This window comes from Notechis scutatus, chromosome 2 (assembly GCF_049901735.1).
Source record: "Notechis scutatus isolate UNSWTSFEM ecotype Mainland chromosome 2, rNotScu1.2, whole genome shotgun sequence".
Classification (NCBI taxonomy): Eukaryota; Metazoa; Chordata; class Lepidosauria; order Squamata; family Elapidae; genus Notechis; species Notechis scutatus.
Window position 1 is genome coordinate 104,389,362 of NC_142010.1, and position 144,179 is coordinate 104,533,540.

A 144,179-nucleotide genomic window follows, 5' to 3' on the forward strand; every position below is an offset into this window, starting at 1 on the left:
GGCAGCAGCATGCTTGCATCAATTTCAAACACCCAATAAGCATCTATGGGATCCTACCAGCCATAGGTCACCTGACTTTGCTACCAAGATAACAAGTAGTGAAACTTGATTTTATACCCTTTTGAGACACTTCTTGGAGAATGTTTCAATACAGAGGAAAATGTGACTGTAAGAATATTACAACTAAGGACAGCTTACTATGATTTTACTCAGGGGGTGAAGACAAGATGAATGCAGTGTCAGAAGGTCAGCTTGGAAAATAGATGTTACATCACACTTTTGTTTACATGCAAATGGAGATTTAGACAAGTTACACCAGTGATTTCATCCATCTAATATGGATGGATATATTTAAGAAATGCAGGCAAAATTTAGGCTGAGACCTGGAAAGTTATCCTAGGGAAAATTAAGCAAATTATAGCTGCCACTATAGGGATCAAGACTAGAATGAAAGAAGGGAGGAAGACTATATTAAAATTTTCATGGAAGAACTTAATTATAATAGTGCTGAAGTAACTCAACCCAGCCATGCTATATACAAATGTAACTTGGTTTTTTTAAAATGATTTATTAAATTTTAAATATTTGAAGCTGTCAATTTTTCCATTTCAACCAATTCGATCTGTTTAGCCATCCATTCTTTCAATGTAGGTATTTGTAAGTCATTCCACAATTGTTATTGTTATCATACATAAAAACAAAGTTCCATGAGATCTTTCAATCTGCTTGTCCAAATAAAAAACCTCTGGTTCAGTTCTGGTTCTAAATTTTCTGAATCAAGATACATATTTGTTCCCAATATTTTCTGGCTTTCTTCCATGTCCACCAAAGATGAAAAATGTACTCTCGGATTAATTACATTTCCAACAAATATTTGAAATTCCATTCTATATTTTTGAAAATTTATACAGTGTCAAATACCAGTGATATATCTTTTATTAAAGTTCTCTTTAATTCAAAGTCAATTTCAACCCCCTTTTTTACATATTTTTCCATTGGTGCCAAGGTATATTTCCAAGACTTTTGGCCCATCTTATATACAGTCTTTAATTTATTCATCCTCTGTTTTCATTTTCAATAAAACTTTACACATCTTAGCAGTAATGAGTTCATCATTTGTACACAATTCCACATCAAATTCATTCTTACCCATTTTCAAAGCCATACTTCTTATCAAATTTAAATCTTTCCATAAACTGAAGGCAGGAAATGATGCATAATCTTCCAATTTCAAATCAGTCATGGAGCTAAGTATTATCTGAAATAGAAATAACATTCTCGGTAAAACATTCATCTTGATCACAAAAATTCTTCTAGCAATGACAAATGCAGTTTTCCCTATCTCAACATATTTTTTTTCAACTTCATTCCATACTGTATCATGTTTTGAAATAACATAGAATTCAGATCAGTCAAAGTAACACCCAGATATTTAATCTTTTCTCAATATTAAAGCCAGATTTTTTTCCCCATCAAGTCTTCTTGATCCTGTATATTTAGAACTTCACTAGGTTCTCTATTTTTTGTTTATTAATCTTAACACCTTCTAATAAGCCAAAGCCATTCAGTTTTTCAGTCAAAAACTCAATCCCTTTTAAGGGATCCAATAAAATACAAAATCAGGCCATGTACAAAAACTTTCAATGTATAGATCTCTTTTTTTATTTTTAGTCCCATTATACTTTTATCTAACGTCTTTGTTCACCACTTGTAGAATCAAAATGAACAATTAAAGGGACTTTATCTTGTTTCTTTCTGAATATCACACCTGATCCTGAAAAATAAAATATGCTTACAAAGTTCACTGTTTTTAAATCAAAATTTAAAGGACTCCTCCCTACATTTATTCCTCTGAAGATTTTTGCACATTATTCTTAATAAGGGGCTACAGATAATGTCATCAACATTGTAAGAGAGAGGGGTGGAATTCCAATCATTTCTACTATTAATAGATGGGGAAATTCAGATTTCTTAGTTGAGGCTGAACTTTATGCTATGTATAAAAAAGAAGAGGCTCCAAATCAGTCCAAGGGGATTTAAGTGGAATCTTGTATACTCTGCTTGCCCCTACAGGAGTATATAAACAAGCAGCTCACAATGAAATTAAAAACTTCAGGAAATAAATAAAGTTCATAAAACAAAAACTGGCCATTTCAAGCTTCTAAGCAGAAAAGAGTTGATTGAGTTTTGCTCCTTTTCAGACCCTGCTGGTGCTTGGAGATGATTAAAGAAGGTATTTTTATACAAACATTTATCAAGATAAATTCTTGAAATTCATTTCCACCCAAGAAATGAATCATATTTCCTGGAGATGAATTTATTACATTCTGTCCAGAAAGTAAATCACAGGCCTTCTAAGCAAAATGCCACTTGTTTCTTTTCTGTTTCCCAATCCTCAGAGTCAGCACTCACATATGCACTTTGAAAATGCTATATGCATGATGACCTGCTTCCTTTTTCCTTGCCTGTGATGGAAATCAAGGAAATTGCATTCAGTTTCCAGCTTTAAATAGGTCATAAAGATGGTGTCAGTGTATCTTTAAAAAAAGGAAATATGGAAAGTTTTAGAAAGGAAATCATATTATGTTGGTATCACAGTTATAGGAACCAGATCCCCAGATGACCTAATGATCACAAGTCCAAAGTGTAAAAACTATACCGTCCTTTCTCCTAAGATCTGGTGTTTGACTTTTTATAGTGACTCTTAAACTACAACATTGACATTCAGTCACTTCACAAAGTTGTTGTGAGGAAAACAGGAGGAGGAAGAAATATTATATATGTTTGCTGCCTTGAAGTCAGGATTCCAGGTAATATACCCATAGCAAACAGAACTCCAAGGCAGGTAGGTTCCTTAAAGAACAGTTTTATTGGATATGTCATATTGGCACAGACTGGTGAAAACTGACTCTAATGGTTCCCATGGTTTTCACCTAATTAAAAGTAAATGTTTTTCCCCTTTTCCCAAACAGTCATATGGTCCAATCAAGATGCTGTCTGGTTGCTTGGTAACTTCACTCCTCCTCTCGCCATCCACCTGTGGGAATGTCCTTGGTTCCCAGAGGAAACTATTTTGTTTTGGCTACAAACCCCCTTCTCCAGTTAGCTCTATTCCCCCCTCCCTAGCCCTCATCTCCATTGTGGCAACACTGAAGCCTCAAAGATGGCCTCAGTCAGACCAGCTTCAGAGTTGACACTTTAATTAGAATGTAATTTTTAATTGGCCAAGTGTGATTGGACACACAAGGAATTTGTCTCTGGTGCATAAGCTCTCAATGTACATGCAAGTAAGAAGTGATAAATCATGGTCATAATCATCATAAAATACATTCATCATAAATCATAAGATACACTTAGTTATAGGATATTAAATAAGCAATCAACATAAATCATACTAAGATGCTAAATAAAAAAATATAAATCATAAGATACAAGCAACTAAGTTATAGTCATAAGAAGATAAGGAAATAGCTAATAGGAAAGATGAGAAGGATAATAGTAATACAGCCCTACTAGGTAGTTTAACAGTTTTGTGGGAATTAGTTGTTTAGCAGAGTGGTGGCATGGGGGAAAAATTGTCCTTGTGTCTAGTTGCTCTGGCATGCAATGTCCTATAGCAGGGATCTTCAAACTTAACCACTTTAAGACTTGTGGACCAACTCCCAGAATTCCTCCCCCAGTCAAGTTAGTTCAGGAATTCTGGGAGTTGAAGTCTACAAGTCTTAAACTTGCCAAGTTTGAAGAACCCTGTCCTATAGCGCTGTCTTGAGGGAAGAAGTTGAAACAGTTTATGTCCAGGATGTGAGGGGTCCTGGATATTTTCACAGCCCTCTTTCTCACTCGTGTAAGTATATAGGTCCTCAATGGAAGGCAGGCTGGTAGCAATTATTTTTTCTACAGTTCTAAAGTAATAAAAAACAGGATAAAAATGTAATAAATAAATCACATCCAATAAGTAGTGCTCTGAAGCACTAGTTTACCAATTTCTCACATGTAACCAGTGTACTAATGATCAGGCCAAGTGAGAGCTGGTCAGAGAAGATCAGTGAACTATTGGATGCCTTTTATTTACTACTTTCAGCAGTTGACTAGTTAAAATTTTATTTTTTTATTTTTTATTTATGAGTGGTCTTTGTTTCAAGGTGAAATTACAAACATCCTATGATGTTTCATTATGGTGGACTGACATTTGAAATGAGACACAGGGAAATGTCTTGAGAAAATGCCAGCCCTGAGTGAACTCAGGTAGCAGTATTTATTGAGAAAAAACACAAGCAAAAATACAGTCTGCATATTCAGAAAACAATGACCTCAACAGGAGATTACTTCACCAGCATGAGAACACACAATCTTGGAAAGTCCCAGATGTTACCTTGCTAGGATGAGATCATACAGCCACGGAAAGTCTCATGGGAAAGTTTGGAAAGTCCCATGAGAAAGCACAACTGTGTACCTTGAACTTTCACCCATTTTCCTATTCCTTCTAAACTTGCAGATCAAAACAGGATGAGACACTCATGAGCAAAGGTACTCCTACCCCCACCAAGAATGTCTATATCCCTAGACCTATTGCTAGTATTTCAAAGGCTTTACAGAAAATGATAAAATGATCAATAAAATATATTACCACATTCCCTCCTTTTTTATTTATTCAAAGATAGGGGGTGTTTTAGTGGCATAGTACACAGTTCCCTCACGACCTGATCCCACACGCCGGAAGACTGAGGTACACATTTGTAATAGATTAGGAATACATTGAATAAAACAACATAATAAGATACATATAGCAATAATAATAACAACCCCTTGCAATAAGGAGCGAAACCATGATCCATCAGGAAGCCAGGACCACAGACTGTCCCAGAATGATGCATTAAACCCATCGGCTCCAGATTGATGCTGAGCAATACGATCTTCCATGTCCTGAACAGTTTTTGTAATGTTTGGCTCATAATTATGTATAAAAACACAACAATGTGAATGAATTAAAGCACAAACTCCTCCTTGGGCAGCTAACATAATATCTAAAGCATATCGATTTTGCAAAGTAACTTTACGAATTTCAGACATTTCTACATTAATCATCTTAATATTCTTTATAGTATCATTAAACATAGCAACAGTAAAATTATTTAAAATATGAATATCCCTATAGTTCATAGCAATTCCCAAAGGCGGATAAGACCTCGGGAAATTTGTGTCCATAGATTACCTCCCGTAGTTAGACCTGATTCCAGCTCACGCTTGTTATGGATTCTGCCTTCCGGCAACTGATCCAGTTTATAAATTACAGGTATTACATACCCCAATGTGCATATCCCAGACCAATTCCCAGGAACCTCTCGATACCCATACTCCCACATAGGAACCACACATCATTCCCCATAGCCCAAGGCTCCCCCGGCTACCTCAGAACCATTCTTCATCTTCTCAAGATATTGACACATATAGCACTGAGGAGAATTGAACTGAGGGAGACAGGTATAATTCTGCACACTGCTATTATAACAGATGGTTGGCATTTGAAAAGTGACATTACACCTGGACCAATTCCCTAGGAAAGTTCCTCCAGAGTCATTTCGGTGAAGCATACATACGCCCTTCCCTTTAAAGACACCTTGACCTTAGCCGTCACATTCCGATTATAATGTGTGCATTTTTTCTTTTTGAACATCTGGAATTGCTCTGTTGTAGCACAAGACAACTGTTTTCTCCAGGTTGCATTCTTTATTAAATCTTTTTCCTCAAAAGGCACTCCATGCAATGTTAGTCCTTCTCCCACTCTCCCAGGAAGGTGCATACACAACCAACAATTGGTGATGTTCAAGTTTTTGGCAGTTGTGCGCAAATCTTTAATGTAATTATTATCTGTCCACAAATCATCGCCCAAATCTCCGGCACGCTGAACATGCTGTCGCTGCTCTCTCCGCACCCGAGCAGCCCAGGACAGATTAGGCAGAATCAGCAGGATCAGGAACCACAGATGCGCCATCCTGCTCCTCCGAAACTTCCTTCACAGGTGCTCGAATGATCAGGTCGAACGCACCGACCAGGAACCCAACGAATTTGACCAAGATGTTCAACTGCTGCATAACCACGCCCCCACGTTATCAGCTCAGCAGGAACCCATGCTGGATCCGGAAGGAACCGCACCAACACCCGAGGTCTCACCGCATCTGTAGAAGGAGAAGAAAATGCCTGCTGGCCGAGCTCGCAGGGGGTTACCAGACAAATTTAAAAATTTAAAGTATATAAAGCTAGATTTAATTGATCTTGAATCGCCGGAAGCCCCAGGAGCTTCCCTCCTTTTTTATTTATTTTAGTTAACATGGTCTTGAGCGTGGCATGTGAGCAACAAAACACACATTCACACGCTGCTCCAAACATCCTTGTAACAGCAAAAGCAATCTTAAAATATCAGGTGATATTCCAGGAGACAAATAAGAACCTGCTACAAAGGGTAACAAATTATACACATACAATGAATCCACTATTAAATTAAAATCCTGATTGTGAAAATTTTGAAAAGCCAAAACTACAGCAGCAAGTTCTGCCTGCTGGGCAGACTTCTGCTCTGAAGTCACTTTTGTATGCCAAATTCCAGATTTATCTTTCCAAACACAAGCACCAAAAACTTTCCTCCATCAGTAAAAATTGTAGGAGCATCTGATATGCCCAATGGTATCCTTTCTTACATTTTGGGCACACTGATTTAGGACGAACACCCTGTCCCATTGATCTCTTATTCTGCTGACTTTGACCCCTCCAGGAGCCCGACATTGCGCTTTAAAATGTCCAGGCTTCCCACAATTGAAACAATTCCCCTTTTGAGCATGTCCTGTTTGTAAAGCCAGAGCTAAAGTCTCCATGTTAAAAGACTGACTCCCTACCTTCCTACATGCATTAATCAAATCCGCGATTTCTCGCTCTCCACTTGCTACAAGTGGATTTAAGATCTTTCTGCAATCTGTGTTAGCTTGTTCTACTGCTAACTTAAAAGCAACTCTTTCTGGGCGAATTGATTATCAATTTGTCTTTCAATAGCCAATTTCAGTCTGCTAATGAAATTTTCATAGGGTTCATTGTTCCCTTGTTTGATGTTAGTAAAGGTCTTCTCACCACCTTCGCCGCCAGGGAGAGCCCTATGGCTTGAAAAATTAATTGTGGGAGAAGAACGAACCCCTCATCAGGCATACCATCTCTCTGTTGTTCCACTGTTGTAAAATTACCAGCTCCGTAAAGCTGATCTGGGGTAACATTTGCTGTTCCCCTCTGACTGCCAGCTGTCTCCATTTCTGATCTAACACCAAATATTGAGCTGGAGTTAAAATCATATTCAACAGAGCTTTCCAGTCAGCCGGAATCATTTTATTTCCATAACCAACTGCTTCTAACAATGCCTGAGTAGATGGCGATCTAACACCATATTCTTTTGCTGCTTGCTTAACTTCCCTCAAAATCCTGAGAGGTAAAGGCTTCCACTCCCGCTGCGGATTCAACGCAGCGTCCATGACAATTTCTACTGGATTAAGTTGAACTTCTACTCCAAACTCCACCAAATCATCTCCTGATAATTCCCTCTATTCTTTGCTTCTTGAATAGCTGCAGTAACTGCATCCACCTGAACCCTTAAAGGTAAACTCTTATCCTCTGACAAAGTATTTCTAGCGCCGTACAGTCCCCCAGATTTATCTGGAGGTGCCGTCGGCGGCAACAAACGCACCGCATGGTAAAGCGGCAAACCTTCTTCGGGGGTGCTAGGAGCGGTTGTTCATAAGTAGCTAACGCATCCATAATCACCCTCCAGGTTAACAAAATTGAAGAAGGGCACGAGGTTCCTCGCAAAAATTTCCCTATCTTTTCCAGGACTCTACTTTAATACTACCTCCTCCGGATATGACTTAATATTTTTCCAAACATACTGTAGTAAGTCCTCAATTTCTTTCTTTCCTACAGCACAACCCCTACTGCCAATTCCAAACCCAAAACTATTCCCAATGATCCCTCTCAATTCCCTGATGTGCTCTTTCTGAGCCTTCGAGAGATCTCCCCCATACTCACGAAAAGAATCTATCTTCGTCCAGCGAAGAAGATGAGGGCCAGTCGACGTCCGACGATGAGTATAGGATGCGGGAAACGTATAGCCTTCCAGCTATCACGTCGGGTCACCATTTATGGTGGACTGACATTTGAAATGAGACACAGGGAAATGTTTTGAGAAAATGCCAGCCCTGAGTGAACTCAGGTAGCAGTATTTATTGAGAAAAACACAAGCAAAAATACAGTCTGCATATTCAGAAAACAATGACCTCAACAGGAGATTACTTCACCAGCATGAGAACACACAATCTTGGAAAGTCCCAGATGTTACCTTGCTAGGATGAGATCATACAGGAAAGTCTCATGGGAAAGTTTGGAAAGTCCCATGAGAAAGCACAACTGTGTACCTTGAACTTTCACCCATTTTCCTATTCCTTCTAAACTTGCAGATCAAAACAGGATGAGACACTCATGAGCAAAGGTACTCCTACCCCCACCAAGAATGTCTATATCCCTAGACCTATTGCTAGTATTTCAAAGGCTTTACAGAAAATGATAAAATGATCAATAAAATATATTACCACATTTCATCTTCTAGCTCAAGGAGCAAAGAGAAAGTTAAACCTTTTTGTCCTCTCACTATGATATTTGCCTGGCGTCAGATATGGAGTCAAAGGAGAAAGAGTAAACTTCTGCATAAGAAGTCTATCAGTTGAAACTGCACGCTGGTCAAAAATCTGCCCACAACAAGGAAAACAATTGGCCCTTTCTTTCCTAACACAAGTAAGAGGGGTAAATAAGCAGGGGAATCTACCAATTGGGAGCCATGGTAATGATCTTCTGAGTATAACATCTGGTCAGTATTGTTATGAAATCTGTAAAACTAAAGTCTGACAAGAAATTCTTAAAATGGCTTAATTTCCAATTCATTGCAGCAGATGAAACAAACAGCTTTTGGCTGCTCTAAATAAAACATGGATGAGGTTTCGCCCATCCCCCACCCCCATTTTCTGAGCTGCAGTGGCGCAGTGGTTAGAATGCAGTACTGCAGACAACTTCTGCTGACTGCTGGTTGCCTGCAGTTCAGCAGTTCAAATCTCAGCAGGCTCAAGGTTGTCTCAAGGTTGACTCCCATCCTTCTGAGGTTGGTAAAATGAGGACCCAGATTGTTGGGGGCAATATGCTGACTCTGTAAACAGCTTAGAGAGGGCTGTAAAAGCACTGTGGAGCGATATATAAGTCTTATTGCTATTTCTCCAATTGTGCTTTCGATTGAGTTGGGTTATCAGCTAATATGAAAAGGGAGTATCTATTTTGGGGCTTTTTTAAAAAAAAAGTGGAATCAGATGATTGTAATTTTTTTTAAACAAAATATTTCTGATTGTTAGAAATTCCTAGAAAATCAAAGATGATATTGGTAGTGTGGTAACATCACAAACACAACTGATCATGTGATAACAAATTTTGCAAATAGCAAATTTTGGGATGTTTGACATTTTGGAGTTAGATAATCAGAGAAATTATCCAGTAAGGAGGAGGAGGAAAGGGCAGGCAAGGACCGATTTGAACCAAGGCTGAATGATTTATTAGATTAAATATTATAACAATATTAAAACAAGAATTATCATTAAAGATCAGTCTGCCTGGTTCTTATGAAAAATTGGGTTCTTCAAAATGTTTGCCTTTATGGGATTCTCTACCTTTTTAAAAAGTATTTACTCTTTTTTGGTAAATTAGAATATCCTTAAATTAATAAAGATTCTTTCCCTGGTTATTTTTCCTTTTTCAAATTAGTACTTCCCATATTCTCATTTTCTAAATAGCAAACATTGTGTAGCCCTGATCCTCTGAACTCAAATGCACATTATGTTTTTCTTCTAAGAAGAATGAAGAATAGACAGTCTCTTGAGACAAAAACTCTTGTGTGAAAAAAGCTTTTTCCTCTTTTTTTTTAAAAAAATGTTCCAATAGAATGGCCTTCAAACAAAATTGAATTGAGTAAACAAAGCATGGGGACTGTTTCTTTTGTAATTTACAGTATACCTCAACCATAAGCTTTTAGAAATGCAGATATTTTAAACCTGAAATATACTTTATGCTTTTATTCTGGTAAACATTTTATTGTTGTAAAAGTCTCTCTGGATTTTGGCAGTAGAGAAATAAGAAAAATAAATGAATAAAATAATTTTAAAACTTTGCTGAACTGAATGCGATGTACATGTGAATGTTTTTCTCACTAGAGAGGTCTCCTGGAAATGGGTGGTGTGCAACTTCTGTTCTAATTCCAGAACTGACATGCTGAATTCCATGTCACAGTGCCACCAGAGGGAATTTCTGCTGCAATCCCACCAGATCAGGTGTTTACCAGATTAGGGAATGTTGCTTTGATCTGTTAATCTACATTTTTACTCTAGTGCAATTAGAGGCATTGATGTACCAAAAGTGCTATTTAGCTTGAATTTGGATATGGTATCCACATAATACACTACAATAAACACAAGGATGGAGAGCACTTGACTCAATTTCAGCACTGAAATTCCCACAATGGACCAATGGGCTATAAAAAAATCTCAGAATTGGCAAAAAAGACAAAACTGACCAGTTTTAGTCAGGGAGAAAGCAATAAATACTTATTTTTAGCATCTGAAAATTTTTATGGATTTTTTGATAAAATAAAAAAAATGTAAGTGATTTATGGATTTAGTGATTGAAAAAGATTAGGGTTAAATAAGAGCTGAAGGGATATCCAGAATATTTTAAGAGGGAGTGGGGATGATGAGTTTCTTAATATCTATTAAAAGAAGGTTGAAAGTCATTTAATTTTTTTAGTTGTCTTCCTTTTCTTCATACTTAATTCCTTTTTTCTTTCCTTTTATTTTTTAAAATCTTTTACTTTAAAAAAAAACTTTAATAAAAAATACAAGCATACACACACAGAGAGAAACACTTATTTATTGTTCTTTCTTATATGTATATACAAGTCTCTTGCTCCTGTTTTTAAATGAATAGCTGTTGGGAGTTTGAGTATCAAAGAATACGTCCAAAATTAAGGACACCACTCTAGCCCAAATGTTCCATGTTGGAAACTGAGCTTTGAATTCTTTTCAACTTGTTACTTTGCTCTTGTCAGACATGATGAAGGATGCTGTATCATCATTATCATTGCACTAAGTGCACCTGTCATTGGGGGTCATTTTTAATATATGGTTATTGCATCAACCCTACATTTTGATATGAAAGGCTGGATTAAATAACAAGAAAGCTGCTTGCATTATAGTTGCTATGAAGCTAAGGTGATCCATGTTGAAAGCACGTCAGGAGGAGCGGGGAGAGGGGACCAGTTCTTTCAAGAAAATGCAGTATTTGTTTCCTTGCACTTATAGGAATGGCTCTGACTGGGATTAGATTATTTTGTGAAACAAGAATTAGATAAGCAAAATGCCTCCATTTACTAGAGTTATGGACCAGTTACATGATGGCGGCAGGCATTAGTCTGTTTTCACCGAGATAGAGAATCTTCCAGGCAAAGCTGAAGAAAACTTCCTTTCATTCACATTCAGACAGGCAGTTAGGGAAAATGCTATGTGTTTGGGCTCTGTGGTTGATCGACAAGTTAGGTGGAGAGAAAATATCCCCCCTTCTAAGCTTTCCTTTTCTACTCCTCAGCAGCAGCAGCAGTCAATGAAAAAACAGCCCCCTTCTGCCTGGATCTGATGAACCCTGCATCAAGGGAAGGGTGCGTGGAAATGTTTCTAGCATGAGTTCATGGAAAGAGAAATGCTGGCAAGGAGTTGCATTGCAGAATGAATGCCAGAAGACTCTATGAGTCCCACTGGACACAGACTAGCGTACAAATACTTTGTTGCTGGAAGTGAGTCCTGAACTGCTAGTATTGCTACTCTGGTGCAAGGGGAGGAATACAATGAAATTGGTAACAGGAGGGGGTAGGATCCGACCAGTGTAACTACCGGTTCGGTGATTTTACAGGTTCTATGTCTGCTGCTCTGAAGAGCAACCAGTTCTACAGAAGTGGACAGAACCGGTAGAATCCTACCCCTGGGTAACAGTTGGAACAGCACACCTGCCGAGATTAAGATAGCACTGAGGCTATTGTTCTTTTCCCAAGGTCTTAAAAACCTGATTCCTCAAGAGTTTTGGGGCCAGACTCCTGAAATGGATCAGGTAATGTTGATATGACTGCAGTTTGGCCTTCCTTGTGTTATACTGTGTAATTTAAAAAATGTTTAATTGGCTATTTTGTTTTCTCTCTTGAATCCTACATTAGCTACCCAGAACTGCAGTTCATAAGTTGTGGGACGATATAAATGGTTTAAATAAATAAATGCTTTGCAACTCAGACAAGGCTACGTCTATGGAAAGCTCTACTGTCTGCTTTGCCCATCTTTGTAAAAATAGCTCCATACTGAATGGAGAATTTCATTCTCCGCCAGGGAGGTGTTTTCTGAAATGCAGGCAAGTATCAATAATTCAGTCATTTCTGACCTTCTTGGAAATGAATTCACACAATGGGATGTACTTGTGTTAACAAAACACAGCAACTATAACATACCGTAAACAAACCAACATTATTATGGCTTAAAGTGATGCTCTTGTTTACAAAATGTCCTTAGTGAATGCTTCAGTTTCTACAACACTCTGTATTAACAAATTATTTCAGTGAGTTGTGTGAACCCAGCAAAGGAAGATCTGGTGATCTAGTTTGGCTGATCTTTTAAAATAAAAAATGTGGGGTGAGTAACATACATGTAGAGAATATTACCTACCACCTCTTGAAAAAGTACAAAATCAGAGGTTTTATTCTGCAGACCTACTTAATTTCACCCATTATTTCAACTGTAATGTTCTAGAACAGGGGTGTCAAACTCAATTTCATTGAGGGCCGCATCAGGACTGTGTTTGACCTCAGAGGGCCAGGGTGGTGTGTGGCTGGGGTGGGTGTGGTCATGATGGGTGTGGCCAGGGTGTTCATGGCCACGCTGGGCATTGGACATAGGCTCAAGATGTATATTTTCCCCTTCTCTCCTTTCTTTCCAGTTCTTTACTGTAACCATTTTCCTATCTCTTCTACCAGATATTACTGGCAAACATTTATTACTTATTATTCATACTCCACTAAACTTTTTATTTCTAAATTTATATCCCATTGTTTAATAGTAAATTGCTTTTCCAGGCAGAATTTTATTATTCAACTAATATTAAAAATACAATAGCATAAATAACATAATAATACAAGATCTAATAGCAAAGGTAAATTTCCAGGATAGTAAATAGAAATGGCTGTCAATTATAGATTGTTCATTATAGATTAAATGGACCCTCAGTATGTAAAATCTGGCATTAAACTGTAGAATTAACATAGGATGTTGCTTTTTTTCTATCCAGATCAGGCATTTATTGAAGGTCACATAATTGTAATCCAGTCCAATCCATGCAGCACTCTTCTGACTGAAAACAGGCCACAAAGAGGCCCCATGTAGCCCATTTTTAGCTGGTAGGGTGATGCTGGAGGCCGGGGAGGCCAAAATTGGACTGCGTGGGAGCCATGTGGGGCTTCCTCATGGCCTGTTTTTGGCTGGCGGAGTGCTGCAGGAGGCCGGAGAGCTGAAAATGGGCCATGTGGGGGCACACGTGCCCCTATGGCCCATTTTGGCCAGCAGAGTCACCACGGGCTGGTCCTTTGATATTTCCAGGCTGGCCCACAGGTCAGATTTAAGCACCTCTGAGTTTGATGCCCCTCTTCTAGAGCTTTGCACTATTTCACTGCTGTAGGAAGGAAAGAAATATGCATGTAATGGGAGACCAAAATTGGTAGAGCATTTGTTCCCAATTGGAATGTCACATATCTCTAATTTCAACTCTTAACCTCTGATATTGTTCATACATCTGATGAAAACCTCTGGTCCTGCAAGAATGGTCCTAGAAATTGCATTTTTTTCTGAACGTAACATTATGAGTCTCATGTGGTACCTACTATATTGTGGGAATTACTCTAATCCACTCAGCCATGACATATTTTGTGCTGTGAAAGTATTTAGAGAGCAAATAGTAGACACACTAGATTGGACACAAAAAGCTATTAACAGGAGGATCCAATTCATAAAGCATCCTTCTGGCTTTGTTACCATTTATACTGTGGCATAAAGATTAAAATTCCATAGCTGAATGATCTATTCAATAGTATGGAATCTATATCATGAATATACTTGTGGTTTTCTTTTGCTCAAATATTGCGTTTTTCCTTCTATCAATCTACTGAAGGGACCTATAAGATACTCATTTACAATGAAATCTTATGCCTTGTATGCTAAATCCAACTGGACTTTTTCCATACAGGATTTCATTAAAGTATGGTGGGTGAAATGGTTGCCTTAAGCCTGACAGAGAGTAATAACATCTGTTATGTATATTATTTCAAATGCAAACCTTTGCACCACAAAATATTTTGATAGTGTTCTGGGGATTACACATTGGATCTGGGAGGGGTTACATGATGCTTAGCCTTCATCCAATCCTTCCAACAAGATAGAATGAAAAAGTATCTTTGATCAAAAAGAATGCTCAGGGTATGGGAGGTGGCTTTCCTGTGGCTATGTAGTATTTTACACTAAAACATGGTTTGATTTAATTATAGTTTATCACAGAAAACGTCCTAATGTAATTCACACATAGTTCTAGGTCACAAGTCTGTACTTACCAACCAGAATAAATGGGTTCCACATCACTTCAAGCCCAGATCAAAGAATAAAGTAATTTGTTACAAAATGTTAATATTCATGGTTGCTAAATTAGGCTTAGTTATATTTCTTCCCAGGAAGGAATTTTCTAATTATAAATGGCATCTGAAAAATATCTTCCCTTTCTCTGAATCCAGAAGATTTTATTGATGGGCTATCAAATGTCCAACCATACCATCTCTATTAAACTAATGGCTGATGTATAAAATTGGTTTCATTATATAGTCACTTTGTATCCTCTGTCCTAGAACAACAGCAACAATTTTAAAAAGTCCCTTGAAACCCAATTCAATCCCTCATCACTGGAACAGATTTCTTTCAGTATCTCCTACTTTACCAAGTAATTGAAGAACAGTAGAAGAAGGCAGAAGAGAATTTCAAAACTCATTTTATAACCCTTTGATGCTCTCATCCACAGTCTTCTATAGGACTGTGCAAAGCATTTTAAATTTTAAATACAATTTAAAAAGTGTCTAAGTGGGAAAAAAGCACCCGATACTGAAATATGAAAAGCACCATTTCTTTTACAAGGCTTACAGTACTGTTTTAAGAAAATCCTTTTTCATCTCTGTACACACTCTCCACAAACATCCCAACAATCCGAAAGAGCTTTCAAAACAGCTGTGTGAGAGGCTGCTTTAACACAACAAAGAGAAGTGCTTTTCACTTTGCAAAGCATCTCTTTTGAATCCCTTGTTCAGTTCTTGCCTCTGTTTTTGAAAGTCCTTCTCTATTCACCAGCTCTCCTTACTGCTGTAATTTATCCTTTCGATAGAGAAACCATTTTGTTCTGTTTTCTGGTGTCAACTCAAGATAAGATAGTGTTTCTCAGCAGCTTTCAGACATATGGATTCCAACTCCCAGAATTCCCCAGGCTGACTGGAGAATTCTGGGAGTCGGTGTGCACACATCTGAAAGCTGCCAAGTTTGAGAAACACTAAAATAAGAAATATAGAGACCCTTCCAAAGACAGGACTGCAAAGTAGAATAAAGACAATTCTGGAATGTAAGTTATTGAAAAGAGGGGAATACTATATTTCTTATTCCTTTTAATCGTGTTTTTAAAACAGGAGGTTTTTTTTTCTTGCTTTGCTTGGACTTTCCAGGGAAATGGGAATAATCTCTCCCTCTCCCAGAAGCAGATCTTCAGTGAGATCATATTTCAATCAATCAATCAATCAATCAATCAATCAATCAATCAATCAATCAATCAATCAGAAAAGAGCTGAAAGGGACCTTGAAGGTCTTCTAGTCCAAACCCCTGCTGAAGCAGGAGACCCTATATCATTTACAGGGAATAATTTCATGTATGCTATTACTAGCCATTTTCCATAATTTTGTGAGATGTACAAGCTGCCACATGCTGTGTGACACTAAATACAAAAATCTGTAAATATTAAGAGGCACATTTAGTACGAATTCATTTTTTGATTACTATGACTGAACATAATTTATGGATCACTGATGTTCTCAACGGGATTTCAGCTGCTCCACATTTTTCTTCATCAGCTTGAATTAAGGCTGAAATGAACTCTGCAACATTTTGAAATCTAATGGATTTTCAAAACTTGAAAATTTGGAAATTGAGGATAAAATTTGACCTTGAAATGTTGGGGGTCAAACAATGGCAACCAAAATAAAGTGTGCTTCCCAAATTACACTTACATGTCCTTCATTTGGATGGATGTCAAAACCAAAAGCAGAAATTGTTGATAGCTGAAGGCAGATGAGGAATCAATTTATTTGGTTATAGTTTTGGAACCTTTAGAACTGAGGCTATATTAAGATTGGACTTTCTGAACACAAGAAGTTCTGTTCTCAACAGAAATGCTGCTGAAAGCACATGTCTGTTTCTAAGATGGCTGAATCTCAGAGCTATTATTTTAGTTTTTTGGGGTAGCTAAGGAGACACAAAGGCATCACAAGTTCATAAAAATACACAACTCTGAATGGCTAACCATATTATAAATACCAACCGCAAATACAAAATATCTCCTAAATGGTATAGCAGCCAAGAAAAAATGTAAAAGAATACAATCAATGCAATCAGGAAACAGACTCCATCATACATCTGGGGCCCCAAGCTCAAGCACTGGTAAAGGAAAAGGTGCATTTAGAGAGGGGAGTCATTTTGGCATGAGTTCTAGTCCTACCCTGGGAACAGAGCCAATGGGGTGACCCTGGGCCAGTCCCATCCCTCTCTCATCCCTAGGAAGCAAGCAGTGGTGAATTGCTTCTGAAATCTTGCCTAGAAAATTGCAGTGCTTCATTCAGGCAGTTGCCCAGAGTCAAGACTGAATCAATGGGAGACACATCTTTGGAGAGAAAAGAATGAATGTGGTAACTTTGTGGGACCCTTTGATAAAAGAACAACATGTACCTTGCAGAAGAAAACATGTACAAAGTGGCTTTCAAAATTTCCTCCCCACCCCACCCCGGATTTCTAATTTACTGAGAACAAGGCAGGTGCATCTGGAATCCTTCCCAGAATCCAAAGCATCCCGCTCCATGGGATAACTGCTCCGAGTGAAGACATGAGTCAAAACTCCCTGCTGTGCTTCACATTCAGGAATTTCCTCTGGAAGCACCAAGACTGTCTGGAGGCGTCTGATTTATGCAGTCACTGAGGTTTTCCAATGACCTACACTCTGCAGGCATTTGGGGAGAAGGAACACTGCCCAAGAGGAGGAAAGAAGGGCTGGAGCTGAGCTGTCAGTTCCTGGCTTGGAGCTGAGGATCTCAGAACCACTTGGTCACATAGGCTTTGCCAAGATCTATGAACACCCTTGCCTTCCTGTAATAGTAGTCTCTCCTGCCCCTACCCCCACCTTCGCCCGCCTTTGTATCTCCACCCTGTCCCAAAGTAGCCATTTATAGATGCAGGTTCTATTGCATTTCTTCCTCTTTGTCTTTTCCTCCACCCAGAACAAAGGAAGGAACAAATGTCCGGAGCTCATGGCAATAAAAACAAGGAAAAACTGATTCACTTCCAGGAATGTTGAAAGTCAAGGGAGCATTTGGCTGCGCTTCAGTTTCATGACACTGTGCATCTCATCAATCTGAGCAATGGATGGGCGGTTTATTCACAGCATGCGGATGCCTCATTTGTCATGAAATGATTTTGATCCTGGAATTAATTGGCACCCTTTGACTAAATGAATACCTGGCATGAAACCCTCCAAATCTTCTCATTGTAAATCCATGCAGCTGCAGCTCTGCTAAACTACACGTTTATCTGGCAGAAGAGATCTGCCAAAGCCTGAAATCTGGGAATTGATGTTACAGAAACATGAAGTCATACGATGTGTTAGAAAATGTAGAGAATGGTCTCTAAGAGGCTTAAAATTAAAGTGACAGGGCTTCATAATATAGTTGACTACGCTGTTTTGTTCATGTGAACATCATTGATGTAATTGAGTCTATAGCTCTATAGATGTCAAATCTATGTTATGCATGAAATTAAGACTGAGATAATGTGATGGCTTCTTCTATAGGCATTTATCATGACTATGGCTCCATATGTCATCCAAATATGAACCAGTACCACCTCCTGGTCTCCATTTAGAGAGATGGGAGGCCTGAGTAACCACAAAAAGGTATATTCCAGTGTCCCTACTTTTGCAGCTCTCAGTTTTCTTCTTCTACTGCACAAGTGTGGAAGGCTAAAAGGAGGAGATGGAGGAAATTAGGGTGGCTGGTTTTCCAAGCTTACTTTTTCTTCCATCTTACCTAAGAAAATATTCTGTAGAACTTAAATGCTATAGTGGTATGTGGGAAAGATCTTGGGAGACTGGACTCAGAGATGCTGCCTTGGGATTGGTCTGCAGCTGGATAATGGGTGGGCAGAAGTATCAGAAGAGACCCACACTAATTTTTCAGGGGTAAAGAAGATGGTGAGAGGATTATACTTCTAGAATTGTAGGATTCTGTTAATGTATTCTGTTAATATAGCCTTACAATAAAGTAGAAATAGTTCATATGGTCGGGTTTCCTGACTCTTCTACTTGATAAAGCTGACAACTGTTTTATGTGTTATTTTGGTTGCTTTTAGCACTAAGCTATGAATTTTGATTGCTCTGTAGCAACTTTTGGGCATTTCCAATCCTGAACGAAGAAGACCTGCTTTTTCCCTTTTCTCACCTTCTGACTCCTCCTCAAGGTTGATTTATCAAAACAAGAGAGAACCTAATGAATCAAAGGAGACAAAAGGTAAGTTTACTTTTACAATAATTTGGTACTGATACCTCTGTCTGTTTTGGAGGCATACTGAAGTTGGTGATAAGTGCATTATTTTAATATTTTAGTATCTGAGGAACTGTCTCTCCCTAATGAGAGACTACCCTATCCAACAGGCACCAGTGGAATAGATCCGCTACGGATCCTATCTACTAAGGAATTCCAACAGGTGGGTTCAAGGAGAGGAACCTTTTCTGCTGTGGGCCCAATACTGGTGGAACCCTCTACCACTGAAAATGAGAATTGTTCCCACCCTTTTGGCCTTAAAACATATGAAAACATGGGAGGGTATTACAAGTTGGCTTTGATTGGTCTGGAGCCCTAAGGTGGCTGAGAGGAAAAGAAGACTTCCTCCCTATTCCATTCATCTCTTAGCTCTGGTTCTAGTATAGTTTTTGTAATCTTAATCTGTGCAGTTTTAAGATTTTAATAATTTAACTATTTTGCTACCTCTTTTACTGTAAGCTCCCCAAAGTTACCTTATAGGGGAAATGGGCATCATAACAATGTAAAAATAAATAAGTATTTAACATGCACTATGCCCAAGGAAACTACAAGTTCAACAATAACCCTATTGATCAACCCAGTTGATCTGAGAAAGACAGACTGGTTCCAAGCTATCCAGTCAGTTTCCATGTCTGAGAATGGACTTATCCAATACTTAAACCACTGTAATTGCTAGTTAAGCTGTTTCAGCACGCTCTTCCTATGTTTAAATGTTGTCTCTCTCTCCCCTCCCCATCCTTCTCTGTCTTATATTTCTTTGAGAAACCCTTTTCTTGATATGAACCATGTAATAGAGTTGGAATGCACCAGTGCTAAGGTGTGTCAAATTTTCCAACTTTCAATTTCCAAACATTAGGGTTGCTCAAAAGTTGTAACATGCCTTGGGGATTATAAAGATATCTTGCTGATTTTAATGTAATGTGGATGTGCTTGGTTCAACATAAATATCATAACTTTTTAACATTTCATTTGTTTCACCTCGCAAGGATAATCTAATCTAACCCTCCTCAATGTGTGGGGGAACCAGTTAAAAATATGGAAATTGTGTATTAGTGGATTAAATAAGTAAATAAATAATAGCAGTAGCACAATAGTAGTAGGTTCCCAGAAATTAATAAAGGAAGATTATCAGCAACATCATCTTTCTGGGATGAGATGCACTTTGTCATGGAAATCTGTGCAGAAAGGAAAGGTAAGTAAGTTCTGTTATGGTGAATGGTAGCCTTGCTGCGAGCTCTTCACATGGACAGTTGTTGACTAAGAACCTTAGATTACACTTAAATAGTCTCCCAGATTACACCTGGGAGAGATTCTGTAGCCTTAACTTTTGGGGTTTCTTGTTCTCCTGATTAATGTACGCCAACTATTTTTTTACTCTGATAGAATATTCTGCAGCATCACTTACACAGTTTTTAAGTAAGCAGTAACTCTGTCAGGAGGATAGCTTGATTTGAATCTACCAGATGCCAGAAGCTTTCAGTCTTTTTCTGATGGTGCCAAAACTGAAGAGTTGTTTGCTTTGACAGCTTGATTTAATTTCAGGGAAAACTTCCCCACAAATCTTTCTACTAGAGCAATGTGTATTCGCTCAGGTTTCTTCCAAACTGGCAGTATCATTTGCCAAACTGTATCCGGTAAAAGTACATTATCAGATAGTATTGGTTAGTCTGAAAACCAGTTTGGTGTAACAATTGAAGTGCTGGACTGGAAACCGAAGCTGATAGACCATGAGTTCTGATCCTCCCTATTGCATGGAAGCCAGCTGGATGACTTGGGCCGGTCACAGGGTTATTGTTGTAGGTAAAATAGGAGCGGCCTATTTGATTGGGAGCAGCCTAGAGTTTGTTATAAGATGGGCAGTTATCTAAATGTTTTAAATAAATGAATTAATCATGTGCCCATTTTGTGTTGTACCAAATAAAAGCAGGATATACTGGAAATCTACTTTAAATTAGTCACTCTCTTTTGGTAGTTCAGACAAGGAATTGTAATAGGAATCTTAGTGAAAATGTGAAGTTAGAATTCTGTCTTGATTTTTGCTGGGAACAACATGTCTAGCCAAGATGCCCACTTTGATAACAGTAAGTCAAATCTAACAGCAACAAAATGTGTTTATTGGAGTACTGAACTATTCTTTAACCCTTGGATAAAACTTTACAGTAAACTCTCTTTAGAGTAAACGCATTTGAAAAGACCACAGCTTTCAGTCTGACTTTGGCCCTCAAATCCTTCACTGTCACTTCTTTTCTTAACCAGTTCAAAAAGTGACTAATGATAGCTAGAAGACTTCCTGCCTTCTGTACTTTCCATAAATCCTCTTCCCTGTGATAGCTCAATAGTAGTGCATGTACATGTATGCAAATCATCTTCAGTTTTTGGCATCTCCAGGACATAATCCTAGGCAGGAATCCTGGTCTCCAGCCTCTTTCTTAGCTGTGCTTTGCCAAATGGTCAATCATCTAGTTAAAAGTAAATCTTGTGGTTTAAAGAATGCTTCAGTTAGATTGGTGGAAATCGGTTAATGAAAAAGAAGTAGGTAGTGTTTAACTCAGATTTCTCCCAAGCCTTGGGCTAGGATGAAGGTGGAGCCTCTTTGATTGGTTATTGTCTGCTTGGCTTTTTGAGTTTTGATTCCAATTAGCTGTCTTATTTTGTTTTCTTTTAATTTTTATTTGTAAGCCAGCCAAAGTTGCTCTGTAGCTGGAGGGCCTTGAATTTGAAACACTAAATAAAATAAATAAACTCACAAATTCCAGTTTTATATCTCACTGCCCACATGCAGTTCTTGGTACAATCTTCAAGACTTATTTTATGCCCCTTGTCAAGGGAAGTCCTGATTGCATTAGATGGGGTTCTAGTATATCCACTATAAGATATGCTGTTTTTTTTCTTGGACTTTAATTCTTTCTTGCCTCCACTTTGTGTCTTTAGAAATCTACCAGGCTTTACATTTATTTAAGTAAGCCAACCTTCACCCCACTCTTACCTATGCCACTTACACGTTCTTAATTTTTAATTTTTTATTTCCCAACAAACATTAAAGACAACCAAACTAGTAACATTGCAAGATGCAAATTTCCTGAAAGGAAATAGTAACTGGTTTGCTGACATCATTGATGTCACAATACTAGCTCCAACAAGCAATCACAATGCCATGTTAGCTGTAGGAGAATACCACATTGATTTACATCAGGGGAGCTTCCAGAAGCATGAGCATGGAACAACAGTTGGGTTATTATTTTGTCTGTTTCTCTTTAGATGATCAAACTGCGTATGCTGCTTGGGAATCTTATATTCAATTAGAGAAATACAGTAACACAAAGAAGGAGGTGACTTCCCCATTGCAGTTGACCACCATCCAGGAAGAAGAGGCTATTCATACTGGGTTACACATATACCATGATCTCAAATGACTGGACGGAAAATCCATCAAGGCCAGGATCAGAGGTGTGCAAAACCTTTCAAGGCTGAAATCTGGGAGGGGGATATGATCTGGAAATAACTGTGGTCAGAATGTCATGTCTCAAAACCAACTTCCCATGCACCTGTTGTTAAGACTACTTGTTGTTATGTCACATATAATATATACATATATACCACAGGAGTCATGGTGAAGCAGTGGTTAGAATGAAGTGTGTCAGGCTAACTCTGCCTGCAGTCTGGAGTTCAATTCTGATTGGCTCAAGGTTGATTCAGCCTTCTATCCTTCTGAGGTCAGTAAAATGAGGACCCAGATTGTTGGGGGCAATATGCTGACATTTGTAAACCGCTCAGAAAGTGCTGTAAAGCATTATGGAGCAGTATATAAGTCTAAGTGCTATTGCTATTGCTATTACTGCCTTTAGCTGGTCAAAAGGTTGATTAGGAACAACCTTTGGGGCCTTATAGACCCAGAGATATAAAATTTTGGAAGCATGATATAGGTCCTCTTACAAGAAAATTGCCTTCATTAATATGACCAATCTCAAAACATCCATTGAATAGAAGACCAACTATGAGGTTACTTTTTAAAATACTCCAACTCACCCACTCAACCCCGATCTCTTTGTCTTTTTTATTTCCAGTTTGGCTGTAGCTTTTAGTTTCAAAAAAGTGTTGTGGACTTCAGAACAATAATTGGGGCTGAAAATTCTGTTGCGTCAGTTTCTCCTTTTCTGAAGTGTTGACACTAATGTAGCATTCAGCAGGGAAGTTTATCTGAGTCCTGAACTAGTACTTGAGAAGACAACACTGAGCAGCCTTCTATGATGTGATGCCCTCTAAAAGAGTTGGATGGAAAATCATAGAATTCTATCTAATTTATTTGGAAGAGACCAGACTGGGAAGGGCTCATTGAGGTCCAGTAATGTTTTGGAATTAAGTCTGGAAATACCATGACAACTGAAGTTTCTAAATGATCTTTAACGGTACTCCATAAAGAGCATGTTATACATTTTTTTGTTGTTGTTATGGCTATTTGATCCCTTAGCAAATAATGGTATTGAATTAAAAGGGAAATAAAAGGATCTGCTTGAAAACAAGAGGTCTGGAAAAATCTAAGGTCACTTTAAGTGTGTGCTGGTAATATTCCTTTCTAGCCATTGATTCCAAAAAGGGAAAGACTAGACATTCATTTTATTTTATAAGAGGCACTAGGGGGCTCTGATCCTGGGATAATCAAGGCTGAAGGTAACCTAATGTTTACATTAGATGGCCATAAGGTACCTCACTTTATAGTTCATTTTCTTGTCTCCAGGGCAATGAAGAAAAAGACCCTTATTCAGTTGGGTGGCCTGTAAATTCTGCATTGTGCAGCCTGAGGGTTGAGCAGCTGCTTTGAGCGCAGCTTCATCACAGCAGCTCTATGGCAACCCTGTTTACTGACAGGAACAAGCAACTCTTTCTCTAACGTGCACACCTCAGTCCTTGCCTCTGGAGCAGAAAAGGCAGGAAGACACACATAGTGCTGGCTGTACATTGGTAAGCCTGACTTAATGGCTATTTTCTTAAAGGATATCCTGCAGCCTTCTCAGAAGGACACCTTCAACCTGCTGACACAAATGCAGTCGAATATGGATGATCCCTTTAGGAGCACAATAAAAGGTAAGCCTGACTTCTGTATTTGATGGCAGCAGGGTAGCTGGAGTGCAATTAACCCATTTTCTGGGTTAACCCAATCCACTGGGCCCAAAGCAAATAAATGGGGTTGTGTTTCCACAATCAAGCATGTTATATGAAGTGGGTGGGCAGATCTTTAAATGAACTGGGGCAAATGTACTTGCATTACACACCCAGTTTCCACCATTTAACCCCATCCTTACCTCTCAGAGGAAAGTAGGTACTGCATCTTGACAGTGATTTTTGTGTTTTCTCTGTTACTTTCTCTCACATCTTGGAACTGTTTTCTTATGCTACATGTTGAATTATCATAAAGGTCTGCAATATATCCTTATTGTGTACATATATACTTTAGTGGTTTAGGAAGAGGAAATAAATTTGACTGGGGATGACAGCCATCTCTAATGTATTTCATACTGAAATGACAAAAAAAATAGCAGACAGTTGAGGAACAGATGGGCAAAAGCATAATTTCAGCTTTAAAAATTGAAGAATGAATGGGCTGGGAGGGATGTCTTGGTTCTCCCCTAAACTTGAGAGCACCTTCTTGATGCTTGAGGTGGGGTCTTTTAAGAAGAGACTAGAAAACCATTTGTCTGAAATGGTATAGGGCAGTGGTGGCTCACCTTTTTGGCCTCCTGTGCCAAAAATTGTGTGCGCACTTGTATGCTCACGTTTGCGTGCCAGCACCCAGAAGGCAATGCACACACCCCCTACACCCCCTACGCATGCGCACATAATCCCCACCCACCCACCCCCGCCACCCCCTTGTCTGCACTGTGCCTCACAACTGATTTTCTGCTGGTTTGAGGCCTTTTTCGGCCTCCCAAAGGCTTGAGGAAGGCTTCTGCAGGCTTCTGCAGGCCAAAAACTAGCCCCGTTTCATCACTTCCAGTATTTTTGGAAAAACAGGAAGTGATGAAACAGGTTTAGTTTTTGGCCTGCAAAGCCTGCAGAAGCCTGCAGAAGCCTTCATCAAGCCTTTGGGAGGCTGAAAAAGGCCTCAAAGCAGCCAAAAGTCAGCTGTGAAGTCTGCACATGCCCAGTGAGGTAAGTTTGTCTGCAGGTCGCGTGCCATAGGTTCACCATCACAGGTATAGGGCCTCCTGCTAGAGCAGGGGTTGGACCTTCAAAGTCCCTTCCAACTCTGATGATGTTCTATGTTCTAACATTTCTAATTTCTATAAATTTGTCTTTTATTATAAAGGCATTATAAAAACACACTCTTCAGAGTGCTTGTGTGTATAACACACTCTCATATTCTGTTTTCTCTGCCACAACATTACAAATCAAACATTGACATAAATAGAATGAAGACAAATGGAAAATTACTGAAGTTGTGCTGGTAAAAACAACAACACACACCCTCAAATTTGTGCATTCCAAAGAATAGAATAGAATAGAATAGAATAGAATAGAATAGAATAGAATAGAATAGAATAGAATAGAATAGAATAGAATACTTTATTGGCCAAGTGTGATTGGACACACAAGGAATTTGTCTTGGGGTAAATACTCTCAGTATACATAAAGAAAAGGTACATTCGTTAATAATCAAGGATCATAATGTACAACACTTAATTATAGTCATAGGGTACAATCAACAATCAAATCATATTAGGAAACAGTCAATATAAATCATAAGGATACAAGCAACAAAGTTACAGTCCTACATTCACAAGTGGGAGGGGATGGGTGATAAGGAGTGATGAGAAGATTAACAGTAATAGTAGTATACACTTTGTAAATAGTTGAACAGTGTTGAGGGAATTATTTGTTTAGCAGAGTTATGGCTTTTGGGGAAAAACTGTTCTTGTGCCTAGTTGTTCTGGTGTGCAGTGCTCTATAGCGTTGTTTTGAGGGAAGGAGTTGAAACAATTTATGTCCGGGATGTGAGGGGTCTGTAAATATTTTCACAGCCCTCTTTTTGACTCATGCAGTATACAGGTCCTCAATTGAAGGCAGGTGAGTTGTAATTGTTTTTTTCTGCAGTCCTAATTATCCTCTGAAGTCTGTGTCTGTCCTGTTGGGTTGTAGAACCAAACCAGACAGTTATAGATGTGCAGATGATAGACTCAATAATTCCTCTGTAGAACTATATCAGCAGCTCCTTAGGCAGTTTGAATTTATGAGTTGGCGAGAAAGAACATTCTTTGTTGTACTTTTTTGTGATGTTTTTGATGTTAGGTGTCCATTTTAGGTCATGTGATATAGTAGAACCTAGAAATTTGAAGGTCTCTACTGTTGATACTGTGTTGTCTAGTATTGTAAGAGGTGGTAGTATGGGAGGGTTTCTTCTAAAGTCTACCACCATTTCTACGGTTTTGAGTGTGTTCAGTTCCAGATTGTTCCGGTTACACCATGAGGTAAGTTGTATAACCTCCTGTCTGTATGCAGATTCATCGTTGTCTCGAATGAGACCAATCACTGTTGTGTCATCAGCAAACTTCAGTATTTAAACAGATGGATCGTTTGAGATGCAGTCATTGGTATATAGAGTTTCTGTACACTGAGGTTGGAAGGTCATCTTGAATGCTGGGGGTGAGCATCCAGTATTGGAACCCATCATGGTGGAATAAATGCTGTGTCTTTACTGCCCATCCCTGCTATGCTAACTTCTATTTATTTCTCTTCTTTTAATAAAACAAAACTTATTTTTGGATTGTTGACCTGTTTAATCAGTTACATGTGGTATTATTGATAACACTTGGACAGTTATAGATCTCAAAATTGCCAGTTGTCACCCACCATCCTCAAGCATACAATGTGATCTCTACTGTTGATACTGTGTTGTCTAGTATTGTAAGAGGTGGTAGTATGGGAGGGTTTCTTCTAAAGTCTACCACCATTTCTACGGTTTTGAGTGTGTTCAGTTCCAGATTGTTCCGGTTACACCATGAGGCAAGTTGTATAACCTCCTGTCTGTATGCAGATTCATCGTTGTCTCGAATGAGACCAATCACTGTTGTGTCATCAGCAAACTTCAGTATTTAAACAGATGGATCGTTTGAGATGCAGTCATTGGTATATAGAGTTTCTGTACACTGAGGTTGGAAGGTCATCTTGAATGCTGGGGGTGAGCATCCAGTATTGGAACCCATCATGGTGGAATAAATGCTGTGTCCCTACTGCCCATCCCTGCTATGCTAACTTCTATTTATTTCTCTTCTTTTAATAAAACAAAACTTATTTTTGGATTGTTGACCTGTTTAATCAGTTACATGTGGTATTATTGATAACACTTGGACAGTTATAGATCTCAAAATTGCCAGTTGTCACCCACCATCCTCAAGCATACAATGTGATATCTACCAGTATATGATTTTGACCTGTGTTTGTCATATACTCTGGGGAATAAAATAGAATATATTACTAATTATGTCAATTGACTTGATTGACAAAAAAAAACCTTTCAAAGCTGCCACCGTTTTCAGTTCTCAGCCACTCAAACACAATTTGAAGCTGATGAACAAATCTTCTGATCTTGATATGCCAAGAATACCATTTCTGTGAGTGACATGAAGGTTTCTGTTGACAAGTTCTCTGGGGCTTTAAGCCTTTGAAATTCTGAGATGAACTGCAGCTGAGTTAGAAATAAATGGACGGATTTATAAATGTATAAATAAATTACTGAGAAGATGCCACGGGATCACACATGATTTGGGAGCAGTGGAAGAACCCTATGCGGAATTGCCACAGTGGACTGGATAATATACTTCAAAGTTAGTTAACCAGAATGGGATGATGAATAGGCACTGATTGATCATTTGATTGAAAGAGGAATATGGAAAGTTAATTACCAGCAATAATCTAGAGCCATAAAACCCAGGAGATTCAGCTTTAGAAACTGGCGAAAACAGAGGAGTTATTAAAATAATATTTTGAATAAGAAGGGCCATTGGGCAATACAATTCATTTGAATAAAATGAGTGTTAATAGGCAAAGGAAACAAAACATGAAAAGCTAACCTTTGAAAAATCTTGAAAGCCAGGAAAAGCAAATCTGATTAGAAACACTCATTCTGAGTGGCCTTTCTCAGGCCAAAGACTTTCAAAAATCATTTCTGCTAACTGGCATATAGCAGGAGCGTCTAGAGAAGAGTGTCCTAATTGTACTCTGTCTCTATATTCCTTCTCAGCCTTTGGAGCCTGAGGAGTTACTTCCCTTGTCTGGCAAGGCTGTGGGGAATTGGAAGGAGTAGGGAAAAAAATAACCTTTTAAAGGAGGTTAAGAATAGCTCCAGAGGAGGTGTTTATCATGCAACGGTCCTGACTCATGTACAGGGGAATTTTAGAAAAGGCAGAATGGATGCTTTTAAGTTGGCAACCATTCTTGGTATTCCCCCTGATTCTAATAGTTTCTTTTCTCCAATTAAGACAAGATCTACTAAAGTGGAAAGGAGCTGTTTCAAGTAATGTATGTAGTTAATTCATTTTTAATTTTAGTAAAAACAAACAAAAAGGCCTACGAAAATACATTAAATATGACCCGTTTTAAGAAAAACATTTCCAGAAACAATATCATTTTAAAACCCACAAATGGCAATTACCCATAGAAATAGTTAGAAGTCAATGGGAACAGGACTTTAGATATTTGCTTAAAAGGAGGTCTAGATAAAGCTAGCTGCCTGTGTCCTGGAAGAAAATTCCACAGCACTGGGGTCACCTAACCTATGAGTTTATTTTAAGCTAAGATCTCAGGCACTTAAACAGCTCATAGTTATTTACTTTGCACATAACGCTAAGCCATAATGGGTTTGTTTATATCTCTTGCTAAGCCAGAAACAAAGCATAAAATGAACCAGGTCCATGCAATGGAATGGACAGCACAGATATGTCAGCTCTGGCTTAGGAAAAGAAGATGATGAAGTATGTCAGGGATAAGGGATGTATCAGCTGCATTACACCATGGCATATTCTTTTGAATATACTTCTGCTTCTTCTGATAGATGGATGCTCATACAAGTTTGATGAATGAATGTGTGAGCAATTTACAGTGCTTCTACAAGAAACAAGAATGGTAGTATGGAAGGTTAATAATATTGGAGGGCTTTTGATTTTAATAGAAATGTGTAGAGCAAAATCAAAGGTTTTGGAGAGTCTAGGATTCTAAATTGGTATCCTGGTGATGTTAGCTTCTCTTCTTTCATTTACACTAGGAGCAGAAAAGTTGTAGCCATGAGGGCACATACAACTCCAAAGCTTTGTTTTGGAATGTGTGGAGCTCTCTCCTATTATCATTATCAAAACCCAGGCGGTATGTTTCCCCACTAGGTTGAGAGAAGAAACACATAGTGAATTAAGCGTAAGACCTAAAATAGACTTAATAATTACAAGGAAAACTGTGCCTGAATCAGAAAAAATAAAATAAACCAGAACATTCTAGATCTAACCATCTAGCTCAGGGCTGTCAAACTCGCAGCCTGCAGACCAGATCTGTGATGCGCTGGTCACATCCATGCCTGGTTTAACGAAGGAGAGAAAAGTCCTGAAACACATAGTGAATTAAGTGTAAGACCTAAAATAGACTTAATAATTACAAGGAAAACTGTGCCTGAATCAGAAAAAAATAAAATAAACCAGAACATTCTAGATCTAACCATCTAGCTCAGGGCTGTCAAACTCGCAGCCTGCAGACCAGATCTGTGATGCGCTGGTCACATCCATGCCTGGTTTAACGAAGGAGAGAAAAGTCCTGAAACACATAGTGAATTAAGCGTAAGACCTAAAATAGACTTAATAATTACAAGGAAAACTGTGCCTGAATCAGAAAAAAATAAAATAAACCAGAACATTCTAGATCTAACCATCTAGCTCAGGGCTGTCAAACTCGCAGCCTGCAGACCAGATCTGTGATGCTCCGGTCACGTCCATGCCTGGTTTAACGAAGGAGAGAAAAGTCCCGATACACATGACGTGAGTTTGACACCCCTGATCAACAGGAGTGATTTTTTTTTTAAAAAAAATGCATATATTTGGAATGAACTATGAACTATGTTTTAATAAAGATGGCAACTTATCATAACTGAACCCTGAAAGCGGTCCTCTTCCTCTCTCTTCATAAGACAAAAGCAGAATATTTTTCTTCGTAAAAGCTAAAAACCAGAAGCAAGTCAGGCATGTGTTTTGAGTACAGTTACTGGCAATGTTTGCAGGCAATGTAGTTGGGACTTTTGATCGTTAGAGTTGAGGCATTTTGTGTGGTTGGCCTTGAGATGACAGGCGTTATGTTTCAGACTGAACAGGAGATAGAAATGGAGCCAGAAGTTTGCTCCAGTGTAATGCCATTTTATAGTTGGTGTTACTCCATTGCTTTTGTTTTTGTGCCTTCAACTGAGTGTTGGCTCCTGGTGAGGCCTGGAGAAATCCCTACAGTTTTCTTAGCAAGATTTTTCAGAAGTGGTTTGCCACTGTTTTGCCAAGCTTTCTTGAGCTGAGAGAGGGAGTCACCCAGCTGGCTCTGTGGCTAAAACAGGGCTAGAACTCATAGTCTCCTGGTTTGTAGCCTGGTACCTTAACTACTGCATCATACAGGCTCTCCATAGTCACCTGACTTGGCCAGGCACACCTTGGTCCCTTCTTAAAGGCTGTCAGAAGTGCTCAGCAAAATAGGTGCAATTAAAACTAGGTCACACAAGCCTTATAAGCATATAATTAGCCAAACATTTTTCATGGCTTCATAGGCCAATGCCATGCGTTTAAAAAGAAACACAACTTTTCTGTCCTTTGCGATACATTTTAATGGAAGTATTTGTTTTAAAAATTCCTTTCCATTGAGCATTTTCAAGAATTACTCAGGATCCCATGAGACATTCTTGCACTTGCTTAGGTACAAGGGCAAGGGATATTTGTGAACAGCCTCTATTTCATTCTGCAATAATGCTTTCCAATAGCTGGTATTTGTGCCACTAGGCCTTGGAAATCCCCCTTCTTTTTTTAATGAAAAGGCTGGTGCTTTGAATTAAACATTCAATTCAAAGGAACTCTAGCTGTACCAAAAGGACACCATTCCTAGACAATACGTATGAGGGTAAGAAGAGACTGTCCACTTCATTTTCAGCTTCTCTTTCTTCATCTATTAGTTCTAAGCTCAGCTTTTTCTTCCTCAAGTAATCTCTGCACCCAAAGTAAGACAACTGTTTGGTCTTAGACTTGTACTTTAGCTTCTTATTCAGTCATTCAGTTTCTATTATTATTCACTTTCACATGACTCTGGATCAATTAAAATAAATAATATAATCATTTAAAACAATAGTAAAAATGGTTCTGCTAGTAGGAAAACAAAATCACATGAACAGACAAAATATTCTTATCATTAACACAACATCTCAATAGAAACAGGCAGGTGGTTAAGACTCCCTTGAAGGATAAAACCTCAGTGTCCTACAAGTTTCAGGGGAAACCTTGTTCCAAAGGATTGTAGCAGAGGTGGTATTCAGCAGGTTGTGACCAGTTCTGGAGAACCAGTAACGGAAATTTTGAGTAGTTCGGAGAACCAGAAAATACCATCTCTGACTGGCTCTGACCCCATCTATTCTCTGCCTCCTGAGTCCCAGCTGATCGGCTGGGTCTTCTTTTGTTGCCCTGCACAGAAGAACGGAGCTGGAAAGCAGGCTATTAGGATTTTGCACTATCCTTCCCCCAGGAGTGGGGAGGGAATGGAGATTTTACAGTATCCTTCCCTTGTCACGCCCACCAAGCCATGCCCACCAAGCCATGCCACGCCCACCACGCCCACATAACCAGTAGTAAAAAAAATTTGAATCCTGTAGGGTGACAATTTACTACAATGTTGAGGTTACTGTTATTATATTCAGTTTCTAACTACTTGGGTGGAGATTCTTGCTTCCTCGTCTCCTACCAAAGTTCCTCTGAGGCTAAATCATAGCCAGGTCTTAGCCAAGATCTTAGCTGATCTCATTTTAGAATGCTACAGCTTATTTAAGATCAAGCTAGAAAGTCTCTATCTAGGTGAAGATACAAGAGAAATGAAGAACTAAGCTAATAGCCATTCCTTTTTGGGGGGTGGGAGTAGGCTAGTTTCTTTTAATCAAATTGTGTGTTTATGTCAGATGAAAAGTAATACAAACTAACAATGTAAAAAGAAGAAAAGAAAAAAGTTAAAAGTGCAAGAAAGGGGAAAAAGTAAAAAAAAGATAGGAAAAAAAGATGAAAGAAATGGTTTCCTTGTTAAAAAAAATTAAAAGAAAACTTTATTAGAGATTAAAAAAGAAAAACACTTTGTACAATACATTAAATACAGCCTTACGTTGTAGACAAAATCTATATATACAAATATATAAATGTGCTTTTTTCTTGGTTATAATTTTACTACTATTCGTTTCTTATTTGGTAAACATTCTTAATTTAGAAATGGTTTCCAATCTTCTTTCCAGCAGTTATAAATACAATTATAAATTTACCTCTTACTCTTACAATTACAACATTACTTTATTCTTTCTGTAGTCTATCCTGTCTAAGTTCATACATCCTGAATTTGGTGTTTTTTTCTGTTTTACACAAAAAGACAGTGGGGATTTTCAAGAGATAAACATAGCAATGGTCTTTTCTCTGATCAAAGAAGTCAATTTAACCATCTCAGCAAGTTCCATCATCTTTCTCCACCATTCCTCCAGTGTGAATAAGACCGAATCATTCTCTCTGTGCAATTAGAGCAATACAAGATATTGTTCTAATTATCATCCAGAAAAACAAAGTTCTTTGATATACTGCTAGAGAGAAGTTCCCCGAGGATGAGAGGTGGTATTCAGCAGATTCTGACTAGTTCTGGAGAACTGGTAGTGGAAATTTTGAGTAGTTCAAAGAGCTGGCAAATACCACCTCTGACTGGCCTTGCCCCCATCTATACTCTGCCTCCGGAGTCCCAGCTGATCGGCTGGCTCTTCTTTTGTTACCCTGCACAGGAGAGTGGAGCTGGAAAGCAAGTTAGTGGGGTGGGGTGGGAATGGAGATTTTACAGTATCCTTCCCCTGCCATGCCCACCAAGCCATGCCATGCCCACCAAGCCACGCCCACAGAACTGGTAGTTAAAAAATTTGAATCCCACCACTGCTGAGGATGGGCGCCAGCGTGAGCCTGAAAGCTCAGATGACTAAACTTCTGGTCCTGATGACTGACCCAGATTGAATCCTGCAACATTATCCTAGGATAGGTCTATTCACCTTTATTCTTTGACTTTTTCCCCAAACTGTTTATTCTTCAATCCCAAAAGAAAGACCTTTAGTCTCAACTGTAAATTAATCTTTAAAATCCTCTGAGTCAGTGTATGTATTTGAATCCAAAGTATTCTAGCTTTTTCCCATGCCAATCATGCATGTTTTCCTACATTCATTTTCCCACCCTAAATTTGAAGTGCCTTTATACATTCTGAACAATCCTCATCGCCACATATTTTCCTGTTGTTTCATTTGTATATTATACCAAAAATGATACCACTTTATCATACATTTTTTTTCACTTGTTCTTCTGCTTTCAATTATAATAAAAGTGTATACGTTTTAACAACTGCATGTTTATCATTTATATTCAAATATATTTCAAACTCAGTCTTACAATGTTCAAAACCACAAATTCTTTTGTCTGTTTTTATTACCATGTTTCTCCAAAAGGAAGGCCGGGTCTTATTTTCCTTTGACCACTGGAAAAAATGGCTAGGCCTTCTTTTTGGAGGGTTCTAATTATTGACTCACCTCATGGCGGTGGCACTAACAGCCCGACCAGCAGGAGCCTGCTGCTGGCCCACTTCTTCTGCGGTTGCTTGCCGTCACTCGCACACATCACCCCAGCCTCGGTTTCGCCTTCAGATGCCTTCTGGAAAGCCCTCTTCAGCCGATAATAGAGCTCTGGATCAATCCAGCGCTCTGTTATCAGCTGCAAATGCCTACCGAAAAGCCCTCTGCAGCCAATAATAGAGCTCTGCAAATATCTTCTAGAAAGCCCTCTGCAGCTTATTGGAGCTCCAGATCGATCCAGAGCTCTGTTATCGCCTGCAAATGCCTTCCAGAAAGCCCTCTGCAGCCAATAATAGAGCTCTGCAAATGCCTTCTGGAAAGCCCTCTGCAGCCAACAACAGAGCTCCGGATCAATCCAGAGCTCTATTATCGGCTGTAAATGCCTACCGAAAAGCCCTCTGCAGCCAATAATAGAGCTCTGCAAATGCCTTCTGGAAAGCCCGCTGCAGCCAACAACAGAGCTCCGGATCAATCCAGAGCTCTGTTATCTCCTGCAAATGCCTTCCAGAAAGCCCTCTGCAGCCAATAATAGAGCTCTGCAAATGCCTTCTGGAAAGCCCTCTGCAGCCAACAACAGAGCTCCGGATCAATCCAGAGCTCTATTATCGGCTGCAAATGCCTACCGAAAAGCCCTCTGCAGCCAATAATAGAGCTCTGCAAATGCCTTCTGGAAAGCCCGCTGCAGCCAACAACAGAGCTCCGGATCAATCCAGAGCTCTGTTATCTCCTGCAAATGCCTTCCAGAAAGCCCTCTGCAGCCAATAATAGAGCTCTGCAAATGCCTTCTGGAAAGCCCGCTGCAGCCAACAACAGGGCTCGGATCAATCCAGAGCTCTGTTATCAGCTGCAAATGCCTACCGAAAAGCCCTCTGCAGCCAATAATAGAGCTCTGCAAATATCTTCTAGAAAGCCCTCTGCAGCTTATAGGATCTCCAGATCGATCCAGAGCTTTGTTATCTCCTGCAAATGCCTTCCAGAAAGCCCTCTGCAGCCAATAATAGAGCTCTGCAAATGCCTTCTGGAAAGCCCACTGCAGCCAACAACAGAGCTCCGGATCAATCCAGAGCTCTATTATCGGCTGCAGAGGGCTTTCCGGAAGGCATCTGAAGGTGAAATGGAGGCCGGAGTGATGCATGCAAGACGCGGCAAGTGGCTGCAGATGAAGTGGGCCAGAAGCGGGCTTCTGCTGGGCAGGGATGTCGGTGCCATTGCCGTGAGGTGAGTCAATAATCTGAACGTGAAACAGAGGCCAGGGTAATGAGTACGAGTGGCAGCAAGTGGCCACAGAAGGAGCCGCCACAGAAGAAGGCAAGGCAGGTGTCGGGGTGTGCGAGGCCTGGCGAGTAGGGCAGCTCCACCCCCCCAACTGCTCCCTAGCTTATTTTTTTACCTGTGTGTCTAGCCCCCACCCCCTGCACCCCGGGGTGGGTGAGATTTTTAAGTAGGGCTAATTTTGTGGGTGGAGCTTAATTTGATTGCATGCACTCAAAAACATGAGAGGGCTTCTTTTCAAGGTGGGTCGTCTTTTTGGAGAAACATGGTATAACTGTAAATAAGAAAAGTGTTAGCAACTATATCCCTCTGCCACCATTTCTTCTCTCCTGATTTTATTTTGAATTCCCCTTGACAAATATTCGTACTTCACAATAGCTTAGCCATTTGTGTTTGTTATCTACAATTGTTTCTTGTGCTGAAAACCAAAAGGTATTCTTGGGTACAATATAGATTGATATCTATTCTGTATTTTTAATGTGACATATCCAACATATTGACTTTTAAAATCCAAATTAAGTCTCAATTAAATCTTCTCATTCCAATAATCCTGTACTTTTCAGCAGCATCCATTCTTTCAAACAAACCAAACAGGAAGCTGGAAAATATAATTTTAAATCTGGTAGACCTAATCCTCTTCTTTCCTTTGCATCTTGTAACACCTTATATTTATCTCACGTTTTTCCTCTTCCATACAAATTTAGATTATATCTTTCTGCCGCTGCTTAAATGGTCTATCAGTTGTCAAAACAGGTATTGCCTGAGACAAAATTTTAATGATTCTAAGCAAGGTATTCATTTTTATCTCAGAAATTTTCCCTATCAATGACAATTGTAGTTTTTATCATCTTTTAATATCTATTTTAACTTCATTTTATGTGTTACCATAGTTATTTTTAACTAACATAAAATTCATATTTTTCCTGCTGACACCCAGATATTTTATTATCTTCTCAATCTTATAATGCATTTTATTCATCAACTGGAAGTTTTAAAAAAGATGTTGGATAACCATTTGTCTGAAGTGGTGTAGGGTTTCCTGCCTAGGCAGGGGGTTGGACTAGAAGACCTCCAAGGTCCCTTCCAACTCTGTTATTCTATTCTATTCTAATTCTGTTTGATCTTCTGTTTTTCATTTTTCCCATATTATTTATCAACATCTTTGTCTTCTGATTGTTAATTTTTAAAATCTATTATTGCCCCAAATACTTTAAATTTTCCTGTTAAAGTTTCAATTTCCTTTAAAGGATCTTCCAAAACAAACTCCAGGTTGTCTGCAAAGCCTCTTAACTTATAAGTTTCTTTTTTAAATTTTACTCCTGCAATACTCTCATCTTGTTTTAACTCACTATTTGGTATTTAAAAAACCAACATAAATAAGAGAGGAGACAGTGGCCATCCCAGTATTGCTCCTCTTTGCATAACACAGGGTTTTGTTAGATCATTAACTATTATTTATACTTTCTGTGAAGTGTAAATCCACCTTACCATTTTATAAAGTTCTCTCCAAAGTTCATATCTTCCAAACAACAAACAAAACAAAAACCCCAAACAACAAAAGAAAAAGCCAAATTCAAATTGTCAAAGCCCTTCTCTGCAAGTGAACAAATCAATGAGGCCTATTTTTCATTATATTGCTACAAATATTTCAAAATATCCAACACATTTCTAACACTATTATTTAACACTCTTTTAGGTTAAAACCCACAATGAATCTTGTTAGATCGCGGGAAAGGAGACTCGAGACCAGTGTGACTTTTCAGCTCTTTATTTAATGTATAGATCTGTACAAGATCTTGGAGCCGCGGCAGCCCTTCATATAGGGATTGCTCACGGCTCGCCAGCCAATGACAGCTCTTTGAATCTCCCGCGATCGGCCCAGCCAATCGCGGTTGATTCATAGCGAGCCAATCACAGTAGTTTAGTTACCCAATCACCTTGCAGTATGGTGGACCAATCAGTTAAGAGTATTTGGAGTATGCTAATATAGAACAAATCTCATGAACAAATTCTTGCAAAATTATTTTCAGTCAGTCAAGAAGAATCATTGTAAACTTTATGATAGTTTCTTTACTTTTTGATTACCAATTTTTGATAACCAAGTTGATTGTCTCTCCATATTAAGTGGGAGATTCTGGTTTCTAGTGTTTGTTATCTATACTAAATTTCAATTCAATGCTCCAAATTTTAGCTTTCATATTTTAGCTGTGCTGTGCAACTTCAAACCATCCTCCTTGTGCAGGCTACAAGGTTGCATCCTACTGTGGGGGAGACACTTAATATCTAAGAGTGGATGGGGAATGGTTATACATTGCAGTCTGAGGGAACAATTACCGCACCCTACAGCTGATGGCATGCATGTAAAACTATTTTTAAACCAGGGTTTCATGCTCTTTCAGAAGAACAATAAATCCATTTTAAAAGTGCACACTGGGCAATTGATTGGATACTAGGGTTGCTGTGGGAAACAAGAGTTTTCAAGTGCATTACATGGTATGCTGTCAGCTGGTAAGTGAGATACTTATAACCAAGGCTTTAAGAGTTTACACTAAACTGATCCTGAAAAAGAATTGCCCATCTAATGCTAACAGAATGATGAAGTTACACCATGAAAATGAAGTTTCCTTTGCTTTTTCCTGTCAGCTCTTAGGCACTTTTCTTTTTAACAATGACCCTGGCCTTCTCAGGGTCTGCAGCCAAGCAAAGGCATAACCCTGTTTAAAATAATCATAGTCAGATTTATGCAAACGTCATAAGGAAAAACAGTCATAATCTGCCTCTAGGTTTTTGGGTTGGGTTTTGTGTGTGTAGTACCAAATTCCTATGGGTATGTGAGTATTATGGCACTTCTTCCATCTGCTTTCTCATAATCCACTTTTTAACTTGTCCTCTCTTAGCCAGGAGAAGGGAATGTTTATGGCCATATTTAAAACCACCTTTTAAAGAATCTGAGGTGCATTGTGGGGATGGAAAAAATCAGGCAGGGTTATTTGCTTCTTAATATACAGTACATCAAAAAAGAATGTTAAAGCTATTATAAAGCTTTCATTGAGGACCTGTATACTGCATGAGTCAGAAAGAGGGTTGAGAATGTATCTACAGATCCTTCACATCATGGACATAAACTGTTTCAAGCCCTCCTCTCAGGACGCTGCTACAGGGTTGCATGCCAAAACAACTAGACATAAAGATAACACCTCCCCCTATGCCATCACTGCTAAACATCTAATTCTCACAGAAGAATTATGCATAAGGATATTTACCCATGTGGTAGAATTGTATTGCTATTATCCTTCTCATCTTTCCTATTACTTTCTACTACTGGTATCCTATGATTTATCACTTTGTTGTTTGTATGTACACAGAGAGTTTATGTTTGTACATAAACTATATGTTTGTAGTTTGTATGTACACTGATAGCATATGCGCAGGAGACAAATTCTTTGTGTGTCCAATCACACTTGGCCAATAAAGAATGGTATTCTATAGGATTCACACTACCATTTACTTATGCTTGCTGACTCAACCTAATGAAAAGTGGCTTCACCAATCTTCAATAATAGAGGTCAAATGAGGCTCTGAGCATTCCCCTCAAAGAAAGGTCTTGAGCCACTTGCATCTCTGGGCCACTGGTGGCCTCCCCTCCTTAATGAATCACTGGTACTCCAAATGTGTGCTAACCATTCTGACTTAGTTAATGATAACACCTTCAAGAAAAATGTTATTCTCATGTAAAAAAAACACTGTTACAACACTACAACTTGATGCATATTTTTATCCTCTGTTATTTTTGAAAAGAGCACTGGAAATTAATATGCAGCCACCTTATCTGGTGCTTAACACTTTGGGTTCTTCCTTACAGTGATGTAAGGATGTACATGATGACCCATGCTCTGTAAAGGACCTTGGAATACTCACCTCTAATGATCTAAGTGCTAGAGCCCACTGCAACTACATAGCCAAAAAGGCATTAAGAGTTGTTAACCTAATCCTACGTAGCTTTTTCTCTGGTAATATCACACTACTAACCAGAGCATACAAAACATTTGCTAGACCAATACTCGAATACAGTTCATCAGTCTGGAACCCACATTACGTAACTGATATTAGCACAATTGAGAAAGTCCAGAAATATTTCACAAGAAGAGTTCTCCACTCCTCTACTCGTTGTAGAATACCTTATGCCACCAGACTTGAAATTCTAGAACTAGAAAACCTTGAATTACGCCGTCTTCGGTCTGACTTAAGCATGGTATATAAAATCATACATTGCAATGTCCTACCTGTCAATGAATACTTCAGCTTCAACCATAACAACACAAGAGCACACAATAGATACAAACTCAAAGTAAACCGCACCAAACTTGATTGCAGGAAATACGACTTCAGCAATAGAGTGGTCAATGTCTGGAATACTCTACCCGACTCTGTAGTTTCTTCCCCAAACCCCAAAAACTTTAACCTTAGACTGTCTACTATTGACCTCACCCCTTTCCTAAGAGGCCTGTAGGGGCGTGCATAAGCGCACCAACGTGCCACCGTCCCTGTCCTATTGTTTCTCTTATTCTTTTATTTTTCTTATATGTACCCATTTCATGTATTCACAACTATGTATACATTTATACTTATTATCTTGTAAACAATTGGCAAATCAAATAAATAAATAAATAAAAATAAATAAACTATTCTCAGGATCTCAATTCACCACATTCACAAAAGTCTTGCAGACAGGAAGGTCGACACATGGCCTCATAGTTGGGTGGGGCTCTTGTTTCACCAACAAGGTCTTTCTGGCTTTGCTTCAGTGTATTTTTTTGGTAATATCTCCTTTGTTTCATTCTTTATCCATGACTCAACTTCTGGCTCACATTTGTTAACTGCTGATGACTTCAGCCTTGACAGAGGGTGAAACCAATCAAGGGAACCAGCACCATATTTCCAAAATTGACCTTGCCTTTTCCATTAGAATGTTACAGGTAGAAAAGCCTGAGAGTCTCCAAACATTTTCTAAACTTCAATTCCCAGCATCTCTCACCAGGAGCAATACTTGCTGTAGCTATTGGGAGTTATTCACAAATGCCTGGAAGACACATTACATACTGCATCTGGATTTAAAAGGAACAAGGCTTTGGCTGATTGAACTTTTTACAAGGCTGAGCAAGTGGTTCCTTTAAAACTACACAGCGTATATCTGTGTCACCTAAAGCACAGTTCTTTTTCTTCCTTCCATTCCCACAGATGAAATCTATATAGTCTGCTGCAGAGTAAAGGGTTCAAACTCCCTCTTAGTTCATTCTGGCAGCAGATGTGCACTTGGCCACCTAGGTAGTGGAGGTTACAATAATACTACAATCCAGTTCTTGATCTCAGCAGCTGTGGGCTGCGGAAATATTGCCCTTATTTCAGGGAGAGTATGTGCTTCAAAGCCAGCTAAACCATTAGTTTGCATGAAGAGCGGTCTCCTTTTATGACCCTTGTTACCAGAGACTCCTTTGAGCTGGGCAGAATGGCTGCCACGCTATTTGCTGGATCTCCAAGGAATCAATGGGAACTGAGCCACAGGAGATGAATAAGACATTCTGGGCAAATAGGGGCCTATCAAGTTGTATATTCTTAAAATCTTGGCACTGTGCCCCCAAATACATCACAAACAGATGTTTCTACAACTACACTGTGATGGAGAAGTCCTGCACACATGCTGCCAGCTCTGATGTCAGCTTCCTCCTCTCTCTGAAGATCTGATGTGTTTGGCAGTTTGCCGGCTGGGTAAGCAGTATAAATGAGCAACTCCCACTTTGTTAAAATTTGTCTTGTTATTCCAACCAAACATGAAAGCTAGTAGGTCACAGGGAGGAGGATTGGCAAAGCTCTTTAAAATGATCTGTGGCCTTATACCTAAAAAGGTGTAATAGCAGGATTTGCTATCCTACTCTTCTTCTGTAGGGCTTATGGTGCAGACCACAGAAGGTGCCCTACTTATTCCCAGAAAAGTCTGGCAATAGAAGATGCCGCAAAGTTGTTTGTGGGTCAAGTGGGCAATTTTTCCTAGGAAATAAAAACAATTCCAATAATTTCTCAAGAGTGCCTCTCCCCTCAGTGACAGAAGTTTCATTGTTTCAATTTTACCTTTTAGTTTATTTATGTATTAATACTATAAGATACAAAAAAAAAATAGTAGGAAAGATAGGGGAGGTAAAAGTGAAGGGAAAAAGTGTGGGGAAAAGGGGGAAAAAAAAGAAAATACACTGACTTCTAACTCCCTTTGGTGCAGTAGAATAAAATAAGATCAAACCTCAATTTTTTTACTTTTATATAATAATACAAACTAGCCATGTTTATAACAAGCCTATCTCATGGGGTTTCTTCAACAATGATACTACTGTAAAATTTAGGTTTTACATTAGTATCACTATTGAAAGAACCTCATGGGTCGATGAGGATTACAGCAGTGTTTGATGATCATTCTTCTCATTTCTAAGTGGGCAGTTCTGGTTGGAGATTGTGGGAGAGGAAATGACAAGCCCTTAGGGATTCTAGTACCCCAGAGCCTGACTCTCTGTAATTTGGATTAACATATGAATAAAGCCTTTAGAAGAAATCAATATATAGATAATACCTAGTTACATATCTTTACCCTGGGTTGAATGGGAGATGAGGCAATGCAGGTTCAGAGCTCAACCTAAGGAAGCTGAAATAGATGCCTTGCCAACCAGCAGATATCAAGAAGGCTTCAATATGTTTTCCTCCTAAAAAACCAAACCCACCTAAAATTGGTTGATAGTCTTGGACTCATCGTTCTTGTGGAGTCCTGCACTAAACTTTCAAGTGGGCACATGAGAACTTTGAAGAGCATCATTTTTAATAGGAACAATTAGAGAAATTGGGAATATTCTTGGAAATATCTCTCTGCTGAAAGCTGTTTTGTTTATACTTATCAACCCTGAAGAAGTTAAGCTGTGTTTAGGAACAAAAGTTCATGTCATCAAATTCGGTTGGAAGTTAGTCAGGCCAGAACAGGAAGTTTCAGCCAGGGGCCTTCACACCAGCTCCATTCAGTGATTACAACTATGAGGGATAGGTTCATTCAAAACAACATCTATTGCTTACTCACTAAGTCATGGGGCTGTGATTGCCAACATCTCAAGTTGCTAGATGGAGTGAAAGAAGGGAACTATAAAGGAGAGCTTATTTCTTGTAAGGAGTTCAGGCAGGAGGCAAAACTATGATCTGTGTTTATTTGCTTTGTGTTTAGAGGGATAATTGATAACAGCTAGATTTTGGTTTAACAGATTTCTGATCCAATGGAAAGATCTATTTACAATTATATATATGCAGAATGTCATTGTACATGAGCATAAAATTCCAATTCACTACTGTATTCCTATGCAATGCCATTTTGAATGCCATTTTATGGTTATGTAAAATCCTGGTTGTCATTTACTGAATGATAAGATTTAATAAACATCCCTTCTTCCCTATTCATCTGTTAAATTAAATTCTACTTGTAATGTAGAATTTGCCATGAGTTTATACTTTAGAAATGGAGCCATAAATCCTGTTTCTAACACTCAGCTGACCTAGAGGGATGATGGCCATTAATTAAGCTGAAGACTTCTTTGGGCAGTAACCAAAGTCTGGTATTTGTTTTTCTGGGGATTGGAGAAATGTGCTGGGGATTGGAGAAATGTCACTTCCCCAAGGCCTCAATGCTTGGGGAAGTGTGCAGCAGGAATACAGAATCAGTTTGAGAATTTAATATAGATAGAAACCCCACACAGAGAACTATATTATGTGCCTGCTACAGCAAAACTTAGAGGTCCTGTAGCTCTTTACAGAAACAAACTCACATATTGAAACTACAATTTTAAAATGATCTTTTCCAGCATTTCCAGCTAATAGTATTTTCATAATCAAATGACCTGTGTTAAACTATGGCCTCTGATTCTATGTAGGTAGACAAGGGTTATGAATACAAAATATTTTATTATTGTTGTTATTTACAGTCTAGCAGATAGTCCTGACTGGAATTGGTACTTTTGACTATCAGATCTAAGTTGAAGATACACTATTATTGTAATATACATGCTGCTCCAAATAGTATAATCTTTTGTAATTTATGGGTTGAAATTCAACAACTTGTAATTGATGACTTGAGATATCATCATCTTCATCATAATCATCCTTTTTTCTCTCCTCCTCCTTTTTCTGTCCTGCATGGCATTTCCTTTGAGATGCCTTGGTTTTGGAGCCAGTATGATCTAGTGATTGTTTCTACTGATATGATCTAGTGATTAGAAAGGCCTAATTATTATAAATGCATATAGTTAATAGCCAGCTGACAGTTCCTTTTATTAAGTAGGCAAGGTGTAACAGAACACTCAAATGACATCAACATCATTTTCTAGCTGACAGGAATTGCGGATTAAGTGTTTTCTGAGACATGATCTTTAGGATGCCAAGAGATGTTTTGCTTCTTCTTCTTTTTTTTTTTTTTTTGTAAATTTTATTTGAGTTTTCACAAAAAGAAAAGAAATACAAATAAAACATCTTTTTTGAAAGCAGCATAATCCCGGGTTACATTTCTTCGTACAGACGCAAATTCAGGTTCATGCTCATTTTTATATTCTATTCCATATCTTATTACTATTTTACATTTTCTACATGGCTTCTCCCCTCTTTTAATTTTCTCAATTTTATTTTATTTATTTCATCTCAATTCAAATCATTATATTTATATTTTTTGTCTGTCCTGTTTCAATTGTCTATTATCTTTTCTCATTAAACAAAATTTCTCCTGTAGTTACTGATTGGAGTATGACACCTTTATATCTTTCCCCTAAAGTTATAACACTCAATATAATACATAACTTCCATTCGGATTCTGCTTGGTACATTCTTAAACTACACACAATATTCTTGAAAAAAAAAGAAAAAATTGTAAATGTATATAATTAAAACAACATTCCATTCCAATTCAATTCTATCATTAATATTAATATTCATTAAAGTCTTAACATTTTTCACGTTACTTTTCAATTAAATATCATACTTCTATGGGAACAATTATAAACTTTCCATAGTTAATTCCCCCCTTCACTTATATTTTATAAAACATTAACTAGTTAAAATGTTCCCGTTCCTTCCTAATTCAATTTTCTCATATATTTCATTTCATTTACTTTATTCACAAACATTTCACTAAATTACACTATTTTCTCCCTCATTCTAATCATGTTTCCAATTTTCTAAAGTTATTTCTATTACAAATATAGTAATACAATCTTATGTATCTTTACAGAATCCCTTTTTCAGTTAGATTTTCACCCATTATCTCTAAATAGGTCCTGTTTCTTTATATCTTGCTCCGGACATTTGTAACTTCTTTTCCTTTCCTTCTTCCCTCTCTTCTTCTCTCTCCCCCTTTTACCCCTTTGTCTCTCTACCTCTATTTCCCTCTTCTGTATTCCCCTTTTCTGTTGCTTTCCACTATTATACTTATTTTTCGAATTATTTTTCTTTTCTTTGGTTGTTTTTTTTAGTCTTAAATTCTCCATCCTCTTTCCCCCCTTTCCTTTTTCTTCCCCACATAGAGTTACTTGTTCATTAAAGATGGCTTCTTCTTTGTCCCAGTCTTCTTGTTTTGCAGTCTTTTCTTGTTGTTTCTCAGATCTCCATTTCTAAGAATTGAAAAACGAAGCCAAAAGAACCTTTCCCTTCTTGTGCATCTTCTTTGTACTTTTTAAGTTCCATTTTCAATTCATCCAAAAGTGATGCCATTGTAGAAATTTTTAAACAACCACCCGATTGATTTTAGTCATTCAAATATAATAACCAAAAATCCAAAAGTCACCAAGTAATCCAAATACATTCAAGCTGTTTATTTTTGCTCTTTCTTCCCCCCACCCTCTTTCTCTTCCTGGGGTTACTATTTAGTTGCAAAGTTTCAGTTAAAATGTATCTTTTAGAAGTCTTATTGAAATTTTACTTTAGATTCTTTTAAAGTCCAAGCAGTCTCCTCCCTCTTCCAGATCCTGCCCTTATTCTTTTTCTCTCCCTTCCTGCTTATAGAAGAAAAAGTTTTTAATGTCCAGAAATCTTTATTGTCCCTTTGGCATTTAGTTATATTTTTAGCTTAATTGCCTATTGATGCCAAAGCGGATTTTTCCAATTTCTTATTTAAGTCTCTTAGTTGTCAATATAAGGAAGGAGAGAGAAGGAAAAAAAAGCCAAACCTTTCCCTTTTCACTTTCTTTCGCTGCTTCTGACTTTTCTTTGGGAGCGATGTTATTTCTTGTAAAATTTAAATTCCAGGGTATCTTAGTTGTTGCTTTTTCAACTTAGCCCGGTCAGCCAAAACTTTCATTTCTTATCTTCCTCCTGCACGTTCTTTTCCGGTTGAGTTCTTTTTTGAGGTGGCCATTTCTGACCACCACTCCTACCACCTTCAGGAAAGGGAGTAATGGCTAGCTGAGGAGGAGAGATGTGGCTCTCCTTGACCCTGCTGGCAGTCTCCCCCCTCTTCACCACCTCTACGGGGTGGCTTAGTCCCGAAACCAGCCGGCTCGGGGCGCTCCAGCGGCAAGCCCAGGCAGAAACCGTGCATGATCGTGGATTCCTGTCTGTCACCAAAGCCCTTCAAACCGGAAGTCAAGAGATGTTTTGCTTCTTGTAGGAGTGCCAGCTAATTGGGTCTAGTTGTGTTCTGCTTATAGAAGGCAGTGGAGTGTTCTAAAAAAGGGGGGGGACTCATGTGCACTTAGCACATATCCCTAGAAAATATTTGTATAGGGTAGGCAACCTTTTTTGAATTTACAAGATATAATTCTTTCTTCAAAGCTAGGCCTTGAAGGCTCACAAAGTGATTGTGTTACCAGAGAAGGCAGGACTGGCATTTTAATGACTTGAAGGAAGGGAAAATGCCCTGCTTGTTTTTTTAAACTTAAACTTGATGTATTAAGTCCCCACTTTTCTCATAACTCTTGGTATATTTCCACCTGAGTGCCAAAGCTTCATCCATTTCACAGGGCAACTATGTATTGTTTTGAGATCCATCTTTTATTTGTGATAATGATATCTAGGTGTACTTTCTTTGAAGCTGTCATCTTTTATATGCCACATAGAAAATTTTCCAGGACAAACCCTTCTGCCTCTATGGCCTCCTCTGAGCAAATTTCATATCCTGTATTTCTCAGGATGTGGTTGCATCATCTCTGTCATTAATACATCATAGAACATAGAATAATAAGATTGGAGAGGATCTTGGAGGTCTTATAGTCCAATCTTGCTCAAGCAGGAGATCTTACCATTCCATACAAATGGTTTTCCAGTCTCTTCTTGCAAGCCTCCAGTGATGGAGCACTCACAACTTATAGAGGCAAGTCATTCCACTGATTAATTGTTCTCATTGTCAGGAAACTTCTCCTTAGTTTAAGATTGGATCTCTCCTTAATGATCTTCTACCCATTACTTTTTGTCCTGCCCTCAGGTGCTCTGGAGAATAGGCTGACCTCTCTTTTTTCTGTGATAGCCCCTCAAGCATTGGAAGACTGCTATCATATTACTCCTAGCTCTTCTCTTCATTAGACTAAACCAGGGGTTGGCCACCCATGGCTCTGGAGCTATATGTGGCTCTTTCATTCCTCTGCTGTAGCTCCCTGTTGTTGGTCAGTACCACAAGTTTGAGGGAGCTTCTGGTCGGGTGGGGGGGGGGGTAGCACTGAGCACCAGTAGGAGACTTTATGGCAAGGGGCGGGTTTTCTGGTCGGCTCCATAATTGATAGGGTTTTGGTTAGGACAGGTAGAGGAAAAAGGATGCCACTCTAGGAGGAGACTGTATGGTGGGGGAACCAGACTTCTGGCTGGCTCCAGAATTGAATGGGGGGCTTCTGGTTGGGATCTTTGTGGCTCCTGCTGTTTTCTTTTATGTGGGAAATGGGTCCAAATGACTTTTGAATGTTTAAGGTTGCCGACCCCTGGATTAGACACATCTAGTTCCCTCAATTGTTCATCATATGTTTAGCCTCCAGATCCTAAACTTTGTTATGCTTCTCTGCACTGTTTCTAGAGTCTCAACATCTTTTTAATCATGGTGACTAGAATTGGATGCAGTATTCCAGGTTTAATTCAAGTACAAATTATGTTTCTTCTGTGAGGACTGAACACTATTCCTGAGTTCCAGAAGGGTAAAAACTCTTCTATGACTTTAGTTTCCAATAATTACACTATTGATGGGGCTTGCCACTTCGTTTGATTCTCTTCGGTTGGCCAAATGCGCCATTGTTTTCTGGGAAGAAAAAATTATTAGGAAAGCTCCTGTCAAACTCCATTGGAGTTTGATTTAATCAACCCTGATAAGAATTCAAGTAATTTTGCCCACAAAGAATCATGCTGGCTACTCACAATGAAGCTCAGATGATACTAAAGCATTTGCTGAGGCCACCAAGAGCTGGGTCATCATTTTGAATAGCCGTGAAGAGTTCTATTGGATAATTCTCTGCAGATAGAAAGAGAAAAGAAATATGTTGTTTCTTTTCCTGCTTGATTGCTATGGCATGGTTTTTAATGTAATAGCTATACAGCAATCAAATTAATCCACAGACCTGCATGACAATTATTCATCCTTATTGTCCTCATACTTCACTGGCTGCAACTGTTCCATATACCATAAGGCCAGGGCATTATGTGCTTTTATGTGCGACAAAAAAAACACCACCACCCCCCCCCCCCCCCCCCCCCCCCCCCCCCCCCCCCCCCCCCCCCCCCCCCCCCCCCCCCCCCCCCCCCCCCCCCCCCCCCCCCCCCCCCCCCCCCCCCCCCCCCCCCCCCCCCCCCCCCCCCCCTTGGGATATTGAAAACCTATCCTATACATGGGAGAATATATATCCCCCAACCTCCTAGTATCTTATCAGATCCATTAATCTGATCTGGTCCCTGTCTCTGTAGATGAGAATTTGCTGAAACTGCTCAATCTTTAGGAGATACTGTACCCTTTCTTGGACATACATGTAAAACAAAGGTTTCCTTCCCAGGACATAATGAAGGAATCACTTTCCTCATAGATAGATTCTAAAACAATCTGGTTGATGTACACAGGAGGGAATCCTGAGCCATGCTTGCCAAAGTAACTTCAGTATAATGTTGATGTATCCCAAAATCAAAACTACATCTAAAATTGCTTGCACCAGAAGAGGAAAGCAGTGGCTAATGCATCAACTCTATCATCATTTACTCTTGCGCTCAGAATAAGGCACGTGCCTTTTAATGTAGTGAAGGTTTGGAAACAGCCCTGGAAAGAAAGATGGTATGTTAATGGATTATAGAAACACCACTTCTCTAAGCGCTACATGCCCATCAATTTGGCATAGGATGCTCAGCTTGGCTGCAGATGAGCTTATATATTCCAAGTCACTGTCATTTGCACCAGTTGGTCACTTATATAAATATTGTCTGTTATATATACTGTATATATATATATTCCTTTGCTCCATGTTACGTAAATAGCAGCAACGTTTCCAGGCTAGACTATCCCCCTCATTAAATAGCATCATAAAAATGGCAGGAGTACAAAAGATATCAAGAAGCAAAAAAGGCAAAAGAAGTCATCAGACTGGTGCAGTAGTTTAGGTGCTGAACTAAAAACCAGGAAACTATGAATTCTAGACCTCCCTTAGGCACAGTAGCCAACTGGATGACCTTGGGTCACCTGGTCATTCTCTCTTTCAACCCACATTATTGTGGTTAGGAAGATAGGAGGCAGGAACATTACATATAGAGTCTTGAGTTGCACAAAAGACAGGTTGTCCTCAATTTACAATAGTTAGTGACTGTTCGAAGTTACAAGGGCACTGGAAAACATAACTTATGGTCATTTTACAACCTTTGTAGCATCTCTATGAACATGTGATCAAAATTCAGATGCTTCATACTTATGACCATCGTTGCGTCCCAAAGTCATGTGATCAGCTTTTGCAACCTTTTGTCAAGAAAAATCAATGGGGAAGCCAGATTCACTTAACAACCAGGTGACTAACTTATCAACTGCAGTGATTCACTTAACAACTATGGGAAGTAATGTCGTAAAATGGGGCAAAACTCACTTAACAAATGTCTCACTTAACAACAGAAATTTTGCTCTCAGTTGTGGTCCTAAGTCGAGGACTACCTGTAAAGGTGGGGATATAAATGTAATAATAAATATCAATTAAAAATACCAATATAGGGGTGCAACAGTAGAGAACATAAAAATAAAGAAACATAAAAATAATTTAAAAAAAAACAAACAAAAACCTAATCCACAGGATTCGTATGAATTTGCCCAGTTAAACAATTATCCTATGACTCAAACTTCCCCATAAGGCCTGGAAAGATGTACACTAACTCCAAGGGAAGGTGTTAAAAAGGATCTTATTTCTAAAGTGTGCCTAGGAGATGTAGCATTTTATGTTTTCCACCATATTAGCACTGCTTTGCAGTCAGAGGTATTAATCAGTGGAGGGTATCAAATTGTAGAGGCACGGATGTCCCCTACAGGAGGTGGTTCTCTGGATACAGAGCACAGAAAAGAGAGAGACTAAAAAAAATAGATTATGGTTCCTATCCCCTAGACCAGTGGTCACCAGCCGGTGGGCCAGGAACCACTGATGGTCCACAAGAAAATTTTGGTGGTCAGCAGAGAAATGTCTCCCCCAAAGCAATTAATCCAGGCTGCACGGGAACACAAGGCTGCACCACCCACATGGCCCGCCCACCTACTGGCCCTCACTCTTCGGCCAAGCAAAAACCTTACCTTGAATAGAGCCATGCAAGCTGGAACTGGAAAGTAAGACCAATGGCAGGGGAGGGAAATTTGCCCTGGGATGGCTTGCTGACATTGGTGGGAAAGTCGGTTCCATATTCCAAAGCTGCAGAAGTCACAAGACTGGCCCTTTGGTCATCCCGGAGCAGCTGCTCCTCCACCCGGATGCACCAGCCTGCAATGGACTGGAGGAGCTGCTCCGGGATGACCAAAGGGCCAGTCCTGTGACTGCTACAGCTGTGGAATATGGGACTGGACCACGGTGGGGTTGGAGATCTCTGCCATAGGGAGTGGCACATGTAATGTGCAAATTTGGAGGTGGTGCAACGTGCAAAAAGCAGTGCAGCCCTCACCAGCCAGGACAAGGTAATGGTGCTGTTGCTGCAAGAGAGAGGCGGCGGCACAGGCGGACAGAAGCAGTGATGGAGATGGCTGGAAGGTATGGGAGTGCCACGCTACTTGCATTTGTGTGGCATCAGCATTCCACCTTCACTCGAGGAGCCCGGCCGAAGTTGCCCGTGCTGCTCGCACTTCAGTGCTTTGAATCCCAGGGACAGGAGTTCGACCAAGCTACCTGCAAAATCATCTCTTGAGGAACTCTCATGGAGAGAAGCAGCCGGAGTCACTCTCATCTCTCAAAAGCCCAGCTGAAGTTTCCCGCACTGCTTCTGCGAGCAGGTAGCTTGGCTGAACTCCTGTTGGGTGCACTCAGTTCTGCTCCTCGGCCTAGACCTCTCTGACATGGTTGGACCTGCTGGTAGTTTGCACTACTGCCAGCACAGCTCTCAGCTTCATTGGAACAGTTAAGCCCCCCACCACGTCAAGGCGGCACCCCGTGGGGGGTGGTTCCCTGACTGGGAAATGAACCCGGGCCGTGGCGGTGAGAGCGCCAAATCCTAACCACTAGACCACCAGGGATCCTAAGCCTGAAAAAGTGGTCGAAAATGAGCATGCAAAACTACTTCCGAATACAGACTGACAAAGTTTTGGAACACAATACCCCGGATATCACGATTGTGGAGAAGAAAAAAGTGTGGATCGTTGACATTGCCATACCTGGTAACAGCACAATCAATGAGAAACAACTTGAAAAAGTCACCAGGTATCAGGACTTGAGAATCGAACTGCGGAGACTCTGGCATAAACCAGTGCAGATGGTTCCAATAGTACTCGGCACACTGGGTGCTGTGCCTAAAGACCCAGGCAAGGTTATCTCGTTTGCTGTGTATACTGTCATTTTTGTGTAGTGTAAATAATAATAATAATAATAATAATAATAATAATAATAATAATAATAATAATAATAATAATAATAATAATAATAATAATAAATAATCACAAATGCACTGTTTGATTCAAGACAATTACTGCCTTGGAAAAGAAACTGTTTCTCAATCTATTAGTCCTCATTTTAAGACACCTATAATGCCTCCCCAATGGTAACAGTTCAAAATATGAATGTCCAGGATGAGAACGGTCTGTGGAGATTTTTAGTGTTCTAGAGAGGAGTCCGATCTTCGCAATCTCTTGCAAAGAAGAAAGAGAGCAAGCAATGGTTTTTTTGTGCTGTGTTTATAGCTCTCTGGAGCATCTTCTTTTCCACCACAGAGCATCCAGCATACCACACACATACACACAATATGCCAAAATGCTCTCGATGGTAGAATGGTAAAAAGTAACCAGGAACTTCTCACCCAAACCACTCTTTTTCAGCAACCTCAGAATGAGTTGGATTCCAGAATTCAGGAGGTTTTTCTTAGGACAGCCAGCAGTCAAACGTCTTCGGGCTTAGCTAGGTTCAGGAACAGCCAGGCTGCAATTTCTAGCTGGAGCCCTAGAGGAAGGCAGCCTGATCCCCCTCTGAACAATCCTGCCAGCCTAGCATATAATTCTTAATGCTATGTTATGTTTTCCCTGCTTGTTGTCCAAGCTCACAAAGCAGCCTTTGTTCAGGCTGCTGCAGCACTTCCTCTTGCTGGCTAATTGGAAACACTGCAGTCACTTTTCTTCCAGATTTTTTGCTGTCCACTGGGCCTGGAGGAACATCTGTGCAGCAAAGGCAGCACAAGGACCTCTTCAGGAACAAACGAGCTAGCAGCTGTTGAAAGAATCTAGAGTGCTGGCTTCCAGAAGAACGCCAGCGGGAAGTTAGGCTCTGAGATAGAGGTCTCTTATCTTAGGCACGACTGTGGTTGGACCCAGAGGAAAAGGGTTTGTAGTTAGAATTTTTTTGTCCAGGGAACCCAGGTTTTGATTGACAGCAGCAGCTTTCTTGGATATTAGGTGGGAGCTTGTTCTGATTAGCTATTGGATATAAGGACTGGATATAATCTCTTCTGGATGCAATGCAGGTGATCTGACTCTACGCTAGAGCTGCGTCCTTGACCAATTTTTAATTGAAATGTGGCAGAACCAAACAGGTTTGGGTTTTCACATAATTCTGGGCATCAACTGAGTCCATCCTGTGTCACTGGGGCATACCTCAGTCTCTAGACACAGGGGTGTAAAACTGGCAGCCATGGGTCAGATGTGTCATGCACAGGCCAGGCCCACCCCAGTTCCATGAAGGGGGAAAACATCACAATAGTCATGTGATGGCAACGTAACACTGTGAATTTGACACCCATGCTCTACTTGGTAAGTTTATGACTTGTGGACTTTAACTCTCAGAATTCCTGAGCTAACATGACCAGAGGAGGAATTCTGGGAGTTGAACTCCACAAGTCTTAAAGCTGTCAAGTTTGAAGACCCCTGCTCCAGAGGATACTCTTTCTCTCTTAAGTCAGAAAAATAAACCTCAGAATTGATTCAAGTCTAAGTTAGGCTCAGGGTTGGGATTCAAATTTTTTAACAACCGGTTCTGTGGGCGTGGCTAAGTTGGTGGGCGTGGCTTGATGGTCATGTTATTGGCTGGGCGTGGCCAACTCAACATCACTCACATCAAGGCACGCATCCCCTCGCCTGGCCTCTAATGACTGTAGGGATGCAGCAACAGTCATAAGTGTGAAAATGGTCATAAGTCACTTTTTTCAGTGCCATTGTAACTTTGAATGGTCACTCCACACAAGCAAAGTACCAGCAAAGGAGGGAGAAAGACATTCCAGAGACATTCTTGAGACAGGAAGTCTAGTCCTGCCAAGAATGTTATAAGGGTTAACGGAGAGGCAGTTTCTGTAAGCAACACCAGAATGTTTCCTTCCTGCCTTCCTTACAGGATTAGGCCAGGAATTTCTTCTAACAACCGGTTCTCCGAACTGCTCAGAATGTTAACAACTGGTTCTAGAGAATAGGTGCGAACTTGTAGAATCCCACCGCTGGTTAGGCTTTTTAAAACAAACAAAACACGCTTTTCTTCCAGCTTTAAAAATATCTTCAAAACGTCCTGCAAGAGAAACAGTTCTATTTGCTTCCAGATGAAACGTTCATATTGCAACCCATTTGAGTGTTTCATCACTTGCACCTAATCATGGAATAAAATGTCCTGGAGACATGTTTTCCCTGCTATGCTCTGTGATGTAATCTTCTGCTATGACTAATATTGGCTGAAGGAATCTTGAGCTGTTCTAATGTTAAAGCCGTGTTTTTCCCTTGAGCCATCAGCATCCAAGGAAAGCTACAGGGTATCTTAGACTTTGTTAGAGACGAAGTCTCTGATTTGCAGCAGGTAGGAATCAGAGAAGAGCTTATGGACTGGTTTAAACAGAGGGGGGCGCGTACCCCCTCCTGGCTCATCACTTCTTCAGCTCTCTAAGCCAGCCTTTTGATCGTGTCTCTGTAGGTAGCTGAGGAATTGTTTCTATGGTTATTTTATTATTTTTGTTCACCTGTCAAGCAGGTAGGACTGCTTTTGTACAACCTATTTGTTCTTTGCTTTTCTTTAGCTTCACAGCAAGAAAATTGCATCTCTGCAACTGTGTTTATTTGCCTTGGTATTATTGCCACAAACACCAGTCCTGTGATCAGAGGCCATCTGTGGCCTATAATTGTCCACTTCATTTTCAGTAGTAACAGTGGCACAGCAAGTGAAAGCATAACAGTAGTTGTGCTGAGTCAAATCAGATCTGCCTAGTCCAGCATCCTCTCTCTATAGCAGCCTTGGAATAATTATAAGTCCTGTTAGATGAAGAGGGACAGACTCTATTCTTTATGGACCTGATAGCCAGAGATTTTCTGCCTCAACTGGGTAATCCTGTTTTTAGGTGTCATATCCAGTAGCACCAGTGGTGGGATTCAATTTTTTTTTACTACCGGTTCTGTGGGTGTGGTTTGGTGGGCGTGGTGTGGCTTGGTGGATGTGGCTTGGTTGGAAGGATATTGCAAAATCCCCATTCCCTCTCCACCCCACTAACCTGCTTTCCAGCTCCGTTCTCCTGTGCAGGGGAACAAAAGAAGACCCAGCCAATCAGCTGGGACTTGGGAGGCAGAGAATAGATGGGGTCGGGGCCAATCAGAGGTAGTATTTGCTGGTCCTCCAAACTACTCCAAATTTCCACTATCGGTTCTCCAGAACTGGTCAGAACCTGCTGAATACCACCTCTGGAAATTGTCAAGATCATGTCATGCTTATGCAAGTATAATTTTAGCGCCTTTTTTTTAGCTATTAGTATTTTTGTGGGGAAGTAAAACTGTCGGATCTGTATGTTACCTGCCTGCCTCCCAACAGCTGTTTGAGAAGCAAAACTTAAAAACACCCAAACTTTTTCCCATCATGGAAGCAGTAATGGAAATGGCTTTATTTCTTTAATGCCTAATGCCTTTATTACCTAATGAGGACAAGTTTTGCACCCCTTGCAATACGTTGCTGTTGTTCTTATCTGCTCCTTTTATTTCTGTCAATAGTGGCCACGCTTGTTCCTACAATACACTATCCTTGTTTAATATCCTTATTTTGTTGGCTCAAACTAACTTCAAGCATTCTGCCTGCCGACTCCACTTCTTTCTGTCACTTTAACACTGGAGCAAAGAAGGGCAGGTCTCTTTTTAACACTGGAGTACCAGTGAATATGTGCTGCTTACAATGCACATGCATTGGCCTTATCCTCAACTGACCCTCCCGTTATTATCTCCCACTTATGTACTTGCTATGGAAACGGATGACAACTTTTGAAGAGCCCTGAGAGGTGTCCTTGCATTCCCTCCAAAGGGTGTGAGGCTGGCAGAAAATCTTTATTGGTTTTTCTCTGGTGCCCAGTCTATAACCACTTGCCCATATTAAGCAGTTTCTGGTTTTGTTTCTGTATTGGGTTGGCTTGTACTACACTGACTCCTGCATATGTTAAATCAAAGTAGTCTCCCCACAATACCGTGCTCTAGAATGAATGTAACTGTTGCTGTCCTTCCAATATTTATTAGGAGTATCCCATGGTCAAGGAAACAAAGCTCTTTTGGGGAAACAGCCACTGATTTTGCAATGACTTTAATCATGGCAAATTTCAGCAGTATAAATTCACCTTTTCTATTTCTTAACAGTCATCAGAGTCGCCTTGTTTAGAATGTCCTTTTTTTCTAGTTTTTTTTTTTTAAATTGGCTAAGCATGCTGTGTAAACACAAATATCATGCTTTAGCTTTATGTATGAAGGATTAATGCATTTTCGTTTATTACACTTTTTAAAACCCTGGCTTAGCATGCTGTTTGGGCACAGTAACAGATTCTAGCCTTGTATCAAATAACTCACTGGTATGTGATATATGCTAAGCAGAGGTTGGAGCCAAGCAGGCTGGCCAGGTTCTCTGCCCACCCCAACTTCAAACTCACTTGAAAGGGAATGTGTGTGTGTGTGTGTGTGTGTTCATTTGAGCATGAATGCACATTTTTTCCTCTTCTGGGAATCTAATAAAACAGAGTCTCAGATAATGTGAAAAGCTCTGTTCACATTCAGATTAACTCAGTTATCACCATCCTGTACCTCGGTGGCATATTTTTAGTCTCTTTCAATTTTTTGGAAGTTCTTTTTATTTCAGAAGCAAAGAATAATCTTATTAACCCAGAGATATCTCTAAAGGATCTATTGGTTTTGTTGCCATTGCCAAACACCTTTCTGATTTGAAACTTTTATTTTCTTCCCCCTCTGTGCATATTGTTGGAATGTATAGGAAAGGTGCAATATAGATGGGAAGAAAAGAGGAAAGAAAAGGAAGAGGAAAAAAAGGCATGATTTTGAAATTAGTTTTTGACTAGCGCTTGTCTTGCCAAAGTACGAATAACATAAAACCAACTTCAGAAAAACGTCTAAAAAGAAGAAATAGGAAAAGGAACATTTACTCTATCTACCTATACACTTATGCCCATGATGGGCATGGTGGATCAGTATTTTAAGACATATACAGACAAAACAGTGCTATATCCATGGCGACATGAAACCTCATATACAATTCCAAGTGCAGCTGACAATGAAAAGCAAGGAAAACAGTCAAAAAAGATTGATATATAGAAACAACTTATACTTGCTACGTAATGGAAGATCAGTGGAAGATTTAATTTCATCATTTTATTCTGGCTAAATGAATCTTGGGATCAGGAGTTTTTCCACTGACAATGTTTTAAATGACCATTAGCCCATTCTTTCCCCGTAGCAATTCCTCTTGTAGCATTATCTGAGTTCTAAACGTAGACATTTTTCACACAGCCATGTAGAAAATGACGTGAAAACAAACCAGAACGTTCTAAACCTTAATATTTCCACAGAGAAGAAAGCTTACTGTGTTCAATACATTTATTTCTAGGCAAATATAAGATGCCATGCCACCAACCAATTATTGCTCGATCGTTCAGCCTTGCCTCCTGAGACCATTAAGTCCAAGTGCTGTGAAAATGTTCTGATAGTAAGAGAAGCTCTCTGATCTCCAACAAATGTAGCATACAGATCTAATACACTAAGAAAAAAGGCATTCAAGAAAGGCTTAGGGGTAGGTAATTTTTTTTCAACTGGTAAGAACATTTGGGTTCAGAGAGTATGTCATGAGTAGCAGTGGATGAACCCCTCTGTATCCAGAAATTTATCCTCTATGATCCTGGGTGGGGTTGCACAACACGGTACATAACTTAAGGGCTATCTTGGACTCATAGCTTCTGCTTGACAAGCAAGTGGCAGCTGTGTCCAGGAGCCCTTTGCCCAACTTCATGTTGTGTGCCAGTTATGCCCCTTTCTGGATACACAGATCCTCAGTCACTCATGCCCTGGTTATCTCCCAGTTGGACTATTTCAATGCACTCTACATGAGGCTACCCTTGAAAAGTATCCAGAAGCTTCAGCTCATGCAGAATGTGAACCAAAGAAGGGTACATATAACTTTTGCTGCATGAACTGCAGTGGGTGCCAGTTTCATTCTGGACCTTATTCAAGGTGTTGGTTATTGCCTATATGGCATAGGAGGTGTTGGTTATTGCCTATATGGCATAGGACCAGGCTACCTACAGAACCGGCTTCATCCCATCAAATTGGCCCATCCCATTCATTCAGGCAGAGAAGGCATGCTACAAACGCCATCAATCAACGGATTTTGACTGGCGAGGTCTAGATCTTACCTACAGAAGTGAGGAAAGCCCCCATCTTTTGGCCTTCTTTAAAGGAGTCAGAATTTGCTTGTGTAGCCTAGCATAAGAGACACAGAGGCTCACACAACCATAGGGCTGGCTGGCCACATAAAAATGCCCCCTGCCTGTATTAACAACAGTTAATATCCCATCTTGGAATTCTTCCCCTTCTGAAATTTTTATAATGTTGTTTTTATCATTTAAAATTTCTTAATCCTAAATCATTCCGATTTTAATGTTTATTGATGATAGTGTACTCTGCCCAAAACTCTTCTCCAAGGGAGTTGGGCAATTAAGACATATGAAGAATAAATAAAGCCACCCACCATTTGTATCATTTCAGGATTTCCATGGGCCAAATGTGAAGCCTGGAGCCATTCTTGGAAATAAATGTGCTATCAGAGAAATCCACTTTGGACTTCAGTGTGACATTTATTCATTTATCATTTTAAAAAAATCAACTATTTAAAAATTCAGATGGTGCAGAATACTTGGCGGGCACTGACTTTAATGGGCGCCATGATATCTACTCCTAGGCTAAAATTAGCATGCCTTATACAGCCCAGGTTCATGCTTTTTGAAATCTTAGACAAAATCTTTTTTTTCTCCTTATTGCAATATGATTAGGAGTTTGGAAGTTCTGCATGGAGAGGAAGGGGTTATATTTATGTAGTGAATTATATAAACAAGAAGATCAGGGGGGAGTAGTCAAGTTCTCCATGCTTCTCTATCTCAGTAACCCTTCTTACATTTTTAGAATTCTACAAAAAGGTTAATCTCATTAGTCCCAAAGGAGTTACAACTCTCCAGAGTACAGTATTTCTAACATGATCAGATAGATTGACTGAGTGCCTGGAGAAGGCCTGTCAAAAACTAAGGAAAGACCCCCATATAAACAACTCAGGACTGCGTTCAGGAAGCATCTCGGCTGTGATCCTAGAACATTTGTGACATCTCTGAATTTAAGGTTGTAAAAGTTATTCAGCTCCTGCAGGGAAAGATGGAAAAGGTGCACTAATCTGGAGAAGCCACAGTTGAGGTTTGGAAGCATTCACATGCAATGCTGCCTTCTGTGTTCTTAGATCTTCTGGATGTGTTCGCTTGTGTAGGCTGGGGACCCTGACCATTGCTATTCGAAAGTGCTGAAGGCACAATTCATGGAAAGCTGCTTTCAAAAGAAATCTTAAGCAGTAAGTTGACTGTTGAGAATAAGAACCCTCATCCCCCTCCCCATTTTTAAGTGAGGGGGCATGTGTTGGGGCAGTCGATGAAGGCTGTTAGAAAGGCAAATTCAGTCACATGCAAACTGCTTGGCCTTTCCATCCTACGTAGTCTGCCATCTCAAAGCACAGTCCATTGTGTCTGTAGGCCAGCAAAATCCTCCCCAGAAATTCCACAGGCCTTTCCCCAACCATCAATATGGGTTCTGTTGTGGCTCGCCCTGTTTCTTGTCTCCTAAAGCAGGACAAGAAAAAGGGCCCTTTGTCTGAGGCTTGAAAGGAATAGTCCAATCCCACAGTTGGCTTGCAATCCTAATGTCAACTATTTGTTGCCTTGGCATTTCACATAAATAAGCTCTTCCCCCTCCCCCACTTTCTTCCACCCCACAAATATCTGAAAGCTTCTCCTTCGACTTGCTCCGCCCGAAAGCTTTCTTTAGCATAGGGGTCTTAGTACCAGGCAGAGAAGAGTCTGATCAAAGTAACAAAGCTATATTCCCTATCCAGGGAAACAGGCAACAGGGAAGTCAGAAGAGAACAGAAGAAAATAGCAGAGTTGGAAGACACCTTGGATTTCTTCTAATCCAACCCCCTGCACAAGCAGGAGACCCTTTACATTCCAGACAAATTCCGTCCAATCTCTTCTTAAAAGCCTTCAGTGAGTTTAAAAGTCACTAAAATTAAGGTCAGAGTCACCCAACATTCCTGAACTTCTTGAACTTTTTCATAAATGGATGCTTTCTGCAGTAAAGGTGTTGGATTGGCTAACTCTTGTTTAGGAGTCAATCTCCTTAATCCCAAAGCAGATGTGCTTTCATAGATATATATGCACATAGAGACGCCCTAGAAGAAATGGTTGTACTGTAGAGCAATTGAAGATTTTGGCGCTTGAAATGTCCCTCCTCTGGTTTGCAGGTGGCTTATGTGAACCCTGGGAAAATCGCCACCTGCTAATGCAGAATATTCTCCACATCTGGCAGTATCATGGTCCACTATAGTTCCTTTTCTGTACAAATAGAACAGCTCCAGGTCCCAACACTAGAGCAACAGTTAGCTCATTCCTCCAAAATCAATAATATGATTATGATATAGACACGTCTTGTTCAAAGCTGTCAGGAAAGTCAGTCAGGAAAACTAACAGACCACTTACTTCAGCTTTGTGTCACCTCCAGAACAGTGGTGGGATTCAAAATTTTTTATTACTGGTTCTGTGGGCATGGCTTGGTGGGCGTGGCATGGCTTGGTGGGTGTGGCTTGGTAGGTGTGGCAAGGGAAGGATACTGTAAAATCTCCATTCCCACCCCACTCCAGGGAAGGATACTGCAAAATCCCATTCCCGACCCACCCCACTAACCTGCTTTCCAGCTCCGTTCTCCTGTATAGGGGAACAAAAGAAGACCCAGCCAAACAGCTGGGACTCGGCAGGCAGAGAATAGATGGGGGCGGGGCCAGTCAGAGATGGTATTTGCCAGTTCTCCAAACTACTCAAAATTTCTGCTATCGATTTTCCAGATCTGGTCAGAACTTGCTGTGAGTGAGGATGAAAACCATATGCCAAAATAAATAAGGGACAAGGTTGGGGCCTTTCAGTCTTTGAGTATGTGTTGAATGATGAGGGTAAAGAGCTAGCAATACTCTGTGTTTTTTTAAAAGTAGGAACAGTCATGGTAGCTCTTCCAGGTTTTTTTAAAATGTCCATTTGCAAAAGGGTTTCCCCCCAGAATTACTTTTATCTGTCCTTCTTTGCTTTTACTACTAGTTCTACACATTATCTGGACATTTTGAATTGTAGACAGCCAATTTAATTTTATTTCTCTTTTCCCCAGCCCTTTCCACTATCATCCCATGCCCTGCACACAAACTATATTTAAACAGAACAAATGTTAAAATGGCCTCCCTGTCAGCTTCTTGTTGGAATTGTGTATAGTACCACAGTTTTAATATGTTATATCCACCCCCACTCACCCCTTTCCCCTTTCCTAACACATCAATTCTGTTTTGGTCTTATTTCTCCATGCTCATGTTGGCCCGACAGTGGGAAGCCATTGGACAAAAGCTTTTCAGTCAAAGGGGAATCTTTTCCAAGAGTTGTATCTGCCAAGTTTTGCTTCAAAGGATTTGTTCCCATTAAATGGCTTCCTGCCATGTGCTGTAAACTTAATCAGTCTAATGGACATAATACAAAAATAAATTGTTTCTTGATTGTAGTAACTATAAAGAAGACCAAGAAAGTTAGCCAAATGGTAGAGTTTATAGGTACAATGTTAAAGATGCGGTGATAGGATAGAGCTTTGTCCCATAAAACTGGAATTAATTTGTTTTAGGGTCCTTCTACCTAAGGCTTCTGAGCCAGTTTGAAAACAATCTGGATGCCTATGTCTCAGTGACATCAATAGTATTCAATGTAGAGATTATTTATTTTTGGCTCATCTGCACTGTATTAATCATGCCACAATGCTAGGAGACCTCCACAGTGAGAAGCAGTTTTGCACAAGCTATGTCTGTAGCATAATCATATTATTGATTTTACAGGAATGAGCCAACTGCTACAAAGCTAGGGAATGTTGTTGTTTGTTATTTTTTGTTTTATGCTGTAGCTCCATTTTCCCATTGGATGGAACTCTTATCTGATTGTGTTCCTTTTGGCAGAATTGCCTTTAATATTTTTTTTTGGGGGGGGGATTTGGGATAAAACACTATGTCAGTGTTAATGCACTTTATATTTTCACTGGAGTATGCTGATAGCTTTGAAAAGGGTATGCCACAGCCACTGTGAAAATATCTGCTTCAACCAGAAAGCCAGGCGGGAATGCAGAAGAAAGGCAAGGTTGCCCCACCTTACCTTAACTCACCCAGTGTAAGAGAAGGGAGAGGGAAACTTAAGGCTTTCAAGATTATATTATAACACTGTGTAACAATGAAGTAGATTCCAGGAGCTCTTGTGCTATCTCAAAGAGTTGAGGGGGCAACTGTGTCAACGACAGAACTGCATGGATTAAAACATTTAAATTATAGAGCTACTAGTACAATCCCATTTTCTAAAGAACCCCAATGTGAAAGGAATAATGGTGACCTGTAAATTGCTTTCAATCTTTTCCTTACTAAACTATTCCTTTACAGTTGATACATTTTGAGCATCTCCAATAAGAGTGAAATTTGCCAAAGGAGTTAGATAACATATCAGTCCTTATTATGATCAATGTCAAGCATGATGATGTTGATACTATCCATTCAGTCATGTCTGACTCTTGGCAATTCCATGGGACAGGACTCTCCACATCTTTCAATTTTGCACTACTTCTTTGAGTTGTTTTATGCTGTCCTATGCTGTGGCTGGTATGAGCTTAGAGGGTATCCACCGTATTTTTTGGCAGCTTGATTTACTTTTACCGCTAACTTCCAAACATAATTTCTTTCTCCAGTGAACTCCTCCACACTGACATGGCAAAAATAATGACCAGCATAGGAGTTCGATAATTTCTTGAATCCTTCTACAGCTTCTCTTTCCCCTTAACCTTTTTCTAGAGAGGCTCTTGATTTTAGAATTAGCACATTTAATTTTTTTATCTTGTTTCTGGCCTGTGTCTCTTAGCCTTTCCCTGTGAAACTCATCAAACAGTTTCCAGGCTTCTCTTTTGCAGCTTAAAAAGCCAGAGCTTGAGGGATGGTTTTTATGAATGATTCTGTGCTGCATCTTGCTTTGCTTTGGCCAAACTATTGGGTGGGGTCAGAGAGGAGAAGTAAGATCAATTTCATATTACAGTTAATTAGTACACAAATTAACTCCTGGAGAACAGAAATGAAGTTCAAGGTTTGTAATGCCTATTGGGGGGGAAAAAAATCCCCAGAAACATATAGGGATGTGAATACCTTTGAATAATCCCACAAATAAATTGTTTCACTGGGGAAAAATGAATTTTATAAGTGTGGGAAATAACATCAAAGAAAATATATCTAAAGCTTTTCCATGCAGCAATCTTAAGCTCTTGGACTCCCATGTATAAACCAGCTGGAAATGAAATCAGCTGAAGAAATGCTTTCCCAGGTTTCAATTTTTCTCTTTGTTTTGTATGCAGGGACAGCCTGATATCATGCCTGGACTTTGGTGAATTTAACTGGACTGACAAAAACAAAACAAACTGTTACATTTTTACAATTTGTCCTGAACTTTTGCTAGAAGAGGAAAGTGATACAATTGTCAATTTTACCTGATTTTTTTTAAAGCAGGTTGATCCTTTTACTATGCTATCACTCAGATCTTTCCTTTCCTGTTAAAAAGTCCATTTTTTTTCATTATTCCATTGATGTATATATCTTATGTGTTTATAAATAAAATGGCCATGAAGGGTAGTAACGGGTGATTGAAGCAGCGCCTCAACCTTGGCAACCTTAAGATGTGTGAACTTCACACAATGGATGGGGAATTCTGGGAGTTGAAGTCCACATATCTTAAATGTGCTGAGGCTGGGAAACATGGACTGAAGGGAACGGGTGTTCCTGTCACAATGCATCATAGTCAGTTGGAGTGGCTAATGTATGCCAGATCCTGAAGATGAAACTCAAATTCTTTGGCCACCTAATGAGAAGGAAGGACTCACCAGAGAAGAGCCTAATGCTGGGAATGGTTAAGGGCAAAAGAAGAAGGGAATAGCAGCAGGGCTGGGATTCAATCGGTGTTACTACCGGTTCAGTGACTACGTTTTGCATGCATGTGTAAAAAACCTTAAGCTGTGCCGCCCGGACAGCTGAAAAGTGCTGCACACGAGTGCGCAGCATTTGAAAAGCCACTTTTTTTCCTGCTTTTTCAAACTCAGCTACACTGCGCAAAGCAGCTGAGGTTGAAAAAGCAGGAAATAAAGGACACGTAAGTGCCCGGGTGGGCGGATGGGCCAAACAGCAGCAAACACAGAACTGGTTCAGTGTCTGCTGCTCTTCAGAGCTACCAGCTCTATAGAGCTGGGCAGAACCGGTAGCATCCCTCCTCTGGATAGCAGAGAATGAGGTGGCTGGATGGAATCACTGAAGCAGTCAGCGTGACCTTAAATAGACTCCATGGGATGGTAGAGGACAGGAAGGCATGGAGGAATGTTGTCCATGGGGTCACGATGACTTCGCAACACAACACAACAATGTATGCCTATACCACTTCAGCCAGTTTGAGTAGAAAACACTACCTTGCTTCATGATTTTGGTTCTTCCTGGCATTGGAAATAGCTGTGCAACATATTGTCATGTTGTCAGTTTTATTACTGTGGAAGGTTTTCAAACATACATGGCTAGTGTTATACATACATGGCTAGTGTATGTATGTTTCAAACATACATGGCTAGTGTTATACATACATGGCTAGTGTATGTATGTTTCAAACATACATGGCTAGTGTTATACTACTCCCCTACACCAACAGAGTCCAGTTCTGTCCACCAACCAGATTGAAGCAGAGCTCATGGTAATTAAACACCTTGTTACTAATTAAAAACATTTGGCCTTCCTCTCCTGTCTGCCTCTACATTTTAACACACTCACGTGAAGCACTTTTTCTATGTACAGATTGTGCATTTTATTGTGCGGTTTGAACTATGTCTAGACAGATATTCAGTGGGACTTCCTCATAAACGTACATGTCTGGAGTCCAAGCCTTTAGTACTGGAATTTTTTTCATGATGGTGTCTATCGATAACAGTTCAATGGTTGGATGCTTTATTATTTATGACAGAGCCAGATGAGGAAGTGTCCTTCAGATATTCATTTGTTGAATTATATTTACATATATACAATAATATATAGACAGTTTTCACAAATAATAATATATAATAAAGTTTTCACTAATAATTCAGCTGTCAATAACATGAGGAAATCAATAGTTACTATAATTTCCCAAAGTCTTTTTGCTATTTTTTAAAATGTTATCTCTGTAAATTCTCTCTGCCACATATGTTTTCATTTCAAGGTTTTATATTGACCAATGGTATTTTCTTTTTATTATGCCAAATGTCTCCACCCTTGTGACCTCTAGATGTGTTTGGACTATGTGTCTACACTTGAAGTCAGCCTGATTTGGTGAAACTGCCGTAGTATTTGGGGCATCTGATTTGTGAACAGATAAATCTTTCTTATGGCAGCCTCCTTAGGAGAAGACCCACCATGTTTATAATTCATGATATGCCTCTCAGAAGGTTTGCTTAGCTTTGCAGCGAAAAAATGGTTTCTTCTGATTTGTAGGAAACAGGTTATTCTCTGGAGGTGGAGCAATTTGGGTTTGAAATGCTTCTCCTAAAATGTTCTTTTTCTTTTGGGTTCCAGATCGGTCTTTGAAATCAGGGAATATTGGTATCCCATCCCATCTCATCCACGTGTGCCACTGGCCAGCCTACACCACTTACACGTCACCCATGGTTAAGAATTTTATTGAACAAGACAAATCAAGAAGTGCCACGTTGCTGAAAGCATCTCATTTGAGCAGTCTAGCACAGCACCGCAGGAAGACCAGCCAAGACTTGCAAAGGAAATCTAGCCCTGGTTCTCAGGAATCAGAGGCAGCTCAACCAGGTCCAGAAGAGTCCCAACTTACTGCCACTGTTAGCTTCTGTTGGGCTCAAAAGGATTCCCTAGGCCATCGTGGTGGCCTGGGAGGGCAAGGCAGCTTTTTGCCTAAAAGTAATTTGGTCATTTTTGCCAAGAAAAGAAACCCTTTACGTGTGCTGCCAATGAAGCTGCCAGATATTTCCCAGAGGGGAAAGAACAAAGAGTCATGCTGCACTAAAATTTCTTAGCAACTAATATTTATTTTGAGAGCATTTTTTTTTTAGAAACTGGATAAAGGATGTATGCTGGCAACATTAAGAAAAGGAGTCTGACACGCAAAAGAGTGTACTGTATTAATGAAAATTCAACACTGCCCAATAAGACCGTGAGTCAACCATTTAAACCTGATCATCGCAGGCCCTGGTACAGTTACAAAAACTGTGGATGTGCTTTACTTATATCTACACAAGCCTATGGACTCTGGAAGCCATCCTACACATTCAGATTATATTAATGACAGATCAATCCTTTTTTCTTTTTCTTTTTTTCATTATCCCCTCTCTGCTTTTGAGAGAATGGCTTGCCTGTTCTGGGCAAATATGCACATGATGGAAGGGACAAGACCTGCCTTATCACATTGAATTCATTACTTTTCTAGATACACGAATGAACATTAAACAGCATCATGACAGTTGTGCATTTACTAAAAAGAAAGTGACAATGTGGAATAGACTGTCTGGCGCACTGCAGTATATAAATGTCCTATAAAAGCTCCTCCTGAACTCCTCTTTGTTGCCAAAAGGAGCACCAAACTGAAATTCCATAGGGAGTGAACCTGATATAGCCAACGCAGGACAGATAAACTGTGCAAGCTGATATAGTTGGGCACAAGGAAAACCACCCAAAATCAGACTAAACATTTTACCTTGAGTTCCACAGCCAGATGACACTTTCAGTTTGGTGTTAGTGAAATGGGAATTTCCCAAACACAGATTCTTTCTAGTTTATTGGACTGCAAAACCATCATACCACTGCCATTATTCATTTATTATTTGTATGTAAGATACCTAGCTCTCCTTTTGGGACAGATGAAAAGTTAGTGTACATGTTGCTTCTTCTTATTTTTTTGCCCTACTGGGAAGTAGGACTAAGGATTTAGGACTAGGACTTAGTAGGACTAAGAGAGCCTGGCCTAAAGTTTTCGTGTTTTAATGAGCTTTCATTTTAAAGATAGATGAGAGTAGAGTGCTCTTAATCCAATATCATTGGAGGACACAATATTGTCTACACCTAACTTATCACACAGCATAAATATTTATTTCTTATTTGCTTTGTTAGTTTTTCTTTGTTACCTATATTATATGATTTAAAAAGTGTGAGAATGCTAAGGTCCCATTCTGTAGATCTTGTTGCTAATCTGACATCTTTCGGGGTTTTTATATGATAACTCCCATCATACCCAGAAATGTCCATATTGATTTGGGAGTGTGACAGCTGTAGTCCTAGAGACACTATTCCAGTTTTTAAAATAAAAACTGCAAAACAATTATAGTAATAAAATATCTCTCAGTAGTTTATAACCTAGATAAAATAAGGCACCTCTTGTCTGATTTGTACCTGATTTGTTATGAATATCCATAGGAGGGACTTTTTTAGGAGAGTGCCATGTAGAATTTTCTGAGAGGTTTAAATGGGTTTAACTTATCAATGTATACAAAGGTTTTCAAAAAGTTCTTGATGAAGTTCCTCATTATGGAAAAAGTAAATTTAACCATCATGCATTGCTAGCTGGTTAAAAATCAGAAAGACAACAGTAGAAGTAAATAAGCAACTTTTGTAGTGGTGGGAAGTAGGAAAGGTGCATCTTAAAGGATTTGGTTTGGGACCAATACTTTTTAACTTGTTCATAAATGACTCTTAACTAAGTGACGAACAGTGATCTTGCCAGGTTTTGGGGATAATTTTCACAAAGTGATCATTGTGAAAAGATTTACAATAATTACTTTAAACTGGGTAAATAGGTATCCACATGTTATCTCAGTATTTTTGAAATTAACTAGAAAAAGATCTTATGGATCTTATTGGATAGTTCAAAGAAAATGTCATGTCAGAGTGCTGTATCTATGAAAAAGTTATATTTCCTGTTGGGGAACTTTAGGAAATGGAAAAAAAAGTTTGTAATATCCTTAGACAAATTTATGATATAGCTGCATCCGGAGTACAGTATGATACATGATGTAAAAAAGGGGACACATATTTTTTTTCTTTCCTCCCTTAAAACTCTAGGACCAAGGGGGCATCCACTGAAGCTCAGAAAAATAGTTCATGCAGTGCCCAATAGACTTCTTTACCTCAAGATGTAGTAAGGGCCAGTAACTTGAATGACACTGAAATTCATGCAGGACAAGTCCCTTAAGTGCAATTAGTTACTTCCCAATTGGAAGTACTCCAAATACTAATTGCTGAAGAATAATGATGGGAATGGAGTATCTCCCTAATTCCAGCTTGAGAGCACTAATAATACATATATGGTGATAATCTATTTACCTGTAATTATGTTCAGAAGCCTATTGTACATCATCCTCATAACTCAAATAAAAGGAGAGTTCCTTCAAATTTTTGTCTTATAGAATTTTGGAAGAAAAATGTATTACATTTTGAAGAATGAAAAAGTCAGTCTGTTTTTTCAATTTTTTGTTATACCTTTTTGCCACTATGATTTTCTGGAAATGTAAGTATTTAAACTGTCTGTCTGTTCTGTCTGACTCTGTCTCTGTCTCTGTCTCTCTCTGTCTCTCTGTCTCTCTCTCTCTCTCTCTCATCTATCATCATTTTTCAGAAGAACATTCATTGCACATTCTCAGTATTTTCTGTTTGCAAGATGTGAAGATGGGCACAATCTATCACTGAGCTGCTTTGGAAGCCTTGAGAAACAGAAAGACCAACTGTGCAAAAGTGCCTTTATTCAGCTAGACTAGCTGCAAAGTGAAAACCTCCTAATAAATAACAACAACTATAACTAAATCAGGGCCAATAAGTTGGAAAACCTGCTAAATTTAGAGTTTAGCAAATTATTTTCTGGCAAGACTCCTGTCTCCTTAATGACTCCATGGGAAGCTGAAGAAATTCAGTAGGTGAAACATTTCAGTTGGCTTCATCTGCATGCCAGGAACATTTTCTAAACCCAGGTTATAGAAAATAAAGAAACCCTCAGATTCCTTTTCCAAAATGACTGAATCGAATAGGCAGGAATATCCCTGAACTAGTGGCAGTTACATTTAAAAATAAAATGTGGAAAGCAATGTGAAGACTTTTTTCTTTGAATCTGGAGGAGCTCAGTTTGCTGGAGAAGTTTTATCTCTAAGGGGAAGATTCCTTTGTGCACAACTACACGGTGTTTTATTTTTAGTTATTCAAAAGTATAGTTGGTCAAAAGTATATATGAGCTTTTCAGGATTTATTTTTTATTTCTATCCATATGTATCCTACGTCAAAAAGTCAAAGTGGCATCCATCCACCCCACCCCACAGGGTTGCTGTTGTGGGGAAAATAAGAAGAAATAATATCAAGTATATTCACCACCTTAAGTTACTTATTAAGTAATAAAGATGGGGTTCAACAAAATCTAATAAAAATAACATAGAATCTTCATATGAACTAGTTTAATCAAATCATTCCAATGATCAGATTTTCATAGCATGAATTATGGTTGTATATCAATCTTAACGTTACTGATTACTGATAGATGCAATAATCTCAGATGCATTCGGACTTGGGTAATATTCAGTGGTATCATTTTACTGACAAGCTGTATCTACTGATGGATTTGGAAGGGTGGGGGGGACATGCTGGGAATTCCTTGGGTAAAAATGACAGGTGGCTGGAGGTCAGCGTTCACTTTGAAGTACTTCCAAACACTTTTTTAAAGTTTTTTTTAAAAAATCACAGATCTCTAGGATATTTCACAAAAACAGGAAAAGGTAACCATGACATTCTGGGCCTCAAAACCAGGGTCTCCTACAACTTGGCTACATGTCAGAGCTCCAAGTCTGAAATGCAGGTCAGCCACAATATTTACTGGAGGATTTTTGATGTTCCCCAACTAACAGGCCTTACAGTCATGAAAAAGGGTTTAAGATACACATGTGAGATTCTAGCATCAATTAATGTCTATGCACACAAGACATGATTGATGCCATTAGATCTAGGTGCACAGGGGACTTTGGCTGGGCTGTCACTCATTAAAAAGCACGAACTTTATCAAGATGTGCTGTTAGCAAGCATGGACTCACAGACTTACTGTAGGTACTTGTGTAGAACAGCATAGAGTATAAGAAGTAATAACTGATGGAAGCAAGCTGCAGGGTGCAGGGCAGCTACTCTCAGTCAGTAGAAATTAGGATAAACACGTTTCCTGAAAAATTAATCCTCCCTCAATCTCTTATAAATAAATAAATTTACAAGCTGTCCCAACTGAAGAGCTAAGCTCTGTAGAAGCATAACGCAAAAATTCTAATTTTTTTTCCTGGTGGTGCACAGGAACACAAATGGAAGTCATCATTTGGATATTTATTTCCTCTTTCCCTGGGTTAGTTTTGTCTTTTTAGTCTTAGCAACCCCTCAGAAATATTCTCTGGAAAATGTGAATGAAAACAAATATTATAAATTTCTTGGAACTTAATTCCTAAGACCAAATAGGTAAATAGGGCATTTCTGAAATTCTCATTGTTTGAGGAAACAAGGTAGTATAATATTACTAATATCTCACAATTGATTTTGATGAATATTTATATCTGGGTGTCAAACTCACGTCATCACGGCGGCATCACATGACATATTGGGACTTTCCCCCCTTTGTTTAACTGGGTGTGGGGATGACCAGCGCATAATGCATCCAGCCAGGAGTCGGAAGTTTGACAGACCTGATTTATATCAAGCCTCAGCCAAAAATTGTCATCTTGGTTGTGATGAACCCCTGGCTGTGTATTTTTGTTCTAGATTCAAACTAGGTCCATCAGTTGAAAATCTGCCTGTAAGATACTTCTAAGGTAAACCCCACCCCCAGTCCCAACACATAGAACTGGAAATATTAACATTTCTAGTTTCACTGGCCAGCAATTTGAGCATCCTGTTCCTATCTTACTTTACAATAGATAAATGGGCAATTTGCAATGAGTAAATATATAATAACTCTATTAAAGTCAGTTAATCTATTATACAAGTCTGACAAAAAGATACTATACAGAAAATAGTATGTGTTTAAACAAAAGCTTCAGTCAAAAAATTTTCAAAGAATCATAGCAGGTGATATAATGTTTCTTAGATAGCTGACATAAAACATTAAGAGAAAAATGAATGAATAACTTAACTGTAAATATTAAGAAACCATTATGGAAGTTTCTTATATATCTCATGTATTCTTACATGTTCCACCAGCTTGATTAAGATAATTCTAGTAGAAAAGTGATTGAAAAGGCAATTTAAAATGTAATAACAACATTAGGACAGAATCAATTTGAGAGAGGACTGATATCTCAAAAAGCCTGAATTGGGTCAGATTTTAAAAGAATAGTATCCTCCAAGTCTAATGTAACTCATGATGACTTATTGCACATATCCATTATCCATTATTGCAATAATATGGAAAGGATTTGTGTTGCCTTCTTCTGGATTTTTTCCAGTCTAGTCTAGGACATCATGTTGGTTTCCTACTCTGTTACTGATCCAAACCTGCTTAGCTTTCTCAGTTCAACAGATGGTTAGGTACTTCACAGCAATTCCAGTTGACTGTGGGGGGGGGGGGTTAAATGTGTTGCCCCAGGTCAATTTTTGATTCCTGATGGCTGCCTGGACTAATCCCTGTAGTTTTGTTAGCAAGTAGTAGTAGTTTTCAGAAATGGTTTGCCATTGCCTCCTTTCTAGGGTTAAGAGAGTGTAACAGATCCAAAGTCACCCAGCTGGTTTTGTGCTAAGACAGAACTAGAACTCACAATCTTCTGGTTTCTAGACTGATTGTCCAGCCACTATACCAAACTGGCTTTTGTTATCTGATTGTGAATTACCAATTGGTTATTGTGGTAAACATACATTTGCACTAAGACAATCCTGGGGGGCAGGAAACAAACAAAACACCTGATGTGTGGAACTGTGCTTGGATTACTAAGTCTTTATTTCCTTGCAACATTTTATTTTTTTTCAGTTGCTTGTTTGACTCAGAAATGTGAGCTCAAAAAAAGCGGGGGGGATGCAAGGAGCTGGAATCTTAATTGTGCAGATCTGACTTTTGTAGAAAAATTATTGACCTGTTGCTGGTTGATAGAAAAAAGAATATCTATTGCACACTGCCTCTGAGTAACTGCAGATAGAATTCAAACAGAGCTGACAATTGTTTAGGATTGTAATTCCCTACCAGGCTTTGACCAGCTCAGGAGGCAAGCCTTGCCTTGTTTGGATGATATTCATATGATACTGCTTTTCAAGACACAGCTAAAAAGGGCTGGCTCCCCCTCTCTCCCCCCCTCTGCTCTGTTTACTATAGTTGCTGTCCCTGATCCATTTAGAGGATCCCATGTAGTGGCAAAGATGGAATGACAAGACTGTTTTGGTCAAAAGATGCATGTCGGCCTGAGGTCAGAGCACCACACACCCAAATAAAGGAAGATGCCTCTGCCAGGACTTAGTTGATTGCCTGAATGTCAAGGCTTCCATAACAGCAGATGGAGTGGCATGGAAGAGATTTGGGGGGCGGGGGAGTGGGGGGGAGAGAGAGAAGAGAAAGGCGGCAAGATAGCTGGCGTGCCTCAGCCTCTTGAAAGGGGGAGGGGGATAAAGAGATTGGAAGTTATATAGGCTGGGTTGTCCTCCAACAGAACTCTGTCCTCTGGCTGCTGGAATTTGGGATCGGCAGTATCCCACAGTGCAAGCAAAGAGAGACAAGCTGCATAGAGCCAGGGATGTGCCTGGGAACTCCGGAAAACAATACAGCATCTGGCTTGAGGGCAGCTTCTGAAAATTAAGTGGTGCGGTGGAATTTTGCAGAATGTGCAAGAGACAGAAACAGAGAGAGAGGGAGAGAGGGAGAGGGAGGGAGAGAATGGATCTCACAATTTCTCATGCTTCTCTTGCCCGACTGGTATTCTGCATCTTCCAAGTGTTTGGCTTCACTTTGGTTTCTCCTTCTAGAACAGAGGTGGTATTCAGCAGGTTCTGACCAGTTCTGGAGAACCAGTAGCAGAATTTTTGAGCAGTTCAGAGAACCGGTAGTGGACATTTTGAGTAGTTCAGAATACCACCTCTGACTGGCCTTGCCCCCATCTATTCTCTCCCTCCTGAATCCCAGCTGGTCGGCTGGGTCTTCTTTTGTTGCCCTACACAGGAGAATGGAGTGAGAAAGCAGGTTAGTGGGGTGGGGAAGGAATGGGTATTTTGCAGTATCCTTCCCCTGGAGTGGGGTGGAAATGTGGATTTTAACAGATAACACATAATCAGAGTTGGAAGGTACCTTATAGGTCATCTAGTCCAACCCCCCGCCCAAGCAGGAGACCCTACACCATTTCTGACAAATGGAAGTCCGATCTCTTCTTGAAAGTCTCAAGCGATGATGCTCCCACAATTTCCAAGGGCAAGCTGTTCCACTGGTTGATTGTTCTGTCAGAAAGTTATTATTATTATTATTTCCAGGTTAAATCTCTCCTTGTTCAGTTTCCATCCCTTATTCCTTGTCTGGCCTTCGGGTGCTTTAGAAAATAGCTTGACCCCTTCCTTTCTGTGGCAGCCCCTCAAATATTAGAACACTGCTGTCATGTCTCCCCTGGTCCTTCTCTTCACTAGACTAGCCATACCCAGTTCCTGTAACCGTTCTTCATTTTCCAGTAACCTTCCCCTGCCATGCCCACCAAGCCACGCCACACCCACCAAGCCATGCTACACCCACAGAACTGGTAGTAAATTTTTTTGAACCCCACCATTGTTCTAGAAGCAACTGTGCCAACTGTGAATTTTATATAACTGTCCAGAAAAGTCTCTGAAGGCATGCTTAGGAGCACCCTGGTATAGTACAGGTAGTCCTGGACTTACAACCATTTGTCTAGTAACTGAAGTTACAATGGCATTGAAAAAAGTGACTTATGACCATTTTTCACACTCACGGCCATTGCACCATCTCCGTGGTCACCTGGATCAAAATGTGGACGCTTGGCAACCGGCATGCATTTATGATGGTTGCATTGTCCCAGGGTCATGTGATCAACTTTTGCAACCTTCTGAAAAGCAAAGTTCATGGGGAAACCAGATTCACTTAACAACGATGTTACTAACTTAACAGCTGCACTGATCTGCTTAACCACCGCGACAAGAAAAATAGCAAAACAGGCAAAAAAAAAAAAATCACTTAACGACTGCTTTGCCCAGAAGAAGAAATGTTGGGCTCAGCTGCGGTTGTAAGTCGTGGACTACTTGCAGTCTGCAGAAACCCAGGAGAACTTTCCGTCTTGGGCTGTCAATGGCTTTTTGAGCACAAGGCAAGTCTCTGCCAGTTCTTTGCCCTTTCCTTTGCCTTTAGGAAGGTGGTTAAAGGCAAAGAACAAGACACATCTCCTTGGCCCCATTCCCCTCACAGATCACGCTATTTGTAAACATAGTGCTTCAGATATTATTAAAATCTACAACTGGAGAAGTTTACGGCCAAGTGTTGGGACTGCGCCAGGGTGAGAAGAGAGGTATGCATTAAGGGAGAGAGAAGAATCACGAAACCTGCTGATGAGAAAGCCATGACGGGAGAGTGGAGGGTAAGAAATATGGATTTATTTATTTTTTACCAAGGGAAATTTAAATAGCGTTAACATTCCCCACACTTCTCTAAATAGTGAGAAGTCTTGAGGCAGTGTTTAAAGAGATTTTTGTAGAAACATTGCATGCTTTGTAATGTTTATTTATTAAAAATTTACATGAACCAGGCAGTGGTAGGATTCATTTTTTTTCAACTACCGGTTCTGTGGATGTGGCTTGGTGAGTGTCATGTGGCTTGGTGGGCGTGGCGTGGTGGGCGTGGCAGGGGAAGGATACTGTAAAATCCCCATTCTCTCCCAATCCCACTAACCTGCTTTCCAGCTCTGTTCTCCTGTGCAGGGCAACAAAAGAAGACCCAGACAATCAGCTGGGACTCGGGAGGCAGAGAATAGATGGAGATAGGGCCAGTCAGAAGTGGCATTTGCCGGTTCTCCGACCCACTCAAAATTTCCGCTACCGATTCTCCAGAACTGGTCAAAACCTGCTGATTACCACCTCTGGAACCACAGTGCAATTCTACTGACTTGCCATCTGAGTCTGAAGCTGGGTTCTGTGACATTTTGCTTTCCCTAATAGAGAAGCATATATGGAAAACTTTATCTCCTCCTATTAGCATCCATTGAAGAAATATGGGCAGACTACTAGTAAGCAAGTAGTAATCCAGCAGTTTAACAAACAAAAAAAATGCTTCCTCCCTTTCATCCCAGAGGATTATCCTGTACTTAAGGAGGAATGGAGATTCAGATACCAACTCTTACACAAAGGTAGCAAACACATGAGAATCCTTGCGTGTCCATTTCTATTCAAAAAAGGGTTTGATGGTTCAAATGTCATACTACTCAGATTGTAAATGGCCACGTTTGTATCAAATGTTGCAAGACAAAAACCAAAACCAAAATGGTGGTAAGTTCAATCAGCCAAAGTTCATACTTATCTCTTAAGCAAAGGGAATGGAATGCCAAGCCAATTGGGCTTCGGCTGCCATGCAAATAATTCCACCCTCAGGGTTGGAAACCTAGGTTGGATTTTAGCAACCTCAGGAGATAGATGGCATACCGACAACCCACATTTAGCTAATCCAACAGCTAAAAACAGCCAGAAGCCCAGCCAATGAATAAATATGTTCTAGACTGGATGCTATTGCATCCTACACTCTCCCTCATAAAGTATTGCATGGGCACCTTGGCACATAGTGATTCTGCCCTGCACAGCAATCAAGCAGAACTGCCAGTTTTTCTGATGGTGATAGAATTGAAAATTTTAAAAAGTGAAATAAGTGTAAGTAGATTTTTGTATAGAATTATGCCCTGCAGTTACACAAAGCACATTTGTGGGCTTAACTTTCTTGGGTACAGACAATAGTCTGGAATTACGATGACCTCACAAAGGCTGATATCATAGAACCTTGCACCAACCACCACCCCTGTGGCCACATGATAGTGATGTGGGTGCTTGGCAACCTGTTAATACTTGTGAGTAGTTGCCAAGTGCCCTGAGATCATGCAATTGCCATTTGCAATCTTCTCTGTTGGCTTTCCCAGAAAATCAATAGAAAAGTTGTCAGGGAAAGTTGCAAACTGTGGTTGCTTACCCAGAGGATTCTTTTTGTTGTTGTTGGGAGCTGACTGAAAGAGCTGCCTGCAGAGGAGAGCTGAACTCCTTTAACAGCGTACAGAAACAGACAGTGGTTGGGATTAAAATATTTTTACTACCGGCTCTGTGGCCGTGGCTTGGTGGGCATGGCAGGGGAAGGATAATGTAAAATCTCCAGCCAGATGTGGTATTTGCCAGGGTTCTCTGAACTACTCAAAATTTCCGCTACCGGTTCTCCAGAACTGGCGAGAACCCGCTGAATACCACCTCAGGAAAAAGAGCTGAAATCCTGAAGATTGCAGTTCTTTCCTGTACCAGCTGATCAATCAATCAATCAGAACAGAGTTGGAAGGAACCTTGGAGGTCTTCTAGTCCAACCCGCTGCTCAAGCAGGAGACCCTATACGATTTGAGTCAAGGGGGCTGTTCAGTCTCTTCTTAAAAACCTCTAGTGATGGAGCAACCACACTTTCTGAAGGCTGAAGCTGAAGGAGTTCCCTTCTGGGCATAGAGGGGAGCTGAACTCCTTTGGCAAGGTGCATAAATGCAGCTGAAATCCTGATGATTTCAATTTCATTCCTGCATCCTGCTAAAGGAAGTCCTTTCTGTGCACAGGGGGGAGGGGGAGGAGGAGATAAACTCCATTGGCAGGCAGCTTTTTCAATCAACCTCCAGAGACAAGAGGCAGCCAAAATCCAAGCAGAAAGTGGAGAGGCAATGTGCTAAGATGCGGAGTGTTGAATAACTCGGACAAGTTGGAAGGCCTAGTACAGGCAATGTGAGAGCAGGTTTTTTTTTTGTTTTGTTTTTTTTGTAACTCAAGGGCTGAAAATCCTGCTTGCATTTCGGCAGCGAGAATTTTGGGTCCTGAATAGAGCCTGCCGGGATCTACACCACCCCTGAGGCACTCTGTGGTCCTTACTGGGACTCTCTCCACTTAATGACCTGCAAGATCACTTAACAACCACAACTGGAGTGCCAAGATTGCTGTCATTGAGAGCAATCATGTGAGCATTTCACTTAACGACCTCTTCTCTCAGGGATTAACTTTCCAGTTCCAATTGTCATGAGTTGAGGACTACTGTTCCTATAGATATTTTATTTATTTTGCTTCGCTTGGTAGATCAGGGTTTCTAATATGAAACCAACTAACCAAAATGTGATATCAGCAAAGAGAGGCCTCGTGCTACTCTGTATCTCTTTAAGAAGACTTCTTCTGACATAATACCTTCCCAGTAGTCTTGGGGAGGCAACCCATCCAGTTTGTATGCCTATTGTGTGTTTCTTGTGTTGTTATGGTTGAGGCTCCAAGTATTCATTGACAGTTTGTAAAGGACTTTCTGCAATGTATGATTTATATACCATGCTTCATTAGTCAGACGAAAAAGACAACACCTTAATTCAAGGAATTTTCTAGTTGTAGCCCCAGGCTAGCTGCCTTCTCAAGTCTGGTGGCATAAGGCTAATGTACATTCATACAAAAGAAAGTTGAGGAGTGTAGAAATCTTCTTGTGAAATATTTCTGGACTTTCTCAATTGATATGCTAATATCAGATACGTAATGTCATAGCTTCCAGACTGATGAACTGTATTTAGTATTGGTCTAGCAATGTTTTGAAATATGCTCTGGTTAGTAGTGTGATATTACCAGAGAAAAAGCTACGTAGGATTAGGTTAACAACTCTTAATGCCTTTTGGCTATGTAGTTGCAGTGGGCTCTAGCACTTAGATCATTAGAGGTGAGTATTCCAAGGTCCTTTACAGAGCTTGGGTCATCAACAAGATCTTGACTATTCAGCTTGTATTTTATTTTCTGATTTTTTTGCCAATATGTAAGACAGAGCATTTATTTGTTGAGATTTGAAGTTGCCATTTGTTTGACCATTCTGATACATAGTCAAGATCTTTTGTAGGGTAGCAGTATTGTCTGTGGTATTGAACAGCTTTACATCATCAGCGAAGAGAACGCAATTGCTCTTAATATGATCACAGAGGTCATTTATGTAGAGTATGAAGAGAGTTGGTCCTAGAACACTGCCTTGGGGACACCACTATTGACAGGTACTGGATTTGATAGGACGCTCCCAATTTTGACCATTTGTTGTCTGTTTGACAGGAATGCTTCTATCCAGTTATTCAGTTGTCCAGAGATACCATAGGATTTTATTTTTAGGAGTAGTTTGTCGTGTACCACTGAATCAAAGGCTTTACAGAAGTCTATGTAGATTGCATCTATTGCTTTGCCCTGGTCGAGTTGTGTCGTCCATATGTTTTTGCAGTGTAAGAGTTGCAGATTACAGGATAGTTTTTTTCTGAAACCAAATTGTTTATTGGAGAGTAGGTTATTTGTCTCTAAGTGGAGGATGATGGATTGGTTAATAATTGATTCCATGACTTTACAGGTGACGCAGCATAAGGAGATTGGCCTGTAATTTTCAACTAGGCTTGGGTCTCCCTTTTGAAGATGGGGATGACTGTGGCTTGTGACCATAGGTTAGGCAAGGAGCTGGTCCTGAAAGATTTTTCAAAGATTATGCTTAGAGGTTTGGCTATGGCAGTGGATAGCTTTTTAAGAAGTAGGCACATATTCCATCCGGTCCAATAGATAGGGATGGTTTTAGATTGTGTAGTGCTTTTTCAACATTGTCTTCTGTGAAATCGATATGTATTAGATCATTGTTGTTATCTGTGGTACGGCTAGGAAATACTGGGCATGATCCATTGCTGTTTACAAATACTGAGCCGAAGAATGTGTTAAAGATGTTGGCTTTAATGGTGTCGTTGTTGCAGTCTTTACCATCAGGTCCTATCATGGGAGGGATGGACCTTGAGTCTTTTAGTTTGTTGTTTACAAAATTGTAAAAAGCACGGGTGGAATTGGTGCTTAGAAGGTTTTCCTCTTGTTTAATGTGATAATTGGTGCATTCGGTCTTTATCTGGTGGCATAAATTTTTGTATCGGTTTTTGAAATTGGCAACGTGACCAGATTTGTTTTTCCGCCAGAGTGATCTCTTTTTGGATTGAAGTTTCCTTATTGTTATGGGTAATCTGCTTTTTTGTTTTGTTTTGGGAGTTGTTGTTGGTACATATAGTTTGATGACTCTTTTGACTTCAAGTAAAAATATGTTGTAATGGTCTTCAACAGTATTGCATCCAGTGAATAGAGATTGCCAATCCAGGGATGAGAGATCGTTGTCTATAAGATCATAGTTGTTTTTTGAAGTTACAATTGGGGATTACATCATTGTGGTGATTTTTGTGTGGACGTATGTTGAGACAAAAGTCAATCATATTGTGGTCACTACTGGAAAAGGGTTCTTTAATTTGTATTCCGTAAATTAAATTCAAACTATTGCAGAAGATGAGATCGAGGCAGTTGTTTAGTCTAGTGTTGTTGGTTACTAGTTGTTCCAGTCCCAGATTTGTAATAGCATTGTAGAAGGTTGTGTGTATGATTTCAGTTGTACAATCATTTAGGGTCCAGTCAATATGAGGTAGATTGAAATCCAAGCAGAAAGTGGAGAGGCAATGTGCTAAGATGCGGAGTGTTGAATAACTCGGACAAGTTGGAAGGCCTAGTACAGGCAATGTGAGAGCAGGTTTTTTTTTGTTTTGTTTTTTTTGTAACTCAAGGGCTGAAAATCCTGCTTGCATTTCGGCAGCGAGAATTTTTGGGTCCTGAATAGAGCCTGCCGGGATCTACACCACCCCTGAGGCATTTTGTGGTCCTTACTGGGACTCTATCCACTTAATGACCTGCAAGATCACTTAACAACCACAACTGGAGTGCCAAGATTGCTGTCATTGAGAGCAATCATGTGAGCATTTCACTTAACGACCTCTTCTCTCAGGGATTAACTTTCCAGTTCCAATTGTCATGAGTTGAGGACTACTGTTCCTATAGATATTTTATTTATTTTTGCTTCGCTTGGTAGATCAGGGGTTTCTAATATGAAACCAACTAACCAAAATGTGATATCAGCAAAGAGAGGCCTCGTGCTACTCTGTATCTCTTTAAGAAGACTTCTTCTGACATAATACCTTCCCAGTAGTCTAGGGGAGGCAACCCATCCACCCTTGTATGCCTTTATGCAGGTTTCCTGGCATAAAGGAGGATCCAATTACTGCACTATTGACAGTTTGTAAATGGATGCTTTCTGTTCCACTTTGTTGATGCACTTACCCCTGTGGTTCATTAGCTGGCTGAACAGAAAAAAACAACACCTTGTTCAAGGAATCTTTTAGTGTCTGTAAAGAACTGCCCCAGGCTAGCTGCCTTCTCTTAACGCTCATGAGTGAGAACTTACCTTAAGGCTAATGTACACTTTGGCATACAAAAGAAAGTTGATCCACTGTAAGAAAATCTGTAAGTGAAAAGTCAGTTTCTAGTGGATATGCATCAGTAGGCATGTCATAGCTTAGTAAACCCTGAGTGCAACCATTTTTAACCCCATTGGTGTTGGAAAAACACTTGGCTTTGCATTTAAGAATAGCAGACTAGAATTGCTATACTGTAATGTCACTCTTAAAGAACCCTTGGTTCCTCTACTCCAGCGGTCTCCAACCTTTTTGTCGACTGAAGTGGGGTGGAGAGGGGATGGTTCCATATGAGTGGTGAGAGAGTTCAGGTGAGTGGTAAGAAAGCACATGGGAGTAGTGGAAGAGTGCACATGTATGCAGCTCCATTTGCACAAGCAGCAGACATGCATGCACGCCACTTACACAAATGGAGCTGCATGCGCAGTTATCTGCCACTTCTGCGGCCTGCTTCCGAATGGGCTACGATCCAGGGGCTGGGAACTCCTTCTCTACCACCTATCTGCTGCTATGATTGATTTGGTGTACAGTATAATCTGTTCCAAAGAGAATCCACATTTCTTAATCGAATGAAACACGAGGAATTTACAGATCGAAAGTTCCTATCATGACCATTGCACAGCAGTTATTGATGGGAGCTCTTCTTTTGCCCCAAAGATGTGGGGCCGTTTACCAGACTTGAATAGTCTAAGTTAGCTGTTCACATATGTTTCATTTCAAGTCCCATTATTCATAGCTGGTGGAGTTGCCAGCCCATTTCCTTCCATTTTAATGGGGATGGGGGCTGTGGAAAAAGAATAACAGTGAGAAAGCAAGTGATTTCAGGGAAATTCCTGCTTTAAAATGTGTTGAATGGGGGAGTCCATGATCAAAGTGATTTGGCTTATCTGAACTTGATGTCTAATATAGAGGCCCATTACAGAGGACTCCCTTGCAAGTTTTCCAGGATTCCAATTTAACTAATGCAAAAGATTACCATGAAGAAGAATTACTTTAGAATTTAGCTCTGCAGTTCTGGTTGCAAAGCTTCTCATGCTCCCTGGCTCTCCAGGGAGATTACAGTACATAAGGGCATATAAGGAAAAGCCTAGCTCATGCTCCTTGAACCCTCCTCCAACGTACATAAGCATAAGTGTCAGATTTACTGTCTGAGTATTTGAATCTAGGAGGAGAGACACTACACTTGTGCCCAACATTGTTGGGCCTCTCATGCTGTCAACAATCCAATTGAAGGTTGCTTACAGACTGTCTCTTCCCAGTTGTCTCTAGACATGTTGTCTGATCTGGCAGGAGGGACACGCCATGGGTACCATCAACCAAGAAGTATCAGCTGGAAAGGCCCAGTAGGAAGGCTTTTTCTGCCATGGCACCCATCTTCTGGTCCAGAGATTAGATTGGTCCCAATTCTGCAGTCGTTCTATGGGGACTTGAACATCTGGCGCTGTGCTTAAGCCCTGGGCCCCAGGTGTGTGTCTGAATTCATTTTCTGGCTATGTTGAGATCTTGTTTATGCTTCTCCATCTGCCATTTTACTTCTTTGTTTTGTATTTGCATATCACCAATGTGAATCATGTGCTGACATGGGGGGGAGCTGAATAAACTGATTTAATAAATAAATAAATAAATAAATAAATAAATAAAACAGCGATACTGGCCTGTTAAATGTTTCCATTGCAGACGATCACCTTGCAGTGTATCTCTGCCTGTACTTTGGATGATGATAGAAATACAGCATACATTTGCACCCGAGGTTAAGAGTTGGAATGGAGTATTACATTGCTCTCTGGGAAGAGGGGGCGGTAGTAAAAATGTCAAAATGACAGCTGCAGTAGCACGGTGGATCACGGTCCCTCTGCATGCACATGTGTGTGTGTCATGTCAGTATCTATACCAAAGAGTGGAGCTATGTGATTGTTCTGCCATGACCACTATCTTGTCTTTTTCAATTGTCCATGTGGATAGCAATAGCAATAGCCACTTAGACTTATATACCTCTTTACAGTGCTTTACAGTCCTCTCTGAGCGGTTTACAGAGTCAGCATATTTTCCCCAACAACCTGGGTCCTCATTTTACACATCTCAGAAGGATGGAAGGCTGAGTCAAACTTGAGCCCGGTGAGATTTGAACTGCCAAATTGGAGGTAGCCGGAAGTCAGCAGAAGAAGCCTGCAGTACTGCATTCTAACCACTGCAACACCATGGCTCATATTGAAGGCCAATAGATTATTATTACTTTTTGGTAGCTATAACTTGCTCAGTGACAAAAGATTAGGAATCTCTCATAGAATCAGCCTCCTTGGCCCAGTGCCCCACAGATATAAGGGGATTACAATTCTTAATTTCCAAATGTCTATTGAATGTCTATTGACCATTACCTCATCTAGTTAAGGAAGACATTCAAAGTATTATCTTGTGCATTTTATAACTGGAACATATTATGACAATGATTTATAATTAGCTTTTGTTACAGCTCAGACATTAAGTTTAATGAGATTACCGAGGCTTTTTTGGTTCCAAAGTCCGGAAGAGTCCTGGCCATCTGGAAACCTTAGTTTATTTTATTTCATTTAAACATCTACTCTGCTCGTGTCCCATAGGGATAGTATAAGTGTTGTCTGGGCTTCTTGTGGGCCTCCACCCTAAGGGGAACCTTATCCTGTCTTTATTTACATAATCTAACATTAAACAAACATCTCCCTGACTGAATGATGCCAGAAATGAAGGTTTCCCCCCACCCATCCATTGCCTCTAAATCATTGCAGCTCTCTCCCCAGCCCAGGCGGACAGGCGATTCAATGTAAGAAGCAGAAAAACAATAGAAGGCCCTATTGAAAGGCCTAAATGTATAGGCAACATCTTGACATACAGCAAGATGGCCAAAAGCCATCTGCAGAAGGGGATCTCTGGGTTGAGCTACCAAGACATTATCCAGAACATCACAGCAATAAATCAAGAAGTCTATTGCATTCTTTGTTTGTTTTATGGAATAAAAAAAATGTTTAATTTTGTGTAGCAACCTTGGCATAGATCTCATGAAACAGCAGCCACAAAGGAAAGTGTCCTTAAGTTCCAAAAGCAACAAGGCTGTACCTTCAAGAGGATCAAACTGTTGCCAATGGCCACACTATATTAGGCAATGTGGAAGTTTTAGTTCAGTATCTGTGAATGGCATTCTTTGGTCAAAACTGACATACCCTTTGGCGATTTTTTTCTGCTTCTTTCTTCATTCCGGAAGTAGCAAAAATGCTTTTTGGATTTGGAAAGGTACTCTCAAACCTCCTGGGTAAGCCAGACAGAAAATGTGACTAGATGAATTAAATCGAATTTATTGTAAGGCTATATTAACAGAATCTTGCAAGTCTGAAAATACACTTACGACTGTTGCAGCATCCCCATAGTCATGAGAGGCCAGGCGAGGAGATGTGTGCCTCGATGTGATGATATTGAGTTGGCCATGCCCAGCCAATAACATGACTATCAAGCCACGCCTACCACCTAAGCCACACCCACAGAACCGGTTGTTAAAAAGTTTGAATCCCACCCCTGCCTTATCTGACTTTTTTCCTAAAGCAGTATCTCTTCTCCTTTCCCCACAAGATCATCCACATCTTCCATTATGTCAAATCTTTGAAGTGGAGCCATTTCCAATAAGACAAGGCATGATGGACTTTCAGATTTTTCTTCCAAAGTTTGAGGATAGAGAACTTGAATTAATAGCTTTTCCAAATTCTCCCAGGGCAAAGGAACGTATCAAAGCATTTCTCAAGAACAGAACTATTCCTTATCAGAGGCAACAACAGTGCTGTGAAAAAGAACCCATGGAGGAAATTTCTTGGAGTATAATTAACATAATGGAAGCCAGAGAGGCTGTGGACACTAGAGAGATGACTGTACAATAGAAGACTAGAGATCGACATGCACACCTTGGCCACCTTCTAGCTAAAATGTCAAATGAACTCCACTTTCCCTGCCCCTGAAAATATATTCTTTTCAAGAAAGTTTAGATCAGGGGTGTCAAATTTGCATTGTCATGGCGTCGTCACTTGACATATTGTGACTTTTCCTTCTTCACTAAACCAGGTGTGGCCATGGCCAGCATGTGATGCATCCGGGCCATGGGCCACGAGTTTGACAGCTTTGGTTTTTAGATCATCCAGCTGAATGGGAACTGGGGTCATGAGGAGAAATCCAGAAGAACATCTATGTCTATCACTGAGATTGGACTGCCATTTGTCAGAAATGGTGTAGGGTCTCCTGCTTAGGCAGGGGGTTGGACTAGATAACCTACAAGGTCCCTTCCAACACTGATTAACTGTAAACTGATTTTCAGGGAGTGGAAGGTTGTGTTTTCAACCAATACTTTTCTTGAGTATGTAAGTATTACTTGTAGTACACCCACAGTCTGTAATCCCTGTTTGAATACAAACTACAGCATAACAAAACAAATGATAGGATGACCAAATAAGCATTGATATTTGTCCTGTCACCTCCAGTCAGAGGTGGTATTCAGCAGTTCTGACAAGTTCTGGAGAACAGGTAGCAGAAATTTTGAGTAGTCTGGAGAACCGGCAAATACCATCTCTGACTAGAGATTTTACAGTATCCTTCCCCTGCCATGCCCATCAAGCCATGCCCACAGAACTGGTAGTAAAAAAAATTGAAGCCCACCACTGCCTCCAGTGAACTTAAAAATATTGGTGAAGTCCCACTTCAGAGGCAATTTGCAAATACATAACAATTCCCCGGTTGGATAGATGATTGCATATAACATTCAGAATTATAGTCTGACTCAGACAGGTCATGTCTGAGGAGAGCCTCATGATGCACAACAACATAAAATTATCCTCTCAGATCTGCCCATTGTTTTTATTTTGGAGGAAGAGGAAATGTGGATCGAACTGTTATTCTTAAATATGTTTTTCAATATATTGTACTGTCTCTTCTATTAGTCCCTTTTTTAAAACAGTAATATTCTGCTAAACAAGTGGAAAACTGTTGCATTGCTATCTAATGGACACCCAGGATATCCTTAAGCTACAGAAATTCCTAAAGAAAGAGCCTCCAAGCTTCTAATGAAATCTCTGTGTGGGTAGGATTATGGGACTGATGTTGCCGTCTTTACTTTAGTGAATATATACATAATCACACACATGAACATACAATATCAGCACATTATTAGCCTTGAATCTACCCTGCTCTATCCATTTCTCTCTTTGAACATACACATACATATTTATAACAAAGTGGCCCACTCTGTAATAAATTTTTTGGATGAACAAAATTTCCTCTGCAACATCTACAAAAAATATAGTTTGGGTGCAGTTAAGTCTAGCTGAAATGGTGTAGCAGACTTCTCCAAATTCTTGGTCTCCAGATGTGGCTGAGATGTGGTTTGAGCTGAAGTCCAACACTTGTTTGAGATAAATAGGTTGGGAAAAGCTATGTGACAGGATGTGGTAGCAATCCTACCACAACTGTGGAAACAGTTGGTTTTCACAATGATAGATATATTGCTAAAATACTATGCTAGCATACTTGAGATACAAAAACAAAATGTAGCATAAGAGAGAACATACCATAGTTTCTGCTGTTTACAAAGCTCAGAAAAAAAATTCCCTTCCACTTAGGTCAAGTAGAAGATGATGAAAAAATAGCTGGACCACTGCTGACCTTGTTATGCCCAAATATTTATGACAAGGCATGGAATGTGGCCTAATACTGCTTTTCAGAGAAGAGGAATAGGGTTTAATAGATGTTGTTTCAAGGCTGGATTAGGGAACCTCTGCCCCTCTGGTTTATAAGTATCTCTGGTTTATAAGTATCACCTACACAAACTCTGAGCCAACTGATAGAGATAAATTTCTCTATCCCAATGTCAAACAGATTTATGGGTACTGTAGTGGTGGGAAGTGAGAAAGGGCACTTTGCTCACAAAGGGCACTCTTTGAATCCAAAGTATGCTTCATAAAAAACTGTGTCTTTGCCTAAAACAATATGCCAGTGTAAAGGCTAAGGTGTTGGATTGGCACTAAGGAGACCCAAGTTCTAGACATCTCTTAAACATGGACCGTACTGACTGACTTCAGGTAAGTCACTCTGCCCAAGCTGCCTGACAGCATTCTTGATGTGGAGAAAATAGCAGGATGGCAATATATGCCATTTTGAGTTCCTATATGAAAAATGTGATACAAATCTAATAAAATAACTGAATAGATAAATATTTCCAAAACTACAAACCTCAGATGCTCAGGGACCTGGAGAATAGAATAGAATAGAATAGAATAGAATAGAATAGAATAGAATAGAATAGAATAGAATAGAATACTTTATTGGCCAAGTGTGATTGGACACACAAGGAATTTGTCTTGGTGTAAATACTCTCAGTATACATAAAGAAAAGGTACATTCGTTAAGAATCAAGGATCATAACGTACAACACTTAATGATAGTCATAGGGTACAATCAATCAAATCATACTAGGAAACAGTCAATATAAACCATACAGATACAAGCAACAAAGTTACAGTCCTACAATCACAAGTGGGAGGGGATGGGTGATAAGGAGTGATGAGAAGATTAACAGTAATAGTAGTGTACACTTTGTAAATAATTGAACAGCGTTGAGGGAATTATTTGTTTAGCAGAGTGATGGCTTTCAGGAAAAAAATGTTCTTGTGTCTAGTTGTTCTGGTGTGTAGTGCTCTTAGCGTCGTTTTGAGGGAAGGAGTTGAAACGGTTTATGTCCGGGATGTGAGGGGTCTGTAAATATTTTCACAGCCCTCTTTTTGACTCATGCAGTATACAGGTCCTCAATTGAAGGCAGGTGGGTAGTAATTGTGTTATGTTAATAATGTGTTATGTTAATAATGTAATTGTGTTATGTTAATAATGTTAGGAATTGTGCTTCAACATGAAGAGGGGCAGAGGTTCCCTACGCTAGCCTTGAAACAACATATATTAAACAAGTGGTGGGATTCAAAAAAATTTACTACCGGTTCTGTGGGCATGGCTTGGTGGGCATGGTATTGCTAGGTCGGTGTGGCAGGGGAAGGTTACTGCAAAATTCCATTCCCTCCCCACTCCACTAGCCTGCTTTCCAGCTCCGCTCTCCTACGCAGGGCAACAAAAGAAGATCCAGCCGATCAGCTGGGACTCGGGAGGCAGAGAATAGATGGGGGAAGGACCAGTCAGAGGTGGTATTTTCTGGCTCTCTGAACTACTCAAAATTTCTGCTACCAGTTCTCCAGAACTGCTCAGAACCTGCTGAATACCACCTCTGTATTAAACCCTATTCCTCTTCTCTGAAAAGCAGTACTAGGGCATACACCCTAGTGTATAAGAAACTAAGGAAGGGAAGAAGTATTTGCTGAGTTTATATAATCTGATGGTTTTCCATATTTGGCCACATGTTAAGGGTTTTCTTTTTTCTTTTCTTCTTTTCTTTTGCTTGATTTGGATTGTTTTAGCACTTTTTTTCTGCAACAGCAGGAAAATGGTAAGTTCCCATTCCCAATATGAACAAACTTTCTAGCATGTTACTCCATCCATGGTGACTTCTGGCTAAGGTCTGCATTTTAATTTCCAAGACTGTAGCTTTGTCCATTTAAACATACAACACTGCATAGATCAGTTAAATAAAGAACAGATGGAAAAAGGTCCTTGGCAGCCTGCATATGTAGGGAAATTTGACTAAAATATTGAATGTGAGAATCAGGGGAGTTACAAGAATGCTTTGATTCTCAGATGCAGATTGCTGAAAAGTATAGAGAACTAGAGTTTCAGCAGTATCTTTGAATTAGATAAAAAAACCATCTGAACTGAGATTATTCTCTGATGTTTCGCTTGGGAACTGAGTAAATTCTTCTGCAACAGTTATTAAACAGATATACTTCCCCATCTCATCCACAGTTGTAAAATCCAGAGTAACTATCTGGATGAAATGCTGCAGAAATATCTAACAACTGAGTGTACTAATAATGAAACACAGGTTCTTGTAGGCATGGCCTGACAAGAAACAGGTGAGAGACAAGAATGTATTAACAATGCCTGTGGGAGGGCACCCCTGTGAAAGGTGAATGGGTGGTAAAAGGGGGCTAGTTTTCCTCAAGCACATGCATGTAATATTTTCTCAAAAATTAGTCAGGAAATGAAGGTACAAGGCTGGAGAGAAGCCCAGTAGAGAAGACAAAGAAGAAAATAAAATTAACTGATACTTATGGAATGTATTTAATCAGTTTAATATTTCCTGAATTATGTTTATTCCCTTCCTGTGAACCATAGATCGATTAGAAGAATCCTTCACAAAAGAAGAGTATATTGTGAGGCACAGTTTGCAGAAGTCCAGATGATCATTGGAGGATGGTAAAAAGGTGGCAAAAACTATCTCCTTCTTGCCATCTAATGGCCATCCTGAGTTTTTCAATCCCTCATAGTCCTAAAAAACAAGAACTGAGGAACTGCAGAGGTAACTGCAAAAGCCATTGAGATCACTTCTCAACCATTTTCCCAACTAAGAGGAGGTCCTTTTATGCAACCATATTGCTGAAATAGAGATCTCCAGTTGTGGTTAATAGCAGAAGTGGGTAAAGTGCCAATAAATCATCTTGAAATATCAGCAGTTGCCAGCAAATATTCCTGAATATCTCCCCACATTGCTTAGAACACCATAGTTTCTGAGGCTCTTTTTTTGTCTAGAGATGAATACATTAGAGAAAGAACAACACCTTTCCATTAGTATAATGCAAGTCAAATACTCATGGCAGTATGTGTTTCTCCTTCTAGAAGCAGATAGGTAAGCCGTGGTGGCATAGTAGTTAGAATGCAGTACTGCAAGCTAATTCTGCCAACTTCCAGAAGTTCGATTCTATTTTATTTATTTATTTTTATTTATTTATTTGATTTGCCAATTGTTTACAAGATAATAAGTATAAGTGTATACATAGTTGTGAATACATGAAATGGGTACATATAAGAAAAATAAAAGAAGAATAAGAGAAACAATAGGACAGGGACGGTAGGCACGTTGGTGCGCTTATGCACGCCCCCTACAGACCTCTTAGGAAAGGGGTGAGGTCAATAGTAGACAGTCTAAGGTTAAAGTTTTTGGGGTTTGGGGAAGAAACTACAGAGTCGGGTAGAGTATTCCAGACATTGACCACTCTATTGCTGAAGTCGTATTTCCTGCAATCAAGTTTGGTGCGGTTAACTTTGAGTTTGTATCTATTGTGTGCTCTTGTGTTGTTATGGTTGAAGCTGAAGTATTCATTGACAGGTAGGACATTGCAATGTATGATTTTATATACCATGCTTAAATCAGACCGAAGACGGCGTAATTCAAGGTTTTCTAGTTCTAGAATTTCAAGTCTGGTGGCATAAGGTATTCTACAACGAGTAGAGGAGTGGAGAACTCTTCTTGTGAAATATTTCTGGACTTTCTCAATTGTGCTAATATCAGATACGTAATGTGGGTTCCAGACTGATGAACTGTATTCGAGTATTGGTCTAGCAAATGTTTTGTATGCTCTGGTTAGTAGTGTGATATTACCAGAGAAAAAGCTACGTAGGATTAGGTTAACAACTCTTAATGCCTTTTTGGCTATGTAGTTGCAGTGGGCTCTAGCACTCAGATCATTAGAGGTGAGTATTCCAAGGTCCTTTACAGAGCTTGGGTCATCAACAAGATCTTGACTATTCAGCTTGTATTTTATTTTCTGATTTTTTTTGCCAATATGTAAGACAGAGCATTTATTTGTTGAGATTTGAAGTTGCCATTTGTTTGACCATTCTGATACATAGTCAAGATCTTTTTGTAGGGTAGCAGTATTGTCTGTGGTATTGAACAGCTTTACATCATCAGCGAAAAGAACGCAATTGCTCTTAATATGATCACAGAGGTCATTTATGTAGAGTATGAAGAGAGTTGGTCCTAGAACACTGCCTTGGGGGACACCACTATTGACAGGTACAGAATTTGATAGGACGCTCCCAATTTTGACCATTTGTTGTCTGTTTGCCAGGAATGCTTCTATCCAGTTATTCAGTTGTCCAGAGATACCATAGGATTTTATTTTTAGGAGTAGTTTGTCGTGTACCACTGAATCAAAGGCTTTACAGAAGTCTATGTAGATTGCGTCTATTGCTTTGCCCTGGTCGAGTTGTGTCGTCCATATGTTTTTGCAGTGTAAGATCAGCTCAAGGTTGATTCATCTTTTGATCCTTCTGAGATCAGTAGAATGAGGATTCAAATTGTTTTGGGCAATATGCTGGCTCTGTAAATTGCTTAGAGTGGGCTGTAAAGCACTACAAAGTAAGTGTTATTGCTATAGGTAAAAGAAACCAGGAAGGAAGTTGCAAGAATCATGACTCCATGGAAGCTTATCCAAACTCTGCCATATGTGCAGGGGCAACATGGTAATGCAGAGGTGACCACAGGGAGAAGATAGAGGTATTTGCATTTGATAACAGGCCCAGTCAAAAGAAATGGAGAAAGGAGCTCTTTTCTCAGGTATTGTAGATTATGCTAGGGCTGAACTAGGCTGTCAGCTGTAATGGAAAAAGAGGAAATGAGATCAAGACAGGTGTCAGGGTTAGGTCCTGCTAGAGCACTCGAGCTTCAACCATTAACCAAGGTAGCATGCTAGGTACCAGGGCATTCTGTCTAGAAATGCCTCAGACCTAAAGCCAGTCAAAAGCTTTCTGAATTCTTCCTTGGGATAGGCAATGATAATTCTATCATGTTGTACTTTGTGTAAGTTTGTATATGTCCATGTGTGTTTGTTTGTGTGGGTGTGTTGGTAGATGGGTGTGGGTATGGATCAGTGGCGGGATTCAAATTTTTTTACTACTGGTTCTATGGGCATGGTTTTGTGGGTGTGTCATGGCTTGGTGGGCATGGCTTTGTGGACATGGCAGGGGAAGGATACTGTAAAATCTCCCTTCCCTTCCCACCCCACTAACATGCTTTCCAGCTCCGTTTTCCTGTGCAGGGCAACAAAAGAAGACCCAGCCGATCAGCTGGGACTCAGGAGACAGAGAATAGATGGCCAATCAGAGGTGGTATTTGCCGGTTCTCTGAACTGCTCAAAATTTCCACTACCAGTTCTCCAGATTCACTTTCGGGGTTCAAGCCTCATAAATCTGATGTTTTTTGGTTTGTTTATAGCATGATTTTTATAATACCTCCTTCCTGATGCCCATCAAATCACTTGAGACTATACTTTCTACCTAGCATGCATATTCTGTACTTTGTAGGAGGCTATGAGAAGCTAATATCTCTTTCCCCTCATTATATTTCATTTCATTTCATTTTTATGTTTTATTGATTATTAATTGTAATTTCTCTGTGTGATAGTTGTGATCTGCCCAAAGTTGTGGAGAGCCAGGCAGCATTCAGGTTTGATCAATTATTGTTATTATTTTCCACACAATTATATATGGACCTGATTTTGTTTGATTTTCTTCCATCTTCAGCTTTAAAAAAATGAAAAGAAATCTGAGACTCTTTTAAGAATATAGCTGTCTGAACAGGTTTTTAAGAAATATCTACCACTGATTCTACACGCTAGGGAGCCCATTTTATTTTCAGAGGCCCAATGCAACTAGAATGAAACGTGGCTAGCCTAACTCCTCTTCCCTGAGAAAAAGGAACCATTGCTAGATGAACATCATTTCAATCTGTAACATCGCAAAAGAGTAGACGCTCCCCCCCCCCATCAATTTTCCATTGACTGGGTGATGTAAATGCACAGAATTTATATAGTCAGCTTCCATCTACCCTGGAATTTGTTTTCTGACTGGTTATTTTTGAAATTAAGATATTTGGTGGGTTGGAAATCTGGTCCCCAGAATAAACAGTTGGGGATTTTATTTGGCCGATTCACTTTCAGGGTTCAAGCCTCATAGGTCTGATGTTTTTTGGTTTGTTTTATAGCATAAGATGGGCCCAAGAAAAGTGTTGCATATATTGCATGCATTCATTTAATTATCAAATGCTCTCTCCATTGACAGGTAACATTGATTTTTCATCAGAAAACCAGTTAATACTCTAATACTTTGATTCATCAAGTCAGATATAGCTCACAAGTCATGTCACCTGATTGGTTGTATTATAATTATTATAGAACAGAAAAAAAAAATTGCAGTCAATCTCTTTGCTGCCATGTTGTGGTTTTCTGGATTTTTTTGTAGCCCATGTCTGTACAATAAATTTATTTGCTCACCAACATTTGTACAAAATTTAAATACAGTCAAAAGTTCAACAAACAACTCAGGTACTCAGAATGATATGCCTTCTTTCTTCAACCTAATTATACCATGTTTAATTCTGTCTTATTTGAAATTATAAAGTCCCACTCCTGTCACAATATAACAATTCTCCATTCTAACACTTTCTCTCTTCAGATCTGGGTTATTTGACATCCCTTCCTGATGTTGTACCTTAGATCACTCGGAATCCAATTTTATTTGTAGGGAGACTATCCCATACTCTTAAATTTGTAATTTTGGTTTCAGATTATCAGATGTGCTTCCAGAAACCTTCTGTGTTTGTGTAACAGATCTAATTGTGCCCTCATTATGATCAGATTATGTTACTGCATTTCCTAACTCAGTTTTCACAAATTCATTAACCGGCCTCTAAGCTGACTTGGATCTGGAAAATCTAACAGTTTAAATAAAGAGCTTCAATATAAATGACCATCACCCTAAGAACTGAATATTGGTGCCTGCCAAGCAAATATCTGAAGATAGAATTTACATTAGATTTTCAATAGCAAGAGGAGGGAAATATTGCTGCATAGAGTAGTTGAGTTCTAAGAGCTTCTTTGTACTTCTCTTAAATGGAGACAGAAACAAGCAGAACTCATGAAGGGTAAATCCTATGAAATCAGCTGACCTAGAGGCATCACATATATAAATTTGCAGAGTCCACATCACTAATTTCAACAGAAATATAATAATTCACAAATGGTGGTCCCCAACCCCCAGTCCATGGACTGGCACTGGTCCGCAGCATTCCAGAAACCCAGCCACACAAATAAGCAAAGGTCCACCTGCAGGATGCAGGCAGCAAGCGATTAGGAAAGCAACAGTACTTTAAAAAAATGAATGGCAGGGCATATCAGCAAACATGCAAGTAAGCAAATATGAATAGTAACTAGGAGAAGAATTTTGTGTTCCCTTCAAAACTTGTATCTACCATCACTCAGCTTGATGGCACAGTGGTTAAAATGGTATTGTAGGCAGTATTGCAGGCTGACTCTGCCCACTGCCAGGATTGACTGGATCAAGGTTGACTCAGCCTTCCATCCTTCTGAGGTCAGTAAAATGAAGACCCAGATTGTTGGGGGCAATATGCTGACTCTGCAAACCTCTTTGTGAAGGCTGTAAAGCACTGTGAAGCAGCATACAAGTCTAAGTGCTATTGCTTCCCAGTATCAACTCCTTGATATAAAATACAGGGGCTATCATTTATGCCTTGCTTGTGGGCTTTGGATAAGCACCTAATTGTCCACCATGAGGAAAAGAATTTGGGCAAAATATAACTTTGCTCTGATCCAGCACAATGCTTCTTTTTCTTCTCCTTCTTTCCTTAAAAAAACAACAACACAGAAACTTGGGTTTCACCTTCTAAGCTTCACACTCCAAGCATGAACCACATGTTCTCATTAGCAAGACCTATTACACATTCAGACCTCTTTATCTTGTTGTATATAGTGTTCCTCACTTCTCTCTCATCTTTCCAAGTAGCTATCAGATTTATGTAGAAGAATTGTTGAATAAGCTCCAGACAATGCCCCTCCTCCCTCAATCTTCTCTATTGCTCCTTGTCCCTGTGAAGGAACATTACTCCCCCTTGGTTGTAAAGTCTTGAGCTCTGCTTCATCTGAAGCGTGTGCATTCTCAGCATAGTTCTACTGGCACCAAAAATATCCAGGGCTTCTCAGCTTAACAGCCTGCTTTCTGGACAGTGTCTGGATAAACTCCCACCAGTTTGGAGCTTTCTGACCAAAGCCATTATGAGGCAGGCTTGTCTCTCTTTTCACATGCTGTCTGGTGGCTCAAATGGAATGTACTAATTTCTCCAGGAACAAAACATGCCACTTATGCTCCTCTGGAACCACATGGCCCAACACCAGTGTGGAAAACATCACTAGGTATTTTCATTCTGCTGGGTCTTTAATCTAATCGGAATTTTTCCCCTTTACCTTTCATTGCAAAATATTTGCTTTCAGGTGCAGAACAGAAATTCTTCACTGACTGATACCTGCCAGTACTGGATGTGCTTCTGAGGACAATCTTTTTATACATCACTGCAAAAAATTCTTTTCACGTTAAAAAATCTGACCCAGAGATGGGTGGATCTGGTTCTCGGTTTTCCCAGTGGAATTCCTGTGAAAATACAGCCATGTGAAAATGTATGAGGAAGATGGATTTAATTCGGTGATTTATCTCTGGAATGAGTCACAATGTTGTCACACAGTAACAAGATTTCAGGGAATGAAAATATGTGACTGGGCAAACAACCATGTCATAATTATCTTATTGTCTGCTCCCCTTGCCCCTCCTGCAGATATCTATCATTGATGTGGGAAGTGAGTAGAAAAATGGAATATTGTAAATAGTGTTGCTCAACCAGAGTCACTCTAAGTGTGTGGACTTCAACTCCCAGAATACCCCTCAGTGGTGGGATTCAAATTTCTTTTACTCAGAGTTCTGTGGGCATGGCTTAGTGGGCATGGCAGGGGAAGGATACTGTAAAATATCCAGTCAGAGCTGGTAAATTTGCCGAGGTTCTCTGAAATACTCAAAATTTCTGCTACAGTTCTCCAGAACTGGTCAGAACCTGCTGAATAACACCTCTGCCTCTGCAGCTGATAGCTGGGAAATAATATATCTTAAAATGTCTGAAGCTGAGAAGCAGTGGCTTAAATCAAAGGAAAGCAATGTAAGGCGCGTTAATGGTATTTTTACTGTATTAAGCTCAAAATTATGTTGTATGGCAGGATATTTATTTCAGAACAAAAGAAAATGAAATTCATCTCTCCCCACCCAGGCAAGAGTCTCTTATTCTGCTGTTTTCATAGTGGTTTTATATTTGTTTTCACTTTTTAATACTCTGTTAAAACATTTTATATTCCGTACAATTCACTATTATTACTGAGCAGAGGTAAATATCAAGGGACAATCCATAGTCTCTTCTAAGATTTTGGAATGAGTGCTCTTCCAACTTTTCTGTTGACAATTAATATTTTAAATATATTTAATTAATTTAAATCTAATTTTTTATTTTAATCAAATATAATCTTGATTTTGCCCTTGGTATCATGCAGTTTATTTTAGTCCTGTCCACTTACTGCAATATGTTCCCCAGCACATTAGTTAGAGAGGTAAGGCATCTATCCTATGTCCCAGAAGAGACTATGAACACGAATTGTGGAAACTACATCAATCAAGTATTTGAACTGATCAATTTAGCACATCTTATCAAATCAAATGTATTTGAATCAATTCAAATATTGATTCAATGAGCATAGAGGCTGTGATTGAAGTGGATCTTTGAAATAAACTATAAATTAAGTTCCAGCTACAAATTCAAATAAGATCTTGGCTAATTGACATCTTCTAATATTATCATCTCATAGTCTAGAAGAGATGTTTGGGGTATGATCAAACAAATGCTCTAATTGGACTATGCTATAATGGCAGAAAATGCAATTTCAAAACTTCAACAATTTTGTCATGACTCATTTAATTCTTTCTGTCATAAATATATTTAGGCCTCAGGCGAGCCACTCTATCTTTTCTTGAATCTTCGGTGTTGTTTTATAGATTTTGACTAAATAATGCTAGTGAAGCACTTCACACTTTTAAAGGCATTTTCACAGCCATCTCCAACAATCAATAAGAATTTCCATCGAAATTAAGAAACCACAAAACAATTAGTTTTATAATTCACCCAGTTTCACAAGTGCTTGTCAAGAAGAGCTGCATCTATGGTTTGATGCTTGATCTTCTGAAAGGTAACCCAGCATTCTAACATTCTGGTTTAATGCTACAGAATTGTTCGTGGGAATTTATCAAATGTGTAACGCAGCCAAGTGTTCTGTGCTGATCAAGTTTTTGTGCTGAGCACGGTGATAAACAATTCTGGCAACAACCTTAGAAGGATGAGGAAGAATCCCCAACAGATTCTGTGTACTAAAAGTAAAATGGAGAAAAGGGTGCAGCACAATCCTCAAAGGGAAAAAATGGTTTCCTCTCTCACCCTGGGAAATGAATCTATTGTCCAATCTCTAGCCAGATGTTTGTGTTTGGACTGGGAACAAGAGTCAGGCAGGTGAATGGAAAAGAGTAAAAGCACACCCTGTCCTTTAATAGCAGGAAACAGCATCCAAAGGAGGAAGAAGCTGTTTACTTATAGCCCACTGAAAGATCAATGAGGGAAGCCTCAATGTGAGTTCCCTTGTCTCCTAGGCTGTATATCAACAGAATGGCAAGGAGGGAGGATTAATATATGCCATTCCATATTTACATAAATACACTGAAGGGGAAAAAATAGAAGGAATTTATGAAACAATCAACAATCAGAAGTTGCATTGTTTGATCTTTCAAATCTAATATAATCTGTTAGTTTCACTGTGGGAGCTAGAGATGAGGATTCTTGGCTCTGTGAAAGAAAGGAAAGAAAATGAACAGTACGTGATCAAAATGGTGGAATTGCAGTTCCCAGTTGTTAGACATTAGTACAACAAGGTACAGAAAACTTTGTTATGAAAGGCAAGTTAACCACATATGAATAGGACTTAAAAAACAAAAACAAAATGTTTGACCTGATGCCCTGGGAAAAGGAAAAGATGTGCAAATATATAGACAAAAATCTAGCAAGAGGGTCCATTGAGCCTGCCAAGTCACGGGTCTCAGCCCCAGTCCTGTTCAGAGAAATATGGAGTTGTTTTCTTAGTTGCAATGAACATGGGAGAGAAAATCTGTAATTTGCCCCAGAAATACACAGATATATGTTTCAGGTAGTGGTGGCTGTAGTCACTTATGACTTTGCAAGAACCTTTTGTTCCTATAAATATTTACATTAGATTTTGCCTCTACGACTTCTATAAATTGAGGCATAGTGTTCTACAGCAATGCCTTTCCGTTCTGAGAATGGGGTGGGAGGTTGTCATTGTCCCCTTCCTAGGCTGAGAGAGACTGACTGGCCCCTGGGGTCACCCAGCTGGCTACCTGTTTAAGGCAAGACTAGAGCTCACGGTTACCCAGCTTCTAGCCTGGTGCTTTACCACTACACCAAACTGACACTCAAAGTAAGGCTACGTAAACCATTCAGGAGAACACTTTATTCTCAAAGGCATTATAAAAAGTACTGAGTTGGTTGTATCCTTACAACAGTTCAGTCATCTGTATCCACATATGCATTCACCAAGGACATGCATAAATTTGATGGATAGCAGGAGAGAAAATTGTTTTTTTAAAAAAAACATCTTATGTTTGCTCAGCATAACAGCCTGGTGGCACTCCGTGATTTTTCCATTAAAATTAATATGCAAATCAGTATCCTCTTGGCCTCTTTTTGAGGATACAAAAGCAACCGCCCTTATAAGGCCTGCAAATCACTATGGGCCTTACCAAACTTGCTGAGAGTGACAGCTGAAAGTGCGTGTGTGCCTTGGTGTGAACAAAGGGTGAAATCCTAATAATCTCAGCTGGAAAGAATTCAAAGAGTTGAGCCTGTAATCTGATTTGCAGCTTCATCGATGCTTTAGACAAGTTCTGTGCCTGCTCTGGGCATAGGAGAAATGAGGCAACAGTTCTACCTGGTTTTATGGGATGAGGTTGTATCCTGCCCTGGTGCTTTCTCCTATTTACAGCTAGTGCTAGGAGACATCTTGGCAGCATTCCTCTTACTGTTCTTTCTCTGTTGCCCTTGCTTGCCTTCCAAACTCATTCCTGACACCTAATCACTCTCTTTCTTCAAGTAATTGGAGAGGCAAAGGGGAGGAGTTCTCCCTGTTCTGTTCAGCAGTAGGATGAAGTTCGGGGATCTGAAACGCAGTTAAGAAGTATTAGTGCTTCACAATGTGCATTGGTGTGAACAAAGCACCGTTTTGAATGGTTAAAGCAGCTGTGCCATTTGCAAGGCTCATGCAACTATTCTGAAATCGGCTCCTGCTTGACTCTTTATGCATATGCATGCAGAGCCACTTCATTTCACTGGCAGTCCCAGCAGAAATGATAGACAGATGATGAGAGAGAGAAAATGACAGAGAGATAGAGACAAAGACACACACACACACACACAGAGAGAGAGAGAGAGAGAGAGAGAGAGACAGACAGACAGACAGACAGACAGACAGACAGACAGACAGACAGACAGACACAGAGAGATAAAGAGATAGGTCATGCAATGCGTTCAGTTTGATTGAGGGGGGGAAATCCTGCAGACAATACAACTACAGCATCTATCTGCAAATGATTTATAGAAGTCACTATCTATTCCTGTTTCTAGCATCATGCATCAGCCACATGTTCCTAGAGAAAGATACCACTATTTTAATGAATTCAGATGGATTCTGCATTTGTACTTCCACAAGTCCTGAAGCATCACAGGATTCCCTGCTACTATGTTAAAGCACAGTTTACCAGAAAACAACGCTTATATGAAATTTGCTGTCCCTGTTGATAATCCCTTTCCTACTGTGCTGGCTTCTGTTCCTTATCACCTGACTGCACTGCAAGATAGCACCTAACAATGACTCTGATATAACTTGCAATAATAATTTGGTGTAGCAGTTAAAGCACTAGTCTAGAAACCAGGGGACCATTAATTATATAGTCCCATCTTAGACATAAAAGCAACTGGGTCACTTTGGGTCAGTTACTGTACAGACAGAAGGCAAGAACAAATGTTGTCAAAAAAGCAGCAGGGACTAATCCAGGCACAGACACATACACATATGCATGGAAGGACAGTTTTATGTCCACTGCAGTTAAGGGTCAGTTCAGTTTATCCCACAAATGGCCCAGGGATGAGGTGAAGGCAATATCATGGGGACAAAGGAGAAAACAAGGATTGCCATATTGTTCCATAATTGGGCCAGTGGCCACACTGCCTATATATATATATATATATATATATATATATATATATATATATATATATATATATATATATATATATATATATATATATATATATATATACATATACATATACATATACATATACATATACATCATATACATATACATATACATATACATATACATATACATATACATATACATATATATATATGTATATATACATGCTGTATATTGTTATGTATTAGCATACTTACCTGTGATTGGTTGATCCGCGGTGGAGGGAAATTCAACGAGCCATCACTGGCCACAACCATGAGCAGCCCGACTGTAAAAGGACTGCTGCGGTTTCTTCCGCAGTTCAGTTGTAGGCAGAAATAAAGATGACTGACGATTACACTGGCTCCGAGAGTCTCTTTCCCATGATCTAACACTGGCAATGAAGGTGGGATATTGAGACAAAGGGAACCAGTGAGCACGTGGTGACCAAGGAATGCTGGCGACACATCGAGACAAGATGGCCGGGACAAATGTGCCACCCACACCGTTTGATCCAACAACTGAAGATTGGGAGCCGTACATCGATCGAATCCTCATGTTTCTCGAGGGGAATGACCTCAAGAATATTTCAGAACACAGGAAGAGAGCCATTTTCCTTACACATTGCAGTCCTGCCGTATTCAAAATGGCCAAAGCGTTATTGGCGCCAACCGATGTGAAGACGATGGCCTGGCCAGATCTGGAGAGGATACTGAGGGCTCACTACATGCCGACCGTATCCTGCCTCATCAAACGACACAAATTCTATTGGCGTGACCAAAAAGAAGGCGAGAGCATCAGCGATTTCGTCACAACCCTGAGGGACATTGCCGGAGCATGCAAATTCCTCAACATGGATGAGGCTATGAGAGATTGAATAGTTTTGGGACTGAGAGACCTAATACTGCAGGGCAGATTACTAACGAAGCCCAAGATAACACTCAAAGAAGCAATAGAAGAGGCTACCGCAGCATAAGCAACCCAGAAATAGGCGGCTGCCATGCGGAAAATGAATAAAGCGCCACCGGAGTTATCAAAAAAAAAACACCATGACCCACCACAAGGGCATCGAGTTTGAATCGGAAGACAAAGAGAAAGCCGAGGGGGTAAATCAGCTCCACTCAGAACATAGCAGAAGGGGAAAAAATGGAAAAAGAAAAGAATTCCCTTGTGCCGGCTGTGAGAGGAACCATTCATGTTCGGAGTGCCATTTCCTGGACGCAATATGCCAATGCTGTGAACAGCGGGGACACATTGCAAGAGCCTGCCAAGCATTGAAGAACTACACCCCCAGACAAAGATGGAACACACACACCCGAGATAGGGAGAAACAAACAGGAAGCTGCTGGAACCAAGCCACCAAAAACAGGTGAGGAAAAGAGGCCACCAACGGAAGAGATAAAACACACCAAATGGTGACCATCAGACACTCAAACATGACAAACGCCCAGAAAGTACATGTCCAGGTCACCATAGAAGGCCAGCCTTGCTGGGTGGAAGTGGATTCAGGCTCATATTTATCCATGGTATCATGGGACACCATAAAAAGACTGATTCCAGACATAAAATGGGAACAACTTGAAAGACAAATGCTGACACTGAAAGACTACCAGGGAAACAAAATTCCCATAGTGGGCACTGGACAGTTCAGAGTAACATTCAAAAAATACACCAGAGTCCTACCACTAACCATAGTAGACCGGAACTGACCCAGCCTACTGGGACTCGAATGGTTTGCATCATTGGGAATCGAAGTCACAGGAATAAATAGCATCACTGAGACGGATTGGGAGGAGACCCTGATGGAAGAATTCTGAGACGTATTTGATGGAGAGCTGGGCAAGTACTTGGGGTCCCCAATTTCCTTTAATCTAAAAACAACCATAACCCCTATAAGATTAAAAGCGAGATGGGTTCCTTTCGTGCTCAAACCAAAGATTGATGAGCAATTGGATAAACTCATCACACAAGGGGTCCTAGAACCCATTGGATAAACTCATCACACAAGGGGTTGTAGAACCCATTGACCACACAAAGTGGGAAACCCCGATTGTCATGCCAGTTAAACGAGATGGGGCTGTGCACATCTGTGGAGACTATAAGGCAACCCTTAACCAAGCGCTGCAACAGAGTGCATACCCTGTCCCAGTGGTACAGCATTTATTGTATTCCCTTGGGGGGAGAATCTTCACAAAACTAGACCTCGCACAGGCCTACCAACAATTACCAGTAGACCCTGAGTGTGCAGAAGCCCAGATGATCATAACGCACAGGGGGGCATTCAAATGCAACAGATTACAATTTGGGGTTAGCGTTGCCCCAGGGGTGTTCCAGAGCTTAATGGAACGCCTACTGCAAGGGATTAAAGGGGTGGTGCCATATTGTGACGATGCCCTCATATCAGCCAAGGACAAAAGACAATTATGTAGCCGCCTGAGGGAAGTTCTAGGTAAATTCAAGGAGGTGGGGCTAAAGGGGAAAAGGAAGAGTGCCAATTAGCCACCAGCAAGGTTGAATTTTTAGAATATCTAATAGACAGTGAAGGAATCCACCCCACAGAGAGAAAGGTCAGAGCAATCAAGGAAGCCCTCAGACCCACAAATAAAACTGACCTGCAAGCTTTCTTAGGACTCATTAACTTTTATAACATATTTCTACTGCAGAAAGCAACTATTGTAGAACCACTACACAGGTTGCTTGACAAGAAAGCAGGCTGGGCCTGGGGGCAATGGGAAGAAACGGCATTCCAGGGAATAAAAAACCTGATCACATCAGACTGCGTACTAATCCAATACAGCGAAACACTCCCAATAACCCTAACCTGCGATGCATCACGTTTCAGCATTGGTGCTATCCTCAGCCATGTATTACCCAACAGGAAAGAAGCACCCATAGCATTCTACTCAAAAACTCTGTCAAAACCAGAGTGGAACTACAGTCAACTAGATAAAGAGGCGTTGGCCGCTGTCACTGGGATTAAGCATTTCCATGAGTATATCTATGGGAGAAACTTCACCCTAGTCATGGATCACATGCAACTCCTGGGCATCATCACAGGAAACAAAGCTACACCAAATATACTGTCACCCCGGATGACAAGGTGGTCGGAATTCTTAGCTGCATACAACTACAAATTAATATAATGACCCGGAAAGGACATAAATCATGCAGACGCGCTCAGCCATTGCCCCCTACCAGACATAGAAGAAGACCCAGCACCAACCACATCTACCCTCCAAATAGAGACATTAGAAAACCTACCAATAACAGCAGCCGAGATCTCAAGGGAAACAACTAGAGACAAAACCCTGGTGCGAATATTAAATTGGGTAGGAAAAGGCTGGCCAGAGACTGAGATCACTGAGAACGTCAAACTGTTCTGGAACAGACAAACAGAACTCTCAATACTGAAGGGGTGCATACTATGGGGGGATCGGGTGGTAATACCGGAAGTTTTAAGGGAAAGCATACTAGAAATGCTACGTGAAGGACACCCAGGCATTGTAAAAATGAAATCCCTAGCAAGGAGTTATGTGTGGTGGCCAGGAATGGACAAGGAAATAGGGGATTGGGTAGCAACTTGTAAACACTGCCAGGAATCTAGGCCGACACCCCCCACAGCACCAAAACATGAATGGGAAACACCAAGGGGACCATGGTCAAGATTACACATTGACTTTGTGGGCCCAACCAAAGGACACACATTTTTAATAGTCGTAGATGCTTACTCCAAATGGTTAGAGGAAAGCATCATGCACTTTACCATGGCAGAAGACAGCTCAGGAGGCTTTTTGCAACACATGGGTTGCTGGATTTAATTGTGTCTGACAATGGGCCACAATTCACGGCAACACAATTCGAAGGATTTTTAGCACAAAATGGGATAAGACATGCACTAACAGCACCGGGACTCCCATTGACAAATGGACGGCCAGAACATATGGTATGTTATACCAAGGAAACCTTACAAAAGCTACGGCCCAGGGACACACAATAAAAGATAGACAAACTACTAAGCATACAGCATATAACACCCAGTGCCACAATGAATAAAAGCCCAGCCAAATTACTAATGGGGAGGAAACTGAGATCACACCTAGACAGACTACACCCCACATATAACCCAGAAAAACCAGTAGACTCCTCCAGTAAATGCTGTACATTCCAAACAGGGGACCCAGTATACGCAAAAAAAACCTTACAGGGGAACCTTTGGGGATACTGGCAAAAGTGACCCAAATAACCGGGCCCCGTTGTTACAGGGTATATAAGACAGATGGTAGGAGCTGGAAGAGACACATAGGCCAGCTCAGAACTTGAGCAATGATGGATGACACATACAGGATCACAGAAGAGGAGGGAGACCCCTCACACAAATGAAACACAACCGGAGAGGAAGGGGGAGACCCTTCACACAGGCAAAACATAACCATAGGGGAGGGGGGAGACCCCTTAAACAGACACAGTATAAGTAGAGAGGGAGGGAGACCCTCCACGAACAAAACAACCATAGAACAAACCCTGACAACTAAAAACACACAACCCCCACTAATAAGAGTAGCCCCGGTCGGAGAGCGCAGGCACATACCTGTGATCACAGAAGAAGGTAGCATAGGGAGGCAAAAACAGGTCCAGAAAGACAGTGGGAAAGTGGCCCATGGCGGAAGCGGCATAACCAACTCAACCTGCCAGGAGGTTCCAGGAAGAAGGACGGGAGAAACAACAGATCCACCCGAACAGTCCAGAGACCAAACCGCGACTGAACTGCGCAAGTCCAGTTGCACCCATAGAAGACCCGCCTACCTGCGTGATTACGTACAGTAGGCAAAGACAGGATTGGGTAGACTGGACCAGGTGGGGAGGGATGTTATGTATTAGCATACTTACCTGTGATTGGTTGGTCCGTGGCAGTGGGAAATTTGACGAGCCATCATTGGCCACAACCGTGAGCAGCCCGACTGTAAAAGGGCTGCTGCAGTTTCTTCCACAGTTCAGTTCTAGGCAGAAATAAAGATGACTGATGATTACGCTGCCTCCGAGAGTCTCTTTCCCATGATCTAACATATATATGGACCATGTAGCCCAGGGATCCCCAACCTTTTTCGACGCCGCGCCCGGTTCCGGCGTCAGCTGGCGCCGCGGCCCGGTTCGCGCCAGCTGGGTGCCGCAACTTTTTTTTTTACGAAATCACTTCCGGTGACATCACCGAGTTTCGATTTTTCGCCAAAAAATGCGTAGCGCCCGTTCGGGAGCTGGGCAGAAATGGCTCTTACCCGGAAAAGCCTCATCGAAGCGCGCCATACGCCGCCATCTTTTTGATTTAAAAATTGCTTTTTTTTACTAAAAAAGATGGCGGCGCCCAGCAACCAGCGGCCCGGTAAGGCTTGTTCACGAAGTTCGGCACCGGTCCGTGGATCCGGCGGTTGGGGACCCCTGATGTAGCCAGAGTGACTAGAAGGAACAAACAAGACCAGCTAGTCCATTCTTCTGCATTACAGTATATAGAAATATCATAGTATATCTGTGATAGATATCTATCCAGCTTTGGCTATTATGCTCCAGGCAAGACATATCCAATACTTTTCTTGTACAAATCTTTCCTACAAAACAAGAGAAATCAAATTGCTTTTACCACCTGTGTGATATTGTCCACTGATGAGGCACTGTGTTTTGGAGAATTGAATTTCTTCCTAATGTGTCTACAAATATACCTGTACCTAAAAGAATTATAGTCACCCTTACCATTCTGTAACCCATTACATGAATGAGACAGGCAGAAAGGATAGAAAAGGGGGGGGGGATCCCCTCCCACTCTGTATCTGACATCATAACTGTTCTTCTGTGTCATAGTCAAATCAAGAGAATCTATTTGAATGAGGTGGGGTAACAGATAACAGATAATCAGAGTTGGAAGGGACCTTATAGCTCATCTAGTCCAACCCCACCCCGCCCAAGCAGGAGATCCTACACCATTTCTGACAAATAGCAGTCCAATCTCTTCTTGAAAGTCTCAAGTGATGGTGCTCCCACAACTTCCAAGGGCAAGCTGTTCCATTGGTTGATTGTTCTCATTGTCAGAAAGTTTCTCTTTATTTCCAGATTAAATCTCTCCTTGTTCAGTTTATCCAGGCTTGGATTTCGGAATGTCTCATATCTTTATGAATGTTCCTGGGACTGCCTTTAATTTAGAAAAAGAATGAAGGAATGAGGCCAAAAGACATTGACATTAAGAAAGATGGATCTTTTGCCTCCACATTTGCCTCCACAAACATAGCATGTACATAGATACTATTCACAAGCATTTACTCAAAGCATAATATAAATACCACTTGAGTTTAATAAATTTTAGGAAAGCTTGTTTGAATCTTCTGTCAGACCAGACTTCTTAGCTCATAGTCCTTGCCATAACTGTTTAGTAGGTGTCATATTAGCCATTATTTGTATTATTTCAGGGTTGCTATGAATAATTTTTAGCTGAGGCTACATAAGAGAACATTATTAAATAATCAGATGATTGTTTTCTTTAGAAGGAGAAAAGTCATTAATTTGTATGTGCTGCCCAAAATCAACTGTAAATATAAGTTAAAACTTGTTTTATAACATTGCCTGAAAGAAAGAAAAATGAGTTTGAGAAAGCTACAGGTCTGAACTCTTAAAAGCTAGAGGCAATTTTCCCTTCTCAAACTCTGTGACAAAATGACTCCAAATCCTATCTCCTCACACAAAATGTCACGCCAATGTCATTTTCAGATAAAAAACTTTGAGAATTATCTGTCTTCCAGTTTGAGCTTCTTCGGTGATGGACCGAAATCTGTGATCGTGCTGGATTCGGGGCTAAGCCATCCCATAGAGGTGGTGAAGAGGAGGAAGACCATTAGCAGGATCAAGGAGAGCCGCATCTCTCCTCCCCAGCTGGTCATTACTCCCTTTCCCGAATGTGGTTGCAGTGGTGGTCAGAAATGGCCACCTCAAAGAAGAACTCGACCAGAAAAGAATGTGCAGGAGGAAAATAAGAAGAGAAAGTTTTGGCTGACCGGGTCGAACTGAAAAAGTAACAACATAAGGTACCCTGGAATTTGAACTATAAAGAATAACATTGTTCCCAAAGAAGATTTTGAAGTGGCGAATGAGAGAGGGAAGGGAAAGGATTTGGTTCTTTTTTCTTTCCTTCCCCATATTGACAACTAAGAGATTTAAGTAAGAAACTGACAAAAATCCACTTTGACATTAACAGGCATTTAAGCTGAAAAAAAAATGTCAAAGGGATAATAAAGACTTTTGGATTTTCAAAAACTTTTAAAAGAAGGAAAAGAGACAAAAGGAAAAAACAAAAGGGTGGGATCTTGAAAAATGGAGGAGACCACCTGGAAGTAAAAGGAATTAACAGTGAAACTTTAACAAGATTCATAAAAGATACATTCTAACTGAAACTTTGTAACAAGATAAGAAAACCCCAGGAAGAGAAAGTGGAAAAAAGAAGCAAGAAGAAACAGCTTTGGATTATTTGGATTACATGGTGATTTTTGGATTTTTGGTTATTGGATTTAAAGGACTAAAATCAATCAGGTGGTTGCTTAAAAGTTTTTAAAATGGTATCACTCTTGGAAGAACTGAAAATGGAACTTAAAAAACAGAAAGAATATGCACAAGGAGGAAGAGGTTTTTGGGCTTCGTATTTCAATTCTTAGAAATGGAGATCCTGAACTATGAGAAACAACAAGAAATGTCTATAGAACAAGAAGTGGGACAAAGAAGAAGCCATCTTCAATGACCAAGTAATTCTATGTGGGGGAAAAAAAGAAAAGTGGAGAAAGAGAGTGAAAATTTAAGATCTGAAAAAACAACCAAAAAAAGAATAGTTTGAAAAGTAATTACAATATTAGGAATAAACAGAAGAGAGGATTACAGAAGAGAGAATTAGAATTAGAGAGACTAAGGGTCAAAAAGGGAGGGAGAAGAAGAAGGGAAGAGGGAAAGGAAAAGAAGTTATAAGGACAGGAACAGGATATAGAGAAACAGGAAACGTACAAGGATTAAAGGTATAAGCTATTTAGAAGACATAGAGATAATGGGTGAAAATTTAATTGAAAGAGGATTCTGCAAGGGTACATAAGATAGTATTGTTATATTAGAAATAGAAATGAACTTAGAAAATATGAAACAAGTGTGATTAAAATGATAGATAAAATACTCATTGTAATGTAATGGAATGTTTGTTAATAAATAAATGAAATAAAGAGAATGAGAGAATGAAATTAGGAAAAGATGGAAACATTTTAATTATTATTAATGAGTTATAAAAATTTAAGTGAAGAGGAATATGAAAGAAATATGAAAAAAATATGGAAATATTATAAGTGTTCCTAAGGAAGTATGCTATCCCATTGAAAAGAAATGTTAAAGATGTTAAAGATTATAACTAATATTAATGATAGAGCTGAACTGGAATAGAATAAGTATTTTATTTATTATTGTTATATATATACTTTCTCTTTAAGAACTTAGTGTGTATTTTAAGAATGTACTAAGCAGAATTCCACTGGAAGTTATGGGTTATATTGAATGTTATAATTGTAAAGGCATAAACTGAAGTTTAAATAAGAGTTGAATGGACAAAAATTAAAAGATACAAAGGTGTCATACTCCAATAAGTAACTACAGGGGAAAATCTTGTTTAATGAGAAAAGAAATATGAAATTGAAACAGGACAGACAAAAGTATAAATAGAATGATTAGAAAGATATTGAAACTTAGAAAAAGATATATAATTGAATTTAGAAAGGAATGAGATAATTAAAAGCAAGGTTGAGAAAACTAAGGGAAGGGGAAAATTATTGAGAAAATGTTAAAATAGTAATAAGATATGGAATAGAACACAAAGATGAATATGAATTTGAGTATGTGTCTGTATGGAGAAGTGATCATCCGGAACCATGCTATTCTCAAAAAAAGATATTTTATTCGAATTATGTTCTGTGAAAACTCAAATAAAATTTTTACAAAAAAAAAACTTTGAGAATTATCCGTAGGACACACAAAGTTGGGCAATTCTGTGCTAACTGTGAATAAATAATTCTTTAGTTCAATTGTGATATGATAAAAAAAAAAGATTCCCTACTTCCAGGTTAAAAGCTTTCACAAAGGAGCCATTGTTTTTGCTCTTAGGAAAAACAAAATAGCTAAGATTTGGTCTTGTGAATAAATATCTTTCTTTAATATCCAATTCCAATGGCTATTTTAAAGCATAGTCCCTTTGATGTTTTCCATTTGAAAAGTGTAATGGCAGAAAAAAATATTGGTACATGTTTAAACTGTGGTATACTTTAAAAAAAAACAATTTTATTATATAGATACTGATAAGGTAAGGGCAGCATTCTTTATTTTTAAAAAGAGTGATTTGAATCAGCCCCTTAAATGAATGAATGGTAAAATACTCCCCTGCTATCTACTTTAATTTGAACCTGTTTTGTCTTAGGAGCAGTAAAATCCCTTACCTGCCAGCTAAATGATAGAATTTTTTTCTATATGGCTGCACTGTATACTTCTATAGTATACTAACATGACAAAACTGTAAGTTCTTTAAACTCCATTGACCATACTGCTCTTTGAAGTTTGATGAATTCTCTGATAGTGATGGATATCACTTTACAACTTTGAGGCATATAGCTCCCAACAAACTTATCGCCCATGCCTTATAAACAGCTTTTTTACCCCACCTTATCTGTTGATTTCTGGGCCTTGACCCTATTTTGAACTTGCAATGCTCCATGCTTCTTCTCATTCTTCAAGATATTTACTTTCCAAATTTTAATCCTCTGTTTAGAGCACAGAGAGCTGTTGGACAACATCTCATACACCGATGCAAAACCCCAAAGACTTGGATGTATGGGATCTAGAGCTTCCCCAGAAGTGGCTATCAAATTATAATTGTCATTGATACAAAAAGATTTTTAAACAATTAAATATAGAAGAAGCAATCATGTTATTTAAATATAAATAGAATTTGTTTGCTTTTTTCCCTTGACCCTTCTCATTACTTTGTCCTGGCTATATCTTCTTTATGGACTCTGGCGCTTCGATATTTTTGATGATGCAATATCGAAGAAGATTAGACAAATACACAGAAATAAAGGACATCCAACTTTACTACCACTTATGTAATATATTAACCCAACAGTAAGAATTACATGCTTACTGTTTGCTGGGGAATCTGATGGGAAGATTCTGCTGAATTACAGAAATGTTTTTCTTGTGGCTTCTGATAAGCATATGACAAGCCCTTATAAATTCTGAATGATGACCTGCTTATCAATAAAGTTGTAAATTAAGTTGATTCTTGTGGACCCTGCTTGTTTTTAACAGAATCTTCCTTCCTATTTTGTAATTATTGGAATTTTAAACAAAAAAAGATTAAAAACAAACATAAAGTAATCTTTAGAACAGAAAAAGGAAAGAAAAAAACTAAAGAAGTAAAAAAATGGACAAAGGCAAAAGTGCTGGGAAACTAAAGAAAGAAAAAAATAAGGAAGTAGCTTTTGATGTTTTTTTTTTTTTTAGCGGTTCTAAATGCTACTTAACCTCTTGGTCTATGGTTACAACATTTCATATTTTCTGACGTAATTTTTTTTTCTGTTTCAAACAAAAAAAATCCAAAAGGTGCTCCAATCTGTACTAAAGCTGTCTCTTTAGCCATCTCAGCAAATTCACCATCCATTCCTCCATTGTGGGCAGAGTCAGAACTTTCCTGCATTGTGCATATAACAATAGTCTCGCTGCAGTTAGCATATATAAAAGCAAAGTTCCGTGATGTTTCCCCTCCCCGCAACTTTTTGACGTTCTTTTGAAATATTTTGAATCTTCCTTCTATTATGATTAAGAGCTGTATTATCTTATGCTGCTTTTCCTTTCCCAAACATTAAAAAACACTGTATCTATCCACAGCAGTTACAAAAACGACCAGATCTGGAACAAGATTAAATATTATACTAAGCACTTGTCCACGTAGACACACATAGACACACACACACTCACACACATTTGGTGAGGTCTCTGGAAAGTTTGGTTTATTTAGGTAACTAAGACAAATGCTTATTCTGAGCTTGACATTCCTCAGACTTCATCTGATGCCTGCAAGGATTATTTTTTTTAAATCTCGTCCTTTCTTGTTGCAAATGCTCTGCATTTTTTGAGGTCCTTCATTTGCTCCTGAGTGTTAAAACAGCAGTGAGGAGGAAAATGTGGATGAAGTAAGAGACGGAAGAATTAGAAAAAATAAAGAAAACCCCTACAATGCTACTCCGCCAAAGAATATAGGACATTTGCTCCCTTCGTCTCCTTCACTGATCTCTTCCCTATCTTGGTACGTAGCTCATACCATGAAGGTTAAAAAAACTGTCTCCAAGGAAACATCTGTCAACAGTAACCAGGGAGGGCAGGATCTGGATACACATTTTGAATGTTTAATGAACCCTATGTAACTGTAACCTTTTGGGGTTAAGAAAGAAAAGAGGAAGCTTTCTTTCTTTCTTTCTTTCTTTCTTTTTTTTTTGGTTCTGTAGTCTGAACAAGAAGCCTCCAATTTTGAGATGAAAACACAAGACTTGGTGACTTTGGACCAGATGGTTTCCAAGCTCATCTGCTGCTCAGGGTTGTTCAGGGGTTTGTTTCAGTACTGGGATTCAAATTTTTTTACTACTGGTTCTGTGGTGGAGTGGCTGGGTGGACATGGCAGGGGAAGGATACTGTAAAAATTCCATTTCCACCCCACTCCAGGTGAAGGTTACCACAAAATCCCCATTCCCTCCCCACCTGACTAACCTGCTTTCCAGTTCCATTCTCCTGTTCAGGGCAACAAAAGAAGACCCAGCTGATCAGCTGGGACTCGGGAGGCAGAGAATAGATGGGGGTGGGACCACTCAGAGGTTGTATTTGCCAGTTCTCCGAACTACTAAAAAATTCTGCTACTGGTTCTCTAGAACTGGTCAGAACCTGCTGAATACCACCTCTGGTTTGTTTACCTTTGAGCTTCTGGGGGAAAGGCAGATGGAAATAATGGGGCACTTCAAGCAAGGTCTTGTGATGTTTTCCCACCACATACACAAATTTAAAAGTAAAGTGAAATGGCTCTTTTGCTTTACGTGGCTCTGAGCTTCTCATCTAGCACTTTAAGAATTTGAAAGAATTTTCCAACTCCTGGAACTACCAGGTAAAAGCTTGAGGTGACACAAAAGCTTCCATAATGAAAAGCACCTCATCCAAAGAAAATGTGGTTGCTTGCATAGGCTATAAATGTTTACTACTTTCAGAGATCTCTTTAATGTATTATTATTGCTGAACTGTCCTAAGCATTTGTAGCAGAAGAGAAGAAACATATATTGTAATTTAGTTTTCATTGTCTAGTTCTATCTCTCTCATACATGGATGCAACACATGGCTACATTTCAGTCTCTGTGAAACAATCCCATACACCCAAACTGAATCCAATTTGCACTAAACAATTGCAATGGAATAGTGAAATATGAGTCCATGCCAGGCATGGTCTAAAAACCTCCAGATGAGAATACTTCTGAGAGCTTTTTCGACAGATTCTTAATATAGGTGTTTATATTTTATCTGTTCCTCAGTGCTAAATTGTAATTTCCCAAATTCTCAACCAGCATGTTCAGGATGGATTAGGAAAATCTGATTTGATTGTTAAAATCAAGAGTAAAATGTGCTAATTTTTCTGTTAGATCACGGGAATGAGACTCAGGACATCAGCATGATCGTCAATTGTCTTTACTTCCTTCTAGAACTGACCGTCGAAGAAACTGCGGCAGCCCTTTTACAGTCAGGCTGCTCGCGGCTGTGGCCAGTGATGGCTCTTCAAATTTCCGGCTGCCACGGACTGACCAATCGCAGGTAAGTATGTTAATACATAACACCCCACCCCACCTGGTCCGGTTCAACCAATCTGAGCCTCGCCTACCATAGGTAATCACGTAGATAGGTGGGGCTTTTATGGGTTTGACTGGACCTGCACAGCTCAGTCGCGGTTTGGCCTCTGGACTGCTTGGACAGATCTGTTGTTCATCCTGTCCATCTTCTTGGAACCTCCTGGAAGGTTGAGTCGGCCATGCCACTCCCACCAGGAATTTCCTGGCTGGTTGAGTTGGCCTGGCTGCTCCTGCCAGGGACTGCTTTCCCGCTATCCTTCTGGACCTGTTCTGGACCTGCCCTCTTCCCTGGTCTCAGGTACGTGTTTGCATTTCCCAACCGGAGCTAATGTTAGTAGTGGTTGTTGCGTAGTTGTCAGGGTTTGTTCTGTTGTTTCTCTTGTTCGTGGAGGGTCTCCCCCTTCCTTTCTACTTGTGTTTTGTCTGTTTGAGGGGTCTCCCCCTTCTTCCCTGGATTTGTTTGTTTGTTTGAGGGGTCTCCCCCTCTTCCGTGGGTAGGTTTGGGTCAACCTTTGTAACTCAAGATCTGAGCTGGTCTATGTGCCTCTTCCAGCTCCTCCCATCCACGGGGCTACCCTGTATGAATGGGGTCCGGTTATCTGGGTCACCTTTGCTGGTATCCACAATGGTTCCCCCGTAAGATTTTTTGTGTATACTGCGTCCCCTGTTTGAAATGCGCAGCAATTACTAGAGGAGTCTGCTGGTTTTTCTGGGCTATATGTTGGATGTAGTCTGTCTAGGTGTAATCTTAGTTTCTCCCCATTAGTAACTCTGCTGGACTTTTATTTGTTGTGGCACTGGGTGTTATATGCTGTATGCTTAGTAGCTTATCTATCTTTTCTTGTGTGTCCCCAGGCCCCAGCTTTTGTAATGTTTCCTTCATGTAACGTATCGTATGTTCTGCCCGTCCGTTCATGGATGGGTGTCCCAGTGCTGTCAATGCATGCTTTATTCCATTTTGTGCTAGAAATCCCTCGAATGTTGTTGCTGTGAATTATGGCCCATTGTCGGATACAATTAAATCCGGAAATCCATGTGTTGAAAAAAGTTTCCTGAGCTGTCTAATGACAGTTTCCGTTGTGGTGGAGTGTATGATGCTTACCTCTAGCCATTTGGAGTAAGCGTCTATGACTATTAGAAATGTGTGTCCCTTGGTTGGCCCCGCAAAATCAATGTGTAATCTTGACTATGGTCCCCTTGGTGTTTCCCATTTGTGTTTTGGTGCTGTGGGGGGTGTTGCTCTGGATTCCTGGCAGCATTTACATGTTGCAACCCAGTCCCCTATTTCCTTATCCATCCCTGGCCACCATACATTACTCCTTACCCAGGTGTCCCTCATGTAACATTTCTAGTATGCGTTTCCTTAAAACGTCCGGTATGACCACCCGATCCCTCCATAGTACGCACCCCTTCAGCATTGAGAGTTCTGTTTGTCTATTCCAGAAGGGTTTGGCATTCTCGTCAATCTCAGTTTCTGGCCATCCTTTTCCTACCCAATTTAAAATCCGCACCAGGGTTTTGTCTCTAGCTGTTTCCCTAGCGAAGTCTGCTGCCGTTATGGGTAGGTTTTCTAAGATCTCTATTTGGAGGGTTTATGTGGTTGGTGCTGGGTCATCTTCTATGACAGGTAGAGGGCAATGGCTCAGCACATCAGCATGATTTATGTCCTTTCTGGGTCGGTAGGTTATTCGTGGTGACAGTATGTTAGGTGTAGCTTTGTTTCCTGCGATGATGCCCAGAAGTTGCTTGTGGTCTGTGACTAGTGTGAAAGTTCTCCTGTAGATATATTCATGGAAATGTTTTATTCCGGTGACAGCGGCCAATGCCCTTTGTCTAGTTGGCTGTAGTTCTGCTCTGGTTTCGACAGAGTCTTTGAATAGAATGCTATGGGTGCTTCTTTCCCATCTGGTAATATGTGGCTGAGTATAGTGCCAACGCCGAAGGGTGATGCATCGCAGGTTAGTGTTATTGGAAGTGTTTCTCTGTATTGTATTAGTACGCGGTCTGATGTGATCAAGTTTTTTATTTCCTGGAAAGCCGTTTCTTCCCGTCGCTCCCAGGCCCAGGTTGCTTTCTTGTCAAGCAACCTGTGTAGTGGTTCCACAATGGTTGCTTTCTGTGGTAGGAATATATTATAAAAGTTAATGAGTCCTAGGAAAGCTTGCAAATCAGCTTTATTTGTGGGTCTGGGGGCTTCCTTCATTGCTCTGATTTTATTTTCTGTGGGGTGGATTCCTTCACTGTCTATAAGATATCCTAGGAATTCAACTTTGCCGGCGACTAATTGGCACTTCTCCTTTTTTTACTTTTAGTCCCGCCTCCTTGAATTTACTTAGGACTTCCCTTAGGCTGTCTTGCAATTGTTCTTTGTCCTTGGCTGATACTAAGACATTGTCAAAGTATGGTATCACCCCTTTTATCCCTTGCAATAGGCATTCCATTAAGCTCTGGAACACCCCTGGGGCGACGCTGATGCCAAATTGTAGTCTGTTGCATTTGAATGTCCCCCTGTGCGTCACGATTGTCTGGGCTTCCGTTGTTTCATGGTCAATGGGTAACTGTTGATAGGCCTGTGTGAGGTCTAGTTTTGTGAAGATTTCCCCCCCACAAGGGAATGTAATAAATGCTGTACCACTGGGACCAGGTATGTGCTTTGTTGGAACGTGTGGTTAAGGGTTGCTTTGTAGTCCCCGCAGATGTGCACCAACCCATCAGGTTTGATTGGTGTAACAATTGGGGTTTCCCACTTTGCGTGGTCAATTGGTTCTAAAACCCCTTGTGCAATGAGTTTATCCAATTGCTCATCGATTTTTGGTTTTAGTGCGAAAGGAACCCACCTCTCCTTTAACCTTATAGGGGCTATGTTTGGGTTTAGATTAAAAGAAATTGGGGACCCCTGGTACTTGCCCAGTTCTCTGTTGAACACATCCTGGAATTCTTCCATCAGGTCCTCTTCCCACTCTGTCTCGGTGATGCTGTTTATCCCTGTGACTTCGATTCCTAATGGTGCAAACCATTCAAGTCCCAGGAGGCTTGGCCGATTCCGGTCGACTATTGTTAGTGGGAGGACTCTGGTGTATTTTTTGAATGTTACCTTGAATTGTCTAGTGCCCACTACAGGTATTTTGTTTCCTTGGTTGTCTTTCAGCATCAGTGTTTGTCTTTCGAGTACTTCCCAGTTTATATTTGGTATCAGTCTTTTTATAGTGTCCCATAATATCATTGACAAATATGACCCGGAATCCACTTCCATCTGACAGGGTTTGCCCTCTATGGTGACCTGGACATATACTTTCCTGGCATTTGTTGTGTTGAAGTATCCGATAGTCACCGTCTGGTGTGTTTCTTCTCTTCTGTTGCTTGTCTCTTTCCCTCGCCTGTTTCTGTTGTCTTGGTTCCAGTGGCTCCCTGTTTGTTTCTGCCTGTCTCGGGGGAGGGGTGTTCCATCTTTGTCTAGAGCCATAGTTTTTTCTTGCTCGGCATGCCCTAGTAATATGTCCCCGCCATTCACAATGTTTGCAGATTGCATCTAGGAAATGGCACTTGGAACGTGGATGGTTCCCCTCACAGCCGGCACAACGAAATTCCTTCCTTTTTCCATTCTGGTCTCTTCTGCCCTGTTCCAAACGGAATTGATTTACCCCTTCTTCTTCCTTGTCATCTTCCAATGGGGACTCAATGTCCTTGTGGTGGGTTGTGGTGGTGTTTTGGGGGTTTCCAGTGGTACTTTGTTCATTTTCCACATGGCAGCCGCCGATTTCTGCATTGCTTCTGCTATGGTAGCTTCTTCTATTGCTTCTTGGAGTGTTATTTTGGGTTTTGTTAATAATCGACCCTGTAGTGTAAGATCTCTCAGCCCCAGGACCACTCGGTCTCTCATGGCTTCATCCATGTTTAGGAATTTGCACGCTCCAGCGATGTCCCTCGGAGTTGCAATGAAATTGCTGATGTTCTCGCCTTATTTTTGGTTGTGCCAATAAACTGCATGCCTTTTGATAAGGCAGGAGATGGTTGGTGTGTAGTGAGCCCTCAGTATTCTTTCCAGGTCCGGCCAGGCCATCATTTTCACGTCAGTGGGTGCTGCTAATGCTTTGGCCATCTTGAATACCGTGGGACCACAATGTGTGAGGAAGACGGCTCTCTTCCTGTGTTTGGATATATTATAGAGGTCGCTCCCTTCGAGGAACATGAGGAATCGGTCGATGTATGATTCCCAGTCTTTGGTTGCTGGATCGAATGGTGCAGGTGGTGTGTTGTTTCCTGCTATTTCATCTCGATACATTGCCGGTGTTTGTCAGTCATCACGTGCTCGCTGGTTCCCTTTGTCTCAGTATCCCACCTTCATCGCCAGTGTTATATCACGGGAATGAGACTCAGGACACCAGCATGATCGTCAATTGTCTTTACTTCCTTCTAGGACTGAGTGCCGAAGAAACCACAGCAGCCCTTTTACAGTCGGGCTGCTCATGGCTGTGGCCAGTGATGGCTCTTCAAATTTCCCACCACCACGGACCGACCAATTGCAGGTAAGTATGTTAATACGTAACATTTTCTATTCTGGCATGCTATTAAGATATCTCATGAACTAGAGGAATAACAGAGAACCTGTGCCCATTGATGCATTGATTATGCTTCTATTGAATGTCTAAACATTTTCACAGGTTCAAGAAGGCATCTTTTAATGATTTTTTCCCTTTTTCAGTTCTGAATAATTTTGATCTATGATCAGGCAAACTTGGATAAAAGAAACAGAATGTTATATTGTATTTGGGAATAAATTATAAAATATTTAAGGCTGGTATCAGAACATCTTCAAGGGAAATTGAAAAGTCAAAGTGCCATCTGTGGCAGGGCAAAGCCCAGCCCCTTTTTATGTGTCTTGCATGGGCACATCCTTTGTAAAAAAAAGTGGTGGTGGGGAATGAAGCTTTGAACAAACCTTGTCCTTCTTGACTCTTTTTGCAGATTCCCTTGACTACTGTGTATGAAAACTACATGACTCAAAAGTAAAATAAATGCTTACTTTGGTAGAAACCTCTTAAATCATATTTGTAAAATTTCTTTGCCTTTGATAGTCCAAAAAACAACAACAACACACCTTGGAAGTAGTTCTTAGCTGCCCCTTGAGATTTATGTGCCCCCATTAGGAGGAGATAATGATCATCACAGCTAGAAACATTTATCCATGTGTTATTTTATTTATTTATTTGATTTGTCAATCACTTACAAGATAATAGATATAAGTATAAACATGAGTAAGAATACAGGAAATAGGTACAAATAAATGGGGACTATAGGACAGGGATGGGAGGCATGATGGTGCACTTATGCACACTCTTACAGACCTCTTAGGAATAGGTGCGATCAATAGTGGATAGTTTGAGGTTGAAGGAGTGTGGGTTTGAGGATGTAACAACAGAGTCAGGTAGTCAGGCATTGACCACTCTGTTGCTGAAGTCGTACTTTCTGTAATCCAGTTTGGAGCAGTTAACATTGAGTTTGTATCTGTTGTGTGCTCTTGTATTGTTGCGGTTGAAACTGAAGTAGTCATTGACTGGTAGGACATTGTAGCAGATAATTTTGTGTACTACGCTTAAGTCCAACTGTAGGTGGTGTAGTTCAAGGTTGTCCAAGCCCAACATTTCAAGCCTGGTGATATCCTCTGTTACGAACAGAGGAGTGTAGTACTCTTCTTGTGAAATACTTCTGGACTCACTCAATTGTATTAATGTCTGATATACAGTGCAGATTCCAGACAGATGAGCTGTATTCAAGTATTGGTCTAGCAAAGGTTTTGAATGCCCTAGCTAGCAATTCAATATTTCCAGAGGAGAAGCTTCATAAGATTAGATTTACAACTCTTAATGCCTTTTTGGCAATGCTGTTACAGTAAGCTCTAGCACTTAGATCATTTGATATGAGTACTCCGAGGTCCTTGACAGAGTGAGGGTCTATACAATAACCAGTATGGGGTGGCAAGGCAGAGCATCTAAAGCAACAGCTATTTCGATCCTAAAATAAAGATTAATAAGCCAAATATTCTGTACATTTGTATCTATGAAATATCATGGAAGGCTAGAGTTAATTTAATTTGCTCTGTGTGCATTTATGAGGTGGTCTTTAAAATGACACTACTTCGGGTGATCAAGACAAGTTCTAGGAAAATCTAGGGAATGTCTGGCTTTTAAGAAATGTCTGAAATTTCAGTTAAGTAATGAGAGGTTTGCTGTATTACTTTCATAGCCAGCATTGAAAACAGACTTGTACTCATGCAAATGCAGCCAGCCAGTCCTAAATAAGTTCTATTTTTAGCACATCTGTCACAGAGAGCATGATTGTCTGCTGTATTGTTTATGGGGACCTCCCAGAGCGTCTAATAATACAATTCTGTCAGACTCACTCTGCAGTCAATTGGTAGTGATAGATAAAATAAACACAGAAAAGAGGAAACAGCTCATTTTCAAAACCAATCACCATTGCTATTAGAGTTGTGCTTAAAAATTCTTCCATATTTTGCCCAGATAGAAAATGGTCAGGGTGTGTGATGGCGGCGAGCTCAACAGGTCCTAACCCTCACTTATTTCTTCATTGTCTTGTAGATGTGAACAAGATCTAAACTAGGGTGTCTGGCCAACATTTGTAAAGCATGTTAGAATTATCATTCCACTGTTCCAAATTGTTTCCAATTTTCTTTATATGAAAAACAGAGGAAAAATCATCAGCTATCCTTTTTACCACCTTTATTTTGCTGTTATGTACAACATAACCTAAGGATTGAAGCTGAACTATCCAAAGGCCACTCCCTTCGGAACACACACACACACCATCCTTATAGAGAACGTAAATTGCAAGATCCAATCTGGGCTAGTCACCAGGACCAGAGGTTTAGTCTTCCGAGTTTTTGGACTCGTGCTGGAGCCCATCCTCATTCTTCCCTCTAGAGACTGTAGAGAGAAGCTCCCTGAAGATGGGCTCCAGAATGAGTCCGAAAGCTTGGAAGACTAAACCTCTGGTCCCAGTGACCAGCCCAGATTGGATCTTGCAACATTATCCTGGGACATGTATATTTGTGTTCATTTGTGAGAATGTAAATCATTGCCTGTAATTGATGTCTTTTTCTTTGCCTGATTTTTGTCTGTTTTGTTTTGCCAATTAATTGGAGGTTTTTTTTATGCTTGCTAAATAAGCTATTGAATAAACAGTTATATTTTTTTGCTAGATGAATTAAGTTGCTTGGGATCTGCTCTAATCTGGATGTAGGGGTTGCCTGGAAGTGTGTTGGTTCTGCCTTACAACAAAACTCATCATGGTGAGGTTCTCACCTCTAAGATTCTAGAAGCATGTTATTCCTCACTTAAAATAAATTATTAAAGATTTCCATTAAAAGTAATGTATGTTTTTTGGTTTTGCAAAGGTTACAAAACCAACTCCAGAGCTATGGGTTTCCATAACTCAACATCAGAGGCATACCCTTGGCTTGAGACAATAGTGAGTCTTCCCAAGAATGCCTCTCTTGCCAAAGTTGTTCTAAGAGCGTAACACAAAATCATCCAGGAACTCATAAGACATTTCATTCAAGGACATGTGGGTTTCTTTCATATACAGGCTAAAGTCAAAGTGGGTGAAAATGGGCCAGATAGTAAAGAACACTAAAGCTATATTTTCCAAAAAGTATCTGCATAATCCTGAAGACATCTGAAGACATGTTCTCTGAACAGAAGAGTGAAAAGAACTTTTCAGGGTACATGGGAGTTGTTATGTCTGATAGAAACTAATTTTCTGCCTATAACAACTGCCAAGCATAGAGATGAAAGTATTATAGAAAGTATTTTATAGTTATTGTTTTACCACCTAAAAAATTTGTCATCAATGAAGGAAGAACAATTCTGCTTTGTATCAGATAACTAGAGGATAATTTTAGGTCATCTGTTCACCAACTAAGTATGAAGCCTAGGAGGATCTTGCAGCAACAAAATGATTCCATACTTACAAGCAAGTCTCCAAAAGAATGGATGAGGAGGAACAAATTCAATGTTTCAAATGGTCACATTAAAGTCCAGACTAAAACCCCATTGAAATGTTGTGGTTCAACCTGAAACAAGAGATTCATACTAGATAACCCTTAAATGTATTGAGTTCAAATGGTTTGTTATAGAGGAATGAGCAAAATACTTACACAGGAAAAACTGATTATTAACTACAGGAAGTGTTTTGTTGCAGTTATTGTAGCTGGAGGCTACCAACCACTTACTGAATCTAATAGGATGATTATGTTTCCACACTGGCACATTGCATTTGGATGACAGTTGATGAAATAAATGAAAACATCATCAAATGTTGGTGTCATTTGCTCATGCAAATCTCATTTTATGGATCAGTAGGAACCATACAAAGATCTGATAATTTTCAGTGGTAAAGATATCAATATTCAAAAAAATAAAATAAAATAAAAGAGGATGAATATTTTTTCTTGGAACTGGAAACACAACCTTATCGTATCTATGAAGGGAAGAATAACTGAATAGAGTTCTATGGTCTTACGGTTTTGGTAGCCTTAGATTCAATTAAAATTGGATTTAGATTCATTATCAAGGTTAGCAAATGTGGCTTAACTGAAAATACTGTAAGAGTTTGAGAGAAATTAACAAAACTGGAATAATTGTCTTTCTCCTTAATAAACAGGCCAATGACAAATTATGTTCTACACACAACAACTAACCATGGAAGGCTATTCAGACATTCTCTGGAAGGTGGGCAGGAATTTCAATGCAACCTTTCAATGCAACAATCCAACTCCTTCTTTATACAGCTTGGCTTTAGGTGGAAGAGCAAGTGAAATACTTTTAGTTTCCTTTTCAATAACTATTTATGTTGTCATTATTTAAATTTTAGTTGGCCTAATTTTATGCTCTGACCTGCTGATATTTCCACTAATGTTGTTTTGCATACATTCCAAGTTTTAGAATTGACATAGTCAATATTTGTCTCTGTAGTTGTGCATGAGTGTGCATGTTCTTTTTATTCTATTAATTCATGTTGAATGTTTAATTTGGATATCACTTCCTGGGGACAGAAATGAATAAAACAATTATGTTTGTGTCATGCAATAAAAAAGACCCAAGCTAGGTGGCAATCTTGGCTGATTGGGGAAAAGCTAGGCAAGGTTGGAATTCGTTACTAGTTAGATGGAAAACCATTAGAAAATCTCAAGGCTGGAGATTTGATTGGCAAGTTGTAAAAAGCACCCTAGAAGAACATCACTCTAGAACAGGGGTCCCCAACCACCGGGCCGCGGACTGGTACCGGTCCGTGGAGCACTCTGTACCGGGCCGCAAAGGAAAAAAAATTTAAAAAATGGCGGCTTTCTTCGCCTTCGGTGAATGCTGCTGGGATCGGGGATCAAGGACACAAATGAGAGAAGGGAGGGAGGAAGCAACCGAAGCCTGTCCTGCTCTCTGGCTCAGCGGCTTCGGTTTCCTCCCGCCTCGTTCCTCTCTCAGTCGCTCTCTCGCTCCTCCACCAGCCCAGGAAGAAACTGCTTCAAAGAAGCCGGGGAGGTGGCTTTTCCTGTCGGCGCAGCTCCTCCGAAGCACCCGTTTCACCCCCACCCCGCCGCCAATCAATCCAGGTTCAATCCAGTGCTCCGTTCTGCCTGCCTGCCTGCCTTCGTTTCTGGTAGTTTCGGAGCAGCTTCGGCTGAGAATAATAACTATTCGCCTCTTTTTCTCAGCCGAAGCTGCTCCGAAACTACCAGAAACCAAGGCAGGCAGGCAGGCAGGCAGAACGGAGCACGGGATTGAACTGCGGGCGGCGGGCGGGGCGGGTGAACGGGCGCCTGGAGGATCCGAAACCACCAGAAACGAAGGCAGGCAGGCAGAACGGAGCACTGGATTGAACCGCGGGCGGCGGGCGGGCGGGCGGGGGTGAACGGGCGCTTCGGAGAAGCTGCGCTCCGAAACCACCAGAAACGAAGGCAGGCAGGCAGAACGGAGCACTGGATTGAACCGTGGGCGGCGGGGTGGGGGTGAACGGGCGCTTTGGGGAAGCTGCGCCGACAGGAAAAGCCACCCTGCAGGCTTCTTTGAAGCAGTTTCTTCCTGGGCTGGTGGAGGAGTGAGAGAGCGACTGAGAGAGGAACGAGGCAGACACCTGAGGGATGAGGCTGAGGGAGGGAGGGAGACACCTGAGGGATGGGGCTGATGAAGGCAGGGCCGAGAGGCGAGGCTTCTCAGCCGTTCTGCAGGGACTATCTGTCGCTCAGGGTTGCAATGAGGAGGCATTGGCGTTCCCTGAACTTGGTGGTTTGCTGGCAGACGTTTTATTACCCGACTAGGTAACAACATCAGATAATGAAACGTCTGCAAGCAAACCACCAAACTCGGACTCTTCTCCCCCCACCGGTCCTTGAAAAAGTGTTTCTGAGTGAAACTGGTCCCTGGCACAAAAAAGGTTGGGGACCACTGCTCTAGAAGTAAACATTGATTCCAATGTCTCCCTTTGAAGGGAAATTACCCAATAGCACCAGGACAGAGTGAGTGGTCCTTGGGAAAATTTGTAGTGGGTTACTTATGATGTATTACAGCTTTCCCCAAACAGATATACTTCTGTTGAATGTTGTCTTCTAATAATATTTACCATAGAACATAATAGTGACAGTTTAGAGCAGGGCTGTCAAACTCTCGGCCTGCGAGCTGGATGCATCATGCACTGGCCACGCCCATACCCAGTTTAGCGAACGGGGAAAAAAATCACTATATGTCACGTGATGCTGCTGTGATGACGTGAGTTTGACACCCGTGGTTTAGCAGAAGGGAATCTGTGTCCCTTGGACATTGCTGGAAAAGCAGAGGAGAAAATAAGGCCATTGCAAAAGAAATTATCTCATCCTGGGAGATGGGGGAGGAGAGAAGCATGGGAAAGAAACTCAGAATAACCTACCTTAATTGCACTAGATAAAAGATGAGTTGGACAATAGTTTTGACAGGCTTTCAAAGTTCTATTACTATAATACTCTATGAGCAGTAATGATCTTTGCAGAAATGCAAGTGGATATTGTTTCCTGAATAGGCATGCCTTGAAGGGCTTGGACAGAATCCCAAGCACTGAACAGTCCTTTATCACTGCAGGGCCAGAATATTTTTCAAAAATTTCTTCTCTGGACCCTAACTGAATTTATTCACAACAATTCTCAAAGATGATGATAAACAACTATTTAATTGTACACAACTCTGTTTATGTCTATGAAATGTTTCCTCTTGGTTACGAGAGGCTATTAATTTCCAAAGAAAAATAGCTAAAATTTATTCTAAGGAAAATGACATCTGAACACGCAAAGAAAAAAAAGATTATAGTAGCTCTTAAAAATTCCCATGTCAACAATTTTATTGGTGATTGTAACAAAACGTGCTTGGCAGTGAAACAGCTTAGCTCACAAAGGTTAGGTCATAAATGTCCTTGCTTTTCTCCCATCACTTAGTCCTCTGAACAGAATCATAGAATTTGCTAAAATGTAACATGACAAATTGATCCACAATGCCAAATGTTGAACTGAAAAAGGTATTCACCTCTTATTAAACAACTTACTGGAAGTACATTCTGTTTTGTCTAAGTAGACACTATACATAGCACTTATCCTCCCATTAGCTAAAGATCTACAGATCTCCTTCTATACCATCAAGTTTCAACTTGCAGCTGTAGCATCTAAAACAGGGGTCCCCAACCACCGGTCCGCGGACCGGTACCGGTCCGCGGAACAACTACTACCGGGCTGCGGCTTGCTGGGCGCCGCCATCTTTTTTTCATGAAAAAGTGCTTCCGGTGAGCTTTTCCGGGTAGAAAGCTCACCGGAAGCACTTTCATCAAAAAAGATGGCGGCGCCAGCGCTTCGTGAGCTTTTCCGGGTAGAAAGCTCACCGGAAGCACGTTTTCATCAAAAAAGATTGCGGCGCCAGCGCTTCCGGTGAGCTTTTCTGGCAGAAAGCCATTTCTACCGGAAAAGCTCATCGAGCGCTTGCGCCGCATCTTTTTGATGAAAACGCAGCTTCCGTGAGGTCACCGGAAGCACTTTTTCATCAAAAAAGATGGCGGCGCCCAGCTGATGCCGGTACCAGGCCGCGGCGCCCAGCTGATGCCGGTACCGGGCCGCGGCATCAAAAAGGTTGGGGATCACTGATCTAAAACATGAGTCCCCAACCCCAGTCCGTGGACTGGTACCAAGCCGCAGTATGCCAGAAACCAGTCCATGCAAACAAGCAAAGCCCCATTCATGAGATGCAGGCAGCACATGAAACCACGCCCCCTCTGGTCCATGTAAAAACCTCTCTCCACAGGACCTGGTGCCCAAAAAGGGGGGAGGGGGCACTGATCTAAAAAATAAAACATTAGCAAGAAAAAAGATGTCGAGGGTGTGTGTATGGGAGGAAGGAAAAGTAACCACACCTATTAAAAGATATACAATGTTTGTAATGATTTTCTGAAATAGAAACCTTTCAGGAGAAAAGACACCCAAAAGAATGGCGGTTGAGGTGAAATGAAAGAATGCCCCTGCTTCTGGTTTTTGGAAACAGCCTTTGAAAAAGGCCAAATGCTGATTATGTCTTCTGTCAACTTCTTTTTTCCAAGCAGTGGAGAAGAAAATACCTTCCGGCTCCATAAACAACTGAACTTAGATGGTGGTAATTCTCGAACTAAGATGCCACCACATAGCGGTATACTAAAAATGAGGTTTCAAGAAAGAAAGAAAAAGAACATTGTCTTCTCCATTGCATTGTAAATTTTCAGTAGACTGCCGTTTTCCCACTAAATAGCTATTTGTAGCTCAAGTATGACTACTTACAGTGTTATTTTCAACTGGGTTAGGGGCTGGAGAGAATGGTGATATTAAAAGAAAAACTGAGGCCAGTGCTGGAGGAGTAGGAATTGTCTGTCTTTGGAAGTTTACATGAATCTTTGAAAATATTCCTTTTGTATTGGGTGCAGTGGGCAGGCATCAGATCTGAATTTTTCTTCATTAGAATCAGGCAGCAGCTGAAGAAGTTCTTCAGAGGTGCAGGCAGAATGAATAATAACAACAACAACAAAAACCCTCACAAATAATGCAGAAGAGTTTCATCAATTATAGATGTTACTTATGATTTCAGACTGAAGTACAGAACTTGGAATTTGCTGCTATTTTCTGGTTTTTATGTAGTGTTTTTCTAATGTTAGAACACTTTAGCCAGGACAAGAGTGAGGCCTAAAGATTTCTGGAAATTGCTCAGCCTTCTTTTGAACTTGCTGGATGATTTTATGTTGTGCTGTGGGGAGTGATGGCCACTCTTGGGAAGATTCACAGTCGTTACAGATTCTCCCTATTTCCAGAAGACAAATCCCTTGATTGTAGAGCAGTGTAATCCTAGAGGTTTTTTTTCCTAAACCTTTTTCCCCAGGTTTCTTCAGAAATTTACTTTCTGTAAAATTATGACATGTGTAGAATCTATGTGATGTAATGAGGCAATCCAAAGTTTGTAAGATTCGTGCAAGTCAGGGTTACTTCAAACCAGTCCTAGGTAAACCCTTTGAGGTAGGCAGGGCCAATAAACAAGCACAGCAGGGATTTCCAAATGTAATTTATTAATGTAGGAATAGCAAATATGGCAGAATCTTGAAAACCGATCAGAATTTTCCTCTATTACATCTTATATCAAAGTTGAACCAACATTATTATTGAATTCTCTATATTAAATATTCTGTTTAACTGGTATTGGGAGAATAGTTGCTGGTGCCTAGCTACCTTATTTTTTATCAGCAGAGTAGAACATATTCTATAGTTACGCTTCTTAGTCTTTAAGCCACTAGACCTAAAGCATGCTGCTAATCATTCTTCTTTTCTTTCTTGTGGTTTTCCCACAGGTGCAGATCCTTTTTTTTTTAATCAACTGAATGTTGATCTTTGGTTGCGATAAGAATTGACTGACTGGCTTGGTGCCCGAGCCTGAGATCATGGACTGTGAAAGAGTGACTGGTCCAAAGTCACCCAGCCAGTTTTCAGGGCTAGGGCAGGACCAAAACTCACAGTCTCCTGGTTTCTAACATGAAGCTTGAAACCGCTAGGCTGAACTGGATTTCATGTTGATTATGACTTTCTTTTGGTATCTGCACTTAGAAGCCCATCTAATTAATAATTCCTCACACGTTGAACTTCCCATGACTCAAGTTATATTGGGAGTGATTTAGCAGTTTTAGAAGTAAATCTTCCAAACCAGAAATGCTGGTCTGGACTTGAAACTGGGGTATGTCTTCTAGAATTCCATGCCTGAAACACCATAAATCAGGGATCCCCAACCCCGGGGCCATGACCCACTACTTGGCGATAAGCCATAAAGGCAAGTGCACCTGTATCCCTATTTGCGTGAGCAGTGGGCAAGCACATGCATCTGCACATGGCCTTCCACTCACACAAATGGAGCTACATGCATGCTTGCCCACTGCTCATACAGAACCATCCCCTCTTCTCCCCCCTCAGCTTGTATGCAAAGCTGGAAAGGTTGGGGAACTCTGCCATAAACTACCAAACTTTGATGCTATTTGTTACTTATATGTCTGTATTTAAAATTTTAGCTGTTCCTATTCTATGCTCCTGCCAGCTGCAATCTAAATTGTTATAGGGCAAACTTGTCCACACTGAGCTACTTTGGCAACTGTTTGCAAGGTATTTAATCTGGACTGCAGGTTACCACATATTCCCATTGGACAAATTCTGCTGCTATGGCATTCCATCCTTTTTTTTTTTTTCCAGAAAAAAAGATAGCTATTCCCCCCACCCCCTATCGGTCCATAAATTTGTTTGCGATATCTGGAAATGGGGGTGGGGGGTGAAACTCCTTTATTTTAGGTGAGAGAGGAAGAGGAGGAAGAGAATTGGTCACATCGTCAGCCAGATGCTTAGATTGGATCTGGCATTTTTATCCACCTATGGAGTCTATCCCCAGGACTTGGGAGAGGTAGATATAGATATTTGATGGTGTTAAAGGTATCATTGCAGGATGTAAGCTGTTCTGAATAATGCTGACTTTTGCAATTGACTCGTGATTATTTTGTCAATGCTGATGGTGTTCAAGTGGTGTTCCAGTTGTTTTGGTATTGCATCCTAACCATCTATTACTATGGAAATTCTATTCTCTTCATATTTTGTTATGTTCTCCAGTTCTTTCTCTGGTTTTTCAGGTCTTTCTCAGACAGGAACACTAGAAACATCATAATAAGGAAAAGTGTACTTCAGAAGTGGAGCAGAAAAAAGGTACCCTGAGGTCACTTTGAGGGGGAATAGGGGATTAATAGCAGGCAATTTAGTCAATCTCTGCCTTTCAGAAACACTTACCACCCCTCATGGCAAGGGGGCAACCAGGCAGTATGAATATGCCTTTTTTTCTCCCATTCTATACCAGTAGTACTAACATTCAGTAGCAGAAAATATGCAAAAATTAAGAAAGTTTGAAGGATTAAGATTCTTTTTTTTACAGAACTGTATTTCAGAAATCACATGGTATTATCACATGAATGCTATGTTAAAAGTAAAAGTTGGGGAAAGAATAGAAAAAAGCAGTGAAGGATAAGAATGGAAAGTTATAACTGATAGTAGTTTAAAATCGACAATCATCAACTAACATATTTTGTTACTGAAAGTGAAAGATAAGACAATCTCTTCCCCTATTCAGAGTAGAAGAGTTAATTAGACTGACAATGGGCACTGCTCACCTTTTATTTCTCTATGCTGGAAAGTGATGAATTAGATTACATGGTAGATTCCATGGCATGTGTAGCTTGTTTGATTTAGCATCTAATACTAGCACCTCTGCCTTAGTCTTCCTAAATTTAAAGACTTCTTCAAATTTATTAATCACAAACACTAAATGACTTTAGCCTGGTTTAGCCAAAAGATTATGCATTGAGGTAACTTCCCAATGTGTAATGGTGAAATGTAACTACCGTATTTGCCGGCGTATAAGACGACTTTTTTGCCCTGAAAAACATGCCTCCAAGTGGGGGGTCGCCTTATACGGCGAGTATATAACAAAGGTCGTCTTATACGCCGGCAAATATGTTGTTGTCACTCGGTGCAAGAGCGACAGGGGCGGAGCTCCGCAACTTGCGAAGCTCCCTTCAAGCCCAGCCGGAGTCTCTCTTCCTCCTCCTCCCCCACCCACCCACCCACCCACTCCGCTCGTGCAAGCGGACAGGCAGGCTCCAGGCTTTGCCCCATCCCTCACCTCCTTCCATCCCCTCCACCACCCCCCACCCAGTGGCAGAAACTTCGCCGCACGTGGGGACGAGTGGAGGGGGTGGGGAGAGCAGCGACGCAGCTCAAATCTGAGAAAGCGCCATCCTTGCTTTTGTGCTTCGGGAAGAGTTCGTGTTTTTTGTTTTTTTGTTTTTCTCCCAGGAATGGGATGCTGCTCGTGCAATTTTCTTTGGGAATTTTTCTCTTCCCGGTTTCAGCCTTTGCTCCGAATCCTCCCCCCATTCACTTCTGGAAAGGATGCTTGTGTAACTCTTTCCTAAGCGTTGCTGGGGTGGAGGGGGGCAGTGTGCAGCGTGAGCGAGAGGCTCTTTCCTTTCTCCCTGAGCGCAAAACCGTCTGCCTTCTTCTCTCTTGGACGGACCGAGCAAGGCTAATAAGATAATAATAAGATAATAAGATAAGATCCTAAGCGCGTTGTGAAACAGATCTGGATCTCATTGGAGAAAGGTAGCAAATGAATGAACTGGACTTTTGGCAAGTCTCGGGGTAGGAACTCGACGCTTTCTGGAAAGTTAGTGAGCAGGAAAATAGACATCCTTTCCGCTTTCTCCCAGCGTGGGTATTTCATTATCCCTCCCTGTAAGAAGTAACAACCACAAAGCCAAGGGAAAAACGATGCGCAGGAAAAAGCCACAGTAGGAAGCAAAGATTTCTCCCCCACCCCCACCCTCTCTCTCTGAAATAATTAATGTCGCAATCAGTGTGGTGCACCCTTGGAGACAAATTGGTTGGGGAGGTGGAAAGATATTAAGAAACAACTCGACTGTTTTTCGTCCAGTTTTATTTTTATTTATTTATTTTCCCCTGAAAAAGCAGATCGCAAAGAAAGGGAGAGGAATTGAGTGCCAGCCTGAGAAAGGCAAAGCTGCCTCTCTAAAGCATTTTGGTGGCTTTGTAAGTTTGGGGGAAAGGGACGGGGGTGTCAATCAAGAATTATATCCAGAATACCCCAAGTGTTACAACTTACCGTATTTGCCGGCGTATGACTTTTTGCCCTGAAAACATGCCTCCAAGTGGGGGGTCGTCTTATACGGCGAGTATATAACAAACTCTATATTTTGAGTGGAAATGTTGGGGCTCGTCTTATACGCCCAGTCGTCTTATACGCCGGCAAATACGGTACTTACTTTCTCAGGCATATGGTGCTATAATAACATTTTTATAACTGATTATTGGTATTAAAATTGTAGTACTTGATAGTTCAATTTTGTCCTTTGTTGTACATATGTTCTATACTTGTACATATCAAATTATGCATGTATATGTATATAGATGTGGGTATCTACAATTTATTTTTTTTCTCCCCTCTAATATAGTGCCACTGGAAATTGCCTAATATTAAGAGTCAGAAGGATTTTATGTTGGAACATAGGAGAAAAATATAAAAAGTGAGCTGGGAGGAAAACTGACATTTACATTATACAGGAGTACCGAGGTAAACAATACTTTTTGAAACAAGTTATTTCATGAGGTCTGGTTGGCACAAAACTGATCAAGAGCTTACCCTTATTTTACATTTTTGTTTCCTTATAAAAGTAATTGAGTGAAACGTGTGTTTTTAAAAAGCATGATTAATTTAGAATGTTGTTCGGACAAATCTAAGCAAGATTTTACAAAACTATTGAAGCAAAGATATTTGGGAAAAACACTAGAGGAGGCATAATATGAAAGCAAGAAGTAAGCTTTTATTTTGATCTATAGGTCAAAAAGTTTGTTATGTTCAACCATCAGCCTTTAAATGTAGCTACTGTGGATCAGCAAATTTTGATGGCAGAAAAAAGATTGCTCTTAGGAGCCAAAACAGTTTGGAAGAACTGAATGTTAATATTACTTTAACTTCATACATTTTTGGTCAGAAATGCTTATTCAATTAGACTATCAGTAATTAATAACAGCCTGAAAATAAGGGTTGATTCATACAACATCACACACAGTGGTTTCTTCACTTATGGAAGATCTCTATTTCTGGTGAACAGGCCCATTTATAGACCAGCTACTAGACAAAGTTGCATACATGTTAATATTTTCTTTGCCAGCAGATAATCACAAACTGTATGGATTATTAAGTGTTCTTCATTATGCATCTGTATATCCTGAGGAACAAACTGAACATAATTGGAGATATTGCCAATCATACTGCTTTACTTGACTTACATTTCACTTCAAATCATATATGGGAGTAGGAAGTTATATGGGAACCTGTTAACATATTAGGACAAAAGTATTTAATTCTTCATCTTATGCTGGTTCCCTTTGCTAATAAAAGGATGAGATTATTATTATTTACAAAATCCAAATAATAATAAAAGGATAATAAAAGGATGAGATTATTATTATTTACAAAATCCAAATACCTAGATCCTTTAGGAGCGGATTGTAATTATAAAGCAGAAATCCCCAACCTTTCTGACTCCATGGACCAGCAGCAATGGTGGTGGAGGCAGGGAGAAGGGGATGTTTTTGCACAAACGGAGTTTCCCATGCTTGCCCACCAGTTGTGCATGCGCAGCCGGTTGCCACAGGCCATGGACCAATAGTGGTCTGAGGACTAGGGATCCCTGTTATAAAGGGTTATTTTGTGTCAGTCTGCAATGAGGACAACATATCTGTATCTCACCCTTCAATCCTCCACTCCTAAATTCATGTGTTGGATTTGTATTCCCAAAGAGAGATTTATTGAAGGCAGATTGCAGAATGCAGCAACCTGGCCATATTAACATATCAGCACCAGGGTTTAAATTCTGCATTTCTTTCCTCTGCCTTAGACTGAAGCATCTGTTTCTTAGCCTTGGATATTACAGAAACAGGACAGATTTGGATAACAGCTTTGTCTGCTAGCTATATAATTGAGTGGGGATTTGATTCCAAGTCTTTCCAGATCAATACGTTGTTGTTTTTTCTTATACATGCTCACAACAGAAGTAAGCAATCTACTCCAAATGTTTTCAATTACAACTTCTGTAATTTCTGCCATTAATTATGCTACTGAGGCTGAAATCTAAAACTTTTTAGGTCTGCCATATCTCAATGGCAAAAATCCATGCAACCATTAGATGGAGGCAATGTATTTGATTTTTTAAAAATCTCTTCATTGCCATCTAGTGATCATCTGAATTATGCAGCCCAATATAGGTGCCCTAAATCAGTGGTCCCCAACCTTTTTTGTACCAGGGACCGGTTTCAAGCAGAAAATTTTTGCAAGGACCGGGGAGAGAAAGAGAAGGAGGGGGCTTTTCCTGTCGCCACAGCTATTCCGAAGCGCCCGTTTCACCCCACCCCACCCCGCCCGCCGCGCGCATGCGCTCAATCCACAGTGTCCCGTTCTGCCTGCCTGCCTGCCTGCCTTAGTTTCTGGTTGTTTGGGAGCAGCTTCGGCTGAGAATAATAACTATTCGCCTCTTTTACTCAGCCGAAGCTGTTCCGATTCAACCATTAACGAAGGCAGGCAGGCAGGCAGGCAGAACGGAGCACTGGGTTGAACCCCGCGGGCGGGCGGGCGGGCGGGCGGGGTGGGGGTGGGGGAGAAACGGGCGCTTCGGAGGCGCTGCGGCGACAGGAAAAGCCCCCGCTTCTTTGAAGCAGTTTCTTCCTGGGCTGGTGGAGGAGCGAGAGAGCGACTGAGAGAGCTGAGCCAGAGAGCAGGACAGGCTTTGGTTGCTTCCTCCCTCCCCTTCTTTCATTTGTGTCCTTGATCCCCGATCCCAGCAGCATTCACCGAAGGTGAAGAAAGCCGCCATTTTTTTAAAAAAAAAATTCTTTGCGGCTCGGTACAGAGTGCTCCACGGCCCGGTACCGGTCCGTGGCCCGGTGGTTGGGGACCCCTGCCCTAAATTATCTGGCGACCATCAGGTAAGTTACTGTTGGCACTGTGTAGAATCTCAATCTACATCAGTATTTTTTAAAATTATTTTCTCTCAGGACCACTTCCCACTTTAAAAAATTACTGGATTGACTGTGTGCCATCAAGTAATTTTTTACTCCTAGTAACGGCATACAGGTAGTCCTCAACTTACGACTGTTCATTTAACAATGGTTTGAAATTAATGACAACCTCAGAAAAACTGACTTGCAGTCGGTCTTGAAAGCTACAATCGTCACATCATCCTTGCAATAATGTGATCACAATTTGAGTACTTGGCTACCAGGTTGCACTTATGATGTTGCATCTTGTAGTCATGTGATCATAATTTGTTAACTCCCCAACTGGCTTCTGACAAGCAAAGTCAATTGGGGAAGTTTAATGACCTTAATAACCATAGATTCACTTAGCAATGTGGTAAAAATGGTTGTGAAATTAAATCCAGTCTTGAGATGACTTGCTTAATGACCACATTGCTTAACAACCAAAAATTCAGTCCCAATTGTAGTTGTGAGTCCGGGACTACTTGTAAATACATTTTGATCATGACTTAAACATTTTAGAGGACCCCCCCCCCCCCCAAAAAAAAACAACCCCTTTTATTTGTATGGGTTATATTGAGAGCTAGTTACCACATTAATCATTAAAATGGATGCCTTCACCATTGCTACTGCTTCTCACAATTGTTTAATGCAATATTAAAATCCCATCAAACAATCAAGAGCAACGGTAGTGGCAGCAGATGCATCCATTTTAAAGTTGAACATGGTAAACAGCAATCTAAATGTTTATCAGTATAAGCTAACAAATAATTTTGACTTTGCAAACCCCAGAGAGGATCTTAGGATTCTGGGACCATGTTTTAAAAAATGCTGGTCTAAATAAACCAAAATATTTTCAAGAAACATAGGAAGGAGAGATATAAGAGCAGTTGTAAATCGGACCACACCACTTTCAGGCATACACTTATCTGGCAGTGTTCCTATTGGCTGTATCACTAGGCTACAGGTCAAAGTAGAGGCTTCATTTGTACAGCGGTATGAATGATGAAGTAAGCTTATGTGAGATGGCTTGGATTCTCCTCCGTGAGGTGCTTTGTACCAGAAATATGATGAGGTACACTTGCCAAAACAAACAGGCAAACTGCTTTCCTTCAATGAGGTGTTCTGTGTCTCTCTACATAGCCTCCTCCACACAATCCTCTTTGCAGGCTGCCTGGAAGCTTCTGGCATTTGTAACATGCAATTGCGGCAATGTGAAATGTGTGGTCTTTTTGCTTTGCTATCAGAACTGAGGAGCAGCATTGCATTGTGAAACAGGTTGTGAAGATGCTCTACTTGGGCCTTTATTGCAGTAAAGCACCCCTCAAAGAGCATGGTCCTCTTATAAAAGGGGTTCTAGCTTCTAGTCCAGGGGTGTCAAACTCAAATTCATGGGGCGCATCAGCAGTTTGGTCCCCATCAAAGGGCCGGTTGTATCTGTAGGTCTATGTGTCCACTCTTTATTATCATAAATTAATGTCACTGCATTCAATTATTACTGTTTTTGTAATAATGTAAGTAATAACTAGCTCTGAAAGCGAAACATAGTCAGAATATGTTAGTAGATATTCAAATGTACAATTGTTGCACAATGTATTGAAAAATGTTTTTGGTAACAAACATTAATTTTTTTTTAAACATACAAATATTGCCAAACACTGTTTATTAAACATATGGAAAACACAGGCATTACCTTTTTTACTTTTAGGCCCACTTTTATAGTGCCCAGCCATGTGCCCCCTTTTATAGTGCCCAGCCATCTGCCCTTTTTATAGTGCCCAGCCATCTGCCCCCTCCATTTGCTTAAAGGTCCTTTTTCAGGAGACAATTGGACTTTCTTGTTTTTTCTTTGAAGACATTTCGCTTCTCATCCAAGAAGTTTCTTCAGCTCTAACAGGATAGTGGGGAATGGAAGGATTTATATTCCTTGCAGCTGGTCATTTGCATCCTTTTAGAGGGTCATTGAAGCCCTTGGAGGTTTATCTATGTTCTCAGGATCACCTAAGTAGTGCTCCTGGTTCCTGTAAATGACCCTCTAAAACAGGGGTGTCAAACTTGCAGCCTGCAGGCCAGATGCATTACATGCTGGCCCTGCCCATGCCCAGTTTAGTGAAGGAGGGGAAAGTCCCGATATGTTATGTGATGCCACCATGAGGACACGAGTTTGACACCCCTGCTCTAAAAGGATGCAAACGACCAGCTATCTGCAAGGCATATAAATCCTTCCATTCCCCACCATCCAGTCAGAGCTGAAGAAGCTTCTTGGATGAGAAGTGAAATGTCTTCAAAGAAAAAACAAGAAAGTCCAGTTGCCTCCTGAAAAAAAAAAACACCTTTAGGACAACCATGACCTGGATGACAGAGAATCTCTATAGACCTCTACTTTCTAGCTGTCCTGAGGCATGGGAAGGCCTTGCTTACTGCAATTTATCAACAAGAGCATTTTTTCCCCAAATGCTGCATGAGTAAATGAAATATACTGGGTGTGTTTTTTGCACGGGCATCCAAGGGTGGATAAGGTTACGTGCACAACTCTGCCCTCTCTCTTTGGTACATTGGGGATTGGATTTATTAAGACTGAAATAAAATGCAAATCTATAGCATCCAACCCTATGGAAACCAGAGCTCTGAAGAATGTTGTTGGCTGCAGTGTGTGCTATTACTGTACATGTTTGGAAATGCAGTACAGCTGTATTTTCTAATGAGGGGCCCAAGTCTGCTGACTATTATTTAAAGTAGCAGGAAACAGAATGGGAGTCATTGATCTTACACTTTCAGGAAAGCTAGCCTGGCTTGCTCTACATGTCAATATTTCAGGGAGCAATTGGGATCAAGTCAGCAAATACTGTAACCTCTGAATCCACTCACTTTCCCACAAAAGGGCTGGTCGTGTCATACAGATGTTCTATTGGAGGTCTCAACCACAGGATTTGAGCTGAAGTGTGTTTAGTGGAAACATCTGCAGGAACTAAAAGGAGCTGATACTGAAAGGCACAAATGTTTATGCAAAGTGAAGTGAGCAGTTTTTAAAATAAAATCCACAGTAAAATTCTGCATTGCTGGGGCAATTTTGTGGCTACAGCATTGGCTGCCTAACATACTGAATTCTGCTGCCAAGTGCAGAAACAGAGGGAAAATTAGTTTGTTCTGAATCCAGGAATTACTATTTAACTTTTGAATTACAAAGTTACATCCTTAATTTTATGTTTCTTTCAAGATGTTTTTAGAGGACCTGTATGCCACATGGAAATCTAGCTTTGGGAATAGGCAGAGCTTTCAATATAGAAATGGTTTTTCTTTATGTATGAAAAGCTTCATGAATATGCATGCAAGTGTATTTGTGTACAAACATACACATGCACACATGTACATTTAGGGAAACATATAGTACATACATTACTTAAATTCCCTTTTATAAATATCAATGTTAATCAGCTCTTTATTTCCCATTGTGACATATTGGGAGATATACAGAATTGAAAGATTTCATGCTAATTATTCAGAGGGCGGCTTTGAATAATTCATTGTTCCTTCTTTTCTGTCTCTTTGCTGAAAGCAAACCAATTTAAATATTGGCAAGCAATATATATCAGCAAGTGTAGATTCAGGTTTCCAATGTTTTATAATAATTCTATTTGATACCTCCAACTAATTCTTAATTTATTTAATTTAAGTAGGCAGGGATCCATGCTTACTATTAAATCATAATATATGTTTTGCTCTCCCCAACCAGGTAACTTCCAGATAAATTAAAACTATAAGTATTCTCAGCCAGTATAACCAAAAGCTAGGATGATTGGGACATTTTGGAGCTATAGGGCACCAAGTTAAGGGAGGCCGATCTGCAAAATTTTCGTTAGATATATTTTTTTAAAGACCAGGAGCTAAAAATAACAGTGCTAGAGTTGGCATGGTTTTAGCATTTTTCTTTAAGTTTACAGAGGTATGGTTTATTGATAGACACTGAATACTGAACATCAGTAGGAGTTTCAGCTGTGACAGTAAAATATTTCCTGGACATTTATCTTCATGTGCATTTCTATTAAAAATAAACAAACACCTTCCAGGCACACCTTTTTCTTTTTTTTTTTTAAGATATGCACTTCTTGGTTCCAATACCCTGCTCTACTTAATCCCAAGGGAAGTATTACTAAAACATTTTATTTCTGTATGATTAACATACCATATGAAATCATAGGAATTTGAACCACAAGGTAGAAGCAGGCCACTATCTTCAGATGTTCCTCGGGTATATGGACAACAGGAAAGAAACAACTTTTTTTATTATAGGGGGAGAAACAGAAGGCGCTGGACCTTCCATTCCATATAAAACTAATCATAACAGAACAGGGCACCCAGATGGAATTTAAAAGAAAAATAAATGTGTCATTTCCTCTCTATTTACCCTACCACCCTTGCTTTGTAGTTCCCCAGGTGTCAACTACAGGACATTTGTAACAGGAATTTTTCAAGGCCTTCTTTGTAAAACTTGATTGTACACTACTTGCCAGGAAAGCGTTCTAAACCTATTTCACCCAATCTAGACTCACAGCTTAACGCAGTATAAACCTTGCTGAATCACTTTGGGCTTTGGTAGTTAAGAACAAGCTGGACACGAAAAAAGACAGCTGTCCTCTATTGTAATTACAGCTGAGAGTTTGCTTTGAGTTTCATAACATGACAAGATTTGCAAGGGGAGATATCCTTAGTCCTGTATTGGAATGCAGTAATAAGAAAGGTTTCCTTACTCTCTTCGTGCTACCTGGGACATTTTTGCTCTTCAGGTGAATCTGAGCACTCTGCTGATCATAGTCCATCTACCTACTTGTGTTTTGGAAGTAATGGTTTTACAATGCTGCAAGAGATGTTACTCTCTGTTATAACAGAAGCCCAGAGCTCCATAGGGCATTGTGGAAAGGGAAAATCTTTTTCAACTTGATTATCTTTATCTGTACCTCATCACAAAAGAAGAGCTCAGAATAATAAGGGTTGAAGCCAAAACACGTGGGGAGATCAGCAGGTTGGGGAGAGCTACTCTACAATTATTTCTTTTTCCAGGAAATAACATGTAACCAGAAACTTTAATGAGTCCATATATTGATTGCAGATGAGAATTTAAAAGGGATAATTTTACTCTAATCTAATATGCTTATATACATATCATATCTACACATACAGACACACAAAGGTGTCTGTCTCAGTGGTGGGATTCAAAGTTTTTTATTACTGGTTCTGTAGGTGTGGCTTGATGGGTATGGCTTGGTGGCATGGCAGGGGAAGGATACTGTAAAATCCCCATTCCCTCCCCACTCCTGGGGGAAGGATACTGCAGAATCCCCATTCCCACTCCACCCCACTAACCTGCTTTCCAGATCCATTCTCCTGTGCAGGGCAACAAAAGAAGACCCAGCTGATCAGCTGGGACTTGGGAGACAGAGAATAGATGGGGGTGGGACCACTTAGAGGTGGTATTTGCTGGTTCTCTGAACTACTCAAAATTTCCGCTACCGGTTCTCCAGAACTGGTCAGAACCTGCTGAATGCCACCTCTGGTCTGTCTCCTTTGGCTCCAGGATCAAGAAAAGAGAAAGACATCAGTCACTAAGAGATCGAACAATACCAAAGAACAAATAGGATGAAGTATCTTTGACACAATCAGCCAGTTCAGTACCAGAGAAATAAGGGAAGGTGATTAAGAACCTTAATTTGAGAATTGAATAGCATTCTTCCTGGAGCAAAGTAAGATCTGTTAATGGAATTAAAAAGTTCAGGTTAATTGAAGGGGCTGTTAGAAGGAGAAATTAATCATTCTGACAGATCATCCCAAAGGTGCTTTTTCAAGATGCAACTGGACTTTGTTTTTCTTTGAAGACATTTCGCTTCTCATCCAAGAAGCTTCTTCAGTTCTGATTGGATGGTAAAGAATGGAAGGATTTATATTCCTTGCAGACATCTGGCCATTTACATTCTTTTATAGAGTCGTTGAGGCCACTTGGAGGTTTATCTGTGTCCTCAGGGTTACCTGAGTAGTGCAAATAAGTGTGGAGCCTTCTCCAACTGCTGAAAGGACTGTATTGTAGACTGAAGTTAGATGATGTTGTATCCCTCCTCCCTCTGTTGAGAGAAGGCTGTTCGATTTTGATGTAGGTGGCCTCTTTGACCCCTCTTTCAAACCAGCATTCCTCTCTGTCCAAAATGTGGACTTTGCTGTCTTCAAAATAGTGGCTTTGTCTTTTAAATTCAGATGGACAGCTGAATCTTGCCTGATGGGTTTATTCTCCTATGTTGTGCCATGTCTTTAGGAAGTGGTTGTTTTGTTTCCCCAATGTACAGATCTGCACATGTCTCATTGCATTGTAATGCATGTACCGCATTGTTCAGTTTGTGTCAAAACTGAACAGCCTTCTCTCAAGCTGAAGAAGCTTCTTGAATGAGAAACAAAACATCTTCAAAGAAAAACAAGAAAGTCCAGTTCCCTCCTGAAAAAGCACCTTTGGGACAACCATGACCTGGATGAATGAGAATTTCCATAGTCATTCTGACAGATCTAGAAAATAAGGTTGTAGAAAACATTCAAAGAGAGGGTGTCCAAAGGTAATTGTACCAAATCAGGGTTGAAAAAAAATCTGGATGACCGTTAGAATAGAATACTTTATAGAATAGGATAGAATACTTTATTGGCCAAGTGTGATTGGACACACAAGGAATTTGTCTTGGTGTAAATACTCTCAGTATACATAAAAGAAAAGATACATTCGTCAGGAGTTGAGAATCATAAGGTACGACACTTAATGATAGTCATAGGGTACAATAAGCAATCAATCATACTAGGAAACAGTCAATATAAATCGTACGGATACAAGCAACAAAGTTACAGTCATACAGTCACAAGTGGGAGGGGATGGGTGATAAGAAGTGATAACAAGATTTAACAGTAATAGTAGTGCAGACTTTGTAAATAGTTGAATAGGGTTGAGGGAATTATTTGTTTAGCAGAGTGATGGCTTTTGGGAAAAAACTGTCCTTGTGTCTAGTTGTTCTGGTGTGCAGTGCTCTATAGCGTTGTTTTGAGGAAAGGAGTTGAAACAGTTTATGTCCGGGATGTGAGGGGTCTGTAAATATTTTCACAGCCCTCTTTTTGACTCGTGCATTATACAGGTCCTCGGCTGAAGGCAGGTTGGTAGTAATTGTTTTTTCTGCAGTCCTAATTACTCTCTGGAGTCTGTGTTTGTCTTGTTGGGTTGCAGAACCAAATCAGATAAAACAAAAAACTCTTAAAACATTGCCAATGAGTAGTATTGGCTGGAGTTTTGCAGCCCAAAACTGGTAGTGTTGAGAGAGGGGAAAAATGTGTCTTGTCTAAATTACTGGCCGGGAAGAAATCTGACCTCACAGACTCATTCAGTTCCCATAACATGCTATGCCAAAACCCAACAAACTCATATTATGACTTAATATGAGGTAAACTCCAAATCTGAAATTTAGATTTGGAGAAATTTAAAGTCTGTTGACAAACCTTTCTAATACTACTTTGTATACCTAGAATCCCTTTTAGCTGAACATTTGTAAATGAAAGATTCCATTTATTTCCATGTCTACATTTCTTATCTTTTAAGGACCCTCTAGGAACTTTCACCTAATTTTTTAATAAACCCACCTTTGGTGCAAATTCACAAATAATGGTTTAAACTATTTCAATTAATATCCCATAGTGATTCATCTTATGCAGTATTAAGGTATATTTTGTTTAATGAGGTCTGATGAAAAAAAAGAAGTTTATTAGATTTACTTGTCACACTAGGCATACATTATTATTTACAAGCTTCAGTCATTGTGTTCATACAATACATTAAGCCAGACTCAAGCAAGTCACATTATGATTTAGGTTTTTACTTTGAACTTTGGCAGTTGATAATTTCATCCCATTTCTAACAGCATTTTTCTATAGTTCTTTGCATTTTGATGGGGGGATACTACCAGGGGTGGGATTCTACCAGTTCACACCTATTTACTAGAACCAGTTGGTAACATTCTAAGCAGTTCGGAGAACCGGTTGTTAGAAGAAATTACTGGCCTAATCCTGTAAGGAAGACAGGAAGGAAACATTCTGGTGTTGCTTACAGAAACTGCCTCTCCGTTAACCCTTATTACTGTACATTCTTGGCAGGATTAGACTTTCTGTCTCAGGAACTTCTCTGGAGTTTTTTCCCCCTCCTTTGCTGGTACTTTGCTTGTGTGAACTGACCATTCAAAGGCACTGAAAAAAGTGACTTATGACCATTTTTCACACTTATGACTGTTGCAGCATACCCACAGTCTCGAAAGGCCAGGCGAGGAGATGCATGCCTCAATGTGAGTGATGTTGAGTTGGCCACGCCTGGCCAGTAACATGACTACCCAAGCCATGTCCACCCAGTCACATGACCACCAAGCCACACCACACCAACTAAGCAACGGCCACAGAACCGGTTGTTAAAAAATTTGAATCCCACCCCTGGATACTACCCCAAGGAGGCAAAATATCATGTCTGTTACTACTTCATTTATTTATATTTTTTGTAGCCTGGCCAATCTCTAAGCTCTAAGTAGCGAGAAGTAATAACACTATAATGCATACATCAAAAAACAAAAGAAGAAAAAGAAGGAGAACGAGAGGAAGGAGAAGCCAAAAGATACGCCATCATCAAATAATCAGCTTAGATAGAAAGCAGGGCAGAAATACTTTTAATGCCTTTAGATATATTACTTACATACTGGAGAAGAGTAATGAGGTGGGGAGAATCTTGTCCTCATGTTCTGCTTTTAATGTTCTCAAAGGCATCTATAAAGCAAGAATGCTGGGCTAGCCATTAAGCTTAGATGATCTGATTCAGCAACCTTTTCTTATGCACGGATGTGCTATTATCATCTACATAAACCTAATGGGTTAAAAAACAACATTCAGGTTAGCTTTTTATTAGGAAAGTCACGTCAATAACTTTCTCATTTACCAGCACTTCATTTATAAAGCAAGTTGGGTATCTCGGCATTTGTTTTTGCTGAAAAAAGGATTGAGAGAGTATGTTATAAATCCTCAACCTCTTCCTTTGCTGAACTGTTAATGTTGAAATATCCACATTTCCAACCAGGAAGAGAAGACATGAAGCACATATATTGGCCTACTTCGTGACCTAGATATGGGATGAAATATTTCATGGGATAAAATGTTTATCCAGCAAGATTATGTATGTTCAAAATTTCACTCAGGATATATTTTTCATGAGGAGAAGGTATAAGAAGGGGAAGCAGGAAAACTTCTCACCAGTTCACTTCTTGGCATTTTATGAATACCTATCTTCATCAGGATGGTTATGTTAGGAATATGCATGTCCCCTCCATGGTAGCCATTTTGTGACTTCTTCTTCTTGTGCCATACCCATCATCGGACATTGGCAATCATGTTGGCCTTACTATTTTTATCAACAAACGCTCAAAAAAGTGCTGCTGAGTTTTGTCCAAGTTAGTCCCTTAGATTTTGAAGCCATGATGTTCTTCTTCTGCCTGGACCTCATTTGCCTTCAATCTTTCCTTGGAGGATTAAGTGGAGTATGCTGTATTTTTCTGGGTGTCACATCACATGTCCAAAATATTCTAACTTTTGCTTTGTTTATGCTTTGGATGATTTCCCTTGGCTTTCCCAGGCAGTTTATTTTGTGACTGTCACAACATTTTAAGTTAAGTCCACCTAAACCAAAAGGGCTGTAGATTTAAAAACTCCAAGTGCCAGTTATCAAGGAATATCCACCACAGAGATGTTGGAAGTTTTATTAATATAAAGGTAAAGGTAAAGGATCCCCTCGCACATATGTGCTAGTTGTTTCCGGCTCTAGGGGGTGGTGCTCATCTTCGTTACAAAGCTGAAGAACCAGCGCTCTCTGAAGACGTCTCCGTGGTCATGTGGCTGGCATGACTAAATGCCAAAGGCGCACGGAACACTGTGACCTTCCCACCAAAGTGGTCCCTGTTTTTCTACTTGCATTTTTTTTTTTGAAAATTTTATTTGGGTTTTCACAAAAAAAAACATAATACAAATAAAACATCTTTTTTTGACAATAGCATGGTTCCGGGTTATCACTTCTTCATCCAGACACAAACTCAATTTCATGCTCATTTTTGTGTTCTATTCCATATCTTATTACTGTTTTACATTTTCTATGTAGTTTTTCCCCTCTTTTAATTTTCTCAACTTTATTTTGATTATCTCATCTCAATTCAAATCATTATATTTATACTTTTGTCTGTCCTGTTTCAATTTCATATTATCTTTTCTCATTAAACAAATTTTCCCCTGTAGTTACTAATTGGAGTATGACACCTTTATATCTTTTAATTTTATCCATTCAACTCTTATTTAAGCTTCAATGTATACCTTTAAGATTATAACATTCAATATAATACATAACTTCCAATCGAATTCTGCTTGGTACATTCTTAAAATACACACTATATTCTTAAAAAAAAAGATTATATGTATATACAAATAAAGCACTCATTCCATTCCAATTCAATCATTAATATTCATTAAAATCTTAACATATTTAACATTTCTTTTCAATTAAATATCATACTTCCTTGGGAACACTTATAAACTTTCCATAATTAATTCTCTATTTTCCCCCCCATAATTTCTCTTCACTTATATTTTATAAATCGTTAATAATAATTAAAATCTTCCCATCCTTTCCTAATTTCATTCTCTCATTCACTTTATTTCATTTATTTATTAACAAACATTCCACTAGATTACGATAAATATTTTATCCATCTTAATCATATTTTCTAAAATTATTTCTATTTGTAATATAACAATATATCTTATGTACCTTTGCAGAATCCCTTTTACAATTAATTTTTCACCCATTATCTCTAAACAGGCTTATACTTTCAATTCTTATACCTTTGCCCTGTTTCTCTATATCTTGTTTCTGTCCTTTACAACTTCTTTTCCTTTCCTTCTTCCCCCTCTTCTTCTCCCTCCCCTTTTTACCCCCTTGTCTCTCTACTTCTACTTCCCTCTTCTGTAATCCCCTTCTGTTGCTTTTTAATATTATACTTATTTTTCAAATGATTCTTTTTTATTGTTTTTTTCAAATCTTAAGCTTTTCATTCTCTTTCCTCCCCTTTCCTTTTTCCCCCCACAAAAAATTACTTGATCATTAAAGATGGCTTCTTCTTTGTCCCAATCTTCTTGCTCTGCAAGCGTTTCTTGTTGTTTCTCATAGTTCCAGATCTCCATTTCTAAGAGTTGAAATATGAAGCCAAAAGAACCTCTCCCTTCTTGTGCAACTTCTTTGTACTTTTTAAGTTCCATTTTCAGTTCTTCTAAAAGTGGTGCCATTTTAAACACTTTTAAACAACCACTCGATTGATTTTAATCATTTAAATGTAATAACCAAAAATCCAAAGGTCACCAAATAATCCAAATAATCCAAGGCTGTTTCTTCTTGCTTCTTTTTTCCACTTTCTCTTCCTGGGATTCTATTATTTTGTTGCCAAGTTTCAGTTAAAATGTATCTTTTAAGAATCTTGTTGAGGTTTCACTGTAAATTCCTTTTAGTTCCAGGCAGTCTCCTCCATTTTTCCAGATCCTGCCCTTTTATTCTTTTTCTCTCCTTTCCTGCTTTTAAAAGCTTTTAAGTATCCAGAAATCTTTATTATCCCTTTGACATTTGATTTTCAGCTTAAATGCCTATTGATGTCAAAGTGGATTTTTTTTTTCAATTTCTTGCCTAAGTCTCTTAGCTGTCAGTATAGGGAAGGGAAGAAAAAAAAAACCCAAATCCTTTCCCTTCCCTCTCTCCTTTGCTGCTTCAAAATCTTCTTTGGGAACAATGTTCTTTTTTTTAATAGTTTAAATTCCAGGGTACCTTATGTTGTTGCTTTTGCAGTTCAACCTGGTCAGCCAAAACTTTCTCTTATTATCTTCCTCCTGCACATTCTTTTCCAGTCGAGTTCTTCTTTGAGGTGGC

At 40.0% G+C, this 144,179-nt stretch overlaps 1 protein-coding gene and 1 non-coding gene across 2 annotated transcripts; one reads left to right on the plus strand and one right to left on the minus strand.

The window, feature by feature from the left end:
• Nucleotides 1-11,903: 11,903 nt before the first annotated feature.
• CDRT4 (CMT1A duplicated region transcript 4) lies at nucleotides 11,904-66,353 on the plus strand. Its single transcript, XM_087954084.1, has 5 exons — nucleotides 11,904-12,222; nucleotides 18,878-19,004; nucleotides 22,296-22,484; nucleotides 24,029-24,119; nucleotides 65,010-66,353. Exons 3-5 carry the CDS (start codon nucleotides 22,437-22,439, stop codon nucleotides 65,477-65,479), a joined length of 609 nt encoding a protein of 202 aa, XP_087810210.1. The 5' UTR covers nucleotides 11,904-12,222; nucleotides 18,878-19,004; nucleotides 22,296-22,436; the 3' UTR covers nucleotides 65,480-66,353.
• Nucleotides 50,798-50,869, minus strand: TRNAE-CUC (transfer RNA glutamic acid (anticodon CUC)). Its single transcript has one exon. It is a non-coding gene; the product is annotated as a tRNA-Glu (tRNA).
• Nucleotides 66,354-144,179: the final 77,826 nt, after the last annotated feature.

Bases quoted from the DNA above. Each gene is read 5' to 3' on its own strand.
- CDRT4 (XM_087954084.1), top strand. From the start codon at position 22,437: ATGATCTCAAATGACTGGACGGAAAATCCATCAAGGCCAGGATCAGAG. The intron at 22,485-24,028 runs GTGTGCAAAACC...ATTTTCTTAAAG, and splicing joins CATCAAGGCCAGGATCAGAG to GATATCCTGCAGCCTTCTCA. The intron at 24,120-65,009 runs GTAAGCCTGACT...TTTGGGTTCCAG, and splicing joins CTTTAGGAGCACAATAAAAG to ATCGGTCTTTGAAATCAGGG.